Source organism: Malaya genurostris, chromosome 3, assembly GCF_030247185.1.
Source record: "Malaya genurostris strain Urasoe2022 chromosome 3, Malgen_1.1, whole genome shotgun sequence".
NCBI classification, from domain to species: domain Eukaryota; kingdom Metazoa; phylum Arthropoda; class Insecta; order Diptera; family Culicidae; genus Malaya; species Malaya genurostris.
In genome coordinates, this window is record NC_080572.1 from 62,878,316 (window position 1) to 63,022,494 (window position 144,179).

At 36.5% G+C, this 144,179-nt stretch overlaps 6 protein-coding genes and 1 long non-coding RNA gene across 9 annotated transcripts in view; 4 read left to right on the forward strand and 3 right to left on the reverse strand.

Annotated features, from left to right (window-relative positions):
- Positions 1 to 18,887: 18,887 nt before the first annotated feature.
- On the forward strand, positions 18,888 to 36,184 carry LOC131438151 (interaptin). Its single transcript, XM_058607981.1, has 5 exons — positions 18,888 to 19,303; positions 32,784 to 32,926; positions 33,020 to 35,311; positions 35,367 to 35,513; positions 35,568 to 36,184. The coding sequence occupies exons 1-5, from the start codon at positions 19,249 to 19,251 to the stop codon at positions 35,817 to 35,819; spliced, it is 2,889 nt and encodes a 962-aa protein (XP_058463964.1). The 5' UTR covers positions 18,888 to 19,248; the 3' UTR covers positions 35,820 to 36,184.
- Positions 36,185 to 42,618: 6,434 nt separating this feature from the next.
- LOC131437143 (exosome complex component RRP41) lies at positions 42,619 to 43,629 on the forward strand. The gene has a single exon (XM_058606308.1). The coding sequence runs from the start codon at positions 42,854 to 42,856 to the stop codon at positions 43,589 to 43,591; it is 738 nt and encodes a 245-aa protein (XP_058462291.1). The 5' UTR covers positions 42,619 to 42,853; the 3' UTR covers positions 43,592 to 43,629.
- Positions 43,606 to 45,069, reverse strand: LOC131437142 (peptide chain release factor 1-like, mitochondrial). Its single transcript, XM_058606306.1, has 2 exons — positions 44,577 to 45,069; positions 43,606 to 44,522 (listed from the first exon to the last, which is right to left on the reverse strand). The coding sequence occupies exons 1-2, from the start codon at positions 44,970 to 44,972 to the stop codon at positions 43,665 to 43,667; spliced, it is 1,254 nt and encodes a 417-aa protein (XP_058462289.1). The 5' UTR covers positions 44,973 to 45,069; the 3' UTR covers positions 43,606 to 43,664.
- An 8,903-nt stretch (positions 45,070 to 53,972) lies between these two features.
- Positions 53,973 to 104,209, reverse strand: LOC131436911 (kinesin-like protein KIF12). Of its 3 annotated transcripts, none has more exons than XM_058605889.1 (13): positions 103,921 to 104,209; positions 95,488 to 96,342; positions 69,701 to 69,881; positions 69,422 to 69,643; positions 69,204 to 69,344; positions 68,621 to 68,762; positions 68,273 to 68,509; positions 68,092 to 68,210; positions 59,370 to 59,833; positions 59,069 to 59,311; positions 58,857 to 59,006; positions 58,441 to 58,679; positions 53,973 to 54,232 (listed from the first exon to the last, which is right to left on the reverse strand). In XM_058605889.1, the coding sequence occupies exons 2-12, from the start codon at positions 95,934 to 95,936 to the stop codon at positions 58,445 to 58,447; spliced, it is 2,583 nt and encodes an 860-aa protein (XP_058461872.1). In that variant the 5' UTR covers positions 95,937 to 96,342; positions 103,921 to 104,209; the 3' UTR covers positions 53,973 to 54,232; positions 58,441 to 58,444. The 3 variants fall into 3 exon arrangements, with proteins under 3 accessions (XP_058461872.1, XP_058461873.1, XP_058461874.1); XM_058605890.1 differs by lacking the exon at positions 103,921 to 104,209 and adding an exon at positions 103,601 to 103,914; XM_058605891.1 differs by lacking the exon at positions 58,441 to 58,679 and having other exon boundaries at positions 53,975 to 54,232.
- Positions 104,210 to 122,818: 18,609 nt separating this feature from the next.
- LOC131434610 (uncharacterized) lies at positions 122,819 to 123,485 on the reverse strand. The gene is made up of 3 exons (XR_009230363.1): positions 123,360 to 123,485; positions 123,000 to 123,308; positions 122,819 to 122,917 (listed from the first exon to the last, which is right to left on the reverse strand). It is a non-coding gene; the product is annotated as an uncharacterized LOC131434610 (long non-coding RNA).
- A 2,940-nt stretch (positions 123,486 to 126,425) lies between these two features.
- On the forward strand, positions 126,426 to 127,655 carry LOC131438327 (nuclear pore glycoprotein p62). The gene has a single exon (XM_058608248.1). The coding sequence runs from the start codon at positions 126,694 to 126,696 to the stop codon at positions 127,609 to 127,611; it is 918 nt and encodes a 305-aa protein (XP_058464231.1). The 5' UTR covers positions 126,426 to 126,693; the 3' UTR covers positions 127,612 to 127,655.
- Positions 127,656 to 135,517: 7,862 nt separating this feature from the next.
- LOC131435612 (zinc finger protein Xfin-like) overlaps positions 135,518 to 144,179 on the forward strand; it is an 11,730-nt gene continuing 3,068 nt past the window's right edge. Inside the window, exons 1-5 of the mRNA XM_058603680.1 lie at positions 135,518 to 137,996; positions 138,077 to 138,795; positions 138,859 to 139,748; positions 139,819 to 139,953; positions 140,015 to 140,090. Coding sequence (XP_058459663.1) covers positions 135,699 to 137,996; positions 138,077 to 138,795; positions 138,859 to 139,748; positions 139,819 to 139,953; positions 140,015 to 140,090 — 4,118 coding nt within the window. The 5' untranslated portion in view covers positions 135,518 to 135,698. The remainder of the gene's footprint in view (positions 137,997 to 138,076; positions 138,796 to 138,858; positions 139,749 to 139,818; positions 139,954 to 140,014; positions 140,091 to 144,179) is intronic.

Below are 144,179 nucleotides of genomic sequence, written 5' to 3' on the forward strand. Positions count from 1 at the left end.
TCACAAGTTAACCTGGTTTACTCTTGATCCTTAACCAACTTGTTGAAGAACTGTTCGAATAAAGCACTCTTCTAAGTAATTATGATTTCAAGTTACAGAGCCTTAGCGCTTTCGTCTGGAAGATATCAAAAGAATTTTTGATGTGGAACACATCTTTTTTTTTATTAAATAACTATTTATTGGAATATGAGTTAAAATTAAATTATTAAGATTTAAATTGGGTGTTCAGCCACAAGTGGTGACTTTTCAGCCCTATTATATATATATGATTTGGTTATTACCATGAGGACATCATTTGCTTCCGCAATTCTGAGATTTTTGTATAGGGAAAATTCTAAACCTACTTGTATTGTGTAATGGGGAAAGGGAACTTATATACTAACTTACTAACTAATACAGAGAGCGAATCGATTCAATTGAAGATTGCATCGATTTTTGTCGGAATTTGCTTATAATATTATGTGACATTACATCTAATGGTTCTATATTTGTGAGTCTGTGTACCTCATTTGTACTAAACCAGGGAGGACGCTTCAAAATCATTTTCAGAATTTTATTCTGAATCCTTTGAAGCGTTTTCTTCCTGGTGGAACAACAACTTGACCAAATTGGTACTGCATAAAGCATGGCTGGTCTGAAATTTGTTTATTAATTAACAATTTGTTTTTTAGACAGAGCTTAGAATTTCTGTTTATAAGAGGATATAAACATTTAATATATTTATTACACTTTGCCTGGATTCCTCCAATGTGATCCTTGAAAGTGAGTTTTTTGTCATACGTTAAACCTAAGTATTTACCTTGATCAGACCATGTCAATTCCAAGCCATTCAATTTGAGAATGTGATTATTGTTTGGTTTAAGAAAAGAAGCTCTTGGTTTATGAGAAAAGATAATTAATTGCGTTTTTGCTGCATTTGGTTTAATTTTCCATTTTGAGTTTCTTTGTAGGCGACTGCAGATCACTCTTAGATTTCTACCTGTGGCTAACAGACTTGTGTCTTCACAGAATAGCGATTTCTGACAACCAACGGCTAACCTGAAGAGTAGATTTGGAAGATCAGAAGTGAAAATATTATACAAGATTGGAGCTACGCTCGAACCCTGCGGAACACCGGCTCGTACGGGTAGCAATTCAGATTTACAATTCTGATAGCTAACCTGAAGAGTACGATCAGTTAAATAATTTTGAATCATTTTGATCAAATAAATTGGAAACTGGAAATCAGACATTTTTGCTATTAAACCTTTGTGCCAAACACTGTCGAATGCTTTTTCTATGTCTAGAAGAGTGGATAACCCAGAAGATTTATTTGCTTTTATCATGTTCGTTACTCTGACAAGTTGATGAGTAGTTGAATGTTCATGACGAAATCCAAACTGCTCTGGTAAAAAAATTGAATTCTCATTTATATGAGACATCATTCTCAACAAGATAATTTTTTCAAAAAGTTTACTGATAGAAGAAAGTAAGCTAATTGGTCGATAACTTGATGTTTCTGCTGGGTTTTTATCAGGTTTGAGGATAGGAATTACTTTAGCGTTTTTCCATCTTTTTGGGAAGTAAGCTAATGAAAAACACTTTTAACCAGGAGTCTCAAGGCAACATCGGGAAGATTTTTAATAAGAATGCCTTCATGTTTTTAAGTTTATCAATTATTTGATTTCATCAAAATTCGTCTTAATAATGTCATCTTGTGATAACACTTGGGTTGAAATATGATCATATTTCAGTGAGACTTCATTTTCGATAGGATTCACAACGTTCAAATCAAAATTATGTACACTCTCGAACTGCTGAGCAAGTTTTTGAGCTTTTTTGCCATTTGTAAGAAGTATTTGATTTCCTTTCTTGAGAGCAGGGATTGGTTTCTGAGGTTTCTTAAGAACTTTAGAAAGTTTCCAGAAAGGTTTAGAATATGGTTTAATTTGATCAACTTCTTTAGCGAAATTTTCATTTCGCAAAAGAGTAAATCTATGTTTAATTTCTTTTTGTAATGGAACACATCTTTATTTTCTATATAGGGGTGCAAATCATAAACTCAAGGATATTTTGTATCAATTATTAATATTATTTCATCATTTGATTGGAAATATTTCTAAGTTTCAATTTTAATGTATCAAGCCACGTATTTTCAATTATAAATGATTGAATTTTTTTTAGTAGCAAACAGTGTCCTATTGTCTGCTAAAAATCTCCAGCATACCGGATTTCCCTGCCATAGACGACGGTTTTGAAGAAGTAAGTGATATATCAAAGAGAAAGCATCGCTCTGATTGGTCAATCGATGCAAAAGCGAAGCAGTTGGAAGCACGCGAATCTATCAATAGAAACGAAATTATGATGATGATGATGATGATGATGATGATGATGATGGTCCCACCTCATACCCCTACAAAGGTGTGAGCAGAACGAGTTATCTAAATGATAATTAATATTTTTGCACATATCTTAACCAGTAAACAAAAGAAAACGATCTGATTAATCTAGCAGGTATAGATTCTTCTTCAAAAGAACGACTGACCACAAAATAACATTCAAATATCTCGGATTTACTATCCAGGGTTAATCAAGAAAATTTCCAACCCGGGAAGATCCTTGATCACATCAGGAATCGAACCCGATATCTTTACCAGTATCAGACAGTAATTCACCTGGCCCTTCCCGCCGGACCAGTTCATCGCTACACACATCAGCTACGATGGAGTAACGAGACTGCGGATGAGCAGAGCCAAGCCCAATTCCATCAACAACTGTCGATCCCAATTAGTTTCCCGAATCTATTCCTTAAATAATTATCCAACCTTGCGATCAAGGTCAAGAGCAAACTTAACACACTGAATGCTAAGGCTCTTCGGCCAGTCCTGTTCGCTTTCCAAATAGTCACTACCTGCTTCGCGCGCGAGGCTCAAACGTTTGTAGACTGCTCATTATTTTTAACTCTCAAACAAACTAAAAATCCATCATCATCATACCGAACATAGTAACTTAATACGTCTCACAATAATATATATAAACAAAAAAAAATACAATCTTCGTAATACGTAAAAAAATAAAAAATCTAAAAAAATTGAACTAACTAACTAAATATTTGCTTACAAAGCGGACTTTATGTGTGAAATACATAACTTTTTGAACTCCACCAATGAGGCCGCGCGTTTGATCTCTCTTGGCATCGAATTGAAAAAACTTATTCCCTTGTACAACAATGAGTTTTGCGATCTGGCTAACAAAAAGCTTGGTGTTCTAGCATCAGACGCGTTTCTAGTATTGTACCTATGCAAATCAGTTCCTCTTTCAACTCGATCACACAAATATCGAGGCAGCATGCCATTTAATATCTTGAAAATAAATACCATGGTTAAGTAGTAAATTCTCTGTTTCACTGAAAGCCATTGTAATGCGTTCAGTAGAAAATCTGAGGAGGTATATCTACTACATTTTAGAATTAATCGCATGATCTTATTTTGCAGTCGCTGTAATCTCAAGATTTGTGTGTTATTAGCAAGAAACAGAATGGATGGGCAAAAGTCAATGTGTGGTGAAATGACTGTTTTATACAAAAGAATCTTACTATGGGTCGTTAAGTCATTTTTCAAACGACATAATACACCATATTTTTTGGCAATCTTCTTGATGACGTTATTGATATGAGATTTGAATGTTAACTTTTCATCAATTATGACTCCAAGATACTTCATTTCTCTAACGCGATCAATAATTTCACCATCAATTTCCACATTGGCGTCATGACCGGTGCTGACAGAAGAAATAACCATATATTTAGTTTTCGCGACGTTTAGTTTCAGTTGCTTAAATTTTAACCATCGAACCAGCGAACTTAGATCCTCGTTTAAATGTGCAACAGCTTCATTGAAATCTCTAGCCGTAATGAACAGAACAGTATCATCAGCAAACAAATTTATATCACAGAAACGTAAGACTCGCTTCATATCATTAATATACATGATAAATAGAATAGGACCTAACACACTTCCCTGAGGCACACCAAGTGAATTGCCGAGGGAACTAGACATTACATCGTTAAAAACAGTCTTTTGAGATCTACCACATAAATAGTTTTCAAACCATTCATGTGCCATTCCCCCGATGCCAAAACGCCGCAATGTCTGCAACAATAAAGGTCTTGAAATTGTTTCAAAGGCTCTCTTCAGATCCAAGAACACAGCAAAAATACTCTCTTTGGCTTCGATTTTCTCCTTCCATTTTGCCAATACTAGGTTCAAAGCGGTTTCACAAGAGTGACCCTTACGATATCCCGATTGTTCCGGTATTAGCAAACTGTTAGAGTTCAAATAGTTAATCAGCTGATCTTTAACAACAAGTTCCAAAATTTTTTCCAGCGTGTGCAGCATGTTAATGGGACGGTACTCCTCGGCTTTATCCGTTCCAGTAACCTTGGGGATAGGAACAACCAGAGATTCTTTCCACACTTTTGGCACGTGCCCCGTGTACAACGATTCATTTACCAGATCCAGTAGATCGTGTCCGATAACATGAAAGCAATCCTGTATCACTTTTGAGTTTACATTGTCAATACCCGTCGATTTTCCCAAATTAAAACAAATATTTTTCAGTTGTTCAAAAGCGATTGGTTGAAATTCATCAAGTCTACAATAGTTATTCATCGGCTGTGTTATTTCAACAGGTTCACCTACCAATTCAATACTTTGATTGATCTGCTGAACACTATTTATGAAATAACTGTTGAACTTTTCAGATATAATTTGTTCTGTGTGTTCTTCTATACCGTCAAAAGTTATACTTTTCGATGCACTATGTGTAGGCTTGATAAGCTGTTTGAGAATTTTCCATAACTCTCTACTGTTTTGTTGATTTTGATCGATTCTCCTCTGTATGTATTCATATCTAGTCTTCTTCAGTGCCCGTGAATAAATATTTCGTGCTTGTGTATATCTACTCCAGTGACTATCATTGTTAGTTCTACAGAATCTCTTGTACTGTTTATCCCTCTCCCGTTTTAACCGTAAGAGGTCTATTGAGTACCAACTACTCGAGCTGTTCAAACTAACATACTTTTCAATTACTAATTCATTAGTACACTTTTTCAGTATGTCAGTAAGAATAGATGCCCTGTGATCCAAATTTCCAGTCAACTGTGTACAACCCAAGCTTCTTGATACAAGTCGAGATATGGTTTGCTTTGAATAGTTTTTCCAACTCTTGATTTTCACCGTATCTTCCTCATTTCTAGAGCTACTCGTTACGGAAATTGCAATTGTTTCATGATCTGAAATCTTGCAATCGGATTCCGCATTTGAATAAACACCGTCGAAATTGGAATACACGTGATCTATCAATGTTTTACTGTATCTCGAAATTCTTGTAAATTCATTCACAGTTTGCCTCAAATTGAAGAATTCTGCTAACTGTTTCAATTGATTCGAACCTTGATCACTGAGCCAATCAATATTAAAATCTCCAGTAATAATATTTAGTTTACCAAAATCGACGAAATTCTCCCACCAGTTTTCTAGAATTTCCAGAAACTGGCGGTCGCTTGAACTTGGAGAGTGGTAAACGACTCCATAATTTCCCATCTGCATGCCTCTTTCAACTGATATACCCAAGAACCAATTATTTCCAACTGCTTCGTTTGATTGAATGCTGAATTTAATTGATTCTCTGGCGTAAATTGCAACTCCACCCGTGTGCCTGGAATGGGACAAACAAAAAGCAACAGTGTGACCCGGAACACTGAACTGATCGAAAGCGTCAGAATCAACAATATGTGTCTCTGAGAGCAAAACTAATGAAGGATGTCTATCCTCTATAAGATGACGCATTGCGACATAATTAGAAGACAAACCGGCTATGTTCAAATACAAAATATCTGAATGCCTCCCATCGATTAGTTGCTATTCCATTGACATAATGTTGTTCTTTTTCGTTTCAAGCAACCTCATAGCAGATCAGCTGAAAAGTTCGTATCGTTTCTATGAGAAGGCGCGACTAGAATTAAATCCATACCATTTTCAGCTAGCACCAACCTTCATACGATACCAAGATACGTGTATAAATTTGACAGCTGTCTGTTTATTAGTTTGTGAGATATTGCATTTTGAGTTAAGCTACTTTTGTTATTGTGAAAAAAATGAAAAAAAAAAAGGAATTTCGTGTGTTGATGAAACACTACTTTTTGATGAAAAAAAAGTGCCGCCGATACCAAAAAATGGCTTGATGAGTGTTATCCAGACTCTGCACCGGGCGAAGCAACAATTCGTAAGTGGTTTGCAAAATTTCGTACTGGTCATATGAGCACCGAAGACGATGAACGCAGTGGACGTCCAAAAGAGGCTGTTACCGATGAAAACGTGAAAAAAAAACACAAAATGATTTTCAATGACCGTAAAGTGAAGTTGATCGAGATAGCTGACACCCTAAAGATATCAAAGGAACGTGTTGGACATATTATTCACGAATATTTGGATATTAGAAAGCTTTGTGCAAAATGGGTGCCGCGTGAGCTCACAATCGATCAAAAACAACAACGAATTGATGATTCTGAGCAGTGTTTGGAGCTGTTATATCGAAATAAAACCGATTTTTTTCGTCGATATATAACAATGGACGAAACATGGCTCCATCGCTTCACTCCGGAGTCCAATCGACAGTCAGCTGAGTGGATTGCACGCGATGAACCGAACCCAAAGCGTGGACAGACTCATCAATCGGCCGGTAAGGTTATGGCGTCTGTATTTTGGGATTCGCATGGTATAATTTTCATCGACTACCTTGAAAAGGGAAAAACCATCAACAGTGACTATTATATAGCGTTATTAGAGCGTTTGAAGGACGAAATTTCAAAAAACGGCCTCATTTGAAAAAGAAAAAAGTTTTGTTTCATCAAGACAATGCACCGTGTCACAAGTCGATGAAAACCATGCTGAAATTGAACGAATTGGGCTTCGAATTGCTCCCTCATCCACCGTATTCTCCAGATTTGGCCCCCAGTGACTTTTTCCTGTTCTCAGACCTCAAGAGAATGCTCGCTGGTAAAAAATTTAGAAGCAATGAAGAGGTAATCGCTGAAACTGAGGCCTATTTTGAGGCAAAGGATAAATCGTACTACAAAAATGGTATCGAAAAGTTGGAAGATCGCTATAATCGCTGTATCGCCAATTATGTTGAATAATAAAAACGAATTTTGGCAAAAAAAAATGTGTGTTTCTATTAAACGATACGAACTTTTCAGCCGAACTGTTAGCTAACGTTTCAGTCCTACCTACTTGTACGCGGCGGGCAGATTTCTCCCCAGACGGCTGGCTATGTCTGCCAGCCATTTTTGCCGGAATTCTGCCAGAACCGTTTTCGGCAGAGAATTTCACCTAGCGGTTATTAACGGTTCTGTTTCTATCGGATTCTTGCCATACAAGACTGGCAGAACCGTTTTGAATCGGTTCTGCATTTTTAGCGTCTTGGTTTTATTTTTTCAATAAAAACTACATATGAAAGGAAATAAGTTATTGCCCTTCATATATACTGCCCATACTTGCATATCAGTCCCATATGGAATATCGGCATGTCGAGAAAAAGACGATTGAAATTTTATTTTCGATTTTTTCTATTTATTGTGCTACCTAATGCTAAGTCATGGTATTATTACATGAAATATCAGTAATACACCTATGCTATTCAAATGTTGCAATAAATGAAGTGATCGAAATTTGCACTGAATGGGACTGATATGCGGGTACTTTGCATATGGGACAGACATGAGTTGAGCTATTTTCATATTTTACTGAACAAACCCTTAACTCTTATTGCAATTTCTGAGAGTATATTGAGGATAGATTTCATTCCTCAAGTTAACTCAATATTGACGAAAATCGATATGGGACTGATATGCGAGTATGGGACGTATACTAATTATGGAAAATGTTATTGCCAATAACTTAGCTTCTCACATTGAAGCCCAGTTAGGAACACACATCGGAGGTTTCACAAAAATTTTAAAATCCCACTCTCATTATATCAGATACTAATTTATGTGTTTTATTGTAACTCGGTTTTGAAATGGTTAACCAATAAACCTTTAAAAAAAAAAAACAAAAAAAAAACTTAGCTTCTCACTACCAAACATACCCATATTTCAATCAAACTCATAAGATTCGTTTTTTGTATGTACATGCGGGATTGACGAATATCAAATGAAGTTGAATAATAAAAAGAAAAAAGAAGAAAGAGAAATAAACAAGACACGTGCGGTGAGATAATGACGCAATTTCGCCTGGACAATTTTGATAGCAGCCGGAATGCAGCCAACCTTCTGACGGTTGCCAGAATTCCTCACAAGCGGGTACGCGTAGCATGCTAGAGGTAGGTTGTTGCTAGACAGCAAGACAAAAAGTGCCATAAAACGATTTGAAGCTTTAATTGGTATGCTCTGATCTTGTGTCATGCCAGCTCGGATGAAATTCCATGTTATGTCGTTTCGCGCGAGAAATTGACAACTACCCCAGGGTAAATTTTGAGTGATTAAGATTGATTTCTAATTTATATAAGATGAACTCGATTGATAATGAGAAAAAGTTTATCGCTTCAACCGACTGTTTGCGTACAAAACTTGAACACAAGCTTAACGAAGAGAAGCTTAAATATCTAAATCCGTATCGCAAGTATGTATAAAGATATAATAGCATACATTTGGGATATTGGTGTAATTTCGTCGGCTATAAAACAAATACAAATTAAGACAAACAAAGTTCGGGGTTGGTTCCTAATCAAAATCAATCTAAGCAGAATCTCGTGCAATTGCGGATTCAAAAGTGTGACGATTGATTTGCACACTAACGCCACCAAATGAGAGATATTTTTTTTCCTACTGTTTACACTATTTTATCTGTTTTGAACTTCCCAACATTCTTTCCAAAAACGCCGATATACTATATACTATATACTATATATATATATATATATATATATATATATATATATATATATATATATATATATATATATATATATATATATATATATATATATATATATATATATATATATATAAATTTATATATATATATATATATATATATATATATATATATATATATATATATATATATATATATAGAGAGAGAGAGAGAGAGAGAGAGAGAGAGAGATAACATAAGAAAATTTTATGTAGTAAAATTGTGAACCCACTAGCGTCAATCGGTGGGCAAGTTCTCAACTAACATGTTTTTCATTCCTAACAACTTTTCAACAAACAAAGCCTCAATTACATTTGGATCCGACTTCTGGTTCCGGAACTACAGGATGACATGGGAAACGAAATTAAAATAGTGTCTTATTTTCTTATTTTGGCTGAACCGATCTAAGATTCAACTGAAATCTAACAACCATCTAACATTCAGGAGACGGGTATAGCGTGATGGGTAAGTCGATGCCTTTCACGAAACCCGCCTGGGTTTAAATCCCAACCCCGCACATAGGGTCAGAAAGTTTTTCTGGCCCGAAGAGGTGAATGACATTGATGTTAAAGCCTCTATAATAGAAACAAAAAAAAACATATAAGATTCAAATTAAAGGTCTTAGGATCCTGTAAAACATCTTCCGGTTTAGGGGATACATGGTGATTAGCATAAAAGTGTCCATTTCACATAAATTAATCAGGTTTATCGGGTTTGCAAATTTGGATAGTCGAAAACCAAATAAACTTATTTCAGTTTCAGCGGTATTCGGAAGGAATGCTTAGTCCGTTGATTATCTTTTATGATATCAATTTTCTGTCGGCCGATGGATTAAAAAAAACACAATTAATGGATTATTTCTATATGAATAATTCTCAACATCAAGTAAACTAAATTTCTGTAAACATTTTAAGAAGTTTTTGTTTTGCAATGTCTACTTTTTGCCTACCCATAAATCTATTAAGCAATCCATAACATCACTTGAGGGAGAAAGTTCAAAGTGATATCCGGGTGGAAAATTGTAGTTACGAATTCTGAATGACATACATTCCTCAAGCAACGCACTTTCAGATCATGACTAATTTTCATTGGAGGAAGACTTATTGCTCATGATTTGATCAAAAAATCATAATGACTTCATGAGAATTTAAAATTATTGGTTTCATGATTTTTTAATCATGACAGCAGTAACAGATTTTTTTCTGTGTATAATTTTTATGAAGAAAGGCCAAAATTTTAGTGCTGGAAAAAAAGTTCACTCTAAATGTTACGACTCAAAACACTGCCTAATAATTTTATTTAATTTAATTTAACTTAAACTACTTTTACTGCTTTTATCGACTGATACATTATCCAAGAAAATGAAGAAGAATTTTCAAGTTTTTTGCATTGTTGATCATGAAAACGATTTGAAACATTAAGGGGCAATTCACAATTTTAGCAAAACAGCCATTGTTGCAAAACTGAAAAACTTCAACCTTCAGACTTTTGTCAACAATTTTGCAAATGTTTTGTATACGTTTTCTCAAACTTAATAAAAATCCTTCGAAAGCAAATTATCCTTATTTTTCATTATGAACCTTTATTATGCTATTAATGATAACAACTAAAAAAGCTCTGATGCTTTCTGATTAATTTAAAACTTCCGTAAAACACTTAAACAATCGTTGGACGAGACAGTAAGCAATATTTTGACACGCTATTTACAGGATCATTTTGCAGTCTTGCCTTATACAAAATAGTTTCGAGCAACACCATGTAATTCAGCTAATATAAGGAAATAAAATGTTGTTGAATCAATCATATATCTTAGGCTACAAGATCCAGACTGTTAACTAATAATAATTTCATCTCCATAGGCTATTAAAAAACTTAGTTAGTAGTAATATAAACACTGTATAACGGTTTTAAACATCAACCCACCCCTTTTATTCCGTTTTCATCAGAAAAGAAAAATTTGAATATCATATCTAGAAGTATTCGTCTGCGAAAAATAAGTCCGATTTAAATACATAAGCTTCTTTCATTCGCTCAGAAACATAAAGGCATTTAAACCGGTCAGTTTCCGTTCCCTTCAGATTACACATAGCATCATAAGATCATCATTTTGAAAATAAAAAGAAACTGCAAATTTCTAGCAGGATAATACAAATGCGTAAAGCCGCTTTAATCGTATACCGTTTCTCTTGCAATTTTTGCGTCGCACTGAACACATTTTTCTCTATTTACTTTAGCGACGATCGGTTGTACTCCTTTTTGAGATTTATGACTGTCGCGCACCCTTCGGTCCTATTACCTGTGGAGCAACGAGATTGACTTCATTCATTTATTACATACCGTCTATGTGGGTATTTTTATCGTCCCTTTTTTGATCTATACCTACTTCTATCGAGTGTGCTACCAGCTGATTTGAACCCTCATGTACATAAAACATCGTTATGCTGCCCATTGTACGTCGGTATACCCGCGCACGCAATCACCCGGATCAGTTAGCCACGTGCAGCTATATAGTCCGTTTACTGGTTCGTGTTCCCTCCAATTTCTCGTAACCGACTGCACTGTGGCAAAGGCAGATGTGAATAAAAATGCTAGAAGGCAGTAGAACAGGAATAACAGCAGAGTGTCCTTCCTTTGCAGTGCGCAGTCATAATTTTATAGTTGGAATTACTCGACTACACGAAGGACGGAAGCACAATGAATTCAAGTAATAAATATGAATGCTAGAGAACTGACTTGAATGCAATGCTTTTGTTAATTACACTTGGGGTAGTGTGTACCATATCTTTTGTAAGTGGAATAAACAATTTTTTCATCCGAAGTACACTGTTAATTTAGTGTGCGATGGTAGAAATAATTGTCTGAGAAAGTATGTGAATCAATTATCATATGTTAAATCAATTGTAATATTTTGTTATTTTTGGTGCTCGTATATAAAGACTATCCCAGAAAGTATGGACGCACTTTGATTTCACTGTAAATAATTCACAAGTGTTAGATATTCAAATTTTATTCGATATACTGATAATATTAGACTACAACAACAGAATGGTATTCTCAACATTTGCTACTTAGCCATTGTAAACTAGCTGGCGCACCTTCTTGCGAACGTTCCTCATTCAATTCCGTGCAGATTTCTCGGAGACAAGTTTTGACCCTTTTTTCCAATCTTTTTCGAACTGTTGAAAGGTTTCGGCTGCCGAGACATGTTTCCTAAGATGTGCCTTCGTTAATGCCCAAAATTCCTCAATTGGTCGAAGTTGTGGGCAATTTGGTGGATTCACTTGGGACGAAAGTGACATTTTTGTAGTATACCATTCTACCGTTGATTTCTAGTAGTGGCAAGAAGCAAGCTCTGGCCAGAAGACATCCTTGTGGCTTCGAATTATGGGTAGAAGTCGTTTTTGTAAACATTCCTTGATGTATATTTCGCTGTTCATTGAAGCAGTGGTGATGAAGGGTTTCGAAATCTTACCGCAGCTACAAATTGCTGCCAGACCATAGTTTTCTTACCAACTTTTTCGACTTCAACCGATGTCTCGGACTGGTTTAACACTTGCCCTTCTCGCACCGTATTATATTGTGGTCCCGGCAAGGATTTGTAATCGAGTTTCACTTAGGTTTCGTCGTCCATGATTATGCAATTCAAATTTCCAGCAAGAATCATATTGTACAGCTTTCGAACCCTCGGCCTGATCGATGCTTCTTGTTTAGGACTACTTTCTGGTTGTTTCTGCTCCTTATAGGTTCGAAGATTCAAACATTCTTTAGCACGAAGAACATTTGACTTCAAAGTGCCCACTTTTTTGGCCACATCCCGAACTGAAACCTACATCTTTTGCTCGATCGCCTTCAGTTTACGTTTATCCAACTGAGGGTTAGCAGGACCTTTTTTTCGATTCGTTTTCGGTTTATCTTCAAAGGTGTTATCCTCACCGAACTTCCTGATTGCATTTCGCACGGACTTTTCACTTACTTCTTCCATTATTGCTATCTTTCACAGTGACAGTCCGCGTTTCGTGCACCATTTGTACACAATTTTTCGACATTGTTCTGCTGAATGTCCACAGATTTCGAAACAAACTAATGAAAACGAATAAACAACTGCACAAGTGGTTAGAGAAGAGTGTAAACAAGAGGACGCAGCCATAAAAATTGACAGATTCTTAACCACTGCGAAATTGCAGCGGTTTTTGGTTGCGTCCATACTTCCATATAATTTTAATTTAAGGTTGAATCTGACACTCGAGTGGTTATTTTGATGTTGATAAAAATAACCCCGCTCGAAAGCATGGTTATTTTTGACAGATCGATGGTTATTTTGCGACACTGAAAAAAATCTTGCAAAGAAAATTCTAATATCAATTCGTTAGTCAAAACTATTTCCAGTGCAAAGTAAACCCAAATAACTTTCCATCCGACAAACTTTAAAAAGGGGCCGCAGTTTTAGTTAAATTTAACTACTCGACACAAAATAACCACTCAAGTGTCAGATTTTAACCAAAAGTTAAAATTAATCGCAAAATGGTTCACAGCCATAGTAGGAAGTCCATAATCAAATGTATATCTGCCATTTTGTTCGCTATGACATAAGTAGCCACAAGTATAGCAATTTTTTAAAAGAAAATTCATACAAGATAGTAATTGATTACATGAACAAATCGAAAAATTTTATCATGCCATTTTTATTCATTCACAGTACCTACGATTGGGTATATTTGATATAAACAAAACTTTAATCCTTTTGACAGTTCTGTTCTTCCTAGGTTATAGGTAAAGCTGCATTATTTCACAGGGTAATTTGATGTATTTGACGCTCATAGTGCTACTACCTTATACACTTCCTGTTATGGAGGCGTTATTGCTATCAATGATGTATGCTTTGATACTATATTAATGTAAGTTAGCTAGTATTACTGTGGGCTAAGACTTTGAATTACATTTCGCGCGGAAACCTTATTCGTCGAATTTTTTTCTAGGTTGGTATGGCTATCAGTGACATCTGTGTCACGTCAAAATATTCATTAGTGTTTAGTATATGTCTGTCTTTCTGAAGTATTAAAAGTGCAATAGGCGATTTTTACAATGAGTGAAATTATTCAACAAAGAAGTTCGATTATATTTTGTGTGCGGAATCGAATTTCTGGTACCAAAATGTTGCAAAAGGCCTTCGGTATGTCGCGAGCAAGTGTTTTTGAATGGTACAAGTTGTTCAAAGAAAGTCAAAAAGTCAAAAATCAAACTAATGTTGACAATTTTTCTTTGAATTTCGAGGTGTGATGCACTCCGAATTCCTTCCGAATGGCCAAACTGTCAACAAGTAATACTATTTGAGTACTATGCGTCATTTGCGCGAAGCTATTCGTAAAAAGAGGCCGGAATTATGGGCCGACAAGTCTTGGTTTTTGCACCACGATGATGAACCGCCGCATACTTCCATGATTCTTCGCGATTTTTTCGCCAAAAATTGAACCAATATCGTTCCGCAACAACTGTATTCGCCTGATTTAGCTCCGTGTGACTGCTAGCTATTCAGCAAACTCAAACGACTGCTCCGGGGAAACTGTTTTGAGTCAATTGAAGACATCAAACGTGAATCGCTACGCGCATTGAAGACTTTTCCGGAAATTGACTGCTTCGAAGATTGGAAAAAAATGTTGGCAATAACTTTGACTAAGTGGAAATCGTCATTTTGGGTTTAATAGTGACTTGAAACATCAATGTTTGAAACCTACTCGTCGAACCCGTTCCAAAATACCAATATGTAGAAATTGAAAAAAAAACTGAACCTAAAAGATCAACTTTTGGAACCTACTCTTAAAATCGATGTTTATGGTAATGTTTATTCCAGTGTTGGCATAATCATTCTCGAAAAATAAAAAATCTGCTATCATCACCGATAATAATCGTCGGTGATTATCGTTTTCAAAATCATCGCCGAGTATGATAACGAAAATCGTTTGATTTTTCAGAGATTTATAATGGGGCAGCATTATCCCTTCTGATCAGTGTGGTGTAATCATCACCGCTGAGCAATGTTGGTGATTGTCGATAATTCTACAGAGAGCGGCTCGATATTTCTCTATATTGTATACAACATCGTCAGTGAGTTCCAGATTGAATATATGAACCGTGAGAGAATTTTTCTACATCATCTTCGCTCCACCATATACTCTTAGCATTTCATGGCCCATACCAAACTAGATACAGATTCGCAATGTCGCTTAGACACTGATTGAATCGTGTGAAGAGTTGATAAAGAGCATGCTTTGATACGATAAAAGTCACTTGACACTGAGTATAATCTCATTTCTTTCAATATTTTAACTAATGATATTCTTTAAACTCATCCATCATTATGAATGATCATTCTCGTGATTTTCAGCTATTCAACGATTTTCACTAGCAGATGATGATATTCAGATGTCGGAGGTCCTGAGCTCCTGCTAATGTTTATCACTGTTGAGATTTGGTCTTATTAAATTCATTACGAAAAAAGAATCTCACGAATGTTTCAATGAAAGTATTGAAATGACTAGCGTTTTGAAGGGTTTTTTTCTCTGCATTGCATTGGTTTGATTGGTATTTGTTGGTTGTTGGTGCATTGGTTTGCACTGAATTTGAGATTCTTAAAAAAAATGTATACGCATCGTGTCCAAGGGCTGAACGGTGTCGAACCAACTATTTGAGTCTATTAAATTGCTGTTGCTCGTAAGCAACATAACAATTTTAATCGTTCATTCAAAGAAAACCAAGGTTTGATGTGTTTTCGACCTTGAATATAATATTTCAATTGTAATACCTAAAAATTCTTGGGTGCGCACTAATCGCCAGCTCTTTCCTACTATGCTCAACGAAGCGGTATTTTTTCATGCGTAATTCAAAGCCTCTCTAGGTGTGAAGCAATGGTCAAAACCGTCGTCCGTGTTAGAGGAATCAAAAAGATGGCATCATTCGAAATTCGGTGGTTTGAGGATTTTAGTAGAACAACATAAAGATATTTTATATCAGTGAACCTCAAAACCCTCAAGAAGATTTCGGCAAAATTTTTAAGACAAAAGGTTTTGGAGAATCTAAATTGATATCTGAATTGAAGATCTTGCGTGGTTGCGGAAAATCTTTGAAGAGCCATCATAATATTACTAAAACCAACAATGAAATCTTGCTTAATCTCCGATTTACAAATTCTCGACAAACTTCTCTTGCTAAAGAAACCCTTTGCTGGAAGAACATTCGCGAAAATACGGTTTCCCATACGAACCATTTCGAATGTGACTTCACCAGAATGGAATTTATGAGAAACTTAACTGCTTAAGTCGATGTACCTCATAATACGTTAAGACTATTTCCGAAATTATTGAGTAATATTCTTATATTTTTCAGATAAAGCTTCGGTGGATTCGAGTAGACTCAAATATTTTCTGACGATTTAAAGAGAAAGAAATTAATCAAAAGTAAATTGAAAGAAGAAACGACAACATTTAAATGTATCAGAGTTATTTTCCCGACAGTTGTTTTGCCCGAAGCCGTTTTGCTGAAAGTCATTTCTCTCCAGATCATTTCGTCGATTTGGTTTTAAATAAGGCAGTCTTCACAGCTCATCCAAGTCAGTCGATAAAACAAAACCGCTAACGTTCGGGACGAAAGAAACCAAGTACAGTATTGTGTAGTGAACAATAGAACGACCTCGAAAATGAATGAACCAAACGAACAAAAGCTATCGCCGGTACGAAAGAATACAATTATTGTTGACTTCAGGCAGTGCAAAATTCGACCTTCGATACGAGAACTTGAAGGTTTGCCTGAGGAGCAAATGCATCTTGACATTAAACGTGTGCATTTACTTCGATGCAATAAGACAAATGTTGTTTACATCCAGTTTTATAAAGAGTTGGATGCAATTCAATTCGCAAAAGACAATAATAATGTGCATTATGTGGAGCACGAGAACATTAAGCACAACATTCCAGTACATATGGAAGATAGTGCTATAGAAGTGCGTGTGCATGATCTTCCCTCAAGCGTCATCGATTCATATGTTCGCAAAACTATGTCCCAATACGGAGAGATTCTCTCTATCGAAAAAGAAAAGTGGAAGAACTTTTTCCCCGGTATTCTAAGTGGCGTACGTTTGTTACGCAGGCGCTTAAAGAGGCCTATACCTTCTTATGTAACTTTCGGTCAGGATACAAGAATCCCGTGCAAATGACTTGTTACCTATGACAATCAGATGGCCTCGTGTCAATATTGCCAAAAAGCTGTTCATTACGGTAAGCCATGTGATAAACTGGACAAGGAGACAACCACACCAAAGGATAACGGTGCTTCCTTCACACCAACCCCAAGCAACCCCAGTGTACACCTATGACAGTCACCAACAACAGTGAAGTATCCCCTTCAACGAATCCATCCAACGTAAACCCTATAGAACAAAGTACACCAGCTGCAGTTAACAGCTTACCATCCAACCAACCAGCAACTGCAAACAATGTACAATAAGGCGCATCTACAGCAACTAGCAACGAAGTCAACAACAATACCACGGCAATGGATGACGAGACGAACCACGAACAAACTGCCCCTCAATCCTCGCAGGAGAGAAATGGATGTTCCTCTCCCCATAGAAAAAGGGTGACAACGAGATCCAATACAAAAAAAAATTTAGCTAAAAATTCAGCTCAATCGGCCACGTAAAGCTTGTGCGCAATAGGCCTGAATAAAAATATCTTTTATATACAAGACGAACACAACTTAAGAGTTATAAAAATTATTCAAACGATTCTTTATTAAGGCGTCATGTATCGAAACACGCACTTGAAGTTAAAAAATTTCACCTTGTAATTCTGGAACTGAAAATGGTATCCGGCAAAAAATCGATAGCATTCTATGAGACCTTTCATCTGAATCTAAGACTGTGAGTATCGACTAAGCCATCTCCGAGAAGTTGTGCGCATGATTTTTTTTTGCAAATTTGTATGAAATTCATTAGCGTTCTATGCGATAGTAGCACCGTTCATATAAATTAATGTTTGTGAAGATCGGTTCAGCTATCTGCGAGAAAATCAAGTGCATATTTTTGTCACATACACACACAGACAGTATACGATCTCGTCGAGTTCAGTTGTGTGGTTTCTAACACTATGGGTCTTCGAGGTTCCGTTCGAAATTCGACGTTTCCATAGTAACTCTATTATCCTAAAATAAACAAACATTAAAACTTTTTTGAACAGTTATTTGTATCGAAATGAATTAAGTTTCACTAACTGTGTGTTAATTATTCCCGTCCATTATCAATGCAGCGGGAATTGATTCGATAGGTTACTGTTGTACCGATATGCAGGATCGAGAACTAACGTGTATTGGTGCCATGCCAAGGGTGGCCTCACGGGAAAGCGAAACATCAAATTGTAATATCGCAGAACATAATTCAAATGCCTTATGATTAAGCAAACGAGCAGATTTCCAAATGAATATTTAAAAAATTTTAAGCCCGTCTGAATCTGTTGACAAAGTAGGGTAGATTACGAATTCAACCGATTTACGCAGGATTATCTTAACTATGAATTTCCAGTATCCCGGAGAACCACCCTTACCCGGCATAGAAATCTGCTTATTGCTTTGCGTCCTTTGCTTTCGCCTATTCCATTCAGGTACTTTCTATGTACAGACCCAGAACGATGATAAGTCGTTGATCGGTAAGACCCAACAACCAACGGCAGCTACCAGCACACGTCTTCGAGAAGGGATTCCCCCCGGTGAAACATCGTCGAAGGCACCAACCGAAACGGAACAGGATGATAAAATCGCTGTGTGAGTGCATCTTTTTTCAGTTACCGTTTTCTTTATATGAGAAGAAAAAGCAACGATCGGAAAAGGAAGGGTATTTTCGTTGCCAGAATGAACGGGGGTCCTCATTTCAGTTTAGACCATTGCAATAGAACGTGCGCGCTGCAAGAACGAACAGCAGATCCTGTTCGCCGTCTCTCAGTTCAAGAAGGGAAGATCGACGAAGAAATCTAAACGACCGTTATGGAATAAGCGCGCGACTTTTTCTTAGCGTACTTAGAAGGAAAGAAACGTTAGGGAAGTGTATTTGTGGATGCATGTTGGGATGAGCAGATTTTTGTTTTGTTACACAAGTTTTAATTTTAAATAATTTAATAATTTATTATCACCAAACCCACGAACATCAAATTCTATTCAAAAGTTTAGTGTGTTGAGTTTTCGTTGATTGTTATACAAACCAAGTTTCATTTGAAATTCAATCGAGTCAAATCGATATCAAAACCCGTTATAAATGTTGAAGATGTCATTTTCGAAGGCAAAACTGAAGAGATTTAACGACATTCCAGGTAAGTGAAGGTTATTCCTGTCATCTGAGATGGATTATAAACTCGAGTTTTGGCTTCATGAATCCAAGAAGTTGACGAATATGAATTTGTTCAGCGATTTACCACAATTCAAGCTCCGTACATGCAGTCACTGAACACTTCAAACGTTGGTAGTTATTGTTCGTTATATACATAAATCAAAAACCGGTGCGAAATTTCGATTTATATTAAACTGTTTATCTTACGTGAGTTCAATCCTGTTGACAAAGCTTTGTATGCATCGTGGGAAAATCTTTTACGACACCCTTGGTTATGTTGTATGGGAAATAATTCTTACCTGTGCGTAAAGAGAAAATCTAACCGTACGCAATCGACACTGGAAAAAGGGATTCCCTTTGTGCCGTATTATATAGGGTTACCTGGATTTTGATTTAATTTTACGAAGGGTAAATGACTACAGGACTGTTAGAGATATCGGAATTCAATTACATTCTCTACTTGGTCATATTCGCCTATCAGTCCCATGTGGATTTTTCGCCGTTTTTTTAGTAAGCTCACTGAATAAGATCTATTTGTGCTATACTTTCGTAAATTGCTTAGCAATAATTGGGGATTAGTTCAATTAAATATGACAAAACACCCAGCTTGAGTTTATTCCATATGAAAAGTACTCGCATAATGGTCCCACACATTAGGAAATATTCATCATTAAAAAAAATGCCGGATTACTACTTACCAAATTATGTGCATCACTTGCACCGTTTTTCGTACACACTTTCATCCACTCTTTCCTCAAATCCTTATCGTTTTTAAAGACCGTTTCTGTTTCCCGAAGGCTTTCCTTCATACTCACCCATATTTTTTTCTATTGGGCGAAGTTCTGGCGACTTTGGCGGATTTGCTTCCTTCGATACAAAAACAACATCGTTGGCTTCGTACAGTTCCATCATCAGTTTCGCGCAATGGTGCTCGGAGGAAAAACAAGAAAAACAGGCGCTTCTGGAGAAATTCTATTCTTCTATATATATTTGTTTATATATTTGGCCGTTGATTTTGTCCATCGTTATATACAGCTTGTTGAGTTTGTCGCATCCACAGATCGCCTGTCACACCAAGTACTTCTGGCAAATTATTCGACCTTCTTCTTTCGAAACTTCTCCGGAAAATCCAGGCGGACTTTGTGTTCGTTATAATGTACGTCTAGTCGTCCTAACTTTTTTCTGAGATGGCAGAACCGATTTTCAAAAGCTTAGATTCAACTGAAGTTCTTGTGGTCCCATAAAAAAAATTTCAATTATGTTTAGTTCGAACTACCGGTTCCGGAATTATGGGGTGTGCCAAAAATATGAAAATAACTGCACTATCTTTTCTCGGTCATGGCAGAACCGATTTTCACAAACTTAGATTCAATGAAAGGTCTTAAGATTCTTTGAGATAAATCCTGGAATTAATCTTGATCCGATTTGCGGTTCCGGCATTACAAGGTGATTAGTGTAAAAAATTCAATTTAAAACTACTTACTCACTTTTCTCAAACTTAGGTTCTGATGAACTAAACAAAACTTCTGAATTTCATCCGGATCCGGCTTCCGGTACCGGAATTACAGAATTACAAATGTTGAACATTTCAAGCAGTTATGCAGGGCAGTTATGCAAAACGTAGAAAAATATTTCAAAACTGAGCTTCAGTTCCAATCGATAGACCCTGTCAGTTGAGGGTCCAAACGTATCCAACCGTTTTGAAGAAATCAGAATCACTTTGCAGGCACGAATGTTTGTTACCGGTGTGTGATTTTGGTTGAACACGGTGCTGAAGTTGAGACAAATCATAGTCACTTTACGGGATGTGCGTCCGGAACAATAAAAAAAATTCCAGCCAATCAGACGTATTTTGTGCTCTTTGCAATAATGAAATGATTTTTGAGGTTTCTAAGAGTTTTTTTTGTGATTCGAAAACTATATTGATTTTCCAATATTTTTTCGTAACTCCAAAAAGGTTAATATCTAGAAAACCATTATGTGTGAATACTATTTATGTCGAGCAAAACTGGCTTTCACACAAGTGCGAATAATTAAAAGAAGAATGTACACTGCGACTTTCGTAAAACGACTTAGCAAACAGAAGGAAAATGACTTATGTGTCAAGACAAGTATGAAAAAATGACCTATCACACAGTCTAATGTACACGACCAAATTGCAAAACGACGCAAGTGTTGTTTTTGCCTAAAAGTTATTTTTGTAGTTAAAAATCGTGATTTAGTCCCCTATGATACGTTGCGCGCATACGAATTGGAAAATTTAGTGATGAGATGAAATTGTTTCAACTACACGTTTTTGAATAGGATTTGAAATAATTTCAACGATTATGCATTTCGGGTGAGCTATCACTCAGAATTAAAATGTGGCTCGAAATACCCCACTTTCCCCTATATTTTTTCGGTAGGTCACCCTAGACGCTGCTGCTCATAAATTTATTGATATGGTAAAAACTGAATTTAAAAAGGGGACATTTTTGCAATAGTTTCTTGCATTATGCATGCTTATTTCAACTTTTCCGGTTCTGTGTGGATCGGCATGCAGTCAATGCTCAGATTTGAAATGTGATGTGATGTGAAGTGAAGCCACCATCAGTTCAAGGACTTGCCAGTAGATGCGGGTAGACTTACAGTAGCTCCGATATGACTCATTCATTCACCTTCTTACTACAGCTGTTACCGAAAAGCGAACAAAAAGGGTTGGGCGGATATGTAAGTAGAGTCACTTACTCGTAGTCCGCGGGAATAAAAGATGCTCTTCCAACCATAATATCCAGTGCATGTATGAAGCATATCGCTATACATGCTTGAACCCACCTGATGGTTTGTTTGAGAAGGGCGCGTCAGACTCATTTCAAACCTTCAGAAAGAAACAAGTTTCCTTCAAGTGACTTGGGCTGGCTATCCACAATTCCTCGTCTAGTCATCAATTCGTCCGATGCCCTGATGCTCCCTCCCCTTTACGCCCCCGTGCAAAATGTTTTATATTGATAAATACAATGAAACATAGTGTAATGAAATTAATATAACATAAAATGATATAATAGATTACAAAATAATATAATATAACATAATATAATATAATATAATTTAATTTAATATAATATAATACAATGTCATACAATATAATATAATATATTATAAAACAATATATAAAATAACAGTTAAAGTAGAGTGTCAGTTACTATTATTGATGACAAATTAATAATAATAACAATGAATATAATAACGAAAATAATAAAAAACAATATAATATAGTACAATGAATTATATAATAAACAATAGAATGAATAAAATGATATGTTGCGATATGCTATGATATTATATTACTTGAATTTATATGTCATTTATCATCCTCTCATTCTGCCATCAACGCATTCCATCGACCAATTGTCACCACAGACACACGTGTAGGCATGAAACAGGAACCAGTGAGGACCAAGCTCACCTTGTGACGACCTTGATATTTAGTTAAAAGTTACTTTAAAAATGTTAACTTATAAGGAAAACAAATTTATATTTTGCGCAGAGGTACGTAGTACTACTCATAATAAACCCTATAATATAATATAATATAATATAATATAATACAACATAATGCAATACAATATAACATAATATAATAAAATACAATATAATATAGGAAATAATATGCTACGATACAATATAACAGTTAATGTCGCAGTGTAAGTTACGCTCTTCTAATAATAATAAAAATAATAATAATAATACATGGTGTAATAAACAACAGAATTATATGTTGTAATATACTATGATAAACACTGCACTTTAGGATGGGCTTCAACCTACAAACCATTTCGCACCCTCTCATTCTGCTACTAACGCAGAAGGCGATAGCACCCAGTCGACGCCGTTCTATTGACCAAATGTCATCATAGACGCTCGGGGAGGCATGAGATAGGGACTTGTGAGGACTTAGTTATCTCACCATTTGACGACCAGTCAATGCTCAGATTTGAAATAAGCATAGACTGAATAAGCCCGGGTTAGCGTTGTATGTTTGAGTCTCGACCTGGAGGGATTCTTAGTGTCAGTAGGATCGTAGTAGTAGCCATGCAATGACTCTGTATGCGACGAGGTCAGTTAAAACAAAGCAGAGTCTCGGCATTACATTCCTTTTGTGGAATTTGGTCTTTCGGTTTCAGCAGGCTTCACAACAGTCTGTAGGAACTGAAAGGTAAAATTCCACAAAAGGAATGTAATGCCAGGACTTTGCTTTGCTCTGCATGTTCCATTGTATTTTATTCATACCAACACTGCATTTTACTCTGTGGACTTTGTTTTTGAAAAGGCACACACTCAAATGTTATTGCTGAATCCTATCTGAAAAAAAGCAGATAATAATAATTATATTTGCGAAGCAGATAGTTTTCTTATTTCACTTATCTTGTCACGAAATATAAAAAAAACTACAAGGATCAGCCCCATGGGGTTGATCGATCCATTGATGTGAAACAAGGCAACCAAAATTTCTAATGATCATCATTTTCAATTAATCGTCACACTTTTGAACCCGCAAATGCACGAGAGTCTGCTTAGATTGAAATTTATTAGGAACCAACACCAAACACGCGAACCCAGAATATAGACTCTATTTCTCGTGATTTGTATTTGTTTTGTAGCAGACAAAATTACATCAATAGCCCAAATGTATGCAATTATATGTTTGTACACGCTTGCGATACGGATATCGATATTAACCTTTTCTCGTGTTTGTCTTCATTTAAGCTTCTCTTCGCCAAGCTTGTGTTCAAGCTTTGTATACAAGCAGTAATTTTTATAGCGTTTCTCTTCCATTACTACCATTCTGTCATTTAGGTTGAAGCGATAAACTTTTTCTCATTATCAATAGAAATTAATCATATGCACTCAAAATTTACCCTGGGGTAGTTGTCAGGCAAAACGACATAACATGGAAATTCATCCGAACTTGCATGACACAAGATCAGAGCATATCAATTAAAGCTTCAAATCGTTTTATGGCACTTTTTGTCTTGCTGTCTAGCAACAACCTACATCTAGCAAGCTACGTGTAGGACTGAAACATTAGCTATAATTTCTAGCATCGGTTGACCAATCAGAGCGATGCTTTCACTTTGATATATCGCTTACTCCTTCAAAACCGTCAGCTATGGCAGGGAAATCTGATATGCCGGAGGTTTTTAGCAGACAAGATAGGACACTGTTCGCTATTAATCAACATTTCAATTATATACAATTAAAAATACATGGCTATTAACATTCAAATCAATACGTAGAAATATTTCCAATCAAATGGTAACATAATATTAATAATTGATACAAAATTGACTGAGCTGTAATTGTCCAAAACCTGACCACATTTCTACGTGTAATTTTCTTGAGTTACTAATTTTCACCCCTATATAGAAAATAAAAATGTGTTCCACATTAAATAAAGCTGTTTTCCAATGTTTTCTAGCTCTACGAGCAAGGGCGACGTGGTGCTCTGCCAAATCGAAAAGAGATACTAGATGACAAGTGTCTCACCGAGTTTTAGTAACAACTATCTCACTGTTCGAAATCTCGTCAAACAGATTCGCTGATTTCAGTAGATTTGTTGTTTACTGACAAGCTCAGCATAATATTATGCCAAACTTCGGCAAAAGTACGCGCTTTACTGAGATATCAGCATATTACTTTAACGAATTTCGGAAAAGAGCACGTGGATTACTGAGCAATCAGCAAAATGTGTTGCCGATCTACTTCGGCATTTCAAAATGCCGACTTCGACAATCGGTTTTAAGTGTGCACTACAAACATTAGACTTTACTAAATTTTATTCATACGACCCAGTATCTCCTTATAGTGAGGTCTCTAGTATGACTTGATATCAGACATCGACATTCGACACCTATTCGTCATACCCGTTTCAAAAATTCTCATACTACTGTCGTTTTGCTTGAGAAATCTGAAACGGACCCATCAAGGTAATATGTCGTTTGCGCTTGATGCCAAACCTAACCCAGTTTCCACCTTAACTGCGGTCAAACCCTTTGTTTGAAGCTAGTTTCGAACCAAATTTTTACGTTGAACTGAAAATCGAATCAGTTTCGATATAGGTTTGTTCAAACCCCCGTTGCTAAATGCGAAATCAACACAGTTTCGTGAAAAGTGTTTGTTTGATGAAACTACGCTGGGACAGTTTCAGTTTTCTTAAGCGAAAACAATATTAGATTCGGCATCAACTGGCTTGGCCTTCTTAAATTTTAAAATGAGGCTAATATTGCTCATAGTGCGAAAAGATTTCAAAGTGAATAAATTTAAAACAATAATAAAATCATGTCCTGTACATCCAATGTGGTAGAAACATTGCACATTGCTGTAAATCATTATATTATTATGCATATCATGATGACAAGGTCTGTCAAATAAATTTTCAGTTCGAAAAAGATGTACTGCGACTGTCCCGTACCCCAGGCAAAGTTTAAACGCTCCGTGAGTCGAGAGGGTCGGTCTGAGGCGATCCGGCACTCTTTTGTATTACTTATCACAACTGATACACATGCTGCGTGGAAGCCACACGCGTCAACAATCCAGCAACGGACACACTTTTCTAAAAAGGAGTGCGTTTGGGCAGATGTGTACGTTAGTAAGGATTGTTGTTTCGTTCCCATAACTTCATGCATCTCAAGAAACAGCTGCTTCTTAAAAAATGTCGTTTTCTTGTGAACGGCACCCAAAAGGCGATCATCATTCGTTTCGGATAATAAAAAAACGGTTATGGGAAAACGATTGGAAATTAATTCAATTGTTTCGACACGATTGTTTACGTCTACCGGAAATCGTACAAAAAAAATCATTTCATTTAGCTTCCAAATTCTGAAAAAAATGACGATGATTAATTATCCTATTCTTTCGGTAATATCTCGTAGTGCACGGATACGCTCGAACGCCCCTTCCTGCCTACACATTCACGAAGGAAGGGTCAAATGCTTTCGAGGGTTCATTGTGATAAAATGCGAAGCAAACGAAGTCCTCTGTCATAGCCGAAGAAATATCATTCATTACGCATGGATGACTTTAAACTACATGACCTAAGAAAAAAGAAGAATGGTGGCGTCCAACGTCTGGCACATCTTTTAGCGGCAGCTCTGGCCTCACGCATGCTTCGGCAGAACGTAAAACGTTGGCGCGCGTTGATTCCTGTGTTCGTAACAGCGGAAAGGACACTGTAACGGGAAGTTAAACAGCTAAAGCTGGGAAGGTGTGCCATAACAAACCAAGGTTCACATGTACACTCGCTTTCAGTTGATCGAACTTATTAGCCACGTGCAGAAAAGAAGATTGTAATTTTTCGATAAGAATTATATTTACACGGAACCGGAAAACTATCTAATTTTGAGTACTTTCTCCCTAGCTTCGGGGTTCTGTTCAAAACCCTAATTCCAGGTAAAGTGACTCTAAGAGGTTTCCAACGAAATCCACGCTATCGGCGTTTTTCAAGAATTGTTCAGAACAACTAAAAGTTAAGTTAAAAGAAGTCAAACGATGGATTCGTTTATAATTTCTGTGTACCCATTAAAGTTATCAGTCACTTTTTTTAAGTATTACGACGTCATTTGCCACTAACTTAGTCTAGCCTAGTGTGCCCTGCGGAAGAATCTTAAAACAAATTCACTCCTTTTTATTTAGTTATATCTGAAAAAAAAAACACAGATAAATTCTAGTTAATTTTCAGCGTTAGAAGGGACAGAGATCAGTTGCTTCACTGAAAGTATCTTCATTTTTAGTGATTTGCATTTTTCATACACAGTAGCGCTCAACATTCTTTTGTAGGTACATCATTTTCTGACTTTTTTGGATAAAGTCGCACTGAATCGATTCCTTACCTTTCAGTGAAATTAAAAAATATATAATAATCTTGAATTACTAAGTTTTTTAATTCATGACTAGATTATATGATCATTACTACATTATAAAGACGATAACAGTACAAATGTCTATATTTACACTTTCATGTAATCTTATTGTCTTTCTAAAGTTTACATAAATGAAATTGCAGCTAATATAAATCAGAAAAAAGGTTTTGACATTATCATCAAAAAGTAAAATAAAGAAAAAGTCAATACTTTGCACTGTAATGAGACGAGGTTTTCAAGGCATCTTTTGGGAATTGTGAACCATTCATTTTGCAGAGCTGTAAATAACACCTATTTGTTAGAGTAATAACATATTTTGAATAACCGTTCCAGCTCTTCCCACAAGTGCTCTATGAGATTTAGATCTGGAATTTGGCTAGGCCAGTATAGAACTTACACACTTTATGTTTCGTCTTCGACTCATCAGTACATAAGAGTTTATGTTGAACTGTTATGTGACCCATCAGTTCAACATAAACCGCTAGGCAGCCATAAAGTTTCTACTACTTGCAGAACACTTATTTTATTAGCACCGAAGTGCAACGTCCTACCCAGCGATGCCAACCCTACGGATTTATCCGTAGATCTACGGATTTCTGCCTTTATACGGATCTATGGATGAACCTCTTGAAATCTACGGATTTTGCATTATTTCTCCAGATATCTACGGGAAATAATTAAATCTCGTGTTTTTTTTTTTTGAAAACGGCCAATGATCCATCTGTCGAGTTTCACTTTGAAGAAAGATTCTGAAAGACTTGGCGCTAGCGAGATTTACGTCTGGTTCATTTAAATACTTCAGAAATTACTCTTCAAAGTTTACGCACGGGGTTAAATAAATGACATAATAATAATTTTATGAAAATATATGAGTTTGAGTACACATCTACGGATTCTACCTCATGGAAAAGTGGCATCACTGGTTCCACCTGACGTGCCGAACGTAAACGATTTTCGGCATATAATGGCCGATTCGGGTTTTTGGTCATTTTAGGGGTTAACCAGTGTTTCAATTGGTTGCAAGAAGTTTAGAACTGTTTGTCTTTGTGACTTGATTTTTTTTTGAAAAACATAAAGTTCAACAGAAACAAGTGACAACTTGAAAAAAAAAACAAAAAACTTATGACCAACCTGTTTCAAGACGTTTGAAAGCTTATTTTTTCAAAACTTGTCAATTGTTTCACGACTTTTTTGCTAAAAATATGTATGCGGGTTTATTTGAACATATTTCGTCGTTAGACAAAGTATTGTCAATACCATCAAGCCAATGGGCTTGATAACTTTAGTCCGCGTTTTTCGAAAAATTCAAGTGTTTGGCGCTTTAAATATTGCATTTGAGGCCGAAATGTGAGAGCTGGATATCTTGTTAATGTGATGTCTTTGATAAAAGGGATACGCTACTTTAGAAAAGTTATACAATCACTGTGAAAACAGACTTTTCAACCAAGGACCAAAGGGCTGAGCGTCAAATATCATTCAACTCAGTTCGTCGAGTATGCAAAATATAGTACAAAACTTCTGAATTTGATACAGTTCCGACTTCTGGATTTAAGATTTCATGATATGAGTAATATGAGAAAGGCATCATAACACCTCTAGGTGATCTAAAACAGATTTTTTGACCCTGTTGGCGCAGTCCGAGCAAGTTCACCGAACTCAAATACAGCAGACCACAGTTGTATTGGTGGTGCACGCTTTTAGCTGCAAATTTATTTCATTTAATATAGGTTTCAATAATTTCAATAAAGCTTACAAATTTCGGTTATCTTGCTTGCTCTTCCTTGCGTATTTAACCTCCACTCTTGTTCCATACTATCACCTTTGTAATCGTACTAATTAGCATTTAACCTTAATCAATTTAGTTTTACTTACTTTCATACTATTAGCAGATAAGTAGAGAACAAATTTAGGACATCAAATTACTCATGGAATAACAAATTTCACTAACTTAGATTATCAAATTGAGAGAAAATAGTAATAATTAATTGTTACGTTTGCTCCGTCCTGTATGTGGTTTGATTTTGACATTTTTCTCTACACGCTTAAAAATAGTTACTCAAAAATGAGTAAGATCTCACTCATCTACAGAAAAAGTGGAACAACTCTAATTTAGAGTAACTCCGAAGTTACTCAAATTTGAGTTCTTCCACTGGAAACGATGTTTGGGTAAAATCTACTCATTTACTGAGTAATACTTTATTTTTACATGTGCCAATAAATAGAGTAACTATCACTCAAATTTTGAGTGAAATTTTATTTCACATATACCAAATTTGCAAAAAAAAACTCCTTTTCTGATTGTATTGTATTAAAATATTAAGTAATTGAACTCAATACTATATCAAGTGGTGGTCGCTAGGAGTAGTGTTTCAATCGCAAATTAACATACATGTTAGTTATGCTCAGGCACCAATCAGACACTTATTCCTCATAAATGACATTTGAGCATATTCGTTTCCAGTCTAGCACAGCACGGAGTTTATCATTCCGGTTTTTGCAGACACAACACCGTTTGTGTTGAGCGACTCACCCTCGAAAAACGCGATCTCGCTAACAAAAAATACAACCTGTTGCTACAAATGGTTAATACAACTTTTAGACTGATCTTGCGAATAGTAACAAAAAAACGAGTTCTTGCGTTAAACTCAAATTTAGAGTAGGAGTTACTCAATATCATTGATGATAACTACTCAATTTTTGACGTTTCCATGTATCATTTGAAAATGAGTAACTAGTACTCAAACTTTGAGTAACTTTTTCTAAGCGTGTAGCATCTCTTTCCAGCACCGACCTGTCATGTACGACCGTGTTGCCAGTTGTCCACAGACCCAATTTTGTAAAGTTCTGACGTTCAGTAAATTTTCGATCGATTTCAAATGCATATTCCTTTAACTTCACAGCTAATTTAGCTGAATTCGACATCGAAAAAGACATAACATTTATGTTTAAATGTTAATAGATGTAATATTCTGTCATAACTGATGATAGAATTTTTTCTAAGAGTGTAAGTTTGCTCACCTTTCTACTCTATTTAAGTTTTTCCGGAAATGACAGCCGAGAAACTTAGGTTCGTTCGCTACTATTGGTTGGTATAAGTGACATCTCCCAATTGGTTGTCGCGAAACTGAATTACCGATAGCGACATCTGTCAATGTAAAATGGAACCAGAAATAAAGGGATTTTCCGAATATTTCCATATCGGCAGTAGTGATTTGCAACGATTTTTTCGTTTATTCAATAGTACAAATAGATATCAGCAATAAAAGTAGACTCGGAGTAGAAAAAATCGATTTCAAAGTGATTACAACTACTTTTTTAGTGTAAACTACTATTAAACAAATTTTCAGAAATGTGTAAGGATCAGGAACGGGCAAAGCGTGATTTGTAAGTCGATGCCTTTCACGCAGCCCACCTGGGTTCGATTCCCAACCCCGCACATAGAATTAGAAAGTTTTTCTGGCACGAAAAGGCGAATGCCCTTAATGTTACAACCTCTACAATTTATGAACATTTTTTTAAACAAAAACCAGTGTAATGTTGATTTCTCGAGTACCAGAATGTTTAACGATCGAGTACCATTTATTTTGGAAATTTTATTTGTTATTCCCAGGCATTTGAGAAATGGCATTGAACCAAGTCTAATGCTCAATTCTAAATAAACGTTAGTTTTCGCACAATAAATTAAGATCAACATTTTCTTCCATTTCCACTTCCACTTCCACTACTATGATTCTTTAAATGAATTTTCCAGTTTTAAGAGAAATCGTTAAAAAGGTGAAGTAAATAAACATTTTTCTACCGATTTGACTGCTCTTGCTGAAAGTATCATCTCTGAACAAGCCTACATTTCATTTTAGCGTCATTGTGCCAATTCTTTTGGAGATGATTAAACTGATTGCACCAATCGTAGACACATCTATTATTGCGTTATTGATCAGTTTCAAATATCAAATGGCGGACACTTTCGGTTTCGAAAATATAATCGTAAAGGTGTCGTTATCGACACATCGCATTTTTCTATACACTCAATTTTCCTGGAAATTGCCTAAACCAATTGTCTTATGCCTATTTAAAAGCTACTCGTCAATGGGGCTCGGATCAAGATCTAATGACAAATGGTTTGATTAGGCTCCTGCGAGAAAATTATTTGTACAGTCCGTTTCCCGCAAGAATATATATCAAAATAAGCCCAGCATATGAAAACCAGTGGTACCACGTTTTTAGAGTTATATCTGAACTTACAGATCTTTTATTAACGCAGAAATTTATGCAGCCGCAGGTTTTTGTAGATTTTACTTATTATCAAATAGATATTCTTGAAATGTACATCTTCCGAGCATTTGAATTTTAGTTTTGATTGCTAAAAAAGCGATTATTTCCACAAATTAAAATTTTAACCTGACATCCGTGGTGTGAACGGCATGTCTGAAAATATACGGCATTCGCAATAAAATATGTACTGTTTTATGAAGACCAAAATTTCAAACTGTGAGTGAGTAAGGTCACAGACTTAACTGGAGGACGTGAAAATGAATAAAAATGATAACCGTTTGTATTAGTTGATTGTGTGAATTTCGCAACTTTTACTGTGCCGCTTCCAGGATTGTAACGGTGCTTTTATACTAAGGACTGACGTATTGGCAACAAATATGTTCTACCACACAATTTAATAACGCGGAACGAGTGAGAGTAAAAAAAATTACAACATACTGAATTTTGATGTCGATTATTTAATTTCGGTTTTGCATATTTCAATGAAAGAAACTATCAAAACGTTGTACGAGATTCATTTCTATGGCATTCAGTAGGGCCAAATTGTGGAATTCTCTACGATATTGAACACTGTTCGGAGCACTTTTCTCGAACGCAAAGCATCCAAATGGCTTTATTAGCACTCGTTTGGTGCAAATTACATTCTGCAAAAAGTGCTCAGAGCTGATAAAATCAATCTGCAGTTGAACTAAATTGATGATGTTTATGTTCGATTTGAAAAGAAGCTATCTTAAGAGTTGATAATTTTTTTTTTTCGATCAAATGAATCAACTTAGTTTCTTAATCAGTTGTTAGCTAAGGACTGTAGCTTACCTTTGATGTATAGATGACCGCATAATGTGCACTAAGTCAGAAGTTATTAGCTTAAAATAAAAGGGTGCCGGTAACAGAACACACTCCCTTAACAGTTGATATCGCAGTGTAAGTTATGCTCTTTTTTCGTCGCAGTACTGCAGGAAATATAATATTTCTTTTTAAATAATAGTTATAATAAAAATATATAAATAATAATAGTTATAATAAAAATTGACGCATTGACGCTATTGATGCAGAAGGTGATAGCACCCAGTCGACGTCGTTCTATTGACCAAATGGCATCATAGACGCTCGGGGAGGCATGAGATAGGAACTTGTGAGGACTTAGTTATCTCACCATTTGACGACCAAAAATAGGTCTTTCGTAAAAAATCAACAGAAACGATAAAGACTCCTTATAAATATTCGTACCACCTAATGTATCAACATAACTGTTGAAGTAATAACTATGATTGTTTCTTCTATATCGATTCACAGTCGTTTCTTCTCCTTCACCGTTTGTCGAACCAAAAGAAAAAGAGCCCAGCAAGAAGTCCAAAAAGGAAGACAAAATCAAAATGGGCAGTATGGATGCTGAATCCATCAAAACCACCAAAAGCGCTCTAAGTTTATTCAGAACGGTAAGTATTAAATGTTTATTCTTTGTAAAAAATATTTTGAAAATAGTTTGATTTTCCGATATACTACAACTATGCGATCACTCTATTTTATAGCCATCTCTGCCACGTCGCCTCAAATTTAAGCATATATCAGACCTAACCCCGAAGAAATCCTCTAAAAATGATAACTCAGAAAAGGCGATTCGTTCCCTGGACCGTGATCTAGAGCCTCTGGGAGCGAAGCCGCTTGAGAAAGGAGTCGATTGTGGGGCAAATAGCTCGAACCAAAAGGTGCCACCTATCGTTCAGCTTTATAACAAGATCGATATCAATAAAGAAGCACTTCAGCGAGCACGGCATGAGAACGAACAACTGAAGGAACAGATTCAAGAACTATTAGCCGAGAAACGGAAGGCCGAGGTCGATCGTTGCAGCATGCTTGCGGAGAAAGATAACCAGATTATGTTGCTCGAGAGGGAACTGACGAGCATCAGTAAGGCCGATGAGCTACTGCAGAGGATTACCGAAGGTTGTTTGGAGAAGGTAAAGGAGAACGAGGAGGAAATCAAGAGCTTGCATAAGAATTACGAGAAACAACTCGGTGAACTGCACGACTCGAAGGTTGAGCTGGATTTAAAATACGAGGTGTTGGAAGTGAAATATAACACATTATTGGATGATTTTATCGTAGCAGAAGGTGAGAGTTACCTATTGAACGAGGAGCTAATGGCAATGAGAGAGATTTTGGAAGCGCATGATCTAGAGTTGCAAAAGAAGATGAATGAGATTGATAGTATGGAGCGAATGATGCAACAACTGAAGACCGAAGGAAATGAATTGAAAGAGCAGGTGAACTATTTCCGTGCACAAGCCGAAGAAGACATGATGAGATACGTGGAAGAAGGTCGAGTAACAATTCGTGAAATAGATACACTTAAAAAGGAAAACGAAAAACTTTTGGCGCAACTGAGCGAGAAAAACACTATCATCGAAGGAATGCAAGAGGAGTTGAACGAAAATCAATTCGAAATGGATGAAATTAGGGACGAAGTGAGAAATGATTTCAACCAAGAACTTAGCGCATTGACGAAAAAATTCGACCAGCAGATCGCTACGATGAGCGAAATGAATGAAATGAAAGTTCGAGAGTGTGAGTCTGTTTTCGTACTAGAGAAATCCAAGCTTATTAAAGAGCAAACCGACAAACTGAAAAAACTTGAGATGGATCACATGAGAGAAATCGAGCGAATTGGCGAACAGGCTGAGGAGAAAATTAGAATCTCCGAAGTTCAAAGCGAAGAAAGAATTAAGGCATTAGAGTTGTCAATTCAAAACTCAATATCGAATGCCCTCGCGAGCGAGAAGATGCATTGGCAGAAGGAGTTAGACAAATGTCAGAAGATCGCTGAAACGGAAATTATGCAATGTGAATTCGAAAAACGGGACTTGAAGGCTTTGTGGGAAGCATCGAACGAAGTAATCAAAGAACATGAACATAAAATAAACGAGTTGGAAAGGAAGTTGAGGGCTGAAATGGGCAGCTGCAGCAAAACGAAGGAGGAGTATGAAAATGAAATCAAAGAAGCTAACAAAGAGAACACTCGACTGAAAACAGAGAAGTACAACTACCAGCTAACCTTGAACAATACTCGATCGACAGTTAATATTCTTATGGACCGCTTGAAGAAATCGGACGGAGATGTTGAAATGTTGAAGTGTGAATTGGAATCACTCATCAAGAGCAAATCGGAAATCGAAACAGAGAACAACAAGCTTCGGGAAGAAATGGAAGAATATAGGCGAGTGCTGACTGCTCTTCGTATGTCTTCCAGTCAACTGGAGAAAGAAATGCGTGAAAAAGAAGAAGTATTTGAAAAGATCATGACATCCGAGGAGGACGCCATTATGACAGTTTCACAAATCGGGAAACTTTTCAACGAAAAGATGGAAGAAAGCATCTCTCGGTATTTGGACATGTACGAGGATCTGAAGAAAAAATATGATGCTCGTGAAGCATATATTCAAGATATGAAAACTCTTCTGGATGAATTTGCTACCGGCATTGAGCTTGCTCGAATTGAACTCGATACCAAGGATAAGAAGATATTTGATTTGGAAAACGAGAATAAGGACATCAAACTGGAAAATATGACGATCAGGTTTAAATGTGAACAGTTTGAAAAGTATCAAAACGAGGAACGGTGTCCAGAGGCTTCTCCTAAAATTCCGCACAGAGTTGAAGATGAACAAATTGTTTCAAGCTTCCTGATAGAGAACATTATCAACCAGTTAGAGAAGAACAGTGAAGGTAAAATACTCAGCAACGAACACATCGAGTTACTCCAGGATGTGATAGAATCCGAACAAGAAAAGGATGATACTCGAATATTCGAGCTGAATGAGAAGGTATTTGAGTTGATGTACGATATTATACTTTTATCTTACATATTATTCATTTCAGCTTAAATCAACCGAGGAAAAACTACACATAGTGGAGCAGTTCGCTAAAGAAACCTCCGATAAATACAGTGAACTGTTGGAAAAACAAAACAATCGACAAAAAACAAAACCCGTTGAGAGCAATAAGGATAACAATCAGTTGAAAGCGGTAATATTTTTTCATCATTCTCTTGGTTGTCATTTTCACTAAATATCATTACAGAAAATCGCCAAACTGCAAGAAATCAACAAAAAACAGGAGAACACAATCCTGGGACTACAGCAGCAACTATCGTGCTACGACTCACCGCAGAAACTGAATATATCGGGGAAGATGTACAGTATCGGTAGTCCGAAGACACCCAAGAAACTGATTGCCTCACCTTATCCTGGAAAGGAGAACCGTTCGCCGGCAACAGGCGTATCTAATGTGTACAGCCCTCGAGCAAATGCATTGCGCCCTAGAAATAACTAACCTTCGACTAATTTGAGTTAGAAAAACACCATTACTTAAGTAAAATCGAATCGAAAGTGTTTACCCCTGCGGTTTGAAATAAGATTTAAATTTATTTAAACTCGGACATGTTGAAAAAACTACTGAAAGGATACATGAACTAACTCAATTGTAGAAACGTTTCCATGTTCGCAGAAAACATAATAATAAGGCATTGAATACTTTCAATGATAACTCGTGATAACAGGACTTGATATATTATTTAATACAAGTGGATATGAAAGGAAATGTTCCTTCAGAAATTCAGTATAAAAAATGTCAAAAGGAAATAATTACAATCGCAACAAACAAAAAAAAAGGCTTCACAGTAATTAATACAAAATTTAATAAAATACTATGATCACCACATATATATCACTAGATTTTCCGATGATGACAACCAGAACTGCATCTCGCTGACATTTTTTCCGTAGTGGTAAGATTTGAAACAGACCAAAGCAAAATAATAGTGTTGTTTGAGGAAAAGCAAAAGACAATATTCCTGTATGTTCTTTGCCAAAATCTCCGGATAGATGGTCTCGGTCGCTTCTGAAGCCACAGGAACAGATTGTCTGCTGAACGAAACATTTCATGGCGGCATCCTGATGTGTTAGGAATTTTTCAGATACTGTGCTATCAACCCTATTCTGAATCTCGATCGAATCGGAATATTTCGATGGAATGCGGAATTTTGTTTTCTATACCTCGATCGAGCTCGAGTTTTCCATACAACAGCGTCATTCGATCGAAACATAGAATGCAAATGTTCACTTTCGAACGAAATATTCCAATTCGAGAATTTTTACAGCGGTGAGTTCCTGAAACATCAGCTGCGATGCATTTACTGACATTCCTGCTCAGCAATGTTAAGCAAAATTTCGCTGAAACTTGGCACTAATAATTAAGTGTGTATACACTCATTTTAACAACAACAAAGAGGTCGAGATCTCAGAGATGGCTGAACCGATTTCGATCAAACTAATCGCAAATGACAGGTCTCCCCGTCACCCAGAACGTTATTGAATGGTTTTGAGATCGGATGTTAACTTTTTGAATTATACGAAGTTTTATGTCAAAATTTTCAGTTTTTTAACAGTATCTGTCACATTTGACCTTGAAAACAGAATATGTTTCCAGACTTAGATTCCGCACGGTAATAGCCATCCAACAAGCCATAGATTGTTCAAATCCGTCCATTTTCAATGGAGATATCGACATTTTTGTGTAAGCGACTTTTCCCCTTATTCCAGCAGTAGGAGTTTTGTGCATTGTATGACAAAGCGATGCTTAGGAGCAACGTAAAACACGATTTTTTATACTGTTACATACAATTGTTTCTAAGTACCAAAATTTTTTTACCTTTTTTCGAAGATGACTCAAACGTTTTCTACAAAATCAGATTCATATGAAAAGTCGTATGCTCCCAAACAAGGTTCCTGAATTATGTTTGGATCCGACTTCTGGTTCCGGAGCTACAGGATGATAAGTGAAACGAAATAAAAATTGTATAACTCATTTTTCGCGTAGATGGCTGAAACGATCTAAGATTCAAATGAAAAGTTTTGAGATTCTATAAAACATCTTGCTTTTCAGTTAGATCCAACTTCTGGTTTCGGGGATACAGGGTGATTAGTATAAAAATGTCTATTTCACATAAATTAACCCGATAATTAGCAGATTCGGATAGTCGATAACCAAATAAACTTATTTCAGTTTTAGTGGTAACATATTCAGTTTTCGATTCGGAAGGCAGCCAAAAATGTAATTTGTGCTACGGTTGCTCAAAGATGTCTACACTGATTTTCAAACATTTTGAAACAAATGTAAACTATACAGCTACTCAGGTGAATTTATCTGACTTCGGCCATACCGAATTTCGAATTCCGGTTCCAGTATCGAATCGTTTCTCAAAGCTCAATCGTTTTCTCAAAAAAAGCGAAATCGAATTTCAGAAACAAAAATTCAAATTAAAATAAACTTATAGTCCCATACAATATTAATTAATTTTATCCAATTCTGACTTCACAGGATAATGAATTTTTAAAATTCAAACCTATATAGAAGATGACAATCCCGAAAAACTTTAAAACTGGACTCAAAACTATTGCAGTTTATCCGTCATATTTCCATACGAATCGGTTTGGGTTATGCTGGTACCTGAATACCGGCTACCTTTAAGTACCTTAAATTACCGTAAACTCTAAGGTGGAACTTACTTCGACATATCATGGAATGTTTAATCGATTGTCCCACTTTTAGATTCAAATTCGATCCAATTTGCAGTTTCGACATTACAGAATAATGAGTGAATGAGTTTTGGTATCAGTTGCACAACCGTTGTGAATAAATATTCGTAATAACAGAAGAACTTAAAGATATGTTGCACAACACAGAAAAATTCCATAACGCTTCCGCTTTTTCCATAACACAACTGTGACTAGAATAGTAATATAAACTAACTTGATAAATTGCACAATCAGTAGAAAAATACAAGACAGCAACTTAACATGTTACTTGGGCAAGTCGTATGTGAGTTTTATATTTGTTTATTTCATGTATATGGGACTTGATTGTTACTTAAGATGTTATGAAACATCAGCAATTCAATTTGAAAAGACGTAAAAAAATTAGAAATTTGTGAAAAATATAGGTATGTGATAAGAATTTTAGGTAAATTGAACATATTTTTTCCTTTCATTACAAATGTGAATCATTTTATCGGATCGAACATTCAACTCATTTTCTTAAGTTGATCGTTGGATGACGGTTTGATGAATTTGTAGTTTGGTAGCCTATACATTCTTCTCTGTGAATATATCTGTACATTTTCTGCATTTTGCGCTATGTAAGTGATGTCTACAGTTTTGACAGGCACAGATATTTATTACATTTTGAGAGGGATTTTGAAAATCAATTTTCATCCCCCATTTTTTGTAAAACAAGGAAGGGGCATGAATTTCAAGGTCGTGCTAGATAATATTGCTATTGTTAATTTGAATGCAACGCATTTTTATTAAATTATTTCAAGGCTCTGGTTCCATTTTGCCGGGGAATTCAAAAAACTAAGGGGAAATATCTGCCTATGAACGCGAGTGTAAGTAAGTTGCAACATAACTAAACGAATCGCAACCAACTACGATTAAACATGGAAAATCTTCAGAAATGTGTGAAATTGGGTAAGGGTAGGTTTTTTCGGATCAACATTTTTTCAAACAGAAACCAGTGTAACGTCGATGTCTCGAGTAATCGAATGTTTAACGATCGAGTACCATTTTTTTATTTGTTATTTATTGTTACTCTATTTATTATTTCCAGGCATTTGAAAAATGGTATTAAACCAAGTTTAATGCTCCACTCTGAATAAACGTTAGTTTTCGCACAATGAATTAAGATAAACATTACCACCTCAGAGTAAAAACTTTTTTTCAACTTTTACTATGATTTTTCAAATGAATTTCCCCGTTTTTATAAGAACTCGTAGATAAATAAGCAGCGCAGTTCGCTCGTACATCTCATCCAAGTCAGTCGATATAACAAAACCGCTTACGTTCGGGACAGAAGATACCAAGTACAGTATTGTGTAGTGAACAATAGAACGACCTCGACATGAGTGAACCAAACGAACAAAAGCTACCGCCGACACGAAACAATACAATTGTTGTTGACGTCAGGCAGTGCAAAATTCGACCTTTGATACGAGAACTTAAAGGTTTGCTTAAGGAACAAATGCATCTTGACATTAAACGAGTGCATTTACTTCAATGTAATAAGACGAACAATGTTGTTTACATCCAGTTTTAAAAAAATTCAATTCGCAAAAGACAATAATAATGTGCATTATGTGGAGCACGAGAACATTAAGTACAACATTCCAGTATATATGGAAGATAGTGCTATAGAAGTGCGTGTGCATGATCTTCCCTCAAGCGTCAACGATTCATATATTCGCAAAACTATGTCCCAATACGGAGAGATTCTCTCTATCGAAATAGAAAAATGGAAGAATTTTTTCCCCGGTATTCTGAATGGCGTACATTTATTACGCATACACTTGAAGAAGGCTATACGTTCTTATGTGATTTTCGGTCAAGATACAAGAATTCCGTGCAAATCACTTGTTACCTATGATAATCAGATGGCCACATGTCAATATTGCCAAAAAGCTGTTCACTACGGTAAGCCATGTGATAAACTGGACAAGGATACAACTACACCAAAGGACAACGGTGCTTCCTTCACAGCAACTCCAACCAACCCCTGTACACCTGTAACAGCCTCCAACAACAATGAAGCATCCCCTTCAACGAAACAATCAGTATCCCCTATAGAACAAAGTACACCAGCTGCAGTTAACAACTTACCCTCCAACCAACCAGCAACAGCAACCAATGTACAACAAGGCGCATCTACAGCAACTCTCAACGAGCCCAATACTACGATCAACAAGGAAAACGAAAATAAAACGGAAATCACACAACACCGACGATGAAGCAATGGATGATGAGATAAGCCGCGGACGAAGTGACCCCCGATCAGCGCTGCCAACTATACCGATTTCTCGGTATTTATACCGATTCTTGGACTCGATACAGAAATACAGATATGCTCTCTCAAAATACCGATATTTCAATTTTCGTACAGATAAATACCGATTTTCAGTTTTCGTGTTAGATTCCATAGGGGTAAACCAGGTCGAGCGACCTTTTTTTTGTTTTTTTTTGTCGCAAAATCAGTTTCCGCACTAAATCGATGTTTGATTTTTCGAGAAAGGTATTGTACAGATAGATTTTTCCGCCAAATACAGATTTTTGGAAAAAAAACAGTTGACAGCACTGCCCCCGATCCTCGTTGGATGGAAATGGAAACTCATCTCCCCCTAGAAAAAGGGTGACAACGAGATCCAATAGCAAAAAAAAATTAAGTAACAAAAATGTAATACAATCGGCCACGTAAAGCTTTTACGCAAAAGGCCAGAATAAAAATTTTATTATAAAAAAAAAAGCAGCGCCTCTACATTTAAAATTTGCGATATTGTGCCAATTAGATTTTTGAGTGAAGTATTATAACATTTCTGAGTAATTGAAACAACTTCTTCTTTTTACTAAATCTTTCAATTTGTATACGCGCAACGTATCATAGTGAGTAATTCACGATTTTTAGCCGCAAAAAAAACTTTTAGGCAAAAACGTAAGTGTCCGTCGTTTTGTAATTTGATCTTGTAAATTGGACAGTGTGATCGGTAGATTTTTTATGGTTGATTTGACACATAAGTCGTTTCGCTTCTGTTAGTAATGTCGTTTCGCAGTGTCGCAGTGTAACTTCGTCGTTTTGTTACTCGCACTTGTGTGAAAGGCGGCTTTGTTCGAAAATATTAGTGATAGCTAGTTATCCATATCAAGTGGCGAAACTTCACATTCGATTCGTTTTTAGTGAGTTTTAAGAATTTCGTTTCGTTTTCGTTTGACAAACAATTCATAACGGCTTGTACGATTGGAAGCAAATCAGTTTCTTTCCAAACTAATCGGCACTTTTTAACAAGCCTCATAGCAAGTCGAACCCATTAAATATCTCCAATTCTACAGCTAGCCTCACTTTAAAAAAATATCACACTAGATCTTTTGCTTCTTCGTGAAAAACTAGTTTGTTGTAAGTCCGCATAAACTTTTGTGTTTGCTTTGGTACAGTGGTCAAAACATTGCCAACTGACGAAAGTAGTATTGATGATTATCTCTCATTGATTTCCACATACGTCAAATGTGTTGACAGATTTTTTTAGTGAATATGTAGTGAATGAGAAACGCTGTTCGGGCAGTGCGTTTATAAGAATTTAGAAAAATCGATTTGTTTACTATTGTCGTAATGAACATTTCTTACAGATTTTTTTATTCTTTCACAGTTTGTAGGACAAATTTTAATAGAGCTGTGCGTTCTGAATGTTTTTTTTTTCATCAGTGTGTATAATATCGACTTGGCCCAACTGTGTATTCCTCTACTGTGAAATTGCGGAATGTATGTCGATTTGATTTCAAACCTCAAATCCACGCGCAGAGTTGCCAGGTTATTTTTTCAAAAATCTGTCAAAACTCAAAAATTTATCTGGATTTGTCTGGGTCTACTATATACAAGGAAACAAGGAATTTTTTACCGGGCTCAAAGGTCTCACCACCTATTGGCACATTGTCGCAAAGCTGAATTGCCGGTAGCGACACTTACCAATGCAAAATGGAATCAATAAAAGGAGGATTCCTCCGAAAATTTTCATATCAGCAGTAGTGGTTTGCAACGATTTTGTTGTATATTCAATAGTGTAAACTACGATTAAACATGGAAAATCTTCAGAAATGTGTGAAATTGGGTAAGGTTTATTAAGACCAACATTTTTTTAAACAGAAACCAGTGTAATGTTAATTTCTCGAGTACTAGAATGTTTAGCAATCGGGTACTATTTATTTTGGATGTTTTATTTGTTAGTGAGCATTATACTTGGTTCAATACAATTTTTTAAATGCCCGAATTTGAAAAATTGTATTGAACCAAGTATAATGCTCAATTCTAAATAAACGTTTTTTTTCGCACAATAAATTAAGATCAACATTACCACTTCAGAGTAAGAACTTTTTCTTCCATTTCTACTATGATTTTTTAAATAAATTTGCCCGTTTTTATGGGAAATCGTTGAAAATGTTAAGTAATTGAAAATTTTCCTACCAATTTGACATCTCTTGCTGAAAGCAGCGCCTCTACATTTCAGTTTTGCGAAAATATGCCAATCGTATAGAGGCCAAACCCGTTAGGATCTAGCGAGATCTGACAAAATCTAGGAAAATTTGGAAAATATGGCAGAAGATTTGGTTAGTTTGAGTGTCTGGCGATGCGAGTAAAATCTGGCATTTGCCAGATAACCTGGCAACCCGGCAGCGCTGCTCACGCGGGTAATATATTGTGATTGTAAATAAATGATAGAAGGTGTTTTTATGTTAAAAGATATAGTTCAATAAAAAGTAGATCGAAGTAGCATGGAACTGCTTTCGGATGAAGGGCTACGCCTGGATGGACGTCGATCAAATGAATTGCGAAGGATTCAATGCAAGCTTGGAGTTTTCAGTCAACCAGACGGAAGCGCATACATTGAGCAAGGCAACACTAAAGTACTGGCTGCGGTCTACGGACCGCACCAGGCACCGGGTAAAAAGAGCAACCACGAAGAAGTAATTGTGAACTGTCAGTACAGTATGGCCACGTTTTCCACTGGAGAGCGTAAAAAACGTCCCCGTGGCGACAGAAAAAGCCAGGAGATGACAATTCACCTGCAGCAAGCATTGAGTGCGGCTATCAAAACGGAACTTTACCCAAAAAGCCAAATCGATGTGTACATCGAAGTGCTGATGGCGGACGGTGGTAACTACTGTGCGTCCGTAAATGCAGCCACGCTAGCCCTTATCGATGCGGGGGTTTGCTTGAAAGAGTACGTATGTGCTTGCACGGCATCGTTGGCGGGGAAAGTTCCTCTGATGGACGTTTCAAATTTAGAAGAAATGAGCGGTGGACCGACTCTAACTGTTGCTTCTCTGCCTAGTAGTGGTAAGATTGCATTTATGGAAATGTCCCAGCGATTCCATCTAGACCATTTACCGAACGTTCTCGAAACGGCACTGCAAGGCTGTCGGGAAGTGCAAAAAATCATCGACCAAGCCGTTAGAGATCACGTAACTCAGTTGGGGCAGGCTGGCGATTGGGGAAGTATTGGAAAATAAATGATGTAAAACGATTTTACTGTTTCATTTTAAGTTGAATAATTATTGAACACGTTTTTCTTTTTAATATTGTCTAATCATTCTCAGTAACAGTGCTGTTAATAATTTCCATCAATTGTCTTTTCCGGTGAGCTGCCTGCAGCTTAGCAATCATGTTATCAAGCTGATCTCCTCCTTCCATGAATGCTTTCAAATTATGCGTTGTTCCGCCCTCTACTCGGTGATCGGTAATGCGATCCTGGTTGTAATTGTAAGTGCGTATTTTTTCGTTTCGCAAACTAGAACCCACCTGCGATTTTTTCATAGATTGGCTACTATTAAATTTCGCTTCCAACTCTTGCTGAGTCAATTTAGCTAACAGCTTTTGTTTAGCTAATTCTTTATTTTTCACTTGAGAGCGATCTTCTTGACATTCTACTGCTATTCCGGATGGGATGTGAACAATGCGAACAGCGCTGTCGGTTGTATTGACGTGTTGACCACCAGCACCACTGGCACGTTTGGTTTCAATTTTTAAGTCTTTCTCTTTCAGATCAATGTGAAATTCATCTGGTCGTGGTACAACCGATACAGTTGCAGTACTGGTGTGTATCCTAGCAGCCTTCTCTGTTGCTGGAACCCTCTGGACTCGATGAACACCAGCCTCGAATTTCAAATACCTATAAGCATCCCTACCTGTGATTAATATGGAAGCGTGCCTTATACCGCCCAATTCGGTATCTTCAATTTCCATTATTTCAACATCCCATCCCTTGTGCTCGACAAATCCGCAGTACATGTCGAAAACTTCTCGTGCAAACAGCATTGCTTCCTGTCCTCCCACACCTGCAGCTACTTCCAAAATCAACGAGTTGAAATCTTCTTCATCATCCATCGAAAGAATGCCGTCCATAATTTCATTGTCCAACTTTGTAAGAATATTTGCATATGCCTACAGAATATAAACTCATTTAAACAAGTTTGAATTATTTTTGTAACATCAGACCTCTGTTTCCTCTTTCATCAATTGCAGCATATCTTCGTCCTTTTCAGATCCCATCTCCTGTAGAGACTTCAGGTTATCAACAATTATTCTTCGCTGCTCGTACATTTCAACTACGTGCGATAACAACGCCAATCGTTTGACGTCTTTCTTATTCGGTTGATCCATTACTTTCAGCGAGTAATATTCCAGACGTATGTTTTCCAGATAATTTTGAATGCTTTCATCACTAATCTGAAACCCATCCTCGGATCGAGATCCTAACGGGTGCTGCTGGGCAAGTGACGGAAATCGTAACACACAGGCAATCGATCTTTGTTTTTGTTGAAGCACATTGCTCACAATCAGACGTTTTCGCTGAATTGTTGCTCCCAAACAGCAGATCCGTCTAAGGAACATTTTTGCTGATTTTCATTGATAATCACGTAATATTAGAATCTTTTACACTGAACTACCTGATACATATTATAGATTTTTCTCAATGGAAATGACAATGAACTTGCACCCAGCGTTGCCAGGCCATTTTTACAAAAATTTGTATTTGGCGCAAAAATCTATGAGTATTGAAGAAACCAACCAACTCTTTTGCGATCGCTGCGCTGCCCGAGTGACGAGCTTTGAACTAAGCGATGGTGATAATTTTCAGATTTTGCTTGAAGATTCGAACAAAATGCAGGGTTTTCATTTTTTTCTTATGAATCGAATACTAACATACAAAATCGTGTGGAAATTTGATAAAAAAATCGATCAATAATGGTTCAGTAACTTTCCGTGGTATGTTTGATTGACATTTATGGAAAAATCATAATATGAAATACCAAGTTCGAAGAAGTAAGGTTGGGTACTGTTTCATATCTGGGATATTCTTTGTTCTTTGGGTTGGATTTTGAGTTTAATTGATAAATTATGATCAAAAGTTTTATGACTAGTCTATTGAACAATCCAATCAGCGTGGTCACCACGAGATAGCGTTATGGTGATTGTTTTGACATATCCCATGTATTTAGAAAAATTTTTGACGAATTTTTCAATTTACTTGAGTGCAGATGCAGATGGCAAAACCTTACAAATATGGGTAAGAAAAACGATTATTCACGTGTTGTCATCAAATATATGATTTCAAATTGTCCTATACCTTTGACAATCTCGGATGAAATTTGAAATTTTCAGTTCACATACAGATTTGATTTAGATGGTAAAACATGAGTAAATAGACTAGTCATAAAACTTTTGATCATAATTTATCAATTAATCTCAAAATCCAACCCAAAAAACAAAGAATATCCCAGATATGAAAACAGAACCCAACCTCACTTCTTCGAATTTGGTATTTCATGTTACGATTTCTCCATAAATATCAATCAAACATACCACGGAAAGTTACTGAATCATAAATGATCGATTTTTTTACCAAATTTTCACACGTTTTTGTATGTTAGTATTCGAATCGTAAGAAAAAAAATAAAAACCCTGCATTTTGTTCGAATCTTCAAGCAAAATCTGAAAATTATCACCATCGCTTAGTTCAAAGCTCGTCACTCGGGCAGCGCAGCGATCGCAAAAGAGTTGGTTGGATTCTTCAATTTACTCATGTTTTATCAAAAAATTTTCTAAATACATGGGATATGTCAAAACAATCACCATAACGCTATCTCGTGGTGACCACGTTGATTGGATTGTTCAATTGGCACATTGTCGCAAAAGCTGATTTACCGGTAGCGACACCTGCCAATGAAATATGGAACCAAGAAAAGGAGGATTCTTTCGGAAATTTTTATATCGGCAGTAGGGTAACAGAGGTATTTTGGCCACTTCATATATTTTGGCCCACCTAACAAACTTTATCAATTTCATCGGATTTTATCGATGTTAAGTAACCCATGTTGCATCAATTTGAAGCTAGTCACATTAAATTACCTATTGCGGAAGGGGTTTTCAAAGATATTATAACATTTGGGGGAAATTTTTACAAAGTGGGCCAAAATAAAATCAATCTTAAAGTGGGCCAAAATACCTCTGTTACCCTAGTGATTTGCAACATTTTTATCGTTTGTTCAAGAGTACAAATAGATATCAGCAATAAAAGTACACTCGGAGTAGAAGAAAATCGTTTTCAATGTGATTACTACTCCTTCCTTTTTAGTGTAAACTACGATTAAACATTGAAAATCTTCAGAAATGTGTGAAATTGGGTAAGGTTAGGTTTTTTCGGATCTATATTTTTTTAAACAGAAACCAGTGTAATGTTGATTTCTCGAGTATTAGAATGTATAGCGATCGAGTACTATTTATTTTGTATACTTTATTTGTTATTTCCAGGCATTTGTATAATGGTATCAAACCAAGTTTAATACTCTATTCTGAATAAACGGTAGATTTCGCACAATGAACTAAGATCAACATTAGCACCTCAGAGTAAAAACTTTTTCTTTAACTTCTACTATGATTTTTCAAATGAATTTGCCCGTTTTCATAAGAAATCGTTGAAAAGGTGGAGTAATTAGAAATTTTCCAACCGATTTGACAGCTCTTGCTGAAAGTATCATCTTTAAACAAGCAGCGCCTCTACATTTCATTAGCAATTCAACGAGATATTTGAAAATATGCAAATCAGCTGTTTTTCAAAGAAGGACGTATCTTACAAAAGTAAACAAATCGAGGTTCTCTCTCCTACCAATAAATGCTTCAAAATCCTACAATTTTGTCTAAAAATTCGTATTCTACAAAAATCCCAATCTTAGTAATACAAAGAACTATAAAAGGCGAAACTGTCATTCCATCTGTTTACGCAAGTTTCGCCCTCCGTGTTCCATGCCAACAAACAGGGCGATACTTCAATTGCTAGTAAGGAAGGGCGAAACTATTTATTTTCTTTATTTTAGATGGTTACCGAATTTCATGAAAAATGCGCAAGGGCGTATCTTTATAATTCACACAGCAAGTATAAAAGTAAACAAATCGAAAAAGGGCGAAACTCTTTTTATGTTGATTTATTCAGTGGATATAGAAGGAAAGTGGTAACATTTGCGTGCCTTTTGAAGATAAACTAACAATTCATCGACTAATCATAAATTGATCAGAGAATATACGATAATTTCTAAACACGATTTGAAACCAAAGTCGAAACATTCATCGACGATTTTCTCCATTTGCTGTCAATGTTAGATTCGCCGTTCTTTGAAAAACAGCTGAAATGAAAAACATGTGTTCGGGATTGGCATATTGTCGCGAAACTGAAATGTAGAGGCACTGCTTGTTTAGAGATGATACTTTTAGCAAGAGCTGTCAAATCGGAAGAAAAATTTCTAATTCCTCCACCTTTTCAACGATTTCTTATGAAAACGGGCAAATTCATTTGAAAAATCATAATAGAACTTTTTACCCTTCTTTACGTTTCGTCTTAGATTCGTCAGTGCAGAGTAGTTCAAATTGAACTGCTTATTGCAAACTTAAACAGTTCAACTTGAACCGCTAAACAGACGTAAAGTTAATGCTATTTGCAAAACACTTATATATTTGGTACCGAAGTACCACGTCTTTCCTGACGTGCCGAACGAAAACGTTGTTTTCGACTTATTCTGGCCGATGCTGGTATGGTCATTTAGGGGTTAGCCTATGTTTGTGCTTAGGGCACATAACCATTTTTACTTTTCTTCACGTTTCGTCTTAGACTCGTCAGTGCAGAGCAGTTCAAATTGAACTGCTTATTGCAAACTTAAACAGTTCAACTTGAACCGCTAAGCAGACGTAAAGTTAATGCTATTTGCAAAACACTTCGTACTTCGGTACCAAATATATAAGTGTTTTGCCAATAGCATTAACTTTACGTCTGCTTAGCGGTTCAAGTTGAACTGTTTAAGTTTGCAATAAGCAGTTCAATTTGAACTGCTCTGCACTGACGAGTCTAAGACGAAACGTAAAGAAAAGTAAAAACGGTTATGTGCCCTAAGCACAAACATAGGCTAACACATAATAGAAGTTGAAGAAAAAGTTTTTACTCTGAGGTGGTAATGTTGATCTTAGTTCATTGTGCGAAATCTACCGTTTATTCAGAATAGAGTATTAAACTTGGTTTGATACCATTATTCAAATGCCTGGAAATAACAAATAAAGTATCCAAAATAAATAGTACTCGATCGCTATACATTCTAGTACTCGAGAAACTATCATTACACTGGTTTTTATTTAAAGAACTGTTGATCCGAAAAAACCTAACCTTACCCAATTTCACACATTTCCGAACATTTTCTATGTTTAATCGTAGTTTACACTAAAAAAAGTAGTAGTAATCATTTTGAAATCGATTTTCTTCTACTCTGAGTGTACTTTTATTGCTGATATCTATTTGTACTATTGAATAAACGATAAAAATGTTGCAAATCACTACCGCCGATATGAAAATTTCCGAAAGAATCCTCCTTTTCTTGGTTCCATTTTTCATTGGTAGATGTCGCTACCGGTAAATCAGCTTTTGCGACAATGTGCCAATTATGAATACTCAAATACATGCAATACTTGAAAAACATTTTGATCAAATCAAAGCAATGAGATATGGGTCAGACGGAAGCTATTTGCTAATCTATACGAAACCTTGAAATTTTTGATCAAAATTTGTTTTCCAAAACTAAAAAACGCTCTTTTAGCGATATGATTTCCTCCTTCAGCATATTTTGAACCACAGTTTGACCGAATTTGAGTATTGGCACAGATAACAGATATACAGGCTTGAACAAAATTTTTCAAAATCCTGTGTAAATTTCAAATTTGCTATACGTTGGAAACACTATTGCCACCTACTCGACTGTTCGCCGCGATCTTTCAAAACGTTCCACTACGTTCCGGAACGATAACAAAATCCTCCTGCCTGTTGTAGAAATATTCCAACTACAACAATTTTAACACTTATCACACGATTTCCCTAAGTGTTAAAGACAATTTTATTTCCATGTCGCATAAATCACACGAGAATTCGATCGGAATAAAACACAAATAAACTTGTCATTTTAACCAACAGCAAAACAAAAATTTAGAGAGAAGTGAATGTTGCACCCAAAGTTGTGTCTCATGTGAAAGCGGCACCCAAATAGTGGTGGCACCTCGTGTCGATTGTGGTGACATCTGCAAGTGTTCGCCATGCTGATTGAGCAAATTTTACACACAGTTCATATGTGAGCCTGTATATCTGTTATCTGTGGTATTGGGAAATGTGTCCGACGGCAGATATTCGATAATCGATACGAAATCAACAATTCATCAAGGAAAACTTGAAATCTTGGATCAAAATTTATTTTCTAAAATAAATTATCAATATTTTGATTTTCAATTAAAACAATTGGCCTTCTAACAACAGTTCGATATGTAAATGGCGCTGCTGTACAAACGATAATGTTTTCGAATGAAGCTGTCTATATACATAGGAATGTTTATTCTCCAGTGAATTGTTATTTATTTGTAGTTGAAATTCGAATAATCAAAGAATATTCTGTTATTTTTGTTTTCAGAATGACCTACAGATTGATAATATTGACATTATTTGTTGACACCGCTCTGAAATAATTGGTCTGGTCGTTTATTCCACCCTGTAGTTGTTTAAACCTTTAATTCGATTACGAAAATTGATGACATAACTTCACTTTAGCATCAATGTCTAAATATAGTTTAGTATTGAAGAAATCAAAGGTTTACTTTTTATTCAAAAGTTTAACATATGCAAAAGTTTTACCCATTCCGTAGGTTTGTTTAAGGAAAAATTACTATGTTAGTAAATATTTCCGCATTTAATACTCGATTCCTATGTTGTTCTTTGTGATAATTTCCTAACATCATCGTTTTCTTGGTCCATAAAGTGGAACATAGAAGGCGCGGAGTTGATTTAAGTTTTGCGTTTGAAAGCCAATCATTATAACATTATATCAATCTTCTGAAACGTCATCTAGTCGTGATTTCATGCACTTCAGTACAATTCCCAAACCAGTTAAAGACATAAAAGTTATGATCAAAATTTATTTCCCAAAACTACAAAACGCTCTTTTGGTGGTACGATTTTCTACGGGTTCAAAAGCAGATATTCGATAATCAATATGAAATCAATAATTCATCATGGAAAACTTGAAATCTGACGCACTGATAAAGTTAACGGAAACGACATATACATTTCGATAGTCCCACGACAAAAGGGCGTAACTGCAAATGAGAGCCTCTCTTTGTTTACTTTCTCTTTTGATTATTACGAACCCATTATTGCAAATTCTCTAAAGTTTGCAATATAAATCGAGAGCTTGTAGTTTTACCTTGAAAGTTTTGCGAAGAGTAAAGCATCAAATAGAAAAACTGTTCGGTAAATCGTAAAAGAAAAGGTAAACAAAGAGAAACTGTCATTTGCAGTTAGGCCCTTTTGTCGTGGGACGGTCGATTTGGTTTTTACTGCCAAGGAGCGGAACAATATGCATTATTACTAAAACGATGTTCGTTCTGCCAGCCTATGTTGTCAGCTATACCTATTTCTGAGTATTTTCTTTGATTTTTATATTCGATATCGATAAACAAATGAAACCTCTAAGACAGTGAACCATTTTGATAATAGTTTTAATTTTCAGTCATAACTCATCTGATATAAAAGTAGTTATTTTTTCCATTGAAACAGTGGAGAAAATAACGACTCGAATATCAATACTTCATTTTCGGTTTTATATAACGATCTATATTATTGAAATAGTGCCAAAAAAAAATTTGGTTCGATTCGGTAATAATTCTGATTGAAGTTATAGAATAACTAGCTGACGAAACAGAGGACAACGGAGAGCTCTGAGGAACAGCTCGCCTTACAAAAAACAGAACTAGGGTAACAGAGGTATTTTGGCCACTTCATATATTTTGGCCCACCTAACAAACTTTATCAATTTCATCGGATTTTATCGATGTTAAGTAACCCATGTTGCATCAATTTGAAGCTAATCACATTAAATTACCTATTGCGGAAGGGGTTTTCAAAGATATTATAACATTTGGGGGATATTTTTACAAAGTGGGCCAAAATAAAATCAATCTTAAAGTGGGCCAAAATACCTCTGTTACCCTAACTGTTCCGAAGATAGTAACCTTCACTGAAAATCATTTCTACCTATTTTTGAGAAGAAATCACTCTTTGACGAGCTCTTCTATTAGCTATCCAAAACTAGGTCGTTATCTGCTCAAACTTTGAGTTGATCGGTAAAAATGGGTAGCGTGCTTTGTTATGGCATAACTTACATTTACCTAAATTTTGAGGTCATCATTCGGTACCCAAAATTGGGGAGATACACTTTAGTTGATTTTGGGCAGGTTTGACATAAAATTAGGTAGCGGCTGGTTCAAAACAAAAGTGGTTACAGATAAAAGCCTTTTTACGAACACGCAGATAGAGTTGCAGGTTATTTTTTCAAAAATTTGTCAAAACTCAAAAATTTATCTGGATTTGTCTGGGTCTACTATATGCAAGGAAAATTTTCCCGGGGTTCATTTTCAGTGAGCAAAAATAGGTCTCCCCACCTATCCTATAGAGGCCAAAACCGTAACAATCTAGCGAGATCTGACAAAATCTAGGAAAATCTGGCAAAAGATCTGGTTAGTTTGAGTGTCTGGCGAAGCGAGAAAAATCTGGCATTTGCCAGACAAATCTGGCAACCTGGCAACGCTGCACGCAGAAGCAGAATTACGCATTATGCTTAGGAGTACCACATACACCAATGCATCTATACAGATGGTTCCCAAAACATCGATAGATGTGGTTACAGTGTCGTATTAGAGGATTTAAAAATACAGAAAATAATTAACGGTATGTGTAACATATATTGAGCTGAAAGCTTAGCAGTCATGGACGCACTATCCTGGATTGTAAATAACCCTAGAATAGGAGCTTATTTAATATGCACAGACTCGATGAGCGTACTCACAACGCAAGAAAAGCAAAAAATCAATAGCAAATGGAAAGACAAATTCCAAGCATCGTATACTGAAGCTAGAAGAAAAGGTACAGAAGCGATCGTGTGCTGGGTACCAAGCCACAATGGTATTACCGGAAATGAAAAAGCAAACCGAGAGGCAAAGCAGGCCCTAGAATCACAATAGATAGAAAGCAAATCGATCTAAAAGAATTTAAAACGGTAATAAAAAATATAATACTGAGTAGGTGGCAGCAATGTTGGAATCAAGAAACACGAAACAAGCTTCGCGAAGTCAAAAATACAATTTCACCATTTACGGAAGCAGTTAGAACAAACAAACAAGAAAGCGTTAATTGGCAAGACTACACTCTTACCAGCCGCTACCTAATTTTGGATCAAAACCTACCCAAAATCAACTAAAGTGCATCTACCCAATTTTGGGTAACAATTGGCCACAATCGAATCAAGAAACGGATCATTATTAAACATCAATGAATGGGAAATGTGTAAAAAAATGTGACTTGGATACACCTTTCACCTCAAAATTTAGGTAAATACAAGGTAAGTACAAGTGTTATGCCGTTACAAAGCACACTTTCCATTTTTTACGATCAAGTCGAAGTTTGAATAGATATCGACCAAATTTTGGGCAGCTTATAGAAGAACTCGACAATGAGTGATTTCTCCTTAAAAAAATAGATAAAAATGATTTTCAGTGTACTTCATTCCTTACACGCTCATTCAATGTTACTCTCAAGTGAGCAATTTGTACTCACTTTTGTTTATTTTGTGCAAATGTCAAAAAGTGAGTAATATTGATGTAGAAGACTGAGTAACTTTTACTCAGTTTCTAAATTGACAACAAGTTTTACTCACAGGACTTTGAAAACGTTGTGTGAAAATTTACGTTCAAATGATTTTTGAAGAAAGGAAATTTGAAAAAAAAATGGAGCAGGTTGGAGCCAAGGTAAATGAATACTATCGAAAATTAAAAGGTAATATTGTTGTACCTCCTAATCCTTTAAATGATTGAAGTTTTTCATTGCCACATTTGTGCAATCTTCGTTCCAGGATACGTGAGGGAGTTTAAAGAACATTTTCAACTTTCTATGGAAAAACTACAAAAGGTAAATAAGGGAATTGAGACAATATTTAAAAAATGTTGCATTGTTTTTATTTTACACGCAGTTTCGAGTATTATAAAGAATTCTTTAGATAATTCGAATGATAGTGTTTAACATTTACTCACCCGAGCTCATTTTACCATTTATAGCACTGAGTAAATGTTACTCAGAATTTGACAACTACAGTATTTACTCAAAAGTGAGTAAACAAGCTTCACTCACTATAGAGCAGTTCCACTTTTAACGAAACATTGAACGAGCGTGTACTTGTACACTTGTTTGAACTGGGGCTGCCAGTTTTTCTTGTTATAATTTTCAGATTCAAATTTTAGAACTGACATAAATTATGCATCTAGAACTGGAACGCTCCTGAACATGCCCTTACACGGAATGAATTATAGAACCGTAATGCAAAAACGTTTTGCTTTGTAATGCTTCAAATTTATTTTACAATCTCATTCTCTTAGCTACTTTGTATCATACTATCATATACAAACGCTCACTCTACCAACAACAATTTATTAATCCCGAGCTCATATCCCTGTTTGATTTCCACCATTGCACACTCTGCATCAAGACCAACGAAACCAAGTTTATATTTTAACTGATCATGCTGCAAAGAAAAAAAAAGTTATTTCTATTCCATGATGAAATACAGAGTTAATAACTTAAGTAAGCAGTCGATATATATGTCAAACTTATGTACAAACAGAATAATTCATACAATACAATACAATAAGCGATTGATTTGTCTAAACCTCAAATAATGGATTTCGATGTTAACGAATTTTAGTGCAGCCTTATAACGCGAAATAGAACTGAGTGTTTTCAAAGTTTATCACATTTCATAAGATGGATTTTTATTTCATAAATAATTACTTATTAATTATTACCCCAATACTAGCAATCCGACAAAAGCGTTTCAAAATCGTTCAATATTTGTTCCGTACATGTAGAACGACGTTTTGCGCATTTACGGGAACAATCGAATCAAGAAACGGATCATTATTAAATATCACTGAATGGGAAATGTGTAAAAAAATGTAACTTGGATACACCTTTCAATAATAGTCAAGACAGAGAATTTGAATACTGAAAGGATTTAGAGTTCCGCAATAAAATCTTTTGCGTTGAAAAGTTCACTAAGAATACATCAGTGTACAATAAATGAAAAAGATTTAAAATCGAAAATGTATTGTCGCTGCAGTTGAGGTCTGAAAAACTTAACCAACGATAATCGTTTTAATCACGTTCATTGGCCAATCCATAACGTCGTTACTAGTGCATCACGAGATGAATAAAACGCGATACTTGCGTCATCATAGATTCCACGTCGAACGTGATAATAATGATTGTCGCTGGAAGTATTTTCCAGTTTTCGACTGCGACGAGAATGTTGCGATCAGAGTTTCAAACATTCCAGCTTTTTCTTATTTATTTTCTTATTATATATATATATATATATATATATATATATATATATATATATATATATATATATATATATATATATATATATATATATATATATATATATATATATATATATATATCTCCCTGATTTTCAAGATTTCTGCTTACGAAATACCAGTTTTTAAGGTTTCACGCAGAAAAATTTATTTTATAATTAGTTATAGTACACTTTGAATTCAAAGATATTTTATTTTGAATTAGCGCTTGTTTTCATTTTCCTTTGATTCAAATGGATACAGAAATAAAAAAAACATAAAATTCAAATATATTGTGCTTTGAATTCAAGTATATTTCATTTTCACCTGAATTCCATTTCACTTGGAATCAAATACAATTGTTATTTGATTCAAAGCAAATTAGTTTTGTTTCTAAAATCAGGCTTTCGTGCGACTGTGTGTAAATTCAATGATGGATTAGGTTTTAAATTCAATAAATTGTTATTTAAAAAGAATTTTTGATCAATTATTGTAAATTAAATTTATATTTATTATTAAATGAATTTTGTGCGCTTAGCTGAGTACGGTTGCGGTATTGACTCCGCTTCTTCCTTTTGTTCAATAATTTCCAAAGCTCTACTGTGAAACCGTTCTCTGGTATGAATACAAATGTACACACTTAAAACCATTTCTTGAGCTCGGCATAATAAAATGCCGAAACTGATCAGCAACACCTAAATTTGCTGATTGCTCAGTAATCAATACGCATGTTTCTGAACTTCGTTAAATGCATTCACTGATATTTCGGTAAAATGCATCACTTTGCCGAAATTTGGCACAATTGCTTGCTGAATTTATCAGTAAACAACAGATATGCCGATATCAGCAGAGACGTTTGCCGAGATTTCGGAATATGCGCTAGCTGTTGCCGAGATTCAGCACGACAGCTGTCATTTATTGCCGCGTTACATTTTCGCTTCGCATTGCGCGATTATTTTCTGATGAAATTTTCGAGTGAAAAAATGGATAATCTGGAACGTGGAACCACTTGCAAGTAAAAATATTGAATAAATATAGTGACATGTTTCGCTTTATAAAAAGCGACTTTATCAGAGCACATTATAAGGGAAAAACACCCAACACGGGGCTCAAAGAGTCCTCGAGACAAAACTTTGTGGGGATATGCGAAAAAATAACCCAATGCATGGACAAATTCAATAGATCAAAGTAAGTTTATTTTTTGAACAATACCGTATATGCATCATTAAATATTGAACATTTTTGTATATTTATTTTTATTTTCATATTTCCAGCTCGACTCAAGGTGGCCGCACCCAGAAACGCCGCTTTTTATTATGCTACATGTTTTAAGGTAGAGGCTTTAAGCACTACTAGCGAAAAATTTGTAAGCCTCCTTTAAGTGTTAATAAAATGAATTTTTGATCCTGAATGGTGTGTTTATAATGTTGAGAAATTACAAACAAACAAAATTGACTAGATTTTTAATTACTAATGATTCGGTAATTTGTTTTTTCATTTTTTCGCTTTATTGGATTGCCGAATATTCAGCGAACGTTTCACTGAGCAAACAGTAAATCTTATGCTGACGATTTCGGCAATATTTGACGTTTGTTCAATTTGAGGGTGCCGAGACGCTCAGTTATTTTATTTTTGCCGAGATGATTGCTGATTACTCGGCTGTGCGAATCTCGGCATTTTTTTGCCGAGACTCAGCTAAAATATTTAAGTGTGTAAGTTCGCGTTACATACATAATTCATAAAGACTGTCCAAGAAAGTATGGACACAACCATAAACCGCTGCCATTTCACAATGGTTCAGAAACTGTCAATTTTTATGGCTGCGTCCTGTTGTTTACACTCTTCTCTAACCACTTGTGCAGCCATTAGTTTGTTTCGAAATGCGTGGACTTTCAGCAGAAAAATTGTGTACAAATGGTGCACAGAACGCGGACTGTCACTGAGAAAGATAGCAAAATGGAAGGAGTAAGTGAAAAAGCCGTGCGAAATGCAATCAGGAAGTTCGGTGAGAATAACAACTTTAAGGATAAACCGAAAACGGGTCGAAAAAAAGGTCCTGCTAACCCTCAGTTGGATAAACGTATACTGAAGGCGTTCGAGCAAAAGAAGGAGGTTTCAGTTCGGGATGTGGCTAAAAAAGTGGGCACTTCGAAGTCACATGTTCTTCGTGCTAAAGAACGTTTGAATCTTCGAACCTATAAGAAGCAGAAACAACCAAAACGTAGTCCGAAACAAAAAGCATCGGCAAGCCGAGGGTTCGAAAGCTGTACAATACGATTCTTGCTGGAAATTTGAACTGCATTAGTCATGGACGCCGAAACCTACGTAAAACTCGATTACAAATCCTTGCCGGGACCACAATATTATACGATGCGAGAAGGGCAAGTGTTAAACCAGTCCGAGACATCGATTGAAGTCGAAAAATTTGGTAAGAGAGCTATGGTCTGGCAAGCAATTTGTAGCTGCGGTAAGATTTCGAAACCCTTCATCACCACTGCTTCAATGAACAGCGAAATATACATCAAGGAATGTTTACAAAAACGACTTTTACCCATGATTCGAAGCCACAAGGATCCTGTTGTCTTCTGGCCAGATCTTGCTTCTTGCCACTACTCGAAATCAACGGTAGAATGGTATACTACCAAAAATGTCACTTTCGTCCCAAAGACATGAATCCACCAAATTGCCCACAACTTCGACCAATTGAGAAATTTTGGGCATTAACGAAGGCACATCATAGGAAACATGTCCTGGCAGCCGAAACCATTCAACAGTTCGAAAAAGATTGAAAAAAAGTGTCAAAACTTGTCGCCAAGAAGTCTGTACGGAATTTAATGAGTAACGTTCGCAAGAAGGTGCGCCAGCTAGTCTACAATGGCTAAGTAGCAAATGTTGAGAATAATATTCTGTTGTAGTAGTCTAATATTATCAGTATATCGAATAACATTTGAATATCTAACACTTGTGAATTATTTACAGCGAAATCAAAGTGCGTCCATACTTTCTGGGACAGTCTTTAACCTACCTATATTTCATTTAACCTACCTATATTTCATTTATTTCAACTGAAACATCATCTATTCTATAACGGAGTCTGATTACATGTCTTTATATTCCACCAAAACTATAAACGAATTCATGCAAACCGTATGTGCTCTCATAAGCTATCTACAGTAGCAGAATCACATCGGACTGAAACAATACGTGAAACTTACAATGAATATCTAAAATATATACATTGAATCGTTGGTATTCTAATTCAGAAATCGTAAACCGAATAATTCTATACGCCAATTACAGCCGGTGTACGAGATCTGTGTTAACCCGGGTAAGCAATCTACAGTTTTATGTATATAAATGATGTGATTCGAACCATTTCAGTTTGTGCCTTCGGCTGCATTGAGTGACACAAGGCTACCAAAGATGTCACGTTTTATAGCTGGTAAGCTTTCGTCAGTAGAGCGACTTTTGGTCCGAAAACTGTTCTGTTTTTGTTTTGACGACGGTGTAATCGTTATGGTACTAATGCTACTACTCGGTCTCCTGGGTGTAAGTGACCAGGATGATCCGATGCCATCACCGGATGAGTATGGATATGCAAAAGATTTTATGCTAAAAGAAATTTGCGTTTTTATGATTATGTTTGTTTTGAAATTTAGGCGAAATTTTATTGTTGTACAAGTGTAAAATTTTTTAGTCAGCAATATCCAGAAGGAAAATTTGCATTCGAACTTCGCACATATGTTAATGAACATCAAATAATAAAGTTCTGCATTTATATCTACTTACTCTATAATACGACTTTGCGATGTCCTTGTTTGTGACTGATCTGAATGCCTACTGTCTGCCGATCCTTTCCGTGAGCCACGTTTAACAATTTGAGCTCGATTGTTCTCCCATGAATTATGTCGCCTGAGGTTGTTTGCAATGGTTGTAATACTGAAATAAACAATTTTATTATAAACACAATATTCTGCTCGTAACAGTAGGCGTCAAAGAACCTATCGCCAATTCTTCGTTTATCTAATTCTTTTTGTAGTAGTTCCGGAATTTTATTTTCATTGGCTGAAACACGTCCGTCCAATGAATCGGTCTTAGTTTTTGTAAAACTCCCGGTGCTATCACTACTGACACTTAGAGCATTCTGCCATACATTGGAACTATCCTCTCCATTTGCCGATAAGTTTAGCATTTCCGCTGAGAAAGTTGGTCGCGCTGGAATAATCGGTGATCGACAACAAACCCTAAAATTCAAAGCAGTGCAGTGTTGGAAACAATAGCAAAGTGTTACGTACTACTTACGAGTTGACATCCTCTAATTTCTTCAAAAGTCTTTCATTTTCTCGACATACAACTTCCTGATCACGTATGATCATCTCACGAGTGCTGTATAGCTCAGAGTTCTCCTGCCGTAGTGCCTGGTTTTCCAACATGTACAGTTTAACAAGTTCCTTCAGTTCGTTTCCTTCCATATCGGTCAATCTATCCAGATCTATCTTTGGTGGAGTTCGTGGAACTGGCCTCCTTTCAAAGAAGTCCAGCTGGCCGTTGATCTCACTGGACTCCGTCTGTAAATTGAGCGAGGAGCGGAGATGTTCATTTTCCACTTGCAGGGCACCAATTTCACGTTTAAGACTGAGAATGAGTGCCTCACGCGGATCCATAACAATTATCGGTTTGGTGCGTATTTTCTTCGCGCGAGCCGCATAACGAAGCGTGTTCAGAGTTTCGGTGATATTTGAACGGGCTGGTGAAATGCAAGCAATCTGCAAAAAAACGAAAGATGAAAAGGTATGTATGAATTGTGATTTCCTCGATGCTTGAATGACGATTACATTCACTTGTCTCCAATAAAGCGGAACAATATTTTGCTCACAAAACTTGTTGAATAATTTTAACAAACGTCTTTTCGCGAGTGCAGGCAGATTCTCCATATAGTTGAATTTGATTCTGTCTGGACCAGGAGAATTGTTATTACATGATGGTCTCCCTAATAGACTCAACACTTTTTGGCACGAATTATCCTCTTGCCTTTTTTTTAAACAAGAAATTTTCCGTTAGGCTTGAAAACGCTATTGAAACGGCCTTCTATTGATCATTGATCGATGGAAGCTTACGATTGCTTTTTGAACAAGATTGACGTTAACATTGTATTTCGCTTGATGATCCCAAATCAGAGATCAGTGGAGAAAAAAATCGTAGATATGGCAACGAGACCTTATCACCCTCATTCTTGTTTACGTCCGTATCGGCAGTACTACGAACGGGTACTTTCGAACGAATACGAATAAGCCATTCTTGTTTTCACTCGAATGAATTTGAACGCTACTCATTTGCCACAAAAAATTCAAATATCAGTAAACTTCTTCAATAAATGCTAAGCCTTGATGAAATCAGTCCAATTCTTGTGATTAACCATATGCGAAACGCTAAAATGTATGGCAGTTTAACTTCAAACGATACGTGTATTCGAACATCATTCGTACGAACGGAAAGTCCCATTCTCGTTTACGTACGAATAGACGAAATGACGTGGTTTCGATTCGTCAGTTTTATGTTGCGAATCAATCGTTCGAACACATTGAAAAAAGTTTAACCGATTTCTAACAAATTTATTTTCGAGTTTAAAGGTGATTTGCAATCAAATCATAAATTTGTGTATTGCAGAAAACATTTAGAAAGCATAGCAGTATAGTAAAATGCTGTTTTTTTTCTGGCCAGCCTTCGAATATATGCGCGGTTCCAACCAAGTTTTTACGCATCAAATTGTACATCCACTAGGTACTGGAAAATACGCCATGGGCAAATATGCTTTATTTTATATTAAATGCATGATTTTACCAATGTAATAAATATGAAGACTATCGAAAACATGACAAAATTGCAAGAAAAATGCAACATATTTTTCGCAGGTAATACTGATTGGACTGCTTTTTTTACTTTGCACGAAGTTTAATTTGAAAATTTCATTTACCGACTTGAATCGAATTGGTCCTGAGTACGACATTTATTTATTATGTAGCATTCGTCACTTCCTTGATGCTTGGAACCTTAAAAAAGGCGGGTGGGTAATGTCAGAAACATAACTGGATGTCGTGAATACGAAAACAACTGACATGTTCCTTAACACTTCCGAATATCAATTGTATGAATTATGTACGCATTCCCCTTTTTCACATTTTTCGCAAAAACAAAGAACGCTTCACTTGATCTCGATTACTGTGAATTTCACACAGTGAAAAGTGCACAAATCTAAGCAAACTGTTCTTGATTTGCAGTAAACTGATCCAACAAATCCTAATAGTTCTTTAGAAAACTTTTAGAGCCATTAGAACAGCTGATATTGTGCAATGCTCTCCACCGTTGTTTTTTCCCAATGCTAATGACTGGCAGCTGTGACGTAATCGCTCTTGTCGAAAGCGTGCAGACGACACAAAACACATCTGCTCGCAGTGGCGATTGAATCCAAACTGATTGAATTTTTGTTAAGAGATTTCCTTTTATGTGATTTCGTTTGTAGCTTTTTCACTAATGGGCGGTCCTAACGGCTATAAAAATAGCCGCATACAGAATTTTATTGTCGATTATTTCACTCTGGTCTCTCTTCAAATGTCGAATATTGTCGATTATTTCATTTCGGATTTGCATAATTTATTGAAAGAAACTATCAATATGCTGTAGGCATTCGTTTCTAGCATTCACAAGGACCAAATTGAGGAACTCACTGTGATATTCACCACTTTTCGGAACATTTTTCCCGGACGATTTGTTGTACAGCAGCAGATATTTTGTTCTCTTCCTTAGAACGCGTTCTGATTGGCTGGTGTTGACATGGAGCAAATGAGACAGGTTTTTCAATAGTGTACTATTGAAATACTTCATTGCTTTTGCTATACACGTTTAAATTGAAAAATTTCGATTCTATTGGTAGTTAGATTATATAAATCCTTTCACAGATCACTGAGCTATGAGCTTTGAAAATACGAGAAAGGCAAACGCGCCTTATGAATTATCCTCTTTGATACTTGTTTATACCAAACATTTCAGAAAAGTTTAATTTTGAATTATTTGAGACTGTCTCAAAACTGAAAATTTTATCATAAAATTGTGATCATATTTCCATGTCGGCATGTCGCAAGTATTATGTTGATTCATTAGATACAACGATAGATATTCACGATCAGAAACTTATCACTCTCTCAGAGGGTAAATTTTGAAAAGGCACCCCATAGTAAAGTAAGTCGTATTCACGATAAAAATGGGTTGTATAGAGGTACAGTAAAGTAAATTCCGCATAATTCTTTAGGAGTATTATAATGGTTTTAAGAAGAACCGAATAGAAGTCTGGAATAGAGAACTGGACCCTGAGTTCAAGATCTAAATTTAGATCCAATAACAGACTCAGAATCCAGTTTCAGTCGCTGCTGGTTCTCGCCTTGATGGCGAGCAAGCGAATGAGAGATGCGACCTGAGCGTTTGAGGTTTTTAACCACGCAGAAGGTGCATTCTCCGTCGCTGCTGGTTAACTCTCGCTGCTGCTGCTGGCTGGTCCTCGCGCCTCGATGGTCAGCAAGCGAATGAGAGATGCGACCTGAGCGTTTGAGGTTTTTAACCACGCAGAAGGTGCATTCTCTCTCGCTGCTGGTTAATAGTTTAACTCCCGCTGCTGCTGCTGGCTGGTCCTCTCGCCTCGATGGCCAGCAAGCGAATGAGAGATGCGACCTGAGCGTTTGAGGTTTTTATTAACCACGCAGAAGGTGCATTCTCTCTCGCTGCTGGTGGAAAGTTTAACTCCCGCTGCTGCTGCTGGCTGGTCCTCTCGCCTCGATGGCCAGCAAGCGAATGAGAGATGCGACCTTTTTTTTTTTTTTTTTTGCATAAATATCTGTTTATTAATCTTATTTTTGTGTATTACATCAACATTTTACAGTACAAGTGTTTTGACCCTTTGGCCTTTCATCTTTGTTGATCATACGATTCGTTATTAATATTAGGTGTTTTAGTTACTCTTGTTTTACATACTAATGTTTAATCATAATATTTATTTTAATTATTTATAAAATGTCTACCTACTTATAACTATCCTTAACCTAATACGTACAAATTTTGAATTATTTGTATTTCAGAGATTGAGCACCTCTCTTCAAATTTCGTGCAGTATTGTTCGAATTTTTGTTCTAGTATATCCAGTGAGGCCATCTCATGTACTTCACTAGTTCTTGTCCAAGGGGGTAGATTTAGAATCATCTTTAAGATCTTACTTTGAATGCGCTGAAGCCTAAGTTTGTGTGTTCGTGCACAGCCCCGCCAAACAGGTATTGCGTATTCAATTGCGGGGTAGATGATTTGTTTATAGACAGCCATCTGATTCTTCAGGCATAGTTTAGATGTTCTACAAATCAGCGGATACAGAGACCTAATGAGTATGCTGCATTTTTGCACGATTTTGTCAACATGTGACCTGAATATCAGATGTCTGTCAAAGGTGAGTCCTAGATAGATAACTTCATCGGACCATTGAATGACCTCATCACCGAATCGTATTCTGCATTCGTCTGATGGAACAAGTTTTGGAGATCTTGAATGTGGAAACAAGATGACCTGAGTTTTTGCTGCATTGATCACAATTTTCCAGCTTGTAAAATATTCCGTTAAAGCGTCCAGACCTGTCTGTAGTTTATTTTTCAGAGCATTAATGACACGACCTTTGTAAAGAATGGCAGTATCATCAGCAAATTGTGACAGAACACCACCACCTGGAAGAGGTGGGATGTCTGATGTGAAAATGTTGTATAGAATGGGACCTAGGATACTTCCCTGGGGTACACCAGCAGGAATAGCAAATCTTTCTGAAAGTGCATTATTCAGAGAAACCTGGAATGCTCTATCTGCAAGATAATTTTTGATAATTTTAATAAGATACATGGGAAAATTATACCGATGCAGTTTAAACACCAGGCCATCGTGCCACACATTATCGAATGCCTTTTCAATATCCAATATTGCCATGGCAGTCGTTTTGGACACTGATTTGTTTTGCTGGATGACGTTGTTAACCCTGGTGAGTTGGTGGATGGTGGATCTTCCTTTCCGGAACCCAAACTGTTCTTCCAGAAATATATCCTGTTCATCTGCAAAAGCAAGAATTCGCCTTTGTATTGACTTTTCAAACAGCTTGGATAGGGCAGAGAGTAAGCTGATGGGCCGATAGCTCTTGGAAAAGGAAGGATCTTTCCCCGGTTTCAAAACTGGGATAACTTTAGCTAACTTCCACATTGAAGGGAAGTAACCAAGCTCCCAGCACCTGTTAAAAATTTTAGCTAAGAAGACAAATGAGCGAATACTCAAATGTTTCAGCTCAATGTTGAATGTGTTGTCGAAACCGGGGGCCTTCATATTTTTGGATAGAGATGCGACCTGAGCGTTTGAGGTTTTTATTAACCACGCAGAAGGTGCATTCTCTCTCGCTGCTGGTGGAAAGTTTAACTCCCGCTGCTGCTGCTGGCTGGTCCTCGCGCCTCGATGGCCAGCAAGCGAATGAGAGATGCGACCTGAGCGTTTGAGGTTTTTATTAACCACGCAGAAGGTGCATTCTCTCTCGCTGCTGGTGGAAAGTTGAACTCCCGCTGCTGCTGCTGGCTGGTCCTCGCGCCTCGATGGCCAGCAAGCGAATGAGAGATGCGACCTGAGCGTTTGAGGTTTTTATTAACCACGCAGAAGGTGCATTCTCTCTCGCTGCTGGTGGAAAGTTTAACTCCCGCTGCTGCTGCTGGCTGGTCCTCGCGCCTCGATGGCCAGCAAGCGAATGAGAGATGCGACCTGAGCGTTTGAGGTTTTTATTAACCACGCAGAAGGTGCATTCTCTCTCGCTGCTGGTGGAAAGTTGAACTCCCGCTGCTGCTGCTGGCTGGTCCTCGCGCCTCGATGGCCAGCAAGCGAATGAGAGATGCGACCTGAGCGTTTGAGGTTTTTATTAACCACGCAGAAGGTGCATTCTCTGTCGCTGCTGGTTGATGATTCCACTCCCACGACGTCTGCTTCCATCGAACGCACGAAAAGAAATGATCGATTTTCGACCACGGTTCCCCTTTTATACGCATTCAGTTGAAGATATGTGCCTGACTATCTCAAAATCGTCGTCCTTGCGCGAAAAACCCAAGCGAAAGTAAAAAGTTTTCCGCGTTGTTTTCAAATTTTAAGAAAACTTAATTTTTGAGTTGTTTGTGGTTATCGCACACTGTTCAAAATATTATCCTGAATTCCTGATCATATTTTTGATGAAATGGTGAAAGAATTATGTTGCTACCATTAATACAAGTCGAGATATTCGCGATTAAGTTCTGCCCATTCTTCCATATGGCTAATTTTGAAAAGGCGCCGCATAGTAAAGTAAGTCGTATTCACGACAAAAAAAAACAACTCGCGCTGCCGATCCTTCTTTTGCACAGAAGTCGCGTACGTACACGTTCGAGTGAAAACAAGAATGGCTTGTTCGCATTCGTTCAAAAGCATGTGTTCGTCGTATGGTCGATACGGACGTAAGCAAGCATGATGATACAAAGTCAGCGAAAAAACAAGTCAAATAACAAATGATAGCAAAGATTTTTAATTACAACTAAAATCTGTACCAGAACTGATAGTTTAAAGTTGGATGGGCGTTGTTTTTATGCATGTGCGATGTTTAAAATAGTGATTGATTCGAACGTAAACGGGAATACGAATTTGATATACTTTCGAACGTATCGCATACGGCCGTAAACAAGAATGAGGGTGTATAATAATTCTAGAACCGCTTGCATTTGTATGTGTGCGTGTAACTTTTTCAATGTTCGGGTAACCCTGGAAACCCTGCTGACAAAATTTACAACGAGCAAAAACGAAACAAAGCCAAAAAATTCAAATCTGATGTTTGTGTTGTCATTTACAGACATCAACATTCTGTCAGATCAGATCTAGTTAACTCGTCTGGGATTTAATTCTTAGTTCTGTAGGATTTCCAAATGAATTCCGAATCAGATGCAACAACCGATTCCGAATCAATCCAAATCGGAATCGATTGTTGCATCTGATTCGGAATCCATTTGAAAATCTTGCTGAATTCCGAATCCAATTCCAGACGAGTTGACTGGGGAACAGTTGAACTTGTGATCGAGGTTACCATATTCTCAGATTTTTTTGAAAAACTACAGATTTTACAATCATTTTTACTCCATCTCCTTCAACGATCGCTTCGATTAGTGGAATGACGTCATATGCGGCTGGAACACCGCGTTTTCACCCTTAAGGTATTTCTTGATGAACGACGCAATCTCCGCATTTCGTATTATAAATTTCCCCGTTCACGGCCAGTTCGGAGCGAAAGAAGTTTTGACATCGACAGTCGTTGCCATCCAGAGTAGGATAGGTCTCGTCGTCCATCCAGTGGACGCCACTTCCGCTTCCTAACATGTATGTTCATGTTCACCAAGTACTTTTTCACTGTTTGGCCGATTGCACCGACCTCCCCAAGCCAAGCGTACGCAACGACGTAGCCACTTTTCCCTCGGTCTTCCTTTTCGGATTCTTCTGGTGCTTTTTATCGCTCAGAGTTGTCGACCGTCCGGAATCGGGCTTTCTTTCTATGCTCTGATTGTTGTTTAATAGTGCCAAGATGTTGTAGATGCCGGAACGGGTGTACCAGGTGTCCACAAAATGTCGCACACTGTCCGTTTTCAACGCGACGGGGTGCCGTTCTTTGAACGCACACACTTCTGAATGGAGTTGCTTCACTGTTTCTGCCATCACGGTTAGAGTTCGACTGATAGAGCCGTCAAATTTTGTCTGCTTACTCATGAGTTACTATGATTGATGCTGCATGGGTAGTTTCATCAGTACGGGCAAAGGTAAACCCATGAAAAATCGACAGTTTTTGTTCATTTTTTTTTACTACAAACCTCAGAGGGAGCATTCTTCAAAACTTTTACTTCAAATATCCATTAGATGGTCTTATGAAATGTAAAAAAATGTTTGAATGAATTTAGCTGGTCACGTTTTATAATAATCATTTCATAAACATCGTAAATTTGTTCTGCAATTTAATTCAGAACTTGTTTTTGCCTTTCTCATATAGAAAGGTTATGCAATCACTGTGAAAACCGACTTTTAAACCGAGGCCCGATGGCCCGAGTGTCATATACCATTCCAAACTTAGATTGTTTTGTGTCTAGTAGTTAAATTTAATTAAAACTGAGGTCCATTTCAAAATTTGACGGACGGAAAGTTATTTGGGTTTATTTTCCACTGGAAATAATTTCAACTAAAAAATTAATATTACAATTTTCATTGCAAGATTTTTTTCAGTATCGGAATATAACCATCGATCTGTCAAAAATAACCAAGCTCTCGAGTAAGGTTATTTTTGACAATATCAATTTAAACACTCGAGTGTCAGATTTTAACCAAAAGTTAAAATTAATTGCGAAATGGTCTTAGAGGAGCGAAACAAAAAACGAAAAAAAATTAAACTAACCGCAAAACTACTCCATTTTATAGTCATTATCAGTAGACGACCAAACAAACTGATTTCGGCTATCCTGGTTCCCAGTTTCCGATTCCGGAGGCATGGAAATAGTGGTAATATTTTTTCAAATGGATCTCACCTACTTTACTCAGTTATGTTTAGATCAATTTTTACAAACTTAGGTTTTAATGGAAGGTCTGTGGTTTTGTGCGAAATTCCAGAATTTCATCCGGTTCTGAAATCTGGTTCCGGAATTATAGGGTAAAGTGAGTTAAAAATTGTATACCTTCACGCGGGCGAAACAGAAAACGTGAAAACAAGGTTTTCATACAATATTTATGTTCTTTGCAGAACATTTCAGTGAACCAAAGCAGAAATTGAATTAGTTACAGGAAATCATTTTACTGAAACAAAAAACGAAAATTTGGTGTGTAGAAAGCGAATGAGTAGTTATTCTAAACCGCAGTGTTTCGAAATATTAAATATTATAAAATGAAGTTACTCAATCAAATTTATTTTACTTACCATCAAAGTTACTCCATTTCCTGCCAGACTATCCGCCAGAAGTTTGGTCAATTTGCTATCCCTGTAAGGTATATGTCCGCTTCTTTTCTTTGTATCACTTAAGGATGCTATACAGTAACCTGTGAGACATGGAACTTTGAACTCCAACAATATTGAAACATTGAATCAATTCGAGTCATACCTAAAACCATTAGGCTCTTGTTAATGTTATTGGCTTCTTCCAAAGTTTTGCCTTCGCTGTGAGTTTTCTTGGTCATTTCGCTGCCAGCCAAATCGACGAAGTTGATTTTACCCTGCTTCGATATGAACACACCACCTTCAGCCTGTTGTTCCGAGGTTATATGCACCGTTAGGATTGTGTGACTGCGGGACGAGTAATCATTCATCGAATGGCACCCAACCGAACGATTTCGCATACCTTTCAGGAAAAAAATAGAATATTGAACAGTTTTACAGGTAAGACAAATAGCTTCAATGTTCAGAATTTTTTATGATGATTTTTTTTCTCAATGGAGTACACTAAACTCACCTTCTTCCAGTACTGCTAACAAATCATCCAGTTCTTCACAATCAACAGTGAAAAGATTTTCCACGAAGAATCCGCGTGACTTTTTCGACCAGCGAACAGCTAACGGCTTTCGAGCGGTTCCTGGATTAAGTAGATCAATCACCTGTAGGCAACAGTAAACGTATTAATAATCTATCAAGCACTAGCAATGCAGTTCCCTGTTTAAAACCCCTAATTCATTTTTCTAATCAATTAGTCGTTGATTGTAATTGCGCACCGAACTCGTTGTTAAATAATAAATTCCAATTAATTTGTTTTATCGATTGGACCGTGCTTTTAGCATTGTCCGTATTGAATTGGTTCTCAATTTTTAATCGTATTATTCCCCAATAGACCATATCGCTGTAGGTACGTTGGAAACGCAAATACGCCATGTTTTCGGTTGACCTTCTACATTCCCACGCTACAGTCGTAGTTACGCTAATAATGCCATTCGGAATATTATAAACTAAGCACATTGCTGCTACAGCTAATGTAGTTTCTGGTATATGATACAATAATTGGTCTACAAACAATTTTAATAATGCATACCAAACATTCCTACCTTCTCATTGTAGATTTCCAAGAATGAAGCCTTTAGAACAAAATTGGTGTCTTTTCGTTCCTGCAACAGCTTGAACAGATAGAGGAAAGATCGGAACACCAACCCGTGGCCTCCATGTTGTGGATCTGGCTTGCCATAAAACTGTAGCAACAATAATAATATGAGATTAAGTATTGAGACAAATGTTGATTAGGGAAAAAAATAAAAAAAAAACAAACCAATTCAGGTGGTCCCGTAAGCGTGTGTGTCTTTCCAGACCCAGTTTGGCCGTAACAGAATGCCGTACAACTAAAACCCTCGATTGCCATCTCGATAAGCCGTTTGATTCCCGAGTACTGCAAAACATCGTCCTGCGTAGAACCCGGCTCGAAGACAACATTGTAGGAGAAAAGTTTAGGCTTTTGGCCTCCACTTCCAGGCACTGCTGGAATGCCTTCGCACTGTAAATTACAAGATTATTTTGAGCTGGCGATATTTACAACAGCTTTCAGCATTACCAGTATTTGACCATTTCCAGGAAATTGCACCACCATGTCGTCACCGTTGCGTATCTCTCTCGCATTCAATGGTCGAACACGCACCACGACGTTTATGTTGTCTTCGGGTGTTCCTGGAATGGAGCTGCCGCTTCCATTCGAAGACTGCGTGATATTGTCCAAATTGTCAATGCTTCCACGACTATGGAAATTAGAAGATTAATAATTTAATAACTATCTTGTATTTTCTATTAAATAAGTTCAAGCGATATTAACGTTTCCAATCTTAGCAGAATCGGCTGCAAGGTCTGTTGAAAAAGAATGGACAAATTCCACAAAACTAATATAAAGCTTACTTTTTAAGATTTATGTAGGTTCGAAGGAGAGGTGCAAAAACTTGAAATGTTTTCCAAGTCTCCGTTGTAAATGATATCAATATTCCGTCAAAATTCTAAACACTAAAAAGGTGTGAAATCTTTAAAATTAAACTTCAAGGTAAAAATCTGAACGATCCATAGAGATTCCAATTTTCTTTCAACGAAAATAAATGTCAATTCTTGGTCCCGGAAGCTCCAGAAATAGTCACAGAAATTATATTAAAAATCATTATTCTAAGATCGTCTATTTCCCAATCTAGAGTGGATAAGAACCTCGTTTTGGTTTTCAATAAACTGTTTACTGTGAGTTAATTCTTTCTTTCGAATATACGGGAAAAAAATTTCTGTTTTTTTTTTGGTCTTACAAGAAACTATAACTCTATAAATCAGAGACGGTAGGGTATATACAACTCCGTTGTTATTTTTTTTTCCTGCCACCTGAAGTAGACCGTCCGTAGATGCACTTTGTGATCGGCCGGAATAGTTAAAAGGAACAATAAACCAACAAAATAATGCTTTAGAAAAGCAAAAAGCACTCAAAACTATTCAAATTATCAATAACGACGCCCACACAGACATTTTGCGTACTCAAAGAACTGAGTCGAATTCAAATGTCGGTTTGCAAAGTGATTACATAACCTATCTATATGAGAAAGGCTAAAAACTTCAATTCAGCTCATCTGCAAGTGAAAATGTACACAGATAAAAATATTTTGTGAATTTACATCTATTTTCATGCACATATTTGGAGCAGGTAATTAAACATAATGTTACTTTACAATTCTGTAGGTTTCAATATAATTTAATCGCAAACTAAGCGTTAATTGAAATATACGGTTATATTCATTGAAAATTCAATGCAATCCGATTTAGTTTTGCACCGATGAAAGTTTTCAATCAAAATTTCGATTCAACCCATGTCTATTCCATATTACTATTGATTTACATGTCGTGTAAATTTCATTATATCTTTCTGTGTACGCACATTAAACAAATAATTGATTTATTTATTTATTTGTTTATTTATGGAGCAAGGGAAAAGCCCGATGGAGATAAAATTTGTTATCTCTCTCTAGCAGGCATAAAACCTTCTCATTATTTGTATCAACAGATTACAATGATCCAACAGATACATTTGGACTTATCACTAACAATTGAAACTAACAATTAAAACTAAATCTATAACCCTATAACTAGTTGATGACGCCAAGCCTTACATGGCAGTAATAGTACTCTTGCTTAAAAAGTGAGTGAGAAGAAAAGAGTGAGAATAGTATACAAGGGTTGGTGGAGAAGGTGGTAGACGAGCGTGGGCTAGCAACTGTGTTAGAATCAGCATGAAGATCTAATTAGTGGCCAAAAAGATGGTGGAAGGTAGAGAAAACGACGGGTTTAGAATCATCATGTAGATCTAATTAGTGATTGAAGAATGCATGGTGGAAGACAGAGAGAAAGAAGAAGAGACGACCGGGTTAATTTCGGCGAGCGAATCTAGTTAGTTTCCAATGGAGAATGGTGGAGGGGAGCGGGGGTTGAACGAAAATACAATAATGTATGTATGCATGTATGTGGAGCAGGGAAAAGCCCACTGGAGTTGAGAATTTTTAAACCTCTGCCTCCAGCAGGCATAAAACCTCCTCATCTTCGTACCAATCTTTGATTCTAAAACTAACATGATAAGTGACTGAGAAACAATCATTTGATTACATTTTGAGATACTTGAAAATCGAAGACATTATATAGGTTAACGAATAAACGACACATACTAGTGAATGGTTCATTGAATCCATAGTTTGTTCTGGCGGAAGGTAATCTTAAAAAGGGGTGATAACGCAGACTACGACGATGAATGTCGAAATTAATTAATTGTAAGAGTTCGGGACAATCGATACGTGATTGTAAAAAATCGGCTATGAAAATTGCTTTTGAGACATTCCTTCGAACAGATAATAGATCCAAGCCTATAATTTTACAGCGATCTTGGTAACTAGGTAGATTTGCAGGGTCGTTCCATGGTAGATTGCGTAGAACAAACCGAACAAATTTTCGCTGGATAGCTTCGACGCACTCATAGACGATTTTATAGTAAGATGACAAGGTATTCAAGCGTCGAACGGACTAGTGCACAATATAATGCCTTAAGGCAGTGTACATTGACAAAGTTTTTGGTTACGCGAAAAATAAATCCTAGAAGCTTTGAAGCCTTGGAAATTATATAATCAATGAGGTTTTTGGAGTTTAACTTGGCATCAAAAATAATTCCTAAGTCCTTTACAAATGATTCGCGTTTCAGCACTTTTCCTGTAATGTTGTATTCGTATCTTATAAACGAATGTTTGCGCGAGAAGGATATAACAGAGCATTTTGAGGCGTTTAAGGCCATTCTGTTTATTTGACACCAATTGGCGAATGAATCAAGGTGTGATTGTAGAAATATTGTGTCTTCTTGAGATTTAACCTGGTGATATAGCTTGAAATCGTCAGCATAGGACAGCTTACAGCATTTAAGCAAAAAAGTGAGATCATTAAGGTATAGGTATTCTGGTGGTCCAAATGACTGCCCTGGGGTACTCCAGAGCTAACGGCGAAGGGTGTCGTCGAGCAGTTTCCAATTTTTACAGACATTTTGCGGGCAGTTAAATATGAATGGAGCCAGTTCGGTAAGGATCCATTGAAACCAAGCATATCGAGCTTAGCTACTGTTATTTGATGATGTATCTTGTCGAAGGCTGCGGAAAAATCTGTATAGATTGCGTCAACTTGAAGACGTGCTTCAAGAGAACGGATGATAAAAGATGCGTAGGAGAATAAATTCATTGAAGTTGAACGATTGAGCATAAAACCATGCTGAGTTTCGGAAATGTAGTTACTGCAATTGTGAGTGATAAAATCCAGGACTATAATTTCGAAATAAGCACCCTACCTGGACCGAAGAGAATTCATTGGAAGGTATCGTATTCGGATCCACCTAAACTAAATGATGCATGTTTTCTCGCATAATAAACTTCCAATTGGACTGTTCCCTCATATAAACTGTTGGTCATATAAACATTAAACCAAGAATCAATACAATTTGTATGGAACGGAGTTATGTCAGCTCGATTAGTGTCACCCGGTGAGTAGTGTAGAGAGTAGAGTGAGTGTTCCCTTATAATGTCATCATCGAGTTATTATACAAATTACTCAAAATATACATTAAGTGGCGGGTAGGGTCTAACACTTTTGAAAAATCATTTATTATTTTCTTTGTAGTTTCTCATGGTAAAACATTCCAAGAATATTCTGTGAAATTTTCAAGCCTATCGGAGAAAAACTCGGCAAGTTATGGGCCTTTATCTTTGCTTATCTCATACTGCGAAGAAGTAAGGCACACAGGTCCAAGATTCCTGCTTCGATCGACTTAAAAACTTGACAAAACATTCTTGAAATTGAACATTTAGGGGTTTTTTGTTTTGTGCAAAAAGCACATATTTTATTTCAATTTTCTTTGCGTTTCGCCTTCGGCTCGTCAGTGCTTAAAGCCAGTCGTCATTCGTTTACGCCCGAGACGTCAGAAAGGATATTGCACTTCTGTGTAATATCCACAAGCGTTACATAAGTTGTGTAAGCTTTGCGTCTGCTTAGCGGTTTAAGTTGGACTGCTAGGCGGAGATGGCAGTTCTACTTGAACTGTTTTAAGCACTGACGAGCCGAAGGTGAAACGCAAAGAAAATTGAAATAAAATATGTGCTTTTTGCACAAAACAAAAAACGCCTAAATGTTCAAATCTCTGCGGTGACTAGTAGCCAATCGTCATTCGTTTACACCCGAGACATCAGAAAGGATATTGCACTTCTATGTAATATCCACAAGCGTTACATAAGTTGTGTAAGCTTTGCGTCTGCTTAGCGGTTTAAGTTGGACTGCTAGGCGGAGATGGCAGTTCTACTTGAACTGCTTTAAGCACTGACAAGCCGAAGGCGAAACGCAAAGAAAATTGATTCTTGAAATTATTATTTTTACGTTTCGTCTTTGACTCATCAGTGCAGAGCAGTTCAAATTGAACTGCTTAGTGCTAAACTCGGCAGTTCAATTTGAACCGCTAAGCAGACGTAAAGTTTTGTTTTGCAACGGAGTGCAATGTCTTTTCTGACGCGTCGAACGAAAACGTGTTTTCGACTATTTCTGGCCGATGCAGGTTTGGTCATTTTTGGTGGTTGTTCAAAATGAAAACTACGATTTTTCACGAAAAAATTCGCCATTTTGTAGCTGTAAAACCTCCCCAAAGTAACAAACAAGGGAAAGGAAAACGTTGGGGTCTGGGTTTTTTATATGTAGAAAGTGTATGCAAAATTTGAAAAAAAAAAATGGATCAGTAGTTTTCGAATGACGATGGACACGGACTGCTTTCGAGAAAAACGCGTTCAAAGTTTTTTGTCTATAAAATCAATGGAAACAATTTATTACTCAGCCAAATTTTGTGCTAGGGCACCTAACCGTTTTTATTATTTTTACGTTTCGTCTTTGACTAATCAGTGCAGAGCAGAGCCCCAGCACCCCCTAACCCCTAAATGACCAAACCTGCATCGGCCAGAAATAGTCGGAAACACGTTTTCATTCGGCACGTCAGAAAAGACATTGCACTCCGTTGTAAAACAAAAAGTGTTCTGTAAATAGCAGAAACTTTACGTCTGCTTAGCGGTTCAAATTGAACTGCCGAGTTTAGCACTAAGCAGTTCAATTTGAACTGCTCTGCACTGATGAGTCAAAGACGAAACGTAAAAATAATAAAAACGGTTATGTGCTCTAGCACAAAATTTGGCTAACCCCTAAATGGTTCTTGAAATGTTTCATTATAAAAGAATACAAAAGAAAAAATATGATTTTGTAAAAATGTTAGACCCTACGGGCTCCCTTGAGTAATAAATTGTTTCCATTGATTTTATAGACAAACAACTTTGAACGCGTTTTTCTCGAAAGCAGTCCGTGTCCATCGTCATTCAAAAACTACTGAACCAATTTTTTTCAAATTTTGCATACAGTTTCTACATATAAAAAAACCAGACCCCAACGATTTCCTTTCCCTTATTTGTTACTTTGGGGAGGTTTTACAGCTACAAAATAGCGAATTTTTTCGTGAAAAATCGTAGTTTTCACTTTGAACAACCACCAAAAATTCAAAAAATTTAAAAAAAATCGAACAGAAACGTTTGGGTCTAGAAAAACATTTACTCTATCTATGCTGCTTTGATTTCTTATCTGTCTGCGCTGAGATACAGTGGACACCGAAAATCATGATTTTCTAAATATTTTTTTAAGAAAAAAATTACAAAATGTTGTTCGAATAATGCTTTTTATCATGCAAAAAATTTGAATTCATTTTGTTGCACGATAACTCTGAAAACAATTCTCAAAAATGATGATATTTTTCATCATTTAGACTCAAAATTCCTATACTAAACAGAAAGAACGAAATCAAATAAATAATAACATCTAAATCTTTTTCGACTTCGTCACTTGACTACTGTGCAGCTGAAATCGACAAAGATCGATAGGTACATTTTTGTGACAATTCTACTGTGCCTTTGTGTCGAGGTTTGGTGAATCAAAAAACATTGTTTTGCAATCGAACGAGTGCCACTTAATATTACTCAACAAGCTTACTAATAAAATATAGAATGAAGGTGAAATATTGACTGTGCCTAGAGACTGTACCATCGAATAAGAGAATCAATTCTAACTAGATATTTGTTTAAGCAAAAATCAACATCGGTGCTCAAGGCCCTCGTCAGACATGCATGTCGTTAATCAATGACATGTCGTGAGTCCTAGTCGTGTCCATTGCCATTTGCTTATTGTATATCAATTGTCACATGTGAAAAATAGTTTACAGAAAGGAGTATCGTACACATAGTAGTGAATAGATGGGGTTTCAATGTCGGTAATGGCAATGTAAGTACTATTTTGCTTTTCGTTTTTTTGAAAAATTTACGATACTTCAATATGAATATTTTCTACGTGGAACCATAACAATCACAATAACAGTAAAAGTCAGAATTTCAATATTATTAATAATGAAAAATGAGAGATGCTACACTAAATTGTTGTATTATGGAAATCCACGTTCTCTTAATGGCTCTTTATTGTCTTTCTCTATAGAAAGGTAATTGAATAGATGGAAAACCCGACTTTCGATCGGAGCCTCGGAGACCCATAGTGTTATATACCATTCTACTCATCTCGACGAGATCGGAAAATGCCTGTGTGTGCATCTTTTGAGGATTTTTTCCATACGCTCAATTTTCTCGAAGATGGCTGAATCGATTTCAACAAGCTGATGCTACTATTGGATTATGAATCAAGTTCGAAGATCAAAGGGCTGACACTTTCGGTCCTGGAGATATTATCGTATGTAGTGACGTAACCGGCATATAGCACATATTTCCGCACAATATGTATCTAAATTAATTCAATTTCCTTTAATGACAAGAAAATGGTAATTCACAAACCACTACGTGGATTAAATAAATAGTTTGAAGCTCCGGTGCCGATACATGCACTATTTTTTCAATACTCATATCAAAAAATGTTACAAAAGAAGTTGTTAATAGGAACGGCATTATATTTCAACTGTTTTTTGTGTTTATGTGTGTTGAACTTTCATATGATTTAAATAAAAGTTTTTGCAATCCAATAGAACGCTATTGACTATTAGCTATATTATATTATTAGCTGGACTTTCGGTTCCAGAATTATAGGGTACAACGTGAAAAAAATTATATTTCATGAATAAAATCCTTTGAACTAACCTTATAATGTTATATCTGTTATATCGTGCTGTCGTTTTGTTAGTTGATGGCGAATGTTTCCATTATGTTCTGTTCTATACTAATCTATTGTGTTTAGTTTTGTACATATTCTAATTCCATGTGTCCAATATGAGACTTTTCTTTTAACTTGTCTGTAATTTAATATATTTTTACCATTTTGCTCCAAAGAAAACAATAACACTCACAAAAGTAAGTACACTGAGCTCAATTTTTACGCGTTTTTCATGTGGTTTTTACGCGGATTTCCAAAGTTACGCGGATTTCTGAACTTACGCGGTTTTTTTAAGCGAATAATCAAAGTTATCCAAATTTCTTTCCCGAAAATTGTTTTAACGTTTTAACTTCCAAAAATTCAAAATTTTTCTTGTAAGCCTAAAATTTTCCCTGAAATTTTCTAGAGTAAGACAGTTTACGACAGTTGGCAAAGGCCGTGTTTGAAGCGGCCCTACCATGATCATTAAAAATGTCATTACTGAAAAGTAAAATCATTTTTAATGAACGTGTAAGGGCAGTAATGATGAATTCTCCCTACAAACTTGCATGATTATGCAATCACTGAAAAATGATACTTCCGAATCGATCGTAATATACCTCGAATGGTATGTATAAAATGTTTTACAATCCCTGATGTGAATTTAACTGACTTCGGCTACACATATTCCCGAATTCCGGCACCGAAAGCTTCGGGAATAGCTCAATTGTTTTGTCAAAGAAGACCACATAGAATTTCAGAAACAAAAATCCAATTAAAAGACTTATAGCCCCATACAAAATTGATGAATTTTATTCGATTTCGACTGTCAATTCTGGAAATACAGGGTGATGATTTTTTTAAAAATTCAATCCGTCATTGAACTCAAAACTATTCCAATTTAGTCGACGTGTTAATTAATACGAACCGTTTTGGCTTATGCTGAAAGGATTCTTAGTGTAAGTAGAATCGAAGTACTAGCCATTCAATGATTTTGTACGCTAAGAATCGTCCGCGAAGTTAGCTCGTTTTATAAACAATACAGTATGAAATTTTCATGTAAAAAATATAACTTTTTACTTATATGCTTATCATTTTTCGAAAAATTAGTATTTTCGAAATCTCCTATACCACGTAGGGGATCTCGCACATACTAATTATGACATATACTTCAAACAAAACTTTGGTTATTGTTCCAGCTTTAAATTTGAAGACACCTCCCGAACTCCCGGAAAACTAGCCACAGCCAATTGGTCATAAGGAGGCTATTTTTTATCGGAAATATGTAACAATAATTCATTTTGTACGTTGAAGTACACTTAATTAAACACTTAAAACAAAATTTCGAAAGCTTTCACTATATTTCCGTAAAACGTTTATGAAATTGTTTTATTTTATTGACGCGCATGGTGGCTTTACCTCTTAAGCGCAGATAACAGATATACAGCGACGACACGACCTGCCACTCGTCTATTAAAACTGTATCGCAAATCCAACTACCCCTCAGTAACTCGAAATGTCAGAACAAAATTACTTGAAAATTTGTTGAAACTGGCAACTCGATTTGATAAATTATTGATTTCGAATAACAGATACCTTGGATACTGTCATTCAAAAACATGTTTATGTAGATAAACAAAACTAACTCGGAATCGATGCATACCAGTCGCGCTGTGTCTAAACACAAGAATCGGCCCTTAAAAGTTAGGTGAAGCGCTATGTTTTTGCGATACGAATATGTTATATTATTTTATTTGCACAACCAGTAATTGTATGCACCGGAAATTTGATACGAAAGCAGTTACCAATCAACTACATCAGCATCTCACACCATTAGAAAAATTCAAAAATGAATTGAAACTATTGCATAGTTTTCATAAAATCTTCAAATTTTGCGACTAAGAATTTCTTCTAAGATCGTATCATCAGCATTACTATTTTTTCGCGCAATTGAGACAAACTTTTGTTTTATGACTTTTGCTGACCCTAGAATTGTTTTAGTATGACATCTGGATAATTCTTGGAAAATTCTCTTGAGAAGACTTGAAACGCATCTCCAATAAAGATCTTCATGGAAAACAATCAAGTTTTTAAGCATGATTTAGCAGAGAAATAACATAAATAAATGCATTTTATTGTTACTGATTCAATGTATAAAGGATCTTTGAAAATAGCTTAAATTTAATACTGGTGTTTCAAATCGACATCACAGAACGCAGCAATTTCATTATCGTTCTTTTCCCATTGATTTAAACTTCTGTAAGGGTTCTTCTAGTATTACGAAATAATGTTTTTGGTCTCAATTGAATGCATAATAAACGAAATAAACATCCTGCTCCACGTTTTTTTTTCGAGTTTTAGAAACAGTAATTTTACTTGATTATTAGCAAATACACATTATAAAAAATTCAGTTTCGTCTTATGTCCATTTTATTGCAACAGATTTGGAAATATGTGGCTGCACACAAGAGAATAGATCGCTTTATTCCGAAATTAATCCTTTTTTTTTCTTGCATTTTCGTTTCAATGGAACGGGATAGTTTTCCAGTTTGTTTGTTTATTTCTATAATTGCGGTTCCTTGACAAATAACGCATAGCAACCAGAACAGTGTTGCCTAAAAAGAATAATTTTATCATTATCAAGGGGCCGCTAAATTTGTGGTAACTGACGGAAAATCACTCACAGACACTTTTTATTTCGATTTTGCTTCGGAGTGCCTGGTCGTGTCGTCGTATACAGGCTCGAGCAATATTTTTCAAAATCCTGTGTAAATTTCAAAAATTGCTATGCGTTGGAAACACTACTGCCACCCACTCGACTATTCGCCGCGATCTTTCAAAACGTTCCGGAACTATAACAAAATCCTTCTGTCTATTAAATACATATTCCAACTACAACAATTTTAACACTTATCACATGATTTCCTTAAGAGTTAAAGACAACTTTATTTACATGTCGCATAAATCACACGAGATTTCGATTAGAATAAAACAAAAATAAACTTGCCATTTTAACCAACAGCAAAACAGAAATCTAGCGTGAAGTGAATGTTGCACCCAAAAATGTGACTCATGTGAAAGCGGCACCCAAATCGTGGTGGCACCGGCGGTATTTTTTACGCAGATTTCCGAAGCTACGCAGTTTTTTTTATGTGAAATTCCGAAGTTACACGGTACGTATCCCCTGCGTAAACAGTGATCTCAGTGTATATCTCTTTGTGCAACAGGCCATCGACCCATTTCCAAGATGATTTATAGACTGATCATTTTGATAAAGCAGGAATGCAGACAGAGTTTTATGGCTGACATACTTTCTAAATATACCTCGAATCTAGTCAGTAATCAATCCAGAGTGTGCTATAAATTCTTGCAAACATCAATTTACACCTTGCCATGAAAATCAATAGGAAATAGAAAGAATAGTAACAGCCTGGGGTGAACGCCAATTTTAATAATCAAACATGCTTTTCACTCCTGAACTCCCCTCTTGGTTTGGAAATACATGTACAGGTATGGCGTTAGGTTCCGTTCATTCATGTTTACCCGTACACCAGCAAAGGTCAACAGAGCGCGTGATTACCATCATCGTCATCGCTGACGGGGTCAACATACGCAAGAAGTGGGAAACGACACAGGGAGTAAGTTTTCACGTTATTTAGAATAATTTACTGCCTAGCCTTATGTGAATCATTCTAATCCGATGGCTTTCAACCGTGGGTCAATACAGGGTTTGAATGCCGCGGTTTTTCAAGCACTAAGAGTTAAAAATCAATAATTTTCAAGCTTAAGTGTTATAAATCAATATCCGATGCTTCAACGTGATTACAATATTCTATGGACGATGATTTGGCGTACTGATTGCGATTTAAAGCCAGTTTTAAAAGTGTTCCAAATATCAAAGGGAACGTGCCATTTGAGCTGATTTGTTCTGATTTAAAAGTGTACAAAAACAAATTAAATATGTTGTCGATTTTAATAAAACACAGCAATGAAATCAATAGTATAACCGATTCTGCTTTCAAAACACCTGCTTTAATCCCAAAACGGGAGCCGAACGCCAATTACGTTGCGTTGTGTTAAATTGTGACGATGGTCTTGGTAGACACTGATATCACAGAGAACAGACGTCCAAGCTACTATAAACTTTAAAAAATCTGTGTGAAGAAAAATCTGAAGTGAAGATCGTTAAAAATCATCTTTTCGAACGATTTAGCATACATGAATTAAAGGATAAGGAAGAGAGGAAATGTAGATACTTCATCTACTCTACAGAAGAAAGACGACTCGTCAGATACTTGCATGGAACCAATTTCAAATTTTACCAGAAGAAAACGTGACAAAATCAGAATCGACTTTTTCCAGTTTGAAATAAACTTCGCTCGCGTTTTTCGAATAGCAAATCATTTGTTTTGCATGGATGCAGAGACTAATTCGACACAAGAATGATTTTTTTCAAAAGGACGTAAGTACGGACTTTCTCCAAACCGTGGTAACTCAAAAATGTAAAAATGCAAAAATGGTGTCCAAGAAGATGGTGTAGGAAATTTCTTGGGCACTCTAAAAACATTATAAACTCTTTAATATTATTCATCTAATTTTATTATAAAACTTCACTTTTAAAGTTACCCGCCTAAAATAAATTTTTGTTACAAAATACTGAAGACTTTTCCAGTTCAAAATTTTCGGTGTTTTCTAATTCTTGAAAAAATGTTCAAATGTGTTTTCTAATTCTTGAAAAAATGTTCAATGTTACACTATTTTTCTGCTATTTACTGTTTACGTTAACGTTTAGTTTACGATTTAAAGAAAGTGCATGCAAAAATACATCCGATTTTTTAAAAAGTGCTTGGAAAAATACATCCGCGCTTTTAAAAAATCAGTCTTGAGTGGAATTGGTCTCAGAATCCGTGCAAAACAAATGTTTTGTCATACAGAAAACGTTTGCTTGTTCAGTTCAGTTGGAATACAAAGAAATTCTTTCCGCCGAAACGCTAGTGTGGAAATTTTTTCCCGACATCCTGAACGACGCTCGACCCTTAATGAAACCAATTCCTTCCTATGTGAATTTTCTTCAAAACATAACGTACCCTTGTAAATCGTTGTTCTCCTACGACAATCAGCCGTCAACAACAACCAATATCAGGTGTACACGGATAAAAATCCATTACCGGTACTATGATTAAGAAATTATAAAAATTATGAAACATGTCTTCTTATGAGATTATACCATTTTATTAATGATATTATGAGCAAAATTATCATTATCATGGAAGTTGTTATAGGAGATGAGGTGTTGCTCATGATATAAATCATTTACTCATGTTTCATGATTATCAAGATTTGTTTTAATCATGGTACCGACAATGGATTTGTATCCGTGTTTTTCTAATTAATTTTCTTTTTTAATACAACACATTGAGTGAGAGGGTACCCTTGTAGTTATTTCATTCGAAATATTTTTCATCGTTGCTTGCTGTTGAACTCCAACGTACAAAGAAATGAAATAAAATACTTACTTTTCGCACAAACAAAAATAAAAATTCAATTATCGCTTACGACGTTTTTAAGGTCGAAATTTCCTTGAAATTCTCGAATTCGCGTTTCTCATTTTCGAATTTCGAAACTTTCACAAGCTCGCGTATACTTTTTCCCTTGATTGAACATAAAAAGCAACGAATAGCGCACATACGCGAAATTTGGTTCAAATGACGACTTCTTTGACGAGCAATAAAAATCTATTGAAAGGATTTCTTTGAAAAATGTCAACACACGTTTGACCATCAATGCAACGAAATGCAATGACACCTTTCAATATGATTTATATTTCATCTTGGACTCGTCAGAGCAGAGCAGTTCAAATTGAACTGCTTAGTGCATAAGTAAACATTTCAATTTGAACCACTAAGCAGACGTAAGGTTAATGCTATCTCCGAAACACTTATTACGTTGCGCCGATCCTTAGTCTCTTCCCTGACATTCCAACTTCACCTACCTTTTACCAATAGCAACACTAAACATAGAATACCATCTATCGAAAAAATACACTGAAATTTATTAGTAGTACCCCTGATATAAAACAAGATACGCTTGTTACTACAAATAACCAGAAAAATCATAAAAACGAAAATGTCTCACAACAATGCTTCCAATAACGAAAACTAAAGTAACAGTAGATACAAAAAATCAATGGACGTAGGCGGAACCAGTGAACCAATAGCTCTAGATTATCTTAAGATATTTTTTTGATCGGAGAAAAAGGATAACAACCCAAGTAACATTTTATGTTATGCTAGCTTATTTGTGACTAGTTTGCAACCAGAAATTTGAGTTATTGTTACTAACATCTAACCACTTGCGTGACTCAAAGAGCGCAGTTCCTACTAGTTTCTATGCCAGCTAAAAATAAGTTGTCGTTACGTTGTAATACCATACTGAAATAACTTATTTTTCCATAATTTGAAAATAACTTGTTTTCAAGTAAACTAGTTGAAACTTCACACAGAAAGAAATAATGAAATTTACACGAGATGTAAATCAATAGTAACATGGAATAGACATGGGTTGAATCGAAATTTTGATTGAAAACTTTCATCGATGCAAAACTAAATTGAATTGCATTGAATTTCCAATGAATATAGCTGTATCTTTCAATTAACGCTTATTTTGCGATTAAATTGTATTGAAACGTACAGAATTGTAAAGTAATTTTATGTTTAATTACCTGCTCCAAATATGTGCATGAAAATAGATGTAAATTCACAAAATATTTTTATCTGTGTTTGTCGCCATCGACATTATAAACATTGAATGAATCCATAATGTTTTTCTATCAACATTATAAAGGCGGTATAGTATTTGAAATTACAAAGTTGATACAAGGTACAAATTCCACTACGATTTCAAAACTGTCGAGCAGAATTGAATTTTAATTAACTGCTTTTTGTGCGCCTTCAATCTAAATCTGTTTATGAAGACATGAACAATAAACAACGAAAAAACCTTATGTTCAGAATGCTCAAAATTAATCCAAGTAGAGTGATTTCTCATTATTTTAAATTCATATATCATGATAATTATAATATCACAATCGATGGTTAATCCTTATATTCTTTTCTTCGAGTTTATAATAGTGCATAGAACAAAAATGCCTTTCATTATTTTCGCCAAAAAGTAGTTTTGAAAAAAGTAATATCCTGGTTTTATTTGTGTTTTATACACTTCTTGTGACTCCATGGTATTGAAGCCAACAAAAGTTTTTTAGGTTGCATTTCCGTTATCATTACGTTGAGAAAACGTACCGATAGCTATCTGAATCAATGCAGAAATTGTATGTTATAATCTTATAATATCTAAGTTATTGCTACATCAATTCACCGTAACGATTTACATATACGCTTACGTATTTATAATGGTAAAACTTTTTTCAACTAGTAGCTGAAACCATAGCTGTGATTAAAGATATGTTAGAATCAAGTAACGATAACTTACAAATGATAGCTAGTTCAATGTTTATGTTATAAAGAAACACTTCCGTCACCTTGTTTTAACCAGCATAACATAAAAAACATGTTCGTGCTCTTGTTACAACATAGTTGGGCTAAGTGGTATCAGAACTAGTTACGGATTGCTACTATTGGAGTCAAATAAACTTGTTTTCAACTAGTAGCTAGAAGCATTGTTGTTATTAAAGATATGTTTGGATTAGGTAACGATAGCTTATAATTTATAATTAATTCAATATGACAAAAAGATGTGATTATTTGAAACCTAAATAACTATTTCGTAACAAGTTATGTTATGAAGAGACATTGCTGTCACCTTGCTTTAACCAGTATAGCATAAAAAACATATTCGTGCTTTTGTTGCAACATAGTTTGGACTTAGTCGCCTCAAAACTAGTTGCGGATTGCTACTTGGATACTCCTCCGGTAAAAAACAACCTCAAGGTTAAATCCGAGGTTAAAAAAGCCATAGCACAGTGGTTCAAAAGCCCAATTTCAAGCTCTTAATTGATACCTTATTAAAAGCGTGGTTTTTGAGATGCAGTATCTTTAGCAAAGTTGCTCAAAATGATAGCCGCCATCTTTTGGAAAATTTTAATCACCCTAAGAGTGAGATAAAACATTATTTTAGTTCAGGGTCAACATAGGGGCTAAGTTACTCCGACAAAGTTGTGCAGGAAGTTATGTCAAACAAATTTGCAGAAAGTACTATTCCCGTAACTTGAGTATAATTCATGATATAATGTATTTTCTGAAAAGGGTGTCATAAAACCAGTTTTTCTAAGAAAAAATATATATTTTAAATTTATGAGTTTTTCATGTTTGACAAATTATTTTTACTTTTCGTCTTTGACTCATCAGTGCAGAGCAGTTCAAATTGAACTGCTTAGTGCTAAACTCGGCAGTTCAATTTGAACCGCTAGGCAGACGTAAAGTTTGGCACAAAATTTGGCTAACCCCTAAATGACCAAACCTGCAACGGCCAGAAATAGTCGAAAACACATTTTCGTTCGGCACGTCAGAGGAGACATTGCACTCCGTTGCAAAACAAAAAGTGTTCTGTAAATAGCAGAAACTTTACGTCTGCTTAGCGGTTCAAATTGAACTGCCGAGTTTAGCACCAAGGTTGCTGATCCTATCAATGAAACATTACTCGTGAACTATTCTTTTCACCGGCGATGCTCTACCCATGCGGCGAGCAGTTTGTATATATTCCGTGTCTGCTTCATTCATTCTTTCCTTCCACTCAGAGAATTGTACCGCTTGGCAAAGCAAGCAAGCATCATATATGCACTCTGTTCGCTCGCAGTGAGTTCGTTTCGAAGCGTTTAGGTAGAAAGCTATTCGGTGGTGCTGATGACTCGCGTTGAGTCGAATTTTCTACTCACGGTGATTCGTTCTATGCGACGTATGGCGGTACAACTGAATGACCGCCCAGGATAAAACTTTATTCCTGTATAAAGCTTATAAGAAAGATGTCGAATCTCAGTCGGTGTTGAACAGTCGTTCGCACCGCACGCGTATAGCTCTTGGCTCCTGGAATTTTTTTCTGGCTAACTAGAGTTTCATTGATTCAAGGCTTCAGTCTTTTTCAAGGCTACCTGAATCACTAACCAAGTGACTAAGTGATATTAGAGTGACCAAGTGATACAAAGAGTTATATTAGAATGACTAAGAAATTAATCAGCCTTTTTTAAGGCTAGCTAGGAGTCTAATCGAAGACTAATTTAGCCTAGTTAATTTAATTAAAAATTTCATTAATTTCAAAAATGCCTGCGTCCAACCGGAAAGGCAACAAGCCTAAGGCTAAAAATAATTCAATACGGAATAAATCACAATCCGTTATTCAACATTTTTCTAATAACATTCACGATCTTATAGAATCTGAATGTAAAAATAAAAGACAACGGACGGATTTCCCTTCCATTGATCCTATGCCGTCTAACAATATTTACGAGATTCTTCCTGAATCCGATTGTAGCGACATAGAAGAAAATTCTTCAAAAATTCCCAAAATGGACGCTTGTCGTTCTGGGAAGAAACAAAAATCTATGCCACCAGTGACGGTGATGATTTCCGACTTCAAAGCATTCCGTACTGAGCTTTCTACTTTTCTCCCGGAAGTAAAAGTCTCATTTCAAATCGGACGAAGAGGAGAATGTCGAGTCTTGGTGGATGGATTGGAAGATTACGAACGTCTTATTCGATATTTGTCCGAGAAACTTCATAAATTTTATTCATATGATATAAAATCAGACAGACCCTTCAAGGCTGTCTTGAAAGGATTATCAAATGATCAAAGTATTGATGAAATTAAAAATGAACTAAAAGAATTGCTTGGTTTTGCCCCTTCCCAAGTAATACTTATGAAAAAAAGAGCGAATGGTACTTCTAAACCACGCTCTGGAATTTCCCATGAACTTTACCTAATACACTTCAATCGAAGTGATGTAAACAATTTGAAAACTTTAGAAAAAGTACGTTTCATTTCCCACATTAAAATTCATTGGGAACATTATAAACGGCATAATCGTATTGCAAACTTAACGCAATGTCGTCGTTGCCAAGGCTTCGGTCATGGAACCAAAAATTGTCATATGGATATACGGTGTTTGAATTGTGGTAAATCGCATTCGAAAGACGTTTGTCCAATGAATGAAACCACTGATAAATTTTCATGTTCAAATTGCAATGGAAATCATAAATCCAATTATTTGAAATGTCCTGTCAGGGAAAAAATTTTAAACGCTCGTTCGCTTCGACAACAAGTCAAATCAACGACCTTAAATTTACAGAACATACCTGAAAAAACAGGTACGCCTGCCAATTCATCTTCTAACGAGAACAATTTATTGACAGGTAGATCGACCTCGTCATCATCTTCTTCTAATGTCAGTTATGCTGGTATATTAGGTAGAAATCTATCACCTATTTCTTCTAATGTAAATAATCAAAACACAGGACCGCCTTGCAGTTCTTCTTCTAACGAAAACAATTTATTAATAGGTAGACCGGCCAAATCATCTTCTTCTAATGGCAGTCTACCTACAAATATTCCTTCAATGCCATTCGCTTCTTTAAATGAAGTCGATTTAGGCGATATAACTGAAAATAAAATGATCTACCTACAAGATCAACTTTTTCAAATGATCATCCAAATGAATTCGACTTCATCACTTTTTGAAGCATTTCAAATCGGATGGAAATTTGCAAATAATATTATAATGAATTTAAAATTTAACAGTGATGTTAAATAATTATTTGAATATTTTAAATTGGAATGCTCGATCTTTGAAATCGAGTGAAGATGAATTTTATAATTTTCTCAAAGTTCACAAAATTCATATTGCCATTGTGACAGAAACTTTTCTTAAACCAAATGTCAAATTGAAAAGTAATCCACATTATGTGGTTCATCGATTTGACAGGTTTACTGGAATGGGTGGTGGAGTTGCCATTTTTGTCCAACGGCAAATTAAACATCGAATTTTACCTTCTTTCAATACTAAAGTTATTGAAAGCTTGGGAATCGAAGTTGAAACCATTCATGGAATTTATTTCATCGCTGGAGCATATTTGCCATTCCAATGCACCGGCGAACAATTGAATTTCTTTAAAGGCGATTTGCAAAAACTTACAAGATATCGACCGAAATTTTTCGTAATAGGGGACTTAAATGCTAAGCATGTCCAGTGGAATTGTAGGCAAAATAACAGTAATGGTAAAATACTTCATAATCAACTCTCAGCTGGTTACTTCACAGTTCTTCATCCCAGTAATCCTACTTGTTTCTCTTCCGTGAAAAACCCGTCTACAATTGATCTGGTTCTAACAGATCAAAGTCACATTTGTAGTGAACCGATTACTCATGCTGACTTTGACTCAGATCATCTTCCAGTAACATTCAGACTTTCCAACGAAGCTATAATTAATCCAATTAGTTCTATTTTCAACTATCATAGAGCTAATTGGTTGGATTACAGATCTTACATTGAAAATCATGTGGATCATGAAACTATTTTAGAAAATTCTGCGGACATTGACACAGCAATTGATAATTTGAATCATTATATTATCGAAGCTAGAAATCTTTCAGTTCCCAAAGCTCAAACTAAATTAAATTCTCCTATCATCGATGACAATCTTCAACTGCTCATTCGGTTGAAGAATGTTCGTCGACGACAATATCAACGTTCTCGTGATCCTGCTATGAAAAACATAGTTAAGGATTTACAAAAAGAAATTAAACATAGATTTACTCTTTTGCGAAATGAAAATTTCGCTAAAGAAGTTGAACAAATTAAACCATATTCTAAACCTTTCTGGAAACTTTCTAAGGTTCTTAAGAAACCTCAGAAACCAATTCCTGCTCTCAAGGAAGGAAATCAAATACTTCTTACAAATGGTGAAAAAGCTCAAAAACTTGCTCAGCAGTTCGAGAGTGTCCACAATTTTAATTTAAACGTTGTGAGTCCTATTGAAAATGAAGTCTCACTGAAATATGATCATATTTCAACCCAAGTGTTATCACACGATGACATTATTGAGACGAATTTTGATGAAATTAAATCAATTATTAGGAAACTCAAAAACATGAAGGCTCCTGGTAATGATGGAATTTTTAATATTCTTATTAAAAATCTTCCCGATGTTGCCTTGAGACTCCTGGTTAAAATTTTCAACAAGTGTTTTTCATTAGCTTACTTCCCAAAAAGATGGAAAAACGCTAAAGTAATTCCTATCCTAAAACCTGATAAAAACCCAGCAGAAACATCAAGTTATCGCCCAATTAGCTTACTTTCTTCTATCAGTAAACTTTTTGAAAAAATTATCTTGTTGAGAATGATGACTCATATAAATGAGAATTCAATTTTTTTACCAGAGCAGTTTGGATTTCGTCATGAACATTCAACTACTCATCAACTTGTCAGAGTAACGAACATGATAAAATCAAATAAATCTTCTGGGTTATCCACTGGAGTTGCTCTTCTAGACATAGAAAAAGCATTCGACAGTGTTTGGCACAAAGGTTTAATAGCAAAAATGTCTGATTTCCAGTTTCCTATTTATTTGATCAAAATGATTCAAAATTATTTAACTGATCGTACTCTTCAGGTTAGCTATCAGAATTGTAAATCTGAATTGCTACCCGTACGAGCCGGTGTTCCGCAGGGTTCGAGTGTAGCTCCAATCTTGTATAATATTTTCACTTCTGATCTTCCAAATCTACCCGTTGGTTGTCAGAAATCGCTATTCTGTGACGACACAAGTCTGTTAGCCACAGGTAGAAATCTAAGAGTGATCTGCAGTCGCCTACAAAGAAGTTTAAATATTTTCAGTGATTATCTGTCAAAATGGAAAATTAAACCAAATGCAGCAAAAACGCAATTAGTTATCTTTCCTCACAAGCCAAGAGCTTCTTTTCTTAAACCAAACAATAGTCACATTCTCAAATTGAATGGCTTGGAATTGACATGGTCTGATCAAGCTAAATACTTAGGTTTAACGTATGACAAAAATCTCACTTTCAAGGATCACATTGAAGGAATCCAGGCAAAGTGTAATAAATATATTAAATGTTTATATCCTCTTATAAACAGAAATTCTAAGCTCTGTCTAAAAAACAAATTGTTAATTTATAAACAAATTTTCAGACCAGCCATGCTTTATGCGGTACCAATTTGGTCAAGCTGTTGTTCCACCAGGAAGAAAACGCTTCAAAGGATTCAGAATAAAATTCTGAAAATGATTCTGAAGCGTCCTCCCTGGTTTAGTACAAATGAGTTACACAGACTCACAAATATAGAACCATTAGATGTAATGTCACATAATATTATAAGCAAATTCCGACAAAAATCGATGCAATCTTCAATTGAATCGATTCGCTCTCTGTATTAGTTAGTAAGTTAGTATATAAGTTCCTTTTCCCCATTACACAATACAAGTAGGTTTAGAATTTTCCCTACACAAAAATCTCAGAATTGCGGAAGCAAATAATGTCCTCATGGTAATAACCAAATCATATATATAATAGGGCTGAAAAGTCACCACTTGTGGCTGAACACCCAATTTAAATCTTAATAATTTAATTTTAACTCATATTCCAATAAATAGTTATTTAAAAAAAAAAAATAAAAAAAAAAAAAAAAGATGTCGAATCTTTTTGAATTGTCTTCACTGCACATTTCTTCGGTGTTTGCTATACTTCAATCGTGATTTGTAGCGTTAGGGACAACTTTGATACCTGCCAGAATATGTTATTGATTAATCATCAAACTGTAAAGGGTTATTAAGGTGAAATGTAGCGGAATGCGAAAATCGCGTTTTTGATCAATTATTCAAAAACTAGACCGATTTTCGAAAAACCAAAAACACTTAAGTTTTCGAAATCAAATTTATCATAACTAAGTATTCTTAGAATTTTGAAATTTTGCTTTGCCGAGCCGTAATTGGTTTTTGAAATGTATAAACGGTCACTGTTCATCCCACGGGGATGATTTTAGAACTGAAAAGTAGTGTTTGTAGCAGAATTTCACAAAGAATCTGAAAACGCAACTCAAAATTATAAAATTTTAGCTAAAACTACTGAAAATTGAAAAAGTTAACATAAACTTTTCTGCATTTTTTTTATTGCTTGTGCGCTGCTGTTTCGTATTGAGGTGGTGTGAGAAATGCACGGTGGGCACGGTGGCATTATATCGTTAGCAAAAATTACATATCAAATAACGACGCGAATTTATGCAGTATTGGGTTTTGGGTTTTGTGTTGAAATAAAGACGATTTGAATACAATAAAATGGGTATTGTAAGAAATTGTTTATTTTCTAAGTAGCTGTCATTTATAATGCTAATAATGACCAACTCTGTTGAGTTCAATGCATTGATGTTGCTGAAGTAATAATGCTTGGCTGTGTAATATCGTAAAACAGGTATTATTTTAGAGTATAGCAATTTTTATAGCAAAACTAAAACTTCAACATTGACAAGCTACTGAATGAAATGAATACAAGCCAAGTATTATCGTTCATTAACCTGATATACAAACAAAGTGTGAAGAATTCAAAAATCCATTACGTCCAGTCTTTTTTACAAGCCAATATAACGAGAGGCAAGCCCACTGCGCTCAATCATTGAAAAAAGTTCTTGTTTCTATGTGTCTGTTTTTCTTGGTACGCTTTGTGCGACGGTTCGTTCATCTGAAACGGATAGAATTTTGCGCGCATTTTATGACACTACATTTCACCTTAATGGAGCGTTTTTGTGTGTCGTAAATATTCCGTAGTTCTATAATAAATTCATTTTGTGTTTCGATCGAGTTCGACTTTTCCAAACAAATTATATGTACCTCATTCGAAATGCCAAATTGGTATTTTTCATTCGGTCGAATGTAGGGTTGTTTATTATGCCTGAGAAGTAATAGTCCCAAGTTTTTGTCAATTATTATTGTTTCTCATAATCGTGCAACTATTTATATACCGATTACAAAGCCATTCGACGATCGTTTACTTAATAATTATAAACATATGTGATGACACTAATAATTGCTTTTAATTTCATGTTAATCATTCATAATAAACTAATAGTATTTGTATTGACTTCGAGACAAGTTGTGTCGAACCAAGTCAACTACCAAAAAGATTGAGACCAACTTTGATGATACACACTATTAGTTCTTACAAATACAAGAAGAACCATAAACACCGAATAATTCCGTCACATTCAATATACAGGGCGTTAGATCTACAATATAATAGAAACTAAAACCGAAATAGAACTTCTATAATTTTGTATAAGGCACTAATTTGGAGGCCAACATAAGATTTTACTGAAGAATGATATTTCTATTATTATCAAAAACAAACAAAGTCTCTACAGTTACTTGTTGGAAACTGTGCCATGGATAATCGTGCAATGAAGACCTTCCGCAGTTTCCAATAACGAAATAAATATCTAAAAATCAAGTATCATACAATCAAACACAACAAAATTATCTGTCTCGTGACATTAGTGACGTTAAATAAAGTGGAATTAAATGCATTTTTTTTCTTGATCCAACATTCTCCTACTATCTCCTGATTATATGATAACAGAATTGTATTTCATTTGGACTCTTTGTATGTGATCCTTTAAGTATTCACGTAAAAATTTTGTTGCTCAACATAGTTTTAAGGTGAATAATGCAATGAGTAGTTTCAAAACTGAATGTGTGATATGAGTAACAAAAATTCTAAATCGCACTATCTGACAAATCGATAAACCACGCGGATTGTGTTATTTTTCAAATTGAAATCGTTTCCTCTGTAATATGAATATTGTAAAATGTTATGAAATTGAATTTACAATTTCTTTTAGCGGAGGTTCTTTTTTAAAAAAAAAGCTAAACCGATCACTTCGGGAGTCAATTGTAGAACATTTTATTTTCAATACATTTTTGACAGCAATATCAGATTGTAATCTTAATTTGATTTCAGCTCATCAATTTCTCAACTGATATCACATTACGTTATTATTTTGCTGTTTGCTTTTGGAAAAAAAAACTTACGAGGCAATAGTTTTGTGAAACTCCAAAAATGATAATATTAAATGCAAAAATTTAATGAATGCATTAAAATAGGACTAAGTTAATAAGGCGATACAAAAATGCAAAAGTAAATTTCAATGGAACATCTATTCCTCCAATTTTATGTTGCGTTTTACAAAATGCTTCGACATCCTGTGGCAGTTGGCCGGAACCACAACCGTGATTCTCAATTTAAAAGTCTTAATTTCCTGATCGTAGTACAGTTATTCTAATCGATAATTTGCGTAGATGTATGGTAAAAGATGCTGATTGAGTATTTAGTTAGTAATGACTATTTCTTTGTTAGCCATTCTTCTTAATTGCTTTGATTTTTGCAGAGCAAGCAGTTACATGGCGTCTCAGTAGGTTCAAACGTTGTGGAAAACCCTGCACTCCTATTACTTCTATAAATCAAATCTATGCGAAGAAGCGTTAAATTGTGTTTAATATAATAAAAACATGAGAAAATAAATCATTCCTGGAATTAAAAGATTAGACTTGCCTCTATAATCAATATTCAGAATATATTTTTGTCACTCTATTTGCATTGCATATTGATATTCCGTATTGGACTTGATCATTCATAATCATATGTGATTTTAAAAAATATCACTGTAGATATTTCAGTCCATTTTCAAAATCATAAATAAAATAAATATCAAACCAACCCGAAAGAGAATATAAACTGCAAAATTTTCACTTTACAAAAGTGATTTTCCTCAGGTGATTCAACTCCAGCTTTTTTAAAATCTATCTGCCATTACTTGCCGCAAAATTTCAACAGCACGGAGTACGAACGTGAGAATAGTATTCGGTGAAATCTGAATAAACTGTTTCATTAGTTTTATTGCAGTAGGAAGTACATTATATGTACATTAGTATACGATTTTAAACGAAGTTTTGAAGCGGACTATCAGTTTTATTTATCAGTTTAATTTTTATCCAACCCAATCGTTTCGCCATCTTCCAACGATAAGTAATGATATTACGTTTAAAGTTTTCTAAACTAATTTGTGATGTTCAACGCACACTTTTTATCAGGGCAATATCTACGAGACAATTAAACTAAGCAAAATAAAAAATTGCTTCCATCGCATCGCTAATTTTTGTCTTCAATTTTTTTCGTACACTTGCATTCATGATTGCTGGCATTTTGACTCGCAGTGAGTCAAAAATTGACTCAATGTAAGCGCTATTCGTGCCTGATGATACCTGCTCTTGAAATGGTAGAGAATGGCTCACGGCGGAATAGCAACCAGCATGAAAAAGCAAGATCTCTTCTCTCTTGCGAGTCGCTCAGGCAGTCACATATTAAGCATAGCTTTTGCCTCGTCCGGCATTACATGCTTTGCTGTCTCCGTTCTAGAATCGTTCGCAGGCGGTGAGCGTTAATGAGTTGCGTGAGGCGAATTTCAGCAACCCTGTTTAGCACTAAGCAGTTCAATTTGAACTGCTCTGCACTGAAGAGTCAAAGACGAAACGTAGAAATAATAAAAACGGTTATGTGCCCTAGCACAAAATTTGGCTAACCCCTAAATGACCAAACCTGCATCGGCCCCTAAATGAACAAACCTGCATCGGCCAGCTCTGCAGATCAGATCAGATTTCAGTATACATTCAATTAGGAGCGTGATATTGGGCTTTTGAACCACTGTGCATAGCTGAAATATACCAGTATATTTGTATATGAACTTCGAACAAAGCGAATCTAATCCCAGGTTTCAGAACATGATGATTAATTTTCATATGTTTGGAAATATGTATATAATTTCTTGATTTTTTTTTATTGAGAAATAAGCAAGTGAAATATTTTTGAGGACGATTCTTAGAAATCATAATTTGCGGTGTCCACTTTATATCAGCGCAAACTTATCAGAAAACCAAAGCAGTATAGTTGTAGTAAACAATTTTCTAGACCCCTTCGTTTTCGTTTGATTTTTGCTTTTTTTTTTAATTTCTTGAAATTCGCCATTTTTTAGCTGTAAAACCACTCCAAAGTAACAAAAACATTAAGAATCGATTGTGAAGTCTATTGAAACAAAACGGTCAAATTCCCCAGAAGGAATGTAATACCAAGACGTTGCTTTGGAAAGCAACGGCGTGCACCGGATTATCATTAAATTACCATTTCGTGTGGTCGTTAAAGGAACCAAAATACTTTACGGGTTACTGCAGTCATTGGCAAATTTATTGTCTGACAGTTAAATACTTGAGTGTTCGTCAATTCCTTAACTTATGTGTGTATTTGTTAAATTGTACTCGAACCTGTATAATTCTCTTGAAGATGACAGCCGATTTGTTCAAACGCAAACGTCCAAATGATAAAAAATATATAAATCACGTCAGCTCTGAATTACAATAATTTACATGTTTTTGTTTGGATTCGGAAAAGTCATTGTATACAGTGTTCCTCATGCCATTTCACCTCATTGGTAAAGTCAAGGTCAAACCGAATGTTTGAAGTATCACGAAATATAGCTAGATATTTCCACCGATTTTGGCTTTGTCGTCTACATTTTTGGTCGACAAGAAACTTTATTGTTCGTAGTATTTAGAAATAAATATATATATGGCATCAAAATATACTCACTCAATTCCTCGGGAGCGTACCAGTATCGGCTGATTTTTAACCTGTTGTTGCTGCTGAAGGTGCGAGGTAGAGTTCCGCAACGGACTTCGTCCTCGGTAAATTTTTCCATTATTCATTCTTTCCACACTGCTGGATCGGTTGTTTTTATTATTTAAACTACTGGACCGTTTCATTCGAACATTGGAGCTATCTGTTTTTAGATTATTGTTCACTTTCTTAACATTGGTAAAGTTTTCACTTGTGCTTCCTCGTACACTTCGGCCACGCATAGAGCCAAGATTATCCCACTGGTTATTCAGATTCGACACCGACTTCGAATCGTGAACTCCACTACGAAATGATCCACCATGAAATTGTGGAGACTGACGACGCGCCCGAGGCGTTAGGCTCTTTCCAGACGTGTCCTCCGTCGAGGAGAAGGAGGTTCCTGGTGGTTTGTAAACCATCATGAACAAACAAATGCGACGCAATTATCACAATGATTGAACACACAAAGCGACACACGAACCTGAGCGGTAATAAAAAAAACTATAAGCAGCCACGTGATTCAGAGCAGTCCGCATAGAAAAATACTGGTACAAAGCGAGTTTCGAAGCAGAAATTTTGGTTTGCTTACACAGCATATGTACTAGGTTTTTATGTGCTTTATCACCTCATTGGCTATCACACAGGAAGGACTTCAATCTCCAAGGCACTTGTCACTGTGGCGTGTGGCTCATTAATTTAACTGCGCGTTCACTCACTCACTTTTCTGCTACTCTGTTTATTGAAGGATGTGTGTAAATAAATGAGGCTTGATTTAGGTAGACGATTTTTCACTCGAAGCAAAACCGGGAAGCACGAAATATGTGACATCTGGATATGATTATAGAAAAATATGAAACGATCAATCATGTGTGCGAGTACAGTGCAGGAGAAAAAAGAACAAACAAAATCGACATATAATACACATAAATACTCGATTTTCATACTATGATTTCACACACTCATTTCCTCCTCTAACAATGATACAATTTAACTTCATTAGAATATTGAAGTCTTCCAGCAAAAGTCGTTATAAAAATCTCAATAAATCATCGTCGAGTAGTAGTGCAATGTGAGTGTTGTTTTTGATTAGACTACTCTCGAAATGTATTCTTCATTTTATCAGTTTTCGCCCCTTGAGACTTCACTATGACAACAATAGGAAATGGAGTTGAAATAATACATCTCGGTGGCATTTTTATCTTTAGAGATTTCATTTTTATACTTGGCGAAAATATGAAAGCTCTTGAAAGAAAACCAATCCATAATTCTTCCAAGATTTATGCCCGAAAATTCAACCAGCTGTTGAAGTTATAAGTAAAAAGTGCACACACAGACATTTTCCGATCTCGTCGAACTAAGTCGAATGGTATATAACACTTATGAGTCTCCGAGGCTCCGTTCGAAAGTCGGTTTTTCAAGCAATTCTAATACCTTTCTATAGAGAAAGGCAAAAAGACATTCGACAAGATCCTGGGCACAATGTACCTTATGATCAAAAAAGAACCGGAATTTTCATTTTAAAATTCCCGCGCTTGTCCAATCGGTAAACTTTTTTTCTCTCAACGTTGGCAACACTTTTATACACATTCTGTCAAATTTTGACGCATATCGTACGATTAGTTTTTGTTTGGCGTCTATACAAAGAAGTTGAAAAATTTTCGTGTGGCGATTTTTATAATGGATGAAAATTTAGAACAACGTGCGTGCATCAAATTTTGTGTTTCAAATGGATTTAAGTGTTCCGAAACGTTGAAAATGTTAGAAAAGGCCTTTGGTGAATAGTGTCTAGGAAAAACACAGGCATACGAGTGGTATAAACGCTTCAAAGGTGGTCGTACAAGCTTGGATCATGATGAGATCCCTGTCCGCCCAACAACATCTGTTACTGAAGAAAACATTGAATCGGCGAGGCAAATCGTATTGCAAAATCGTTCTGTACCGATTAGAGAGATTGCTGTTTTGTTGGGCATCTCTTATAGATCAGACGAACACATTTTAACTGATGTTTTAGGTTTGAAACACGTCGCTTCTCGGCTGGTGCCAAAAAAGCTGAATTTCATTCAAAAACAGTTTCGTGTTGATGTGGCCAAAGAGATGATTTCCAACGCAGATAGTGACCCCACATTCATCGAATGCATCATAACTGGTGATGAGGTGTGGATCTATGAATATGACGTCGAAACCGCACAACAATCGACCGAATGGCACTTCGAAGGCGAGCCGAAACCGAAAAAAGAACGCCAAAGTCGGTCCAAAATCAAAGTTATGCTGACTATTTTTTTTTCGATATTCGTGGTCTGGTGCACTATGAATTCCTTCCGGACGGTCAAACGGTTAATAAGGAATATTATTTGGCCGTTATGCGTCGTTTGCGTGAGGCCATTCTCAAAAAAAGGCCAGACTTATGGAAGGAAAACTCATGGATTTTACACTACGATAATGCGCCGGCTCACACAGCGTTGGTTGTGTCGCAGTTTTTGTCCAAAAACTCAACCAATATCATCAACCAAGCACCGTACTCTCCAGATATGGTCCCGTGTGACTTTTTCCTCTTCCCCAGACTCAAATTGCCATTGCGGGGAACGCGTTTTGAGACCATAGAGACCAGTCACGTACCCAGAGGGGGGGCCCGAGGGGCCCGGGCCCCTCCCGAAATCAAAAACAGATATATAAATATTTAGAAGGTCTAAGACAAGTGTTGCAGAAATAACAAGACAGTAAACGTAAAGAAATGTAACACAATAACAGTTCCAGTGGAAAAGTTTAAAGTGTCTCTTAAAAACATCCGTAAAAGGCACACCGTGATTTAGGTACATAAGCAATCTTCAGTAACATTATTTTTTTATCTTTGGGCCCCTCCCGAAAAAAATCCTGGGTACGGGCCTGATAGAGACCATAAAAGAGAATTCGCTGCGTGAACTAAAGGCCATACCTTCGGCGACCTATAAAACTTGTATGGAAAATTGGATCAAGCGTTGGCATGCATGTATTGCCGCAGGAGGAGAGTACTTTGAAGGCTATAATAAAGAAATTTATTAAAAATTGAAATTTTGCGTTTTTTAATAAAATTCCGGTTCTTTTTTTATCATAAGGTATTACCCACATGACATAAAGTCACGACGAATTTACATTACTTCTTCTGTGTAATAAAATAGAGAAAATGATCATATACATGTAAACAGGAAGAATTTTTGAAATTCAAATAGCATGTAAAGTATAAGTAATGAAGTTTTAGTCATCATTTAATACACGCACAGAAATGGGACATGTTTAAAATAACAAAACAGTTAGTACGTTTTTGAATTTGATTTATGTTCATTTCAAGCTCGAATATGATTGTTTTTAACCAATTTCCTCCATCAACATCAACAACGATCGCTGCTTGATTTGAATCAACACTTTGGTCTAACTAAACGAAAAATATATTTGTTCATGCTGAATTTTTCCTAGAAATAAACTAACTTTGATATTATCGCAATGTCCACGTTGATTTGATTCGGATATATCTTTATGTCAAGAAAAAATAGATTCAATTTATCAAAGACCATATTTGTGTAATGATACAACTAAGTTTACTGTTTAAATGCAACGTAATAGTTTCATTTTTCATAAACCAGAATCCGTTTGAGTAAAACACAGCTTTTTTGTACGGCGGAAAAGTTTCCCTTTTCTAGTGTTTGTCTTCATTTGTCAAATATATTTTATAATAAACAGTTTTCATGAAAGCTTCAAACGGAATTTCGCCTTTCTTATAAAATTGTTTCGCCTTTCTTATAAAATTCACTGTGAAAACTAGAGATGGACAAACCAATTAATTTCAAAGAACCGTTCAGAACTTGATAGGTCGCCCGGTGAACGATCATAATTAGGTTTAAGCCGGGGATAAATAAACGATATAAATCAAATCAAATCAACTTGATAGGTCTTCCAAAATAACTAGTTCTCCTAAACCGATAATTTGTTCTTCTGCAATTTTTTGTTTTTTTTTGTGTGTAAATGCGATTTACTTTACGCTTTTTCCAAATTTACCCTCTGAGAGAGTGATAAGTTCCTATTCCTGAATATCTCTTGTTGTGTCTAACGTATCAACATAATTTTTGCTACATGCCATCGGTAATATGACCATCAATTTATGATAACATTTTCAGTTGTATGCATGATTTGACCCTTGTCAGCACCAACCAATCAGAACGCGTTCTGAGGAAGAGAACAAAATATCTGTTGCTGTACAACTGTATCCTGAAAAACCGAGTGTAATATACCATATTTGAGCGTGTATATATATTGACATCTATTTTGTAATCATTTATTAATATCGTCGTGGAGGACATGAATAATAACAGTTTACTTCTAGAAAATAAAAACCTATCGTCAGAAAGGTCATATACTATAAACAATGTTTGCTTGTGCATACAAACCAAAAGGACATTGCAGTTCTATCCATTCAACAGAATTTATATACAAGCATGGTTGACCTCTTTACCAGTACCTATGTCACAAATTGCGTTTTAGATTCGGTTTGATGAAATTAGTACACTATCATCACGCTCGAATTTAGCTCATCTAACAGTTGTCACTTAACATGTCTAGCGTGCTGATGAATACTTTGCTAGACAAAAACTCGATGGCCGTTCATTTTCATTGTTCATATTGACCGAATCAAGTATAAAGTACTTCAATAACTGTTGCTCGGAAAACATAATCCAGTATTGACATTACAGGGTAGTAACATTAGTTCTGAGTATATTGATTTCATCATTATTGCCCGCACATTAACGTTGAAAATAAACAAAGCTTTGTGACGGTTTTCTGACCGTCAAGAGTTGATAGATATTTTGGGTTTTTGGTATCATATGGGATCCAGTTTTCTTTTGTTTACGTTTCGTTTTCCACTAAGTGTTCTAAGTTATAAGCGGTGCGATACCATAACCCCTAAATAACTAATATATTTTTGATTTGAAAATACTGCTTTTGAAATAATTATTTTGCTAAGGTTGTATGTAAAACTTTAAAGGACTTCTGTTTGATTAGAGTTCTCTCACTCCAACTCAAGCTCAAGCTCCACCTTCTGAGCTGGTTATAATGCTTTTGTCTGAGCGCAAGTTTGCAAGCTTCACCAAAAGCTACCATGTTTGGATACTGTACAAGAATCTCGTGCTTTATCCAACTTAAGTGATTTCTCTATGAACCGGTATGTTAAAAAACAGAATTCTGTTATCAGTCGATTAATTTCACATAGGATCAAGTGAGTTTGGCATAATTTCCCATTTCAGCATTTCCAAATACAGGGTCCGCCATCTAACTTTTTTTTTTAAATAGCGGTGAAAATAGTGCAGTTTTACTTCGAAAATCAGCTTGAAGAAGACGCCGATTTTGTGCCAAAAAATCATCTTCTCAGATGAGGCACATTTTCATCTCGGCGGGAACGTTAAGAGGCAAAATTGTCGCATCTGGGGGACGGAAAATCCGCACGTTATCATGGAGAAGCCGATGCATCCTCAGAGAGTGACAGTTTGGTGCGGATTTTGGTCTGGCGGCATCATTGGGCCATTTTCTTCGAAAATGAGGCAGGAGCCGCCGCCACGGTCAATGGCGAGCGCTACCGCGCCATGATTAGCGATTGGTTCTTCCCGTTACTTGAAGAGGAAGACTTGGACACCATTTGGTTCCAACAAGACGGCGCTCCGTGCCACACAGCCAACGCTACGATCGATCTTCTGCGCACAGTCTTCGAAGATCGAATTATCAGTCGAAATTCGGATGTCGTTTGGCCGCCTCGGAGCTGTGATTTAACGCCGTTAGACTATTATCTTTGGGGGGCTGTCAAAGATAAGTGTTATGTGACAAGCCAGAGACAATTCAAGCCTTGAAGGACAACATTCGTTCAGCCATTGCTGAAATAAAGCTGCATACAATCGAAAATGTGCTAAAAACTTGGACCAACCGTATGGCGTACTGCAAGGTCAGCCGAGGCAGCCATTTGAATGAAATTATATTCCACAATTAACGGGAAGGATTGCGCTTTATCATAAAAAAATAAATTTTGAAATCGGATGTACCGTTTATGTTTTATTGCATGCTTAAAAAAAAGTTACATGGCGGACCCTGTAAGTGCTTACGACCGGTGGTTGGGTGACAAATTGTTACCAGGGGGGGAAGGGGACTTAAAAAAAACGTTACGTCACAGAAGTTTTATTTTGAATACTAAAGTATGTATTTTTAATTCGAACTTTCGGCTTTCATATGTGACATAGTATTTGAAAATGGTGCTAACATGTGAAAACAAATTTTCGAAATAAACCTTAAGTTAAGGGAATGCGCTCGAGGCTCAATGCATAGGGCGCTGGTCTTACAAGCCAGTTGCCATATGTTCGAGTTCCAACCTGGAAGGATTGTGTTAGTGTTAGTAGGATCGTAGCACCAACCATGCAATGGGATAGCTCAGGTTAGTTAACCGCCCGTGAGTTTCAGATTGATTGATCAGAAATCAGTTGAAATTGCATATTGAATCATGATACTAGGAAGTAGTAAATCATGCTCAACATGCAACCTAAGCTGACTTAGAGCATGAAATGATAACACCCATGCACGTCACTGTGGGAAGAAAAGAAATGCAAGTTCAACACTTGCTGCTACTAGTGACCGAGGAATTCTCTGCATAACCATAAGTGTCACGGAGTCGTGTTAGTGGACTGAGCAAAAAACGATCAGGATTAACTTGGTAGATAGTACGATTGTATTATTTGAAAACCTACACGCGATGTTCGTAACCTGAACGCTCATATGTACCCGATTCTAAAGTGAATAAATAATATGAATAGTCCTATTCGAACAAGAGTCAAAGGATGTGAACAAACTGAACTCACCACCATGGCTTACAATATGCATTAGAATACTAAATTCTTAAAATTAGTTACTATAAAAGCATGTGAAATAAGAAAAAACTACTAACAAAAAGGCGACACAATTTCAATTATAGCTCCGCTAACGAATCACTCCATGAGAATAAGCGATGAGTTGAGTTCACGAACGAAAAATATCATAAAAAGATGAAAATCATTTTAGAAGTAGAATCGATCGATTTCTCAAAAATATCTGTTGAACTGAAAATCTGTACTGTCTCGTTTCGTCAACGACTAAACAAAGTGCAATTGATCACTTTGATTGAGGTAAATTTTCATTCATTTTCTCTGTGGCTCAATATATAAATTTCAGTTCAAAAGTCAAATGAATATTCTACTATGAATCCCATAGTAATATAGAGATTTTTGTTAAATATGTACTTTAGATCTTTATAGTCCTGGAAATAATCCGATCCGCTTTCAGTCGTCTTCCATGAATATATCTTTTGAACCTACCGAGTTACCCTGACCGAAGCAAACTGATTGGTCTAGATTTTTTATTTGTCCGTCGATATGTTTGTAAGACTATTAGCTATTACAATTGTTACAATTATTATTTGTTACACAAATAACGCATACAGCAACTATAATGAATATCCATGCAAGAAGAATTATTGCATATAGTTTTGATCATAAGATCATGATCATTAGTAATATTATTATGAGAAGACAATAGCGCTTGTTTTATGTTTTATGATGTATGATTCATAAATAAGTCATAGTATTGTTAACGGATTTATTTCCGTGTATCTATCTGATAGATATCTAGATAAGGCATATTACTATATAATGAGTTTTATTCTCGTTTGAAGAAAAATTTGAGAAATTAGTGACATTTATACAAGAATGGTTGATGGTTATCATTTATTTATCGCATCTAATTTAATTTACCGTAATTTACCAAATAGCTATTAACGAAAATCGATTCAGCAAATAACAAATATGTATTCCGTTTTGTTATGTATTCATACGAAATATAATTCCTAAATTTCACACATAAGCTATCAACAAGACGCATACCATGAATATATTATATTCTAATTATGCTCATACCACCAAACATCGAAACCAACTCACATTTCACCATAGTGCAAGAGCAGTCACAAACAAATCATAAATGAAAGCTGTCCGATTGTGTATGCATCGAAAACTAGGAAAAGAGTCAGAATAATCTAAATAATTACTTGCAACCAGTCGCCCTCGAGGGGGCAGATGGAAAAATTTAGGCCACTCGGTCAAACGGCTGAAAGTTCAGGCCCAATAATTCCGTGAAGTACTTCATGACTTCTATCGTGGATTTCAGTTAACTGCTTTGATCCTTTTCCACGTTCCAGTAAGAGGCCGCTGCGTTAAAAAATTCATTCATCGCCACACATTCCCACAACCTTGAGTACCAACTCCTTCGCAATGCAACTATCCTCGTCTTTGATACTCTTCACACACATCCAATTCAAATCATAACACAAGACTGACAACACGTTGAACTTCATGAAAATACACTAACTCTCATACGAACGTTGATACGAGCACTAAATGTTCAAATGACGCGACGGTAGTCGGCAGTTACAAAGGACAAGGACACGCAATGACTGCTACAACAGTATCCATACAGTCATATGCGCACTGAAGAGGAAAGGCTTTAACAGGGGTACTGTTGGTCAATAATTGCCTCCCCCACTGATTACAGTTCGATGCGGCGGCCTAAAGACACACTTCTCAAAGTTTTTCCTATGGATATCACTGGTAACCGCCTGTCGATCGAAAGGAGAACCACTAAAACACGTCCGGGTTTTCCAACGGTCAGCACTCTTCTAATTTGTCCGGTTGGGCTCGGGGAACCTAAATAGCTATCTGAATTCATTCAAACGGTGTGCCGTTAGCGGTACGGAACGTGAAACACGCAAATGACGTAGACCACATGAAAATACGGGGATAGAACTTTTGTTTGAATTTTTCATAATTTTCTTAACCGTGTACGTATATACAAGGAATAAGCCAGAAAAGGTGTGATCGTTTAATTTAAAGGAAAATTTTCTAAAGATAACTGGAAGAAATGTTTCTACAATGCGTATGTGCCTCATCGCAAATACTTACTTCTTCGTTGAATCGTGTTCAAATAATTTGATAGTCACTGTATTGATGAACTTCAAATATTTTGTGATTATTTTATATTTTATTGTTGAATGTTACACACTCAGATGATTACCCTAATTTCGGTTATACTTTGCCATGATTTGAATAGCCGAGTGCTCGGCAATCTTTTTAGCAAAATTTATTTTGAAATTCACAGTATTCTGTTCTAACAGATAAATTGCATTAAGATTTTCAGTCATGTGTCAATAGTGACTATTACATTGAGTTATTGGTGGATTTGCAGAGCGGCCTCATACACGCAGAGAAATTGAGCATGTTTAAAATAACAAAACAGTTAGTAGTTTTTAAAATTTGATTTATATTCATTTCAAGGTAGAATATGATTGTTACAAACCAATTTCTCCCTTCAACAAAAACAATGATCTTTGTTTTATTTGAATCAAAATTTTGGTCCAACCAAACCAAAAATATATTTGTTCCCGCTGAGTTTATTGTTGAAATAAACTAACAATTTTTTACATGTCAACCAAAGTTGAGTTAATGTTATCGGCAATGTTCTCGTTGACTCAATCCTGCTATACCTTCACATCAAGAAAAAACTTTTGTTCCATTTATCTATGATATTATTTGTGTAATAATACAACTAAGTTTACTGTTTAAATGAACCGTGTTAGTTTTATTTCATATAAACCAGAACATGTTTTTTCTCGCGCGTATAAACCACTGCATTTTTGTCTCCCGCGAAAGAAGTTTGCTTCTTTCATTTCCTAGGAGGTTTCCAACAATTCAAGTGTATGTATTGATGATTATCAGGAATCAGGAATCAGAATAAATTGGCTCAAATGGCACGTTCCCCTTGATATTTGGAGATTTGTGCCTTGCCATCAATATGTTTTTAGCATCATTTTCCCGATATATGTATAAGAGGGAAGGAATGAAAGGAAATGGTAAGGGTTGGACTAGGAGGATGGGAAAAATTGACGACACAAAAACACATAAAAGCAGAAGTAAATTCTGCACCCCTAAGGGATGCTGAACAATCTACTGAGGATCACATTTAGTGGAAGCAGAAGGAAATTCTGAACCTCTACGAGGTCCCGAACAGTCTGCTGTTAATAAAACCTCCAACCCCCGAGAGGATTTAGAGATCTTACAAAAGCGACACCATTCTGCACTCCCGGAAGAATGCAGAACGACTCGCAGTATGTACGAGCAGAAGTAAATTCGGTACCCCCAAAGGAATATCCTTCAATTTTAGCTCCGCATACACAGACTCAACCATGTATGGAGAACCAGTCGGTGTTGAACAGTCGTTCGCACCGCACGCGTATAGCTCTTGGCTCCTGGAATTTTTTTTCTGGCTACCTAGAGTTTCATTGATTCAAGGCTTCAGTCTTTTTCAAGGCTACCTGAATCACTAACTAAGTGACTAAGTGATACAAAGAGTGATATTAGAGTGACTAAGTGATACAAAGAGTGATATTAGAGTGACTAAGAAATTAATCAGCCTTTTTTAAGGCTAGCTAGGAGTCTAATCGAAGACTAATTTAGCCTAGTTAATTTAATTTAAAATTTCATTAATTTCAAAAATGCCTGCGTCCAACCGGAAAGGCAACAAGCCTAAGGTTAAAAATAATTCGATACGGAATAAATCACAATCCGTTATTCAACATTTTTCTAATAACATTCATGATCTTATAGAATCTGAATGTAAAAATAAAAGACAACGGACGGATTTCCCTTCCGTTGATACTATGCCGTCTAACAATATTTACGAGATTCTTCCTGAATCCGATTGTAGCGACATAGAAGAAAATTCTTCAAAAATTCCCAAAATGGACGCTTGTCGTTCTGGGAAGAAACATCAATCTATGCCACCAGTGACGGTGATGATTTCCGACTTCAAAGCATTCCGTACTGAGCTTTCTACTTTTCTCCCGGAAGTAAAAGTCTCATTTCAAATCGGACGAAGAGGAGAATGTCGAGTCTTGGTGGATGGATTGGAAGATTACGAAAGTCTTATTCGATATTTGTCCGAAAAACTTCATAAATTTTATTCATATGATATAAAATCAGACAGACCTTTCAAGGCTGTCTTGAAAGGATTATCAAATGATCAAAGTATTGATGAAATTAAAAATGAACTAAAAGAATTGCTTGGTTTTGCCCCTTCCCAAGTAATACTTATGAAAAAAAGAGCGAATGGTACTTCTAAACCACGCTCTGGAATTTCCCATGAACTTTACCTAATACACTTCAATCGAAGTGATGTAAACAATTTGAAAACTTTAGAAAAAGTACGTTTCATTTCCCACATTAAAATTCATTGGGAACATTATAAACGGCATAATCGTATTGCAAACTTAACGCAATGTCGTCGTTGCCAAGGCTTCGGTCATGGAACCAAAAATTGTCATATGGATATACGGTGTTTGAATTGTGGTAAATCGCATTCGAAAGACGCTTGTCCAATGAATGAAACCACTGATAAATTTTCATGTTCAAATTGCAATGGAAATCATAAATCCAATTATTTGAAATGTCCTGTCAGGGAAAAAATTTTAAACGCTCGTTCGCTTAGACAACAAGTCAAATCAACGACCTTAAATTTACAGAACATACCTGAAAATTCTTCTAAGGCACCTGCCAATTCGTCTTCTAACGAAAACAATTTATTGACAGGTAGATCGACCTCGTCATCATCTTCTTCTAATGTCAGTTATGCTGGTATATTAGGTAGAAATCTATCTCCTATTTCTTCTAATGTAAATAATCAAAACACAGGACCGCCTTGCAGTTCTTCTTCTAACGAAAACAATTTATTAATAGGTAGACCGACCAAATCATCTTCTTCTAATGGCAGTCTACCTACAAATATTCCTTCAATGCCATTCGCTTCTTTAAATGAAGTCGATTTAGGCGATATAACTGAAAATAAAATGATCTACCTACAAGATCAACTTTTTCAAATGATCATCCAAATGAATTCGACTTCATCACTTTTTGAAGCATTTCAAATCGGATGGAAATTTGCAAATAATATTATAATGAATTTAAAATTTAACAGTGATGTTAAATAATTATTTGAATATTTTAAATTGGAATGCTCGATCTTTGAAATCGAGTGAAGATGAATTTTATAATTTTCTCAAAGTTCACAAAATTCATATTGCCATTGTGACAGAAACTTTTCTTAAACCAAATGTAAAATTGAAAAGTAATCCACATTATGTGGTTCATCGATTTGACAGGTTTACTGGAATTGGTGGTGGAGTTGCCATTTTTGTCCAACGGCAAATTAAACATCGAATTTTACCTTCTTTCAATACTAAAGTTATTGAAAGCTTGGGAATCGAAGTTGAAACCATTCATGGAATTTATTTCATCGCTGGAGCATATTTGCCATTCCAATGCACCGGCGAACAATTAAATTTCTTTAAAGGCGATTTGCAAAAACTTACAAGATATCGATCGAAATTTTTCGTAATAGGGGACTTAAATGCTAAGCATGTCCAGTGGAATTGTAGGCAAAATAACAGTAATGGTAAAATACTCCATAATCAACTCTCAGCTGGTTACTTTACAGTTCTTCATCCCAGTAATCCTACTTGTTTCTCTTCCGTGAAAACCCCGTCTACAATTGATCTGGTTCTAACAGATCAAAGTCACATTTGTAGTGAACCGATTACACATGCTGACTTTGACTCAGATCATCTTCCTGTAACATTCAGACTTTCCAACGAAGCTATAATTAATCCAATTAGTTCTATTTTCAACTATCATAGAGCAAATTGGTTGGATTACAGATCTCACATTGAAAATCATGTGGATCATGAAACTATTTTAGAAAATTCTGCGGATATCGACACAGCAATTGATAATTTGAATCATTATATTATCGAAGCTAGAAATCTTTCAGTTCCCAAAGCTCAAACTAAATTAAATTCTCCTATCATCGATGACAATCTTCAACTGCTCATTCGGTTGAAGAATGTTCGTCGACGACAATATCAACGTTCTCGTGATCCTGCTATGAAAAACATAGTTAAGGATTTACAAAAAGAAATTAAACATAGATTTACTCTTTTGCGAAATGAAAATTTCGCTAAAGAAGTTGAACAAATTAAACCATATTCTAAACCTTTCTGGAAACTTTCTAAGGTTCTTAAGAAACCTCAGAAACCTATTCCTGCTCTCAAGGAAGGAAATCAAATACTTCTTACAAATGGCGAAAAAGCTCAAAAACTTGCTCAGCAGTTCGAGAGTGTCCACAATTTTAATTTGAACGTTGTGAGTCCTATTGAAAATGAAGTCTCACTGAAATATGATCATATTTCAACCCAAGTGTTATCACACGATGACATTATTGAGACGAATTTTGATGAAATTAAATCAATTATTAGAAAACTTAAAAACATGAAGGCTCCTGGTAATGATGGAATTTTTAATATTCTTATTAAAAATCTTCCCGATGTTGCCTTGAGACTCCTGGTTAAAATTTTCAACAAGTGTTTTTCATTAGCTTACTTCCCAAAAAGATGGAAAAACGCTAAAGTAATTCCTATCCTAAAACCTGATAAAAACCCAGCAGAAACATCAAGTTATCGCCCAATTAGCTTACTTTCTTCTATCAGTAAACTTTTTGAAAAAATTATCTTGTTAAGAATGATGACTCATATAAATGAGAATTCAATTTTTTTACCAGAGCAGTTTGGATTTCGTCATGAACATTCAACTACTCATCAACTTGTCAGAGTAACGAACATGATAAAATCAAATAAATCTTCTGGGTTATCCACTGGAGTTGCTCTTCTAGACATAGAAAAAGCATTCGACAGTGTTTGGCACAAAGGTTTAATAGCAAAAATGTCTGATTTCCAGTTTCCTATTTATTTGATCAAAATGATTCAAAATTATTTAACTGATCGTACTCTTCAGGTTAGCTATCAGAATTGTAAATCTGAATTGCTACCCGTACGAGCCGGTGTTCCGCAGGGTTCGAGTGTAGCTCCAATCTTGTATAATATTTTCACTTCTGATCTTCCAAATCTACCCGTTGGTTGTCAGAAATCGCTATTCTGTGACGACACAAGTCTGTTAGCCACAGGTAGAAATCTAAGAGTGATCTGCAGTCGCCTACAAAGAAGTTTAAATATTTTCAGTGATTATCTGTCAAAATGGAAAATTAAACCAAATGCAGCAAAAACGCAATTAATTATCTTTCCTCACAAGCCAAGAGCTTCTTTTCTTAAACCAAACAATAATCACATTCTCAAATTGAATGGCTTGGAATTGACATGGTCTGATCAAGCTAAATACTTAGGTTTAACGTATGACAAAAAACTCACTTTCAAGGATCACATTGAAGGAATCCAGGCAAAGTGTAATAAATATATTAAATGTTTATATCCTCTTATAAACAGAAATTCTAAGCTCTGTCTAAAAAACAAATTGTTAATTTATAAACAAATTTTCAGACCAGCCATGCTTTATGCGGTACCAATTTGGTCAAGCTGTTGTTCCACCAGGAAGAAAACGCTTCAAAGGATTCAGAATAAAATTCTGAAAATGATTCTGAAGCGTCCTCCCTGGTTTAGTACAAATGAGTTACACAGACTCACAAATATAGAACCATTAGATGTAATGTCACATAATATTATAAGCAAATTCCGACAAAAATCGATGCAATCTTCAATTGAATCGATTCGCTCTCTGTATTAGTTAGTAAGTTAGTATATAAGTTCCTTTTCCCCATTACACAATACAAGTAGGTTTAGAATTTTCCCTACACAAAAATCTCAGAATTGCGGAAGCAAATGATGTCTTCATGGTAATAACCAAATCATATATATATATTTATATATATATATATATATATATATATAACAGGGCTGAAAAGTCACCACTTGTGGCTGAACACCCAATTTAAATCTTAATAATTTAATTTTAACTCATATTCCAATAAATAGTTATTTAAAAAAAAAAAAAAAAAAAAAAAAAAAATGTATGGAGAACCAAAAACCCGGATACCATGTATGGAGAACCAAAAACCCGGATCCGTAAAACAAACTATGTGTTCATCAAGTTGTCGTTCCAGACAACCAGACAACCATTCGTAACCGAATGTTCGAAGTGAGCACACGCGTTTTTTAACAATCGACATCGGTAAGACGAAGGTGCCTATCACAGCAGAGGCTGTAGTATAGGCATTAAATAAAAGTGATAAAAAGTAGCATCCCCGCAAGTGAGTTCTGTCTGTGCACCGGTTTTGTATCGGTATCGACAGTAGACGCTATTGTGCTATCCTCGGGCAGCAGTTATTTCTATTGTTTGCTACCCGCATCGCAGCAGCCAAATCCTGAGTCAAGGTCACGCTGAAGCACAACGAAGGAGTGAAGGAGCAACTCACCTAACAGCTTACCGTGACATACTGTTAAGTATTTTCTCAAACTTTTTCTTTCAACTTTTACTATTCATATATTTTCTTTTCATTTTATTTCTTTCTTTCTCATTTCAAGTGCGGGAGACTTCTTTACTCCCGCACTTTAAATATGAATATTGATGACAGTGGGGGTGTCTCGGAGGAGGGCGAAGCTGAACGAATGAACGAAGAACATTTAGAGGCTGAGTTTGCTTCCGAGATGCCATCTACCCCTCCTATACCATCTCCCCCTCCGATACCATCTCCCTCTCCAATGCCATCTCCCTCTCCGATGCCTCCATCTCCCTCTAAGATATTGCCTGCTCGCCAAAAAGTTTACCAAGACGATGGCTCGGGGGGTCCGTGGGTGGTATACTTCCGGCCCAAATTAAAGTCTCTCAGAGTTTTAAATATTGCTCGGGACCTGGAAAAATATTTCTCGGCAATAAAAACAATAGATAAGGTTTCGCCAAACAAGTTACGCGTTGTTGTGTCCGACCTGAAGCAAGCAAACGAGATTGCTACCAGCGAGTTGTTCACGAAGGAGTACCGCGTGTACGTCCCGTCTCATGTGGTGGAGATCGACGGTGTGGTCTGTGACGAAAGTCTGACAATCGAAGATCTGATGAAGGACGGGGTAGGCCGTTTCAAAAACCCCGACCTTCAACCAGTGAAAATTTTGGAGTGCAAGCAATTGCACTCCAAATCGATAGATGGTAAATTTTACCAATCGGACTCATTTCGCGTGACTTTTGCCGGATCTGCACTTCCAAATTATTTGGTAGTGAGTGGAGTTCGTCTACCTGTTCGGCTGTATGTACCGCGGGTAATGCATTGTACAAGCTGCAAACAGCTAGGTCATACGGCAACCTATTGTTGCAACAAACTGCGATGCGGCAAATGCGGAGAGGCCCATGAGGACGATCTCTGCAGAAGAGCAGTGGAAAAGTGTTGCTACTGCGGGGAGAATCCTCATGATCTTTCGGTGTGCCCTACGTACATACAGCGTGCGGAGAAATTGAAGCGATCCGTGAAAGAACGTTCCAAACGTTCTTATGCGGAAATCTTAAAAAGAACCACTCCATCGACCCCTGAGAACCCGTTTGCAATCTTGCCAGTTGAAGAGGATACCTCTGACGACCCAGGCGAAGGACCTTCCTACACACAGGTTGAAGGAAGCAGGAAAAGACAAAATCTGGCTTCTCCCAAGCTTCCTCGTAAAGGCCTCAGACTGTCCTCTTCGTCACAAAAGAACCAAACGGAAACAAAAAGTGCTGACTCAAAACCGAAGCAAACACCTCCTGGGTTCAAAAAACTTAGGGATGATAAGGAGTACCCAGCACTTCCTGGGGCATCAAAAAACCCGAATGACCCCAAAGCACAACCAGAAAATCCAACAAACGCTGGATTATTGAAATTTTCTGATATCGTGGACTGGATATTAACAGCCTTCAATATTACTGATCCTCTGAAAAGCTTCCTAACTGCTCTACTGCCAACAGTAAGGACATTTTTAAAACAGTTGACTGAACAATGGCCCCTCCTTGCAGCGATCGTATCTTTTGATGGATAATTTACCACTGAGAATCGAAGATATGATCATTGTGCTTCAGTGGAATTGCAGAAGTATCATCCCAAAACTTGATTCTTTCAAACACTTAATACATACTCATAATTGCGATGTATTCTCTTTGAGTGAAACTTGGCTTACTTCTAACATCAACCTCGACTTCCATAATTTTAACATAATCCGCCTGGACCGAGAAGACTCTTATGGAGGGGTACTTTTAGGGATTAAAAAGTGCTATTCATTTTATCGTATTAACCTCCCCTCGACACCGGGAATTGAAGTTGTTGCTTGCCAAATTAATATTAAAGGCAAAGATCTATGTATAGCTTCTATCTACATTCCTCCCAGAGTCTCGATAGGGCATCGTCGGCTTGCAGACATCATAGAACTTCTTCCTTCACCGCGGCTGGTTTTAGGGGACTTTAACTCGCATGGTACAGGATGGGGCTGCTTATATGATGATAATCGTTCTTCGTTAATCCAAGATCTGTGTGACAACTTCAATTTGACAATTCTAAACACGGGAGAAATGACACGGAACCCTAGACCGCCAGCACAACCAAGTGCGCTGGATTTATCCCTTTGCTCGACTTCGCTACAGTTAGATTGCAAGTGGAAGGTAATCTGTGATCCTCACGGTAGCGATCACTTGCCGATCATAGTTTCTATCACCAACCGTGGAAGACCATCGGAAACAATCAATGTTTCGTACGATTTCACACGAAATATTGATTGGAAACGTTACGCGAGCTCGATGTCTGAGAAACTAGAAACATCACAGGAGCTTCCTCCGGAGGAAGAGTATACATTTTTGGCTGGCTTGATTCTTGACACCGCAATTCAAGCTCAGACGAAACGAGTACCTAGCGCGCAAACTAGTATGCGTTCTCCCAACCCATGGTGGGACAAAGAGTGCTCAGAGCTGAAAACGAAAAAAGCTTCAGCCTTCATCTCGTTTAGAAGGAACGGAACTCCAGATAATTATCGGAAATACGCGGCGTTAGAATTTCAAATGAAAAGTCTGATTAAAGCTAAGAAACGCGGTTACTGGCGAAGGTTTGTTGACGGATTAACGAGAGAAACAGCAATGAGCACTCTTTGGAATACGGCCCGTCGCATGCGCAATCGAAATCACGCGAACGAAAGCGAGGAATATTCTAACCGCTGGATATTTGATTTCGCTAAGAAAGTATGTCCTGATTCTGTTCCGGAACAGAAGATATCCCGCGTCGCGACATTGAATACAAACGAAACACCGTTTTCGATGGTAGAGTTCTCACTTGCGCTCTTGTCGTGTAACAATAGAGCCCCGGGGTTAGACAGAATTAAATTCAACTTGTTGAAAAATCTGCCCGACTCTGCCAAAAGGCGCTTGTTGAATTTATTCAACAAGTTCCTCGAGGGTAATATTGTCCCACACGAATGGAGAGAAGTGAGAGTTATTACTATTCAAAAACCTGGAAAACCAGCCTCCGATCACAATTCGTATCGGCCGATTGCTATGCTTTCCTGTATTCGGAAATTGTTGGAGAAAATGATTCTCTTCCGTCTAGACAATTGGGTCGAAACAAATGGATTGCTTTCAGGTACACAATTTGGGTTCCGCAGGGGCAAAGGAACGAACGATTGTCTAGCGTTGCTCTCAACAGAAATTCAAATGGCATTTGCTCGTAAAGAACAAATGGCATCAGTTTTCCTCGACATCAAGGGGGCATTCGATTCAGTTTCCATTAACGTTCTATCTGAGAAGTTGCATCAGCATGGTCTTTCACCAGTTTTGAACAACTTTTTATATAATCTATTGTCCGAGAAACACATGCATTTTGAGCATGGTGATTTGACGACAAAGCGATTCAGTTACATGGGTCTTCCTCAGGGCTCATGCTTAAGCCCCCTTTTATACAACTTTTACGTAAATAACATTGATGAATGTATCAACACATCTTGCACGCTAAGACAACTTGCCGACGACAGTGTTGTGTCTATTATAGGACCCAAAGCTGCCGATCTCCAAGGACCATTGCAAGATACCCTCGACAACTTGTCGACATGGGCTTTTCAAATGGGTATCGAGTTCTCTACGGAGAAAACTGAGCTGGTTGTATTTTCAAGGAAGCGAGAACCTGCGCAACTACAGCTTCAACTAGGGGGTGAAACCATAGCTCAGGTTTTCACATTTAAATATCTCGGGGTCTGGTTCGATTCCAAAGGTACCTGGGGATGTCACATTAGGTATTTGAAACGAAAATGCCTACAGAGAATCAATTTCCTTCGTACAATAACCGGAACTTGGTGGGGCTCTCACCCAGGAGACCTGATCAGGTTGTACAAAACGACGATATTGTCAGTAATGGAATATGGATGTTTCTGTTTCCGCTCCGCTACGAATATTCATTTCATTAAACTGGAAAGAATTCAGTATCGTTGTTTACGTATTGCCTTGGGTTGCATGCAATCAACCCATACGATGAGTCTTGAAGTGCTGGCGGGCGTCTTACCGTTGAAAAACAGGTTCTGGGATCTCTCATATCGACTGCTAATCCGATGCGACATTTTGAATCCGATGGTGATAGAAAACTTTGAAAAGCTCGTCGAGCTTAATTCACAAACCCGTTTTATGTCCTTGTATTTTGACTACATGGCTCAGAATATAAATCCTTCTTCGTTTGTTCCCAATCGTGTTCATTTTGTGGATACTTCTAATTCTACTGTGCTTTTCGACACATCCATGAAAGAAGAAATTTGTGGAATCCCGGATCCTGTACGCCCTCAAGAGATCCCAAAAATTCTTAATAATAAATTTAAAGAAGTCGACTGTAATAAAATGTTTTACACTGACGGATCATATCTAGACGGGTCCACTGGCTTCGGTATATTCAATGTAAATTTCACCGCTTCCTATAAACTCAGTGATCCAGCTTCAGTTTACGTCGCAGAACTAGCTGCAATTCAGTATACCCTTGAGATCATTGACACTCTGCCCACAGATCACTACTTCATTGTATCGGACAGTCTCAGTTCCATTGAGGCTCTCCGTTCAGTGAAGCCTGGAAAGCACTCACCGTATTTCCTGGGGAAAATACGGGAACAATTGAGTGCTTTATCTGCAAAATCATACCAGATTACCTTGGTTTGGGTCCCCTCACATTGTTCCATACGGGGCAATGAGAGGGCGGACTCGTTAGCCAAGGTGGGCGCACTAGAAGGTGATATCTATGAAAGACCAATCTGCTTCAATGAATTTTTCAGTTGCTGTCGTCAGAAAACTCTAGCTAGCTGGCAGAATACATGGAATAGTGGAACTCTGGGACGATGGTTACACTCAATAATCCCACAGGTATCGACGAAAGCTTGGTTCCGGGGGTTAGACGTGAGCCGAGACTTTATTCGTGTAATGTCAAGGCTCATGTCTAATCATTATATGTTCAGCGCGCATCTCCGTCGTGTGGGGCTCGCTGAGAGTGGTGTCTGCGTTTGCGGTGAGGGTTATCATGACATCGAACATGTTGTTTGGACATGTGTCGAGTATTGTGATGCCAGGTCCCAACTCATAGGTTCCCTTCGGGCCCGAGGTATACCACCCTTCGTACCAGTCCGCGACGTCTTGGCAACCCGAAATCTTCCTTATATGACTCTCATCTATAACTTCTTGAAAACTATCAATGCTCAAATTTAGTGCTCTCCCTATCTCTTTCTCGTCTACAGCTCTACCGCACTCTTCTTTACGTTGCTGGAAGTATGGCCTGTGTAAACGATGCTTCGGAGCATGCACCTGCCTTGAACTGACTGAGTTGCTGGAAGCTACCCAAAAACGTCACATCAACGTCAGAACACACCAACGAAGCATCCCAATCCAGAATAATCTCTTCATTGCTACAAGCTGAAAAACATGAAGATTCATCGAACGCAAAATGTGTCTAAAAGATGTATGCCACAAACCAATGATGTATTCAAATTTCAATTCAATACTGTGTAGGTCCCACCCTCCCTATGTCCCCTTACTAACTGGGGAGTATGCCGCCCCGTAATACGGCATCCCTTTCTCTCTCCCTAACAACAAGACAATCGGCCACGTTAAGCTAAAGCAAATGAGCCTAATAAAAATTTTATTTGAAAAAAAAAAAAAACCAGACAACCATTCCTAACGAAGAGGATAGCTCACATTGAATGTTTTAAAAGGAAAACTGCATGTGAGAGTTAGGTCACTAGGAGCGAGTAAATACTCATCCCACGTAACCATTTGAGACCACAAGCGAGTGTGGCTGGTAGCATAATCTAATGGGTTACTGTTCCAAAGCCCTGTAACCCTAAGACGGTATGCACAAGATAATGCTTCTTGTTTTAGGAACACATGTAGTGGTTTAATACACAGTAGCGCCTCTAGAGCAGCATTAGGAGTTGTCGTGAATGCTCCTGTCATCGCCATTAGGACCATCCTTTGGAGATGATTTAGCTTTGACTGAACTGTCGCGACTTCTCCTTTCTGCCACCATGCAAGACATCCATGTGCTAAAATTGGTCTAACAATAGTTGTGTAGATCCAATGAATATATCTGGGTTTGAGTCCCCATGATTTTCCAAAAGCTCGTCTGCATTGGCCGAAAGCCATGCAAGCTCTTTCAATACTGAAGTCAATGTGAGCAGACCAATTCAGTTTTGAGTGAAGAATAACCCCGACGTATTTAACTTGATCGACCACAGTGACCTCTGAACCAAAGAACTGCAACGGACGAGCTCCTGTAATTATCCTACGATGAGTGAAAAGCACCATTGATGTTTTGCCCGGATTTACAGATAATCCAACCTGACAACACCATTGTTCAACAGATCGCAGGGCTTGCTGCATTAAATCAAAGAGAGTGTTAATGCTTATACCGGTCATCAATATATGATAATCGACGGCAAAACCATAAGTCGGAAATCCAAGGTTATTAAGTTTCCTTAACAAACCATCAGCGACTAGGTTCCATAAAAGTGGGGATAGTACACCACCTTGAGGAAATATCCAAGATATTCCGTTTACGACTGCAATGTTTAACCTCCTGCAGCCATTCAGCCATCGGCACGGAAATACACCTTGACTTAGGAGTTCCTATTTTCATGGCCTTTTACGACATGGAACAGGAAACCAGTGGATCAATTCTTGGTAAAAAATAATTCCGCCGGATGCCACACGGCTTACCTGTTTGGTGGACTTATACCACCGGTACAGGTGGACCGTAGCGTTATTCTTAGCCAGTTGGGAAACCGCTACCGACACTACATGGCTATCTAGGCTGCTCAGAGAGGGAAGTTAACATTGATGGTCAACTTCCATGGATGGCCGAGCAGCCGAAAAAGTGTATGTATTGATGATTAAGTATATTTTAAAAATTTGCATCATATTACATAACACATTTTTTTTTACAAAAAATATTTGATGCAGGTTCGCTGTTTTGACCGGACTGATGGAGCACCGAGCACCGGATGCTATAAAAATAAAAAACATGGCTTTACTGCGGCATGTAAATAATACGATCGTGTAGCAACGGAATGACGAAACGATCAAAAGTCTTAAAAATATTCTAAATTAAAGATAAAGTTTTCTAGAAATTTTTGAACCAATATAAATCGAAATAAAAGTAGTATAAAATATAACCCTGTAAATTAGTTTGAAAGAAATCATTTTATTCTTAAAAACAAACAAAAATGTATGATTTCAACAAAGAAAAGCGTTTGTTGAAATAGCTAAATTTAAGGTAATTTATTTCAACTAAATAGTTTGTGAATTCAAAGCGCAACAATTCCTAACTTTATCTAAAGTTCGTTCATTCATAACAAATTTTTCAAATTGAATTCACTGTGAAATTGTTTGTCAAGAAATTGACAGGAACGCACAAGTGAAATATTTGTTGTTCTTATCAAAATGTCGTTTGAAACAAGCTAACACACTGAGTAAAATTGATTATCATGTTTTGTAGTTTCAAGCAGCAATATTTTCTATATCAAACCAGATTTTTTTTTGTCACTATTTTAACAAAATAAATCGTTGCGTGAAACCCAAATTTGGTTTTATTTAAAAAAAAATTCTCTGCGTGTATGAAGAACAAAATACATAAAATGAACGAATTGGACTTCGATCGGTTTCCTTATATTTTTCAGATCTAGCATCTAGCGACTAGTGTCTTTTGCTGATCTCAAAATGCTTCGAAGAAAAAGATTTGACTCGAATAAGAAAGTTATCGGGGGACATGTAAAGCGTGATGGGTAAGTCGATGCTTTCTCGCAGCCCGCCTGGATTCGATTTCCAACCCCGCACATAGGGTCAGAAAATTTTTCTGGTCCGAAAGAGCGAATGAACTTGTGATGTGATGTGATGTGATGTGAAGTGAAGCCACCATCAGTTCAAGGACTTGCCAGTGGATGCGGGTAGACTTACAGTAGCCCCGATATGACTCATCCATTCACTTTCTTACTATAGCTGTTACCGAAAAGCGAACAAAAAGGGTTGGGCGGATATGTAAGTAGAGTTACTTACTCGTATTCCGCGGGAATAAAAGATGCTCTTCCAACCATAATATCCAGTGCATGGATGAAGCATTTCGCTATACATGCTTGAACCCGCCTGATGGTTTGTTTGAGAAGGGCGCGTCAGACTCATTTCAAACCTTCAGAAGGAAACAAGTTTCCTTCAAGTGACTTGGGCTGGCTATCCACAATCCCTCGTCCAGTCGTCAATTCGTCCGATGCCCTGATGCTCCCTACCCTTTACGACGCCGTGCAAAATGTTTTATATTGAAAAATACAATGAAACATAGTGTAATGAAATTAATATAACATGAAAAGATATAATAGATTACAAAATAATACAATATAACATAATATAATATAATATATTTTAATTTAATATAATATAATACAATGTCATACAATATAATATAATATATCATAAAACAATATATAAAATAACATTTAGTGTAGAGTGTCAGTTATGCTCTTCTATCTTCGCAATACTGCAGGAAGTAGAATATTTCTCTTCTAATAACAATAATAATATCCACATCTATAAAAATAATATATGTTATTATTATTGATGACAAATTAATAATAATAACAGTAAATATAATAATGAAAATAATAATAAAAAACGAATCTAATATAGTACAATGAATTATATAATAAATAATAGAATGAATAAAATCATATGTTGCGATATGCTATGATATTATATTTTTGAATTTATATGTCATTTCTCATGCTCTCATTCTGTCCTCAACGCATTCCATCGACCAATTGTCACCACAGACACACGTGTAGGCATGAAACAGGAACCAGTGAGGACCAAGCTCACCTTGTGACGACCTTGATAGTTAGTTAAAAGATTACTTTAATATAACTGATAATGATAATGATAACTTATAAGGAAAACAAATTTATATTTTGCGCAGAGGTACGTAGTACTACTCATAATAAACCCTATAATATAATATAATATAATATAATATAATATAATATAATATAATATAATATAATATAATATAATATAATATAATATAATATAATATAATACAACATAATACAATATAACATAATATAGTAGAATACAATATAATATACCATGATAACATAAAATAGTGTATAACGATAATATATGAAACAATATGCTATGATATAATATAACAGTTAATGTCGCAGTGTAAGTTACGCTCTTCTCATAATAAAAATAATACTAATAATACATGATGTAATAAACGACAGAATTATATGTTACAATATACTATGATAAACATTGCACTTTAGGATGGGCTTCAACCTACAAGCCATTTCGCACCCTCTCATTCTGCTACTAACGCAGAAGACGATAGCACCCAGTCGACGCCGTTCTATTGACCAAATGTCATCATAGACGCTCGGGGAGGCATGAGATAGGGACTTGTGAGGACTTAGTTATCTCACCATTTGACGACCGAAAGGGCGAATGAACTTGTAGTTAAAAACTCTATAATTTATACCAAAAAATCGTTTTTCTGAAGAAAGCCAAAACTGAAAATAGATATTTATCTGTATTACTGAATAGACAGCAAATTTCGGTAATAACCATTGAAACAAATACACATTCCGGACGTAAAAAACGTTCAGTGAGGTTGACATAGTGTTTCAATAAGTATTACAATCAGCTCCTTTCCTGTACCATTCCTTGCTTGTAACGGTCACCTGATATAACGTGTGAGTCGTACTTTACCCGAATAACATATCAGCTGTTTTTTCAAAGAAGGGCGAATCTAACATTGACAGCAAATGGAGGAAATCGTCGATGATTGTTTCGACTTTGGTTTCAAACCCTATTTAGAAATTATTGTATATTTTTAGATCGATTTCTGATAAGTCGATAAACTGTTGGTTCATCTTTAAAAACATGCTAATTTTACCACTTTCTTTCTACCTAATCATGGGTCAAAACATACCCAAAATCAGCTAAAGTGCATCTCCCCTATTTTAGGTAACGAATGATGACCCCAAAATTCAGGTGAATGTAAGTTTACTCAAAGTGATATGCCATAATAAAGCACGCTACCCATTTTTACGATTTAACTCAAAGTTTGAGTTGATAATGACCTAATTTTGGGTAGCTTATAGAAGAGCTCGACAATGAGAAATTTCTCTTCAAAAAGTAGGTAGATATGATTTTCAGTGTTTGTGAATTATGCAGTTACGCTCTTGCGCATGAAATTGGTTCGTTTTCGCGACTAAGGTAAATCTGCGGGTTATTCTATCGTCTTATTTACTATTTATTTTCTTTATTTACTATTTATTTTCTTTATTTTAGATGGTTCGGAAACCATCCAAAATAAAGAAATTACATAGTTTCGCCCTTCCTTACTACCAATTGGAGTATTGCCCTGTTTGTTGGCATGGAACACGGAGGGCGAAACTTACGTAAACAAAAGGAATCATAGTTTCACCGACGACACGACCAGGCACTTCGAAGAAAAATCAGCATTAAAACTGTTCGCTAACGATTCACCGCCAGTTACCACAAATCTAGCGACCCCTTGTAAATGATAAAAATAATCTTCTCGAGCAACACTGTTTAAGTTGCTATGGACTAGTTACCAAGGAAACCCAAAACAAATAAACATGTTTTGAAAGCGGTGGAATAGTTCTATTAGTGTTAAACTTTGTCCAAATTAAGCAGAAATGCATTTAAATGAACTCGATTTTTGGAATTTAATCGAAACTAAGGATGAAACCAACGAACGAGGACAATGATCTGCTTCCAGCGATTCATCCGTACACTTCAACTGCTTGCTTTTCTGGGCAGTAGGATTCGGTGTAATATACCGGTGTCAAAATTGTTTTGTGTCGGTTGATTGCGCAGAAGTGGAAACAGTATTTCACCTTGTTGGCCACTATTCGAGGATTACTAGTGGAATTCCACAAAGAAATCATTTTACCGTACGTTATGCAGGTACCGCAGAGCACTAGTCTCGCTCAGCTCGTTGTCGGTCATTTCCATGTCTTCCTTCTCACACAACGGTTTCAAGTCAAGACCTGAATTTTGAACTTGGCTTTATAAAAGACATAAATCATACTCCTCATTTTTTACATTCCGCTCGAGTCAGGTAAATCCATTAAAATGTTCCGTAATACAATAACCGATCTGAAATTTATTTTGTTTACATTCATCTTGCCTTCGATATGCAGTAACCAAGGTTATGGTGACTGTTATTCAAAATCAATAAATATATCAACTTGTGCTGCCAGTTTAAAAAAATTCACTAGCGTTTTCGATTTGACATTTCCAGTTACTGAGGGGTAGTTAAATTTACGATACAGTTTTGATAGACGAGTGAAACCGACGACACGACCTGCCACTCGACTATCAAAACTGTATCGCAAATCTAACTACCCCTCAGTAACTGGTAATGTCAAAACGGAATCGCTTGAAAAAATGTTGGAACTGGCAACACAAGTTGGTAAATTATTGATTTTGAAAAACAGTTACCAGTATCCTTGGAAACCACATATGAAATGTAAACATAAACAAGAGATTCTCACTTAAAACGAAACCACTGAGTGTAGTTGGCCGGCTGGTAGATATTAAATTTATTCTTTCAGAGATCTGCCATAGCTGCATAATCTGCCATAGCGATTGTGTCGTATGCCGCTTTGAAGTCAATGGCGCGACACTTCTGGAGTACTTGTCTCATAACGAAAATGTAATTTGAAGTGGCGTACCGTACCGGCAACGCAAATTATTCACCACCAAAAAATTGATTTCGGTTGTTTAGGGCAATAAAAAACTTATCGTGTGTTATCTTCAGAGGGAATATATTCATCTAATTAAGCATTTATCATATTCATAACGTTCCCAGAAATACTTACATTCCTCGTTTAAAGTTTCAACTTTTTATGTCGTCTATTTTGAAGTCCAGCCTGCAGATTCAATAAAAAATGTATCTGTACTAGAACATTTTTGCTTTTGCGTTGGGGATCTGAATGACCTGTAAATGCTTACCTTAACGCAAGAATTGTCCGGACTTCGCTAGGTGTCAGACGGCATGTTGTTGAAGACGAATCCTAATACTCAGGTAATTCTGAAACGCTCTCTAGATTCAGAATTGTCGCTATTTGTTGCAATCTGGCAAGCTTATCGTAAACGGACCAGGATTACCTCCCGTAAGGAATGAAGCCAATGCTCGAGCTTCCTGGTCTAAAACTAGTCCACCAAGCCGATTGAATGTAGACTTTTTGAAAACTCGCTCCAGACAACTTCACTAGTAATGATACTAACCAATCCATCATAATTTCTTTTCTCGAGATCGAACTAAAAACACAAAGCGTTTAGAAATCCATTTATATGAAGATAACCACTCACCAAGCAGCGTTTGACAAACTTTATACACAATTTAGCCTCGAATGAATTATTGTTATTTTTTGCAGTTTTTTGTAAATGATTTTGAATAATCATGAAATGTGGAACTATTCCACAACTGTTTCAAACTGTTTGTTTATTTATTCTGGTGCTCCTTGGTAACTAGCTCATAGCAACTTAAACAGTGTTGCTCGAACAGTTAGTTTTTGTCATTTTCAAGGGGTCGCTATATTTATGGTAACTGGTGGTAAATCGCTCACGAACACTTTTTATTCCGATTTTTCTTCGGAGTGTCTGGTCGTGTCGTCGGTTTCACTCTTTATAGTTCTTTGTATTACTAAAATTGAGATTTTTGTAGAATCGGCAAAATTGTAGGATTTTGAACGGTCGTCAAATGTTCCTATCTCAAGCCTCAAGCCTCCCCGAGAGTCTATGATGACATTTGGTCAAAAGAACGGCGTCGACTGGGTGCTATCGCCTTCTGCGTTAGTATCAGAATGAAAGGGTGCGACATGGCTTATAGGTTGAAGCCCATCCTAAAGTGTAATATTTATCATAGTATATTGCATGTGGTTCAGTTGTTTGTTGCATTTATATATTACATTGTATTATATATTGTTATTATTATTATTATTATTACTATTATTATTATTATTATTATTATTATTATTATTATTATTATTATTATTATTATTATTATTATTATTATTATTATTTTAAACATTATGTTTCCTGGAGTACTGCAACTTACACTGCGACATCAACTATTATATATTGTATCATAGCATAGTACATATTTTATCGTCTTACATTATATTTTGTTATGTTATATTGTATTATATCACATAATGTTACATCATATTATATTGTATAATGTTATATTACATCGTATATTATATTAAACAATTTGATATTATGTTATATCACAGAGAACAGATATCCAACAGACATTCATGCGGGCAAAGTCGTGTGCAATGGTGATTTTTAACGGATTTTTACTGGTATGCTTTATACAGCTTTTTGAAATAGTTTGTACTAGCTTGGATGCCTGTTTTTTGTAGTTATATTATATTATATCATGTTATATTGAAGTATATTATATTATTATGTATTATATTATGTTATATTGTATTGTATTATATTAAATTATGTAACATTGTATTGTATGATAATATATTCTATTCTATTATATTGTATTATGTTTATTGAATTATATCATATTATATTGCATTGCATTATATTTTTTATATTAATTTATACAGTGGCGTATCTAGGTGGATTGCCAACCTGAGACACGTGGGGGAAGCTTTGTGTTTCTCCCTGAAGGTCTGAAATGAGTAAGACGCACCCTTTTAACAAACAAACCATCAGGCGGGTTTAAGCTGGTATAGCGAAATTCTTTATTATATGGCTGGATGTTCTTGCTGGAAGGCGCCGAGTCCTCAAAACTCATTTTGGCCTTCTTAACAGCAGTTTTATGAAAGCTATCTGATAATCAAATTCGGATCTACTGTAAGTCTACCCGCATACACTGGTAATGCCTTGAACTGATGGTGGCTTCACACACACACATACATACACACATACAAAATTGTAGGATTTTGAAGCGTTTATTGGTAGGTGAGAGAAACTCGATTTGTTTACTTTTGTAAGATTCGCCCTTCTTTGAAAAGCAGCGGATAAGATGTTTGTTTTCATTTCGAAACGCCATATGGAATTGAGATCTCTCTTACCCCGTAGAAAACTTGACAGTTCCTAAAAGGACCAGTTGACCGACGAAATCGGGCTCTTGAAAATCAATCGATTAGTTTTGCGACTAAGTTGAGTAACACATTCGAATGTGTTTTGCAGGCATATTAATCGGCTGTTTCGACACAAAATATTTTTAAACTCTCGACTAGTACACCTATTAAGTCGTGCCATCTTGAACGATTTGTACAAGATTAAGCCTGTTTACTAAACCGGCGGTCGCATCGGTCAATGCTACCCGCTTGTGAAGAATTCTGGCAACCGTCAGAAGGCTGGCTGCATTACGGCAGCTGTCAAAATTATCCAGGCGAAATTGCGTCATTATCTCGCCGTACGTGTCTTGTTTATTTCCCTCCTCTTTCTTTTTTCTTTTTTTTTTATTCGACTTCATTCGATATTCGTCAATCCCGCATGTACGTACAAAAAACGAATCTTGAGACGAAGTAAATGAGATTGAAATATGGGTATGTTTGGTAGTGAGAAAGCAATGTTATTGGCAATAACATTTGCCATGATTGTTATATATGAAGGGCAATAACTTATTGCCTTTCATATGTATCTTCTATTGAAAAAATAAAACTAAGACGCTTAAAATGTAGAACCGATTCAAAACGGTTGCCAAATTGTATGGCAAGAATCCGACAGAAAAGAACCGTTAATAACCGCTAGGCGAAATTCTCTGCCGGAAACGGTTGTTGCATTGTTGCCTGACTTTTGCCGGAATTCTGGCAGAATTCCGGCAAAAATGGCTGGCAGACATAGCCAGCCGTCTGGGGGGAAATCTGCCCGCCGCGTACAAGTGGGTAATGTTAAACTCCCATAAGCGCCTGTGCGACTAATGGTCAATTAATTAGACCCGTCTGCCGATTGTACCGACGAAACCAGCGCGGTGTCAACAATAAGGCGCTCTAGCCAGTGCTATCGTAGCCAATATCTTGGGCATTTGGGGCTTTCAAAGCTAGAAAGTTAGTGAGAGCGAAGTGAACAAAATGAAGAAAAATACAACACATCATCGATGGTGGAAGTCAAAATTTATCAATATATCAATATATTTCTACGGTGTATCATCAATGATTTGCCACAAGGGTATACACATATAATTAACCCAAACCTAAATACTTTCCCACGGACGTATTTGCTATAAAAAAGTATCAGGCGTAGCAACGTTGCCAGGTATATCGATTTAATTTAAACAAATTCATGCCGATTTTTGACCTCTTATGGTATACCATAATACTGATATATTCTCTTGAAATACCGTTAAATCACTGCTCCTATAGATAAATACCGATTTCGGGTTTTGGCTTGGGTTTGCATGACGAAAGGTGGTGGTGACAGCGTTTTTGATTACTTAAATGAACCCCGGTCACAATATCCTAGTACATTTGTTGTAGAAATTCTGACACAGATAGATTTTTGCACAACATATAGAATTTTATACAAATGACTTGGCAACTCTGAGGTGGAGTAGTGCGCGTTTTGATTAGTTTTACGTCAATTTTAAAACAATCGGATTGAAATTATCTGCTTTTAATTGAGTAAACTATAGTTTTTGTCCGATAGTGATACGTTTTGGTAAACAACTAAAATGAATTTTACTTACGGCACTCCAGCCACCAGTACAACACCCTCTTTGGCTACAAACCCAGTCACAACCTCTAGTTCCGGTTTTAACTTCTCTGGTGCTACGTTTGGTGCTTCTACGGCTACAACCACAACGTCGATATCTACTGCGGCAACTGTTACTACAGCACCGACGCTTTCCTTCGGCTCGGGCACAACCCCAGCTACTCAAGCTACCGCACCAGCAACAACTAGTGCTAGTCAACTCAGTTTTGCAATTCCAAAGCCGGCTGAACAAACTCAACCAGCAGCAAACCTAACTACCACTACTCAAACAACACAATCGTCCTCCGTTTCCGGAACACAGTTAAATTTCTGTCAACTTGAAGAGTTTATTAACAAGTGGACTTTGGAACTTGAAGAACAAGAAAAACTCTTTACGAATCAGGCTACTCAGGTCAACGCGTGGGATAAATTATTACTGGCTAATGGGGAAAAAATAATCACACTCAATGAAGCGGTTGAGAAAGTTAAAGCGGAACAAGATGCAATGGAACAGGAACTTGAATTCATTACCGCACAACATACAGAGTTAGAGGAATGCATTGTCCCGCTGGAAGAGGAATTGTCTAAAATAGTGCAGGTGGATATCGAACGCGGTCAAACATATTCAATGGCCGAAACTCTGGACTCTCAATTAAAGCAAATGTCCGAAGACTTAAAGGAAGTAATTGAGCACCTGAATGAATCGAATAAGTACTCAGACCCAAGTGATCCTTTAGTACAGATCGGAAAGATATTGAACGCACACATGAATTCTCTACAGTGGATTGAGTCTTCAACATCTGGAATCACCAATCGGTTGGAAGAAATCGGAAAAATGCACGATACATTAAGAAAGGATAACGAACGTTCGTTCAGACTAACTTATTATGATAATTGAAAAGTAATTTATTATTTTACTGAATAAATGTTCAAAAAAATGTGCATGTTCGTTACCCAAATAATTCATTAATCAACAAACTATCGAGTATTGATATTTAGTTTTAGCAGAATAATTCTTAGCTGAATATGACTCGATGAACATTAGAAAAGGTCCCAAGTGTAAATGACAGAATCTCTTTGTTTACTTACTGTTTCAATTATTACGACTTATTCCCGTATTTTCTAACAATTTCTGAACTATAGATCGAAATTCGATGGGTTCAGTCGTTATTCTGTGTAAAGGGTTAGAGAGAGGGATTACCGATAGGACTAATAATAGTAGGAGAAACTCTCATTTCCACTTAGGACCTTTTCTCGTGCTTATCTTCATGTTGTTACAAATCAATCAGAAGATATATAGATATTTAATGCAATGGAAAAACTTAGAAATGGTCAATAATAATGAAAATATTTTTCAACAATCATAAAACTTTATTCAAAATTCATTCTGATATCCAAATGGATTTGGATGGAAATATATCAGATGCAACAACCGATTTAGACTCGGAGTAGCTTGACGAACAGCCTGCCATGTGTTGCATCTATGAAGTTTGATCATTTTGTAGTCAATTCAAATATGAAAATTGCTAGAAATCCTGCCTAAATCAGAAGCTGTTCACAAGGAACTTGCGGATGTTTTAAGTAGTTGTGGAACTTCTGGTTGCTTGAGATATCATCCTATTTTCTACATACGGATTGATATACCTAACATTGTTATTCTCAACACAGTGGACTTCGTTGTTTTCCACCATGAATTTGGCTAACTCCATTTCGTGTTCCTTCAGGAACTGTATGTATATTTCATTTGTTAGATTTGTTTATCTGCACCTCTTGTACCTTGTTTGTTTCGAGGCGCATCAATCAGATTCAATACTGCTCTACCCGAAATCAATAATAATTGACCTTGGTGCTCTTTGTTATTTAAGTCTGCTCAACTCGAGAAAGTCTTATTGTTCATTACGCTCTATTGTTTGCTTCCCAGTATAGTACAAAATGACGTCATCTAATTTTCGAGTTTTTCTATACATGTGAACGATCAATTATTTTGTCGCAGTGTAAATATAGGCAGTATTCTAGTTTGAGATTAGCTCCCACACCCTTGTCACGAGTTGGGGGTTAAATCCATAGCGCACTGATCTTACAAGCCAGTTGCGGTATGTTCGAGCCCCAACATGGAAGGATTAGTAGTGTCAGTAGGATCGTAGAACTAGGCGTGATTTCAATGTTTGTAAGTAATTTAAACGGTTGTTTTAAAAAGCAATCACCAAGTAGCAAATCTCCTGTAGAGGCGCTTCGAGCAACCCAGCTGTTGCTTATAGGCTCTTGCGTTCGAGCTTGCATACAATGGTAATTGATGCGTGCAAAGTCGTACGCAATGGTGATTTTTAGCTCATTTTCACTTGTATGCTTTAAACAGCTTTTAAAAAAAAATGTACTAGCTTGGATGTCTGTTCTCTGTGATAAAATTGGCATGCTTTATTCATACTTCCAAATATCTAACAAATATCGTTAATCGTTCTCATAAGTTGATTGATTGTGAACCTGAATTCTAAACCTAGAACAGAATTTTGAATTTAGATTCTTTAACTTCTTCAAACTGAAAAATAATTTCATAATTTAAAAATATATAACTTATTATGATAATTGAAAAGTAGTTTATTATTTTACTGAATAAATGTTTAAAAAAATGTGCATGTTCGTTACCCAAATAATTCATTAATCAACAATCTATCGAGTATTGATATTTAGTTTTAGCAGAATAATTCTTAGCTGAATATGACTCGATGAACATTAGAAAAGGTCCCAAGTGTAAATGACAGAATCTCTTTGTTTACATACTGTTCCAATTATTACGGCTTATTCCCGTATTTTCCAACAATTTCTGAACTATAGATCGAAAGTCGATGGGTTCAGTCGTTATTCTGTGTAAAGGGTTAGAGAGAGGGATTACCGATAGGACTAATAATAGTAAGAGAAACTCTCATTTCCACTTAGGACCTTTTCTCGTGCTTATCTTTATGTTGTTACAAATCAATCAGAAGATATATAGATAGTTAATGCAATGGAAAAACTTAGAAATGGCCAATAATAATGAAAATATTTTTCAGCAATCATAAAACTTTATTCAAAATTCATTGTGATATCCAAATGGATTTGGATGGAAATATCCCAAGTAACAATTCGAATGCCTTATGGTTTTGAATATAATTTATAGGAGTTTTGTAATTGATTGTTCAATCACTACTTGTTTTATAACAACTATAATAAGTGTCGCTTTTGATAAGTAATATCATAGTTTTTAAAGCTTCTATAAAACCTAACTAACAACTGGACTAAAAATAAATCAATTTGTACTAGAATAAAACCATGCAAACGCTCTTAATATTGCTTTAAAAATTTTCCTTTAAAACATTATTGTCAGTAAAATTCTTTCATAAATCTAGATTTGTGTGTGTGCGTATTCATTGAATGACAGTTTCACTCAGAGCAATTTTGAGGGTTCTAAAGTACATTTATGACACTCCTTTTGTGGGCTATTTGATTTATTGCTTCTTAGATTAAGTATAATTTGCATTAAAGAAAATTTCATGGCCGCCATTATGATGTTCTTTGCCGTAGCCTTTATTGGCATCAAATAAACTTCGAAATGCAAAAACGAGGAAGTATGATGGACTTTTATGATTCATTTTCAAAACGTATGCACAAGTTTTATCGCCACGAAATAGTTTTATACATAAAAGACGATAAATCACAGAAAATAATTTTCATAAATCATGGAGACTTTCGCAAAAACCGTATTTATTTCAAGGCGATTAGTTATAATTCTAATTTTTATCCATACATTCACGATAAAAATAAAAGCGCATGAAGTTTTTACGTTCCGTAAAAGCCTCAAAATAAAATCCAATAAATAGTTACTGATTGCATTCAAAGCAGATATGACACACATATAATCAAGAAAAGTATTACCAAAACGATAGTTTATTCATAGTGGAATTTATTCTATCCAAATAAATTTAATGTTGATCGTAAATCTGGTTTCAAAATTTTCTTGAATTTGAAGTTTTAACGCAGCTGAATGATGATTCTTCACTTTGCTTTATAAACCTTATGAAGAATGGTCCACTTGGCAGGAACATGCTCTTATAGAGGTTTTCAGTAGGCTTTCGTGCAGTTTAAAGTTTTAATGCAAGATTTATTATGTAGCATTGAAGATAGCTACAAGTATTTATTGATATTAAAAATGTTACTTGGGATATCAGATGCAACAACCGATTTAGACTCGGAGTAGCTTGACGAACAGCCTGCCATGTGTTGCATCTATGAAGTTTGATCATTTTGTAGTCAATTCAAATATGAAAATTGCTAGAAATCCTGCCAAAATCAGAAGCTGTTCACAAGGAACTTGCGGATGTTTTAAGTAGTTGTGGAACTTCTGGTTGCTTGAGATATCATCCTATTTTCTACATACGGATTGATATACCTAACATTGTTATTCTCAACACAGTGGACTTCGTTGTTTTCCACCATGAATTTGGCTAACTCCATTTCGTGTTCCTTCAGGAACTGTATGTATATTTCATTTGTTAGATTTGTTTATCTGCACCTCTTGTACCTTGTTTGTTTCGAGGCGCATCAATCAGATTCAATACTGCTCTACCCGAAATCAATAATAATTGACCTTGGTGCTCTTTGTTATTTAAGTCTGCTCAACTCGAAAAAGTCTTATTGTTCATTACGCTCTATTGTTTGCTTCCCAGTATAGTACAAAATGACGTCATCTAATTTTCGAGTTTTTCTATACATGTGAACGATCAATTATTTTGTCGCAGTGTAAATATAGGCAGTATTCTAGTTTGAGATTAGCTCCCACACCCTTGTCACGGGTTGGCGGTTAAATCCATAGCGCACTGATCTTACAAGCCAGTTGCGGTATGTTCGAGCCCCAACATGGAAGGATTAGTAGTGTCAGTAGGATCGTAGAACTGGGCGTGATTTCAATGTTTGTAAGTAATTTAAACGGTTGTTTTAAAAAGCAATCACCAAGTAGCAAATCTCCTGTAGAGGCGCTTCGAGCAACCCAGCAGTTGCTTATAGGCTCTTGCGTTCGAGCTTGCTTACAATGGTAATTGATGCGTGCAAAGTCGTACGCAATGGTGATTTTTAGCGCATTTTCACTTGTATGCTTTGAACAGCTTTTTTAAAAAATGTACTAGCTTGGATGTCTGTTCTCTGTGATAAAATTGGCATGCTTTATTCATACTTCCAAATATCTAACAAATATCGTTAATCGTTCTCATAAGTTGATTGATTGTGAACCTGAATTCTAAACCTAGAACAGAATTTTGAATTTAGATTCTTTAACTTTAACTTTAACTGAAAAATAATTTCATAATTTAAAAATATAGAACAAATTCCATGTGAATGATCTCACTGCATAGAAATTGAAAAATCTATTATATAACACATGGATCAATAAGTCCCGAGACCAACAATGGAAATAACTTTTTTTTTGCAAAATTTTTCGTTATTCATCAACATAATCACCTTTTAGGGTGATACAATGGTTCCAACGTTTTTCCAATTTTTCAATACCATGTTTATAAAAAAAATTATCTTTCGCTTCAAAATAAGCTTCAGTTTCAGCGATGACCTCCTCATTTGAGCCATATCTTTTTCCCTGGAGCATTTTTTTTAAGAACAACAAAGAGCCAGTAGTCACAGGGGGCTAAATCTGGCGAGTATGGGGGGTGGGGAAGCAGATCAAAGCCCAATTCGTTCAATTTCGCCATTGTTTTCATCGACTTGTGGCAGGCTGTTTTTGTTCCATCGGAAGCAATCGCGGCACCCACTTGGAAAAAACCATTTTCATGATCAATTTTTCATGAAGGATAGTAAATACACTTCCATATGATATCTGTGTCATCTCAGCAATCTCACGGAGCTTCACTTTACGATCTTTCATTATAATTTTTGTCACTTCACTCACATTTTCCGGTGTAACGGCTTCCACAGGTCTACCCGAGCGTTCCGCGTCATTTGTGTCGGTACGACCACTTTAAACTCGGCGAACCACCGAAAAATCGTTGCTTTTGATGGACAAGAGTCCGGATAACATTTTTCAATCCATTGTTTCGCTTGCACGGTATTTTTACCCATTAAAAAACAATGTTTTATCAAAACACGAGACTCGGTTTATTCCATTTTTTACACAAACTACAAAACGACTTTACTCCAACCTCGATAACTCAGCTGTTTCTGGTCGGATCGATTTAAAATTTTGACCCGTTTCAAGCAAAGGTTAATACTCTAGAAAGACGTGGTTACTGGTTTACTACGAGCGCCATCTCTGCTTTAGTCTGGGGACTTATTGATCCATGTGTTAAGTAGCTTAGAATTTCGTTCGGTAGCGTCGCACGAACTTTCAATTACTTTTAAAAAACGGCTGCTTAGAATTCTATTTATGCACTTCGTAAGCTGCTTAAGCCAAATCAATCCGTTTTATCCGAACTTTTGGCTAGTTGGGTAGGATCCACGAATCGCTCAGAATCGGCTGCAAAGTCTGTTGAAACAGGAGGTCAAATTCCAAGGGGGATGACAGTGTTGAGTTAACTCCGATTCCAGTTGAGCAGTCATTCTTGTGATAAAAATTCACTGTGACGGCATCAAAACTCTTCTAAATGCACATTATTCTTTATTAATGCGAACCAGAAATGATACATCCACATACATTTCTACATAATATTAACACAAATTTCTTAATCGAGAGAAATTACTGACAGCTCAATAACAAAGTATTGTCTGTCAACTTGAATGTTTTTTTTTGCTCAGACTTTTCCCTTGTTTAATTGAATTTTGCTAATTCTTACTAGTAAGGTTCAAAACGTGAAAACTTTTTCTATATGCTAAGAAATCACATGAGAAATAAAAAATTACTGACAGGTAATTTGGTAAAAAGTTGGTTTATTGAAAACATCAATAGCTCCTGCAGATTAGACAATGTACTTTCCTGAAACAGAAGAATTATTAGGAATGTGTTATACACCCGGGACATTCAACATCTGTAGACATTAGGTTAGGCTTTGAAACTTCTTCCATGTGTCATTCCTTTCTTGACGAATAATTTCAACGTCACATTTTCAATACACTCAAACCTCCATTTACGAACCTTATATATGTATGTATGTATGCTTACACACTCAGTCGTTTGCATTTATGTGTATATATTTATACTTATAAATGATCGCTTTTACTTCACCAATATTTATATGTATTAAGAAATACAAATATTTGCACACATGCGTACGTATATTAATACATATATACATATATAAGTTACGTAAATGGAGGTTTGGGTGTACATGCGAAATCTGCAGATTTACTGACAAATCAGCAGATCTGGCATCTCTGTTGGAGATCGAACCTAGGGGGTGAAAGCAGACCCTGTCAGCTTGGAGCAAAATCAATCTTCAGTTCAACAACGCCATCGCACGGCATCACATTCAACCTATCATGTCAATTGTATGGGTGCGCAGTGCTGCTATTTTGGCGCGCACGAATTTGACATCTCTCTCCCCTACTTCTATATACGAGACTCGATGCAGAATCGCCTGAGGGCACCATGTTCGCAAAAAAGGATGTTGCCAATGATTTGTTCGGGAAATGTGAGAGCTGGATATCTTGTTAATATGATGTCTTTGGTGAAAGGCATCGACTTACACCCGGCCCCCACGATGTAGAATTAACACTGGTGGCGAGATAGAGTGATATGTGTATAGATACTACATTTGTTAATTAGTTCATTTTTAAGTGAGAATGAATATAGCATGATAACTTTGAAGGGGAAAAATATTTTTTATTCCAAAGTTTATGCTGGTGCACATACCCATTTTGATTTGATTTTATGTTTCGTATTTGACTCATTAGTGCGTAACAGTTTATTTTGTGATTGCGCGTGCGACCTGATGGTTCAACATAAACCGCTAGGCAGACGTAAAGTAAATGCTATTTGCAAAACACTTTTGCTATTATCAGTGCAGTAAAATTTCATTCAATTCAACAGAAAACGAATGTGAAACACATTGACGATCTCTCTACTGCAGTAAACTTCTTACGGTATTCTAAAAAATCAACCGAGATATGAATCGATCGCATGAATTTTTTTTTCAGTGTAAAGACCTAACACTTCTGGCAGCTTGGACACATCCTAACAAAAGTGCAAGAAAAAATATTTTCAACACGCTCGTTCAATGTTACTCTAAAGTGAGTACAATTTCACTCACTTTCGTTAAAAGTGGAACTACTCTATAGTGAGCAAAGCTTGTTTACTCACTTTTGAGTAAATATGGTATTTGTCAAATTCTGAGTAACATTTACTCAGTGCTACAAATGGTAAAATTAGCTCGAGTGAGTAAATATTACTCAATATCAAGCGAATTGAATAAGGGATTCGAATAAGGAATGCTTTGCTGACTTACTTCCAACGAATGAAGGAAGCCGTTACCTGTTCATCGCTCATTGGAAAGGATCCGTCTGCCTTCCTCCGTTCCACCTCCGACAGAGGGAAAAGTTCCGCCTTCCGACAAAGGGAAAAGTTCAGTGCACGTAAATTTTCACACAACGTTTTCAAAGCTCTGTGAGTAAAACTTGTTGTCAATTTAGAAACTGAGTCGAAGTTACTCATTCTTATAAATCAATATTACTCACTTTTTGACATTTGAACCAAATAAGCAAAAGTGAGTACAAATGACTCACTTGAGAGTAACATTGAATGAGCGTGAACGATTTAAGTTCTTCTTTCCTTTTGACACTTTATCCAGTGAAGCTGCTTCTTTCGCTTCTTTTTATGGCATTGCATACTCTTCCTACAAAAAAGAGACAATCGCACGAAGTGCCACCGCTGGTTTAGTTGTCATCGCCCAAAATTTTCAAAATCGTCCAAAAAGTTTGTTTTTTCGTGTTCACCTCATCTTTCTTTCAATGTTTGGTTGCGCGAGTGTGCGTTGAGTAAATTTTCAATCGCTGAGCTGGGAAAGTCTACAAAAAATGATGGAAAATCGGGGGCCGAGAACATCCGCCTCTACCACCATCATTACTAGCAGCAGTAATATCAACAGCAATAATAATGCAACAAACACATCAGGGGAAACAGAAAGTGAAGGAGCTGCACGGATTGAAACTTACGAAGGAACCGCTTTTCCTCAATCAGTGAATGCGTTGTGCCGAATTTGTATGATTGATTTCCAATCGGAAAAAGAAAAAATGCTTGAATCACTTTTTCGGACGACGGTAGAGTCAAAAACTTTGTATTCGATGCTGACGAGCATCTGTACGCCGCTGGCTCAAGGAAATAATGACGGCATGCCAGACAAAATCTGCGGCAGCTGTAAAACGAAATTAGTACAGGCGTACAATTTATACGAGACCTGTTTGAAAAGCGATGAAAGAATTAGGAAACTTCTTCAAACCCTACCTGGAGGGGTCCAGATAAAACAGGAAATTGTTGATGATGATGATGATGATGTGGAAATGGCCAATGTTGAACTTTACTGCGATACTCACATTAAAAAAGAAGAACAATACGAACAAGAATACCCGTTCGATCATCATGTGTATGAATCCACTTTGTCGAATTTAAGGATTCAATCTGTTCGTAATGGGCCGGAAGTGCTTGTACAACTACAGGAACAAAATCTGCCTCAAGAGATTCCTTCGAAGCCGATTTTTGAATGTGAAAAATTTGTCAAAGTAACACAAAATGGGCATACATGTACTTTGTGTGGAAGAGACTTCAAATATTTCAGTTACTACAAACAACACGCATTGGCACAGCATGATCCCGCAAAACCACACAAGTGCGATCAATGCAAATATACATTCAAAACCGAACAACGTCTGTTTTTGCACATGAAAACCCACCTTGAATTAGAATCACTTCCTTTGGCTATAGAGCATGCAGATGTTCCAGACCCTGATGTTGATCAAGACCAGGAACCGGAACAGGACCCTTCGGACGATGCTATACACAAGGAGGATGCTACCGATGTAAATGTTTCTATCAATCCGGATACAGGAGAAAAAATTTACACATGTCTTATTTGTCAGAAACAGCTGTCGACTTTACTCCTATACAATCGGCATCGCACGGTTCACACTGTTCGAGGACGTCCATATGAATGCGACATTTGTCATTATCGTTTTGCAATGAAGTTTAGCTACAATGCACATATGCTACGCCATGAACAAGGCAAGGACCCTGCTCAACCAGCAACATTTAAATGCACCGAATGTGACGAAGTCTTCATTAGAAGGAAACTGTTGAACATACATATTGCTAGTGAGCACGAAAAATCATCGGCACCGTTGAACAAAACAGCTCCAGCAGCAATTCTTACCAGCAACATATCGGATGGACGTCACGGCCATGCTTGTCCGATCTGCCCAGAGACTTTTAATCGGGAGTCAGTGTTGTACAATCATTTGAAAACGCACGAGCTCGAAGCTGCACAACTCAAACATTCTGAGGTGTACTACGTATGTACTGTTTGCGGAATGGAATGTGAAACTCGTCAAATTTTTGATAATCACATCAGAACTCACGGCGATGTTCAGTTCCCAAATAATTCAAATCAATCAGTGGAAGGCGACATGAGCGACGATGATCATGCTCAGAACGGTGATGAATCGGCCGCTGCTAAGTCGGATGGGAAGGTAGGAGCTAAATGCGAGCTCTGTTCCAAAACATTCCCTTACGCTTGTAATCTCAAACAGCACAAAATAATTCATCACTCCGAGCTGAAACCTCACGAATGCTCTGTATGTCACTACCGGTTTGAGTATGAAGGCACACTCTTGCGACACGTACAAAAACATTCCAAACAGGAAACGAATACCCATCCGGTAGCGACTGTTGCGACCGAAGACCCTATTGTTGCTCCACCGGGGGCAGCCTTGGTCTATAAGTGTAAGCTATGCTCCGCCCGTTTCCTGAAGCAGAAGTCGATGCAATGGCATCTGAAAACACATCGATCAATCGTTGCTAATGAAGGAGCCAGTGTGAAACAATTGGAACAAAATCTTAACATACCAATAGGAACACCCTTGGCGTCACAACGTTCATCATCGCCTACCACCAGTTCAGGGCAGTCGGCAAAGGCTGCTACATCCACGAACAGAACTGCGTCACCGGACGCTACCTCTACACCGGTCCGTTCGAAATCTCCCGGGACAAAACCATCCGCCAGTTCATTTGCTGCCAAGCAGGACCTGAAACAGCAATCCCAAGCAGTCGACAAAGCCGGAGGTAGCACTCCGAAGATGTTCAAATGCAACTACTGTCCACAGGTAAGAGGCGTTATGGTTTGTCGGAAAACACATGACTGCTTTCATTCTAATGGGTTTTTCATTCTCATCTGATTTATTAGAACCTAGATTCGGAGGACGCTTATTTCAATCATCTCAAAGGACATCGCGTGCGACCGAACACATCAGATTCGCTACAATCGGAGAGCGAATCGCCACCACCGAAAAAGAAGCGAGCCTGGATTCGATCCGGTGATCACCACAGATGCAATCTGTGTCACAAACAGTTCACGTTCCGTAGTCAACTTCAGCAGCATACCTCTTTGCATCATCAACCGGGAAAACCGTACGAGTGTCAGAAGTGTCACTACAGTTTTGTGCACAAGCTCAATCTCAAACGACACGAGTTGACGCACTTGGAGGAGGAACGTTTGGCCAGTGAGGACGATCCGTCGATTCAACTGCTAGAGGATGAAAGTTTCAACGCGGACTTGGAGGAAACTGGTGAGTCATTAGCGGAAGAGTCCCCAACAAACAAGCCATCCGAAGAAGACAGTGAATCTCCATCGACCGAGACGGCTGGGGTAACAAAAAAAAACAAATGCGTCGTCTGTTCGACTGTATTTCCGAAGGAAAATGAACTGATAGAACATCTGAAGACGCACATCGAGCGAATCAAAGTGACCAAACAGGAGACACAAACAGCGAAAAAAATTCTCGCCGATGACAACGATCGGAAGTGCAAGCTTTGCCAGAAGGTGTTTAAATTTTCTTGCCAATTGAAGCAGCACGTCCAAATGCATCACTCCAAAGATAAGCCTTTTGAGTGCAGCATTTGCAAGTAAGATGATCTTATAATTGACAGCATTCCTGCGTCTACTAATGCAATTTATTTGTATAACAGGTATCGGTTCGAATTTAAGGGACATATGATTCGTCACAAGGCGATAAACCATGCAGAAGAAGTAGCCGCTGAAGAAGCAGAAATGGAAGATCTTCCGGCAAAAATAACTACCCCGACTGTTAACGCTGACGGCGCTGAGGTATTTCAGTGTCCAGTCTGCCCGTTGAACTTCGTCAAGCAACGGTCCCTAACATGGCATTTGAAAACTCACAATAGTCGTCGTTCCGGACAAGTTGACGGGATAGCATCGACCTCAACCGGGGAAGTGATGCAATGTCGCTTCTGCTCTCGAACTTTCCGCGATGTGTACGAAATGAAAGCACACATGGTGACTCACATCGGTAGCGGAGGATCATCGTCCACTATACCCGAAGCTGAACATTCTCTATTTGGTTCCGGATTAGATATGATGTTACAGGACTTTCCGGATAGTATGGAGAATAATGCCAATGATCCACTATTCGACGAATCAAATTTAGAGTTGGTGCTGGAGGATGGATTCGACAATGACGACCTGGAATTCAATATGCGCTATCATGATACACCACCGCTTCCACCAGCCAAGAGAAGTCTTCCAAGCAGCGAAAACTCAATTTATGACATGGCCGAACCCGGTGCTTCCACAACACCAGCCAAGAGCAAAATTGTCTGTGAGCTGTGCAAGAAAGATTTCCTCTACTTGTGCAATCTGAAGCAGCACATGCAGCTGCACCACGCCAAGGAGAAACCATTCGAATGCAAGATTTGCTTCTACCGGTTCGAATACAGTGGCCATCTGGTGCGTCACATTCGGCAAAATCACGATAAAAGCCAAGCTGACGAAGCGGCGGGCGACGCCATCGAGAAAAACTTTGTCTGTACATTTTGTTCCGAACTCTTCGAGCAAAAGTGTAAGTTTGAACAGGGTTTTGCAACGACTTGAAAAGGAAATTTAATCTTTTTTTATATTTAAATTTGCAGCTCAACTGAATACGCACCTTCACATCTATCACAAAGGAGAGAAGCAGTTTAAATGCGATAACTGCCCTGCCTCTTTTGCCTATAAAAAAGCTTATGATACTCATCGAGAAGAACATCACACTCACAAACGTTCGGGTGAGCTGAATTCTTATTTCAACATTCTTTCGTAATACAATGCATCTTTTTTTTAACTTAGACTCAACAGCAGCGGCCGCAGCAACTTCTTCAAGTGGCGCTCCCACTAGTTTCTCCTGCAATTTCTGCAAGAAAACGTAAGTATTGGAAGGAAATATTAGCAATTGTCTGGTAATCAGACCGTTGATCAACAGTCTAATTTCACGACTTGTTGCATACGAAACTTCTATCTACGACAAATCCTGCTCCTATAGCAGAGAGAACAGACAACAAAGTTGAGATTTCAATTTGTGTAAGAAATTTACCGGTTGTTTTAAAAAGCAATCACCAAGTAGCAATTCTCCTGTAGAGGCACTTCGAGCAACCCGGTAATCCCTCATGGGCTCTTGCGTTAGAGCTTACAATGATGATTCATGCGTGCGTGCACAGTCGTGTGCAACGGTGATTTTAAAGATTTTTTACTTGTATGCTTTACACAGCTTTTTTGAAAAACTTTATACTGGCTTGGATGGCTGTTTTCTGTTCCTACCCGCTCAGCAGGCGGTTCTATTGTGTTGGTCGTTGAGTGCTTGTTGAACGACATTCTGCACGAAATATTCATTCAGTTTGCTGGAACAGTTTGTTGTTGTTTTTTCTCATACGCCAATTTATGTTAATTTATAGGAATTTTCGGAAAATATTAGTGAATTGAATAATTGTGATTCGTCTGAATTATTTTTATATTTTATGTCAATTTATCTTATGAAAAATGTTCTTTATGCCAAACGGTGTTTATGCCAAAAGGCCTTGATGCTAATTGGCCGTATGTCTAATGACCGTGTGCCTAATGAACATCGGCGAAATGTCCGTATACTGTGTTTGTCACGTCTAATGTAAAAGATGCAAGGTTAGTAGCAGAGGAGCAGTGCAGTAAAATTTTATTCAATTCAATTGAAACTGAATGTGGAACACATTGACGATCTCTCCACTGCAGTGAACTTCACTCGCTGACACACACAAAGTTTACTGACGGCCCGAACGAGCAGCATTCAGTTCATCACTCGGTTTAACCACCGTCAGTTGATCTCTTGAAGTAACAAAATATCTCTTTCAATAGTGTGAGACCGGCCTTCAAATGAGTTTCATGTAAACATTCGAATTGGTTCAAGATAATAGATGAAAGGATAATCAGATAGCTGAAATATCAATCACAGAATACACATAAATTAAATTTTTCCTCCTTAAGTTTTCATTTTTAACACTTTACTCCATTTATAATTCTATTCGTTCGAAATAGCTTACTACCAAGAGCGAAGACAATGGAGCAGCTAGACTACTTGGCACTTGAAACTGAGCAAGCAAAACTTCAAATGACTAGGTACGGTTATTCAACTGACGATGAATTCTGGGAGCTTCACTTGAAAATGGCAGCAAAAGTCAGATGAATTAGAAGGGATATGCTGACGGTCAATGGCCATAAATTTCATTTTCATCTTATATTATTCGATTGAAAATGAAATTTTACCGCACTGCAGAGGAGTACTTTGACTTGCCCCCTCTGTTGAGTGTCATCGATGCAAAGGTTGAAAATAGGAGACGGTATTTTTTTTCTTAGAAATACATAAAATGTTGAAATATGGTGTAATTTGAAAAAAAAAAATGGGAAAAATCGACTTTGAGACTTATGTCGTTTTCGCTTGAGAAAACTGAAACTGACCCAGGGTAGTTTCATCAAACAAACATTTTTCACGAAACTGTGTTGATTTCGCACTTAGCAACGAGGATTTGAGCAAACCTGATATAAAATCCAGATTCGAAACTGACTCGATTTTAAGTTCAACAACGTTGAAACTAGGTTGGAAACTAGCTTCAAACAAACGGTTTGACAACAGTTAGTGTGAAAACTGGGTTAGGTTTGGCATCAAGCGAAAACGACATTAGAGAATTTAAGACCGCGTATCTTCGGAAATTCGGGTAAAAAAAAACGAAAAAATTGACATATATTTTTTTAAATGCAAAATGTCTCAAAAATGCATGAAACCAGATCTGGGTGTTTTTGAAAAAAAAATTAAGTGCCAAACTTGACTTGACTTAAAAAACACCAGATCTCGATGTTTCATGCATTTCTAAGACAAATCAAGAAAATCGGATAGCTTTGAAACTTCACATAAAAAGCCGCGTAACTTCGCAAACCCGCGTAACTTCGGAAACCCGCGTAACTTCGGAAATCTATGTAAAAAAGACCTCAGTGTACCTAAAACTAACAGTCCTCAAATGTCATTCGATTATTTTAATGATGTTGATTGGAGTAACAAATCGGAAGGTAAAATAATTTTCCAACCAAAAATGACTATTCCTAGTGTCATTTTCTTCAACTAAAAAATTTTTACACATTATTTAAAAAATATATTCCTAGTGATCGTTAAAATGAATTCGACTTCTTTCCGTTCTGAATCATCATTGCATATGGGCTGTCAATTTGCAAACTATATTATGATGAAATGAGTAATGCAAATCTATATTATGATGAAATGAGTAATGCGATTGGAGTAACCGGCAAAGTAGACAGAATGACCGAATACTTCATAATCAAATAGCCCAACGAGTTTCTTTTCTGTGAGAAATCCTACAATTGATCTGGTCCTCGCTGCTCCAAATCGCATTAATAGTGAAATAATTACTCATGCAGACATTGACTCAGATCATCTTCCGGTAACCTTCAGAATTGCGTATGAAGTTATAATTGATCCAATCAGTTCTTTACTCAACTGTCACAGAGCTAATTGGTTCACATTGAAAAAAAAGTGAACTATCAAATTGTTTTGGAAAATTCTGACATAGATCCAGGAATAAATAATTGGAATTGTTACAAAATCTATCATTCTCGAAAACCCAAACTGAATACAATTCTATCATCGACAACAATCTTCAACTTTTCTTTAAAAAAAGGTCAGAAATCTATTTTACTTCTCGAAGAAGAAAATCCAAGCAAAGCAAAGTCTTGGCATTACATTCCTTTTTGTGGAATTTTGCCTTTCTGTTTCAACAGACTTCGTAGCCGATTCTTAGTGTACAGAATCATTGCATGGCTAGTACTATGGATCCTACTGACACTAAGAATCCTTCCAGGTCGGGGCTCGAACGTACGAACTGGCTTGTAAGACCAGCGTCCTATGCATTGAACCGCCAACCCGGGACGAAAAAGGAGAAGAAAATCCAATACTTCCTACTTTTATATCTCCCTAAAATTCGGTTATCCAGAACTCGGAACTTTCTTCTGGTAAACCTAGGAGAATGTAGCAAAACAGTGAAGTACCAACTCGAACGATCCAAATAGATAGCCAAAGTAAAATCGCCAATAAAGTTTGCGGAGAACTTGTAGCGCACTTTCTTTTCCGCCGTGCTCTAAGACAAGACGAGACAGCTTGCCTCTCTACTCTTATTTTGTTTGCTTTCCACTAAAGTTATTTCTATCCTCAACCTCGATAAAACTCAGCAGAAACTTGCAGTTATCGGCCAATTAGTTTACTTTTTTGTATAAGTAAACTATTTGAAAAAAAAATCTGAATAAGAATGATGTCTCAGATAAATGAGAATTCAGTTTATTTACCGGAACAATCTGGTTTCATCTTGAGCATGCAATTTATCAACAACTTGTTAGAGTAACAAACATAAATCATCTGGAAATTAAAAAAGTATCGAAAGAGGTTTTGCACGAAGGTTTAATAGCAAAAATGTCCAGTTTCCTATTTACTTGTTCAAAATGATTCAAAATTATTTAATTGATCGTACTCTATCGTATATGAACTATCAGAATTTTAAATCTGAATCTGTGCGCGGGTTCAGGGTTCGAGTATAGTTCCAATCTGTACTCTGTCTTCAAAAAAGCTTCAACTTTATTATATTTTCATGATAATCTGACAAAATGAAAAGTTCGTCAAATGCGGCAAAACCACGATTAATTATTTTTCCTTATAAGCCTCGAGCTTCTTTTTGTAGACCAAACAATAATCACGTTATCAAATTGAATCGAATCAGGTCTGATCAAGCAAAATATTTAGGTTAAACCAGCACGGTGGCAAGGATAGGGCGCTCCAGCAAGTGCTATCGTAGCCAACATCTGGGGCATTTGGTGGGCAATCAGAGCGCTCAGAGTCTGGTAAACAAACATTCGAGCATTAAAAATCGAGTAAAATCTTAATTTCCTTATCGTAGTGATGATATTCTGATCGATAATTTGCGGGGAA

Coding starts and splice junctions, on each gene's coding strand:
- LOC131438151 (XM_058607981.1), top strand. CDS start 19,249: ATGTTGAAGATGTCATTTTCGAAGGCAAAACTGAAGAGATTTAACGAC. Junction 32,927..33,019: donor CTCTAAGTTTATTCAGAACG/GTAAGTATTAAA, acceptor TCTATTTTATAG/CCATCTCTGCCACGTCGCCT. Junction 35,312..35,366: donor TATTCGAGCTGAATGAGAAG/GTATTTGAGTTG, acceptor TATTCATTTCAG/CTTAAATCAACCGAGGAAAA.
- LOC131437143 (XM_058606308.1), top strand. CDS start 42,854: ATGGAACTGCTTTCGGATGAAGGGCTACGCCTGGATGGACGTCGATCA.
- LOC131437142 (XM_058606306.1), bottom strand. CDS start 44,972: ATGTTCCTTAGACGGATCTGCTGTTTGGGAGCAACAATTCAGCGAAAA. Junction 44,523..44,576: donor TGATGAAAGAGGAAACAGAG/GTCTGATGTTAC, acceptor TATATTCTGTAG/GCATATGCAAATATTCTTAC.
- LOC131436911 (XM_058605889.1), bottom strand. CDS start 95,936: ATGATGGTTTACAAACCACCAGGAACCTCCTTCTCCTCGACGGAGGAC. Junction 69,345..69,421: donor TTACGGGACCACCTGAATTG/GTTTGTTTTTTT, acceptor TTGTTGCTACAG/TTTTATGGCAAGCCAGATCC. Junction 58,680..58,856: donor TCGCAAAGTCGTATTATAGA/GTAAGTAGATAT, acceptor AATTTCTTTTAG/CATAAAATCTTTTGCATATC.
- LOC131438327 (XM_058608248.1), top strand. CDS start 126,694: ATGAATTTTACTTACGGCACTCCAGCCACCAGTACAACACCCTCTTTG.